General features: G+C 31.9%; 16 protein-coding genes across 26 annotated transcripts; 9 read left to right on the top strand and 7 right to left on the bottom strand.

Annotated features, from left to right (window-relative positions):
• The first annotated feature begins 3659 nt into the window (after positions 1 to 3659).
• Positions 3660 to 8729, top strand: LOC101221667 (ent-kaurenoic acid oxidase 1). Of its 2 annotated transcripts, none has more exons than XM_004133898.3 (7): positions 3660 to 4020; positions 6454 to 6931; positions 7025 to 7288; positions 7425 to 7593; positions 8049 to 8155; positions 8263 to 8384; positions 8471 to 8729. In XM_004133898.3, exons 1-7 carry the CDS (start codon positions 3770 to 3772, stop codon positions 8574 to 8576), a joined length of 1497 nt encoding a protein of 498 aa, XP_004133946.1. In that variant the 5' UTR covers positions 3660 to 3769; the 3' UTR covers positions 8577 to 8729. The 2 variants fall into 2 exon arrangements, with proteins under 2 accessions (XP_004133946.1, XP_031737866.1); XM_031882006.1 differs by lacking the exon at positions 3660 to 4020 and adding an exon at positions 6144 to 6294.
• A 4038-nt stretch (positions 8730 to 12767) lies between these two features.
• LOC101219774 (E3 ubiquitin-protein ligase PUB23) lies at positions 12768 to 14482 on the top strand. Its single transcript, XM_004134309.3, has one exon. It carries the CDS (start codon positions 12949 to 12951, stop codon positions 14194 to 14196), a length of 1248 nt encoding a protein of 415 aa, XP_004134357.1. The 5' UTR covers positions 12768 to 12948; the 3' UTR covers positions 14197 to 14482.
• A 3629-nt stretch (positions 14483 to 18111) lies between these two features.
• On the top strand, positions 18112 to 19444 carry LOC101219533 (pentatricopeptide repeat-containing protein At1g08070, chloroplastic). Its single transcript, XM_031883098.1, has 2 exons — positions 18112 to 19275; positions 19391 to 19444. Exons 1-2 carry the CDS (start codon positions 18112 to 18114, stop codon positions 19442 to 19444), a joined length of 1218 nt encoding a protein of 405 aa, XP_031738958.1.
• Positions 19445 to 19479: 35 nt separating this feature from the next.
• On the top strand, positions 19480 to 20076 carry LOC116402790 (pentatricopeptide repeat-containing protein At1g08070, chloroplastic-like). The gene has a single exon (XM_031883089.1). The coding sequence runs from the start codon at positions 19480 to 19482 to the stop codon at positions 20074 to 20076; it is 597 nt and encodes a 198-aa protein (XP_031738949.1).
• A 159-nt stretch (positions 20077 to 20235) lies between these two features.
• Positions 20236 to 27766, bottom strand: LOC101221427 (3-hydroxyisobutyryl-CoA hydrolase 1). Its single transcript, XM_004133897.3, has 14 exons — positions 27611 to 27766; positions 27116 to 27196; positions 26686 to 26757; positions 25791 to 25854; positions 25496 to 25575; positions 25325 to 25408; positions 25120 to 25204; positions 22988 to 23073; positions 22173 to 22294; positions 21750 to 21810; positions 21489 to 21587; positions 20863 to 20964; positions 20731 to 20772; positions 20236 to 20585 (listed from the first exon to the last, which is right to left on the bottom strand). Exons 1-14 carry the CDS (start codon positions 27647 to 27649, stop codon positions 20448 to 20450), a joined length of 1155 nt encoding a protein of 384 aa, XP_004133945.1. The 5' UTR covers positions 27650 to 27766; the 3' UTR covers positions 20236 to 20447.
• A 561-nt stretch (positions 27767 to 28327) lies between these two features.
• Positions 28328 to 32214, top strand: LOC101221191 (uric acid degradation bifunctional protein TTL). Of its 2 annotated transcripts, none has more exons than XM_004133896.3 (6): positions 28328 to 28605; positions 28702 to 28790; positions 29609 to 29666; positions 29839 to 29940; positions 30778 to 30937; positions 31507 to 32214. In XM_004133896.3, exons 1-6 carry the CDS (start codon positions 28462 to 28464, stop codon positions 31962 to 31964), a joined length of 1011 nt encoding a protein of 336 aa, XP_004133944.1. In that variant the 5' UTR covers positions 28328 to 28461; the 3' UTR covers positions 31965 to 32214. The 2 variants fall into 2 exon arrangements, with proteins under 2 accessions (XP_004133944.1, XP_011650818.1); XM_011652516.2 differs by having other exon boundaries at positions 28330 to 28605; positions 31510 to 32214.
• Positions 32215 to 32838: 624 nt separating this feature from the next.
• LOC101219295 (late embryogenesis abundant protein 6) lies at positions 32839 to 33825 on the top strand. Its single transcript, XM_004134307.3, has 2 exons — positions 32839 to 32986; positions 33538 to 33825. Exons 1-2 carry the CDS (start codon positions 32909 to 32911, stop codon positions 33823 to 33825), a joined length of 366 nt encoding a protein of 121 aa, XP_004134355.1. The 5' UTR covers positions 32839 to 32908.
• Positions 33826 to 34315: 490 nt separating this feature from the next.
• Positions 34316 to 36588, top strand: LOC101219056 (heavy metal-associated isoprenylated plant protein 4). Its single transcript, XM_004134306.3, has 4 exons — positions 34316 to 34487; positions 34789 to 34979; positions 35559 to 35643; positions 36084 to 36588. The coding sequence occupies exons 1-4, from the start codon at positions 34382 to 34384 to the stop codon at positions 36485 to 36487; spliced, it is 786 nt and encodes a 261-aa protein (XP_004134354.1). The 5' UTR covers positions 34316 to 34381; the 3' UTR covers positions 36488 to 36588.
• An 892-nt stretch (positions 36589 to 37480) lies between these two features.
• LOC101220959 (AT-hook motif nuclear-localized protein 23) lies at positions 37481 to 38811 on the bottom strand. Its single transcript, XM_004133895.3, has 2 exons — positions 38336 to 38811; positions 37481 to 38074 (listed from the first exon to the last, which is right to left on the bottom strand). The coding sequence occupies exons 1-2, from the start codon at positions 38728 to 38730 to the stop codon at positions 37705 to 37707; spliced, it is 765 nt and encodes a 254-aa protein (XP_004133943.1). The 5' UTR covers positions 38731 to 38811; the 3' UTR covers positions 37481 to 37704.
• Positions 38812 to 50408: 11597 nt separating this feature from the next.
• LOC105434823 (replication factor C subunit 3) lies at positions 50409 to 55273 on the top strand. The gene is made up of 10 exons (XM_011652514.2): positions 50409 to 51474; positions 52443 to 52475; positions 52622 to 52778; positions 53019 to 53197; positions 53858 to 53994; positions 54124 to 54222; positions 54328 to 54397; positions 54547 to 54624; positions 54772 to 54883; positions 55107 to 55273. Exons 1-10 carry the CDS (start codon positions 50557 to 50559, stop codon positions 55169 to 55171), a joined length of 1848 nt encoding a protein of 615 aa, XP_011650816.1. The 5' UTR covers positions 50409 to 50556; the 3' UTR covers positions 55172 to 55273.
• Positions 55274 to 56941: 1668 nt separating this feature from the next.
• On the bottom strand, positions 56942 to 58673 carry LOC101220724 (cyclin-U4-1). Its single transcript, XM_004133894.3, has 2 exons — positions 58234 to 58673; positions 56942 to 57629 (listed from the first exon to the last, which is right to left on the bottom strand). Exons 1-2 carry the CDS (start codon positions 58572 to 58574, stop codon positions 57335 to 57337), a joined length of 636 nt encoding a protein of 211 aa, XP_004133942.1. The 5' UTR covers positions 58575 to 58673; the 3' UTR covers positions 56942 to 57334.
• Positions 58674 to 62126: 3453 nt separating this feature from the next.
• LOC101220485 (pentatricopeptide repeat-containing protein At1g02150) lies at positions 62127 to 65174 on the bottom strand. Its single transcript, XM_004133893.3, has 2 exons — positions 64736 to 65174; positions 62127 to 63857 (listed from the first exon to the last, which is right to left on the bottom strand). Exons 1-2 carry the CDS (start codon positions 65102 to 65104, stop codon positions 62613 to 62615), a joined length of 1614 nt encoding a protein of 537 aa, XP_004133941.1. The 5' UTR covers positions 65105 to 65174; the 3' UTR covers positions 62127 to 62612.
• Positions 65175 to 66086: 912 nt separating this feature from the next.
• LOC101220251 (uncharacterized metal-dependent hydrolase YabD) lies at positions 66087 to 70008 on the top strand. Of its 3 annotated transcripts, none has more exons than XM_004133892.3 (10): positions 66096 to 66228; positions 66378 to 66436; positions 67401 to 67546; positions 67636 to 67709; positions 67784 to 67865; positions 68268 to 68318; positions 68456 to 68556; positions 68666 to 68819; positions 69085 to 69312; positions 69669 to 70008. In XM_004133892.3, the coding sequence occupies exons 3-10, from the start codon at positions 67403 to 67405 to the stop codon at positions 69777 to 69779; spliced, it is 945 nt and encodes a 314-aa protein (XP_004133940.1). In that variant the 5' UTR covers positions 66096 to 66228; positions 66378 to 66436; positions 67401 to 67402; the 3' UTR covers positions 69780 to 70008. The 3 variants fall into 3 exon arrangements, with proteins under 3 accessions (XP_011650815.2, XP_004133940.1, XP_031738316.1); XM_031882456.1 differs by having other exon boundaries at positions 66134 to 66228; positions 66311 to 66436; XM_011652513.2 differs by lacking the exon at positions 66378 to 66436 and having other exon boundaries at positions 66087 to 66228.
• A 1758-nt stretch (positions 70009 to 71766) lies between these two features.
• LOC101220010 (light-mediated development protein DET1) lies at positions 71767 to 78551 on the bottom strand. Of its 3 annotated transcripts, none has more exons than XM_004133891.3 (11): positions 78159 to 78543; positions 77649 to 78079; positions 77316 to 77544; positions 76234 to 76398; positions 76042 to 76110; positions 75825 to 75881; positions 75275 to 75355; positions 75026 to 75190; positions 74837 to 74932; positions 74246 to 74345; positions 71767 to 72209 (listed from the first exon to the last, which is right to left on the bottom strand). In XM_004133891.3, the coding sequence occupies exons 1-11, from the start codon at positions 78228 to 78230 to the stop codon at positions 72070 to 72072; spliced, it is 1605 nt and encodes a 534-aa protein (XP_004133939.1). In that variant the 5' UTR covers positions 78231 to 78543; the 3' UTR covers positions 71767 to 72069. The 3 variants fall into 3 exon arrangements, with proteins under 3 accessions (XP_004133939.1, XP_031738314.1, XP_031738315.1); XM_031882454.1 differs by having other exon boundaries at positions 77649 to 77875; positions 78159 to 78542; XM_031882455.1 differs by lacking the exons at positions 71767 to 72209; positions 74246 to 74345 and having other exon boundaries at positions 74838 to 74951; positions 78159 to 78551.
• A 1974-nt stretch (positions 78552 to 80525) lies between these two features.
• LOC101218826 (brefeldin A-inhibited guanine nucleotide-exchange protein 5) lies at positions 80526 to 99466 on the bottom strand. Of its 5 annotated transcripts, none has more exons than XM_031881971.1 (34): positions 99330 to 99466; positions 98958 to 99158; positions 98538 to 98619; positions 98068 to 98290; positions 97809 to 97930; positions 97665 to 97723; positions 95133 to 95190; positions 94968 to 95052; positions 94655 to 94849; positions 94470 to 94528; positions 94295 to 94364; positions 94145 to 94213; positions 93139 to 93261; positions 92997 to 93050; positions 92799 to 92887; positions 92609 to 92705; positions 92413 to 92511; positions 92119 to 92316; positions 91835 to 91945; positions 91550 to 91734; positions 90207 to 90827; positions 89077 to 89494; positions 87800 to 88039; positions 87548 to 87671; positions 87310 to 87458; positions 86231 to 86593; positions 85479 to 85645; positions 84582 to 84838; positions 84278 to 84456; positions 83233 to 83352; positions 82871 to 83007; positions 82456 to 82789; positions 81836 to 81931; positions 80526 to 81082 (listed from the first exon to the last, which is right to left on the bottom strand). In XM_031881971.1, exons 2-34 carry the CDS (start codon positions 99061 to 99063, stop codon positions 81020 to 81022), a joined length of 5352 nt encoding a protein of 1783 aa, XP_031737831.1. In that variant the 5' UTR covers positions 99064 to 99158; positions 99330 to 99466; the 3' UTR covers positions 80526 to 81019. The 5 variants fall into 5 exon arrangements, with proteins under 5 accessions (XP_031737831.1, XP_004134353.1, XP_011650809.1 ...); XM_004134305.3 differs by having other exon boundaries at positions 99308 to 99441; XM_011652507.2 differs by having other exon boundaries at positions 99255 to 99414.
• A 1948-nt stretch (positions 99467 to 101414) lies between these two features.
• LOC101219769 lies at positions 101415 to 104868 on the bottom strand. Its single transcript, XM_004133890.3, has 4 exons — positions 104604 to 104868; positions 104154 to 104268; positions 103298 to 103370; positions 101415 to 101956 (listed from the first exon to the last, which is right to left on the bottom strand). Exons 1-4 carry the CDS (start codon positions 104629 to 104631, stop codon positions 101684 to 101686), a joined length of 489 nt encoding a protein of 162 aa, XP_004133938.1. The 5' UTR covers positions 104632 to 104868; the 3' UTR covers positions 101415 to 101683.
• Positions 104869 to 105070: the final 202 nt, after the last annotated feature.

The raw sequence follows: 105070 nt of genomic DNA, 5'->3' as shown, positions 1-105070 counted from the left end.
CTACAAAGTTACCTAAACTTTGCTTTTGTTTAAAAAATATTCGCCATATCTCAAACATTGCAATATGATATTTCTAAGAACTATTTCTAGGAATAGAGATCCGATAAAAATGTAAAACTGAAGTTGATATTTGAAATAGTGTGACAGCGACTTAAAAGTGATAATTAGATCTTAACATCACCATAATGTTTCAAGTCATTATCACACTCGTTTCAAGTCTCAATTATCATATAAAATTATTTTTCATACCCATATTAGCCAACTAAACCATGATGTGCCTAAATGGTAGTCCTCTACCACTTTCTAGCATGACAAACATTGTTATCACTCTGTTTGGTATTAGAAAAATTTCTCATTGATACAACAAGAACCACTATAAGAAAGTTGATCGATTTTGGGCCGAGAACCGAGGACAGCGATGAACTTGGAGGCTTTTTGTCAATGCTAGAAGGAGATAATAGGGAGTAAAGGTAAAAGAAGAAAATGTTAAAATTAAGAATTTGGACACGAAGATAAGGATTATTAATTTTGCCTTAGAAGTTATGCTCAAAATACATTGAACAAAACAGAACCTTGGCTTTGTGAAATTTATTGTCCTGTTTTAGAGCATTAGACTTTATGACATTTTTTCATGCATTGCTTAGAGACGAAATCCCTTTCATGAAAAAAAGGCATAAAAACAGTAGCTTTTAAGAACTTGCCAATGAGGCAGTGGACTCATTTTCCCAAGGCCCTTGCATGCAAACAGGACAAAATGAGAGGCCTTAGGGTTTATTCTAAAAGAACAAAAGAAATCAAGTACTTATTACGAGCTAAAAACCCTCTAAAAGCTATGGTGAAGTTCGAGTTGTATTATATATGTTAATACTTGGCGGAGTTGTTTTCTACTTTCGAATATAGTAAGAATAGAGATATTTGAACTATAGATCTCTTATTTAGTAACAAATTCATATTCTAGTTTAGCTATGCTTGTTTCTATCACGTTTGAAGTTGTGTTGGATGAGTTGTTTTGAATACTAGCGAGAGAGTTATTGATGTGTGAGTATCCAATATTTAAAAATTTGACGATGATGTTTGATGTTAGTGGCAATTTTGGCACTGACCTTCTGTCTTTAGAGGTTAAATGTTCAATTTCTCACCACGTGGTTGTTGCACTTAGAGAGAGATGTCGTATGTTATATTTTGTGAGATTAGTCGACGTGCATGTAAATTGATTTGAACACTCACATATATCAAAAAAAAAAAAAAAAAAAGACTTTGATATATGTTTAATGCAATTGATTCGAATCTAACAATAATTAGATCTCGAGAATTGAGATGAACAAACCCTAAACCCTTTCTCTTTCACATTACAAAACGTCTTAGCATAGTGTGTTAAGGAATTAGGTTATACACTGTTTTACAAATCGATGTTTGAGATGGAAGATAAATTTGTTGATGGGTTCTTCCCTATTTTAATAATCCCTAACTTTAGGGAACACATAAACCCTAACTTTAATCTTCTTTTCTTTTTACCAAATTTGTTTTTATTTTTCTTTTTTGGTTTAGTGTAATTATTGCCTTATCTGCCCTCAATCAATTGGCCCTTATTTACATATATATTAAGAAAGCATCTTCTGAGAACCATTCATTTCTTTGTTTTAATTTAGATATGATCTGTTCTTTACCTATTTAAACAGTCATATCATTTGAATCACTAAGTTGGGTAGATTCTATCAAATTAATCCTTTTAATTTCATATACCAATATTGTTTTAACTTTTAGACTTGGATTTTTTTTTAGAATTTCTTATTTGGTATAGTTTTGTCACTTAAATTCATCACTTTTTTTAAATTTTAAGTATAGATGTTCTAGTTTAATTTAAAAGTTAAAATTATTCAAACATAAATCTTATCAGAAATTTCGTTTATGGTAACTTAGTATTTGTTATCATTTTCAATAAACGGTTTCATGCAATATTGGATGAAGTGAGAAATTGTTTGACTAATTTTAATTTTGGCTTTTGAAAATATAAAATTATTGTTTTCTAATTAAATAAATAAATTAGTTGGATCTGCTCTCTCTCACGTGACATGATGAAATATTTTTATCTCTGTAAAGAGATAACTCAAGAAAACCTACGTTATTTTTTCATTTTCTTTTTTCCAAATTTGCTTTCATTCATAATTATTTTTCTAAATTGGTTAATTTATTGTATTGCCAAATATTTGATATCTCTCAATATCACACTTCCTTGACTAATTTGACTCGAAGGAGCCTGAGACGTGATGCAACTGAGGCAGACTAAGATCAATAGTTGGTTGCTAGTGATGATCGTCAAGATGGTTACTAACAATTTCATCGAAGTAACGTAGATTGTTAGAGGTGGTCGACCATAATATGCGGTAGAAATGAAGTAGAGAACTAGTTGAAAGCGTTATGTTCTTACACCTTTAATTTAAACACTAAAAATTTATTTTTCTAAAATGTTAATTTCTTTTCCTAAAACAAATTTAAACGTTTCAAACACTGTTAATTTCTTTTCCTAAAACAAATTTAAACGTTTCAAACGATTTTCAAACTTTCAATATATATTAAATCTATATAAGAAAATTAATAATGGTTTCTTAAAGACAAATTAAACAAAAATAAATATATAGATATGCCACACACACACAACAACTTTAGACATATATAAAAAAACAATAATTAAAATTAGGATATCACGTTATTAATAATTTTGGGTTCTTTTAATTAAACAACCTTTCAAATTTATTTGTATATTTTAAATTCGATATAGTTTCCATTAACAAATTTAAATGTTTTAAGTATATATTATTAACTATATATTCATTCAATTATTGAACAAAAGCTTGATCTAACAATTTAATTATTTACCTAATGAACTATATATCTAGACTTGTTTAAAATCGAGATATACTTAAACTTAGAGAAACTATTTCGAAGTTAACTAAGGTGTAATATTTATTGGTTCAAAAATTAAAATAAACATCGATAATACATAAAACATGAAATCAAATAAAAACAAAAAATCTAGTTTATTATTAATAATAAGAAAACATATTTGTAGCTATACTTTATATTTAATACACACAGGACTCAAAAAATTATTCATTTTGGTATTTATATTTTGAATTTATCAATTTTGATATTTTTACTCTTAATTTTTATTCGATGCATTATTTAAAAACCAATTGATTATAACATTTAAAAGAATGAGAAAATTAAAAGTACATTCCCAACACACAAGACAATTAGACATACATGCATGTACAAAAAGAAGATCACTTCCTCTTTATTCTAAGCACGTATCACTCCACAACACGTGACCTAAGACCACGTGAATATGATATTATTAAACTAACTAAATAAATAAATAAAAGCAATTCCTTTTGGTGGTTTTTAAAAATAGTAAAGTATTTATAAATTATAGTAAAATTTTTGTATTACTACCTATAAACTTTACTAATATTAAAATAATTGTTAACAAATTTACTATTTTTACAAATTTTAATTATTTTATTTATTTAAATAATGCCAGCGATTTGTACTTAAAGGAAGAATAATTAGTAGACAACAGTGATATACCAAATATAAAATATATTGCCATGTAAGCAAGCAGAGGAGAAGAAGAGATGGAATGAAGGTTTTTGTGTATAAATAGGAGAGTTGTTGTTGGGGGAAAATACTCGATCATCCCTTATTGTTTTCAATATAAATCCATTATATATATTGTACAAAAGTTATTGGGTTTGGTAGAGAATTAAAAATGATGGAGGTGAGTTGGGGAGTGGCGGCGGCGGTGACGGCGTTAGCGGGTGCAGCGGCGGTGGTGTTTGCGGTGTTGAAATGGGCAGCGAAGAGTTTGAACGAGTGGATTTATGAGGCCAAATTAGGGGACCGGCGGATGGCTTTGCCGCCTGGGGATTTGGGATGGCCTTTGATTGGAAATATGTTGGGTTTTCTTAGAGCCTTCAAGTCTAACAATCCTGAAACCTTCATTGATAGCTATGTTTCCAGGTCTCCTCTTCTTCTTTTTATAATCATTTCTCTCTCATCTCTCTAGATCTCTTCATTTATTCTCTAAATCATTTCCTCTCTCTAGACATAATTGGGAGCGGATATCTCAACGTGACTGTCCATCAATGCTTTACTGCTACATGCATGGTTGAATGTACTGACCATAGGTGTTCATGGTTCGATTCGAAGCTGAACCGCAAAATACAAAAAAATCTTATATGAAATCGAACCAAACCATACGTTTGTGTCAACCTAAATCAAAACCAAATTTTATATGCGGTTCGGTTTAAATCCTAGAAAATTTCACGCCACCAAAGCATTATAAAATTTGCTTTTCTCTTTAAATTTTGGACAATCTTGACCCACTAAAGTACCAAGTTTTACAAAATTTCTGAATGATCTTTATAAACAAAACCTTTATAAACATTTCTTTAATTTTTTAAAAAATAAAGCAGTTTGATTTAATTTTAGAATCGATTTAAAATATTAAACCGAACCGGATAAGAAGAAGAATGTTTTATAAACATTAAACTTTAAATATGATATCTTTTGTCATTTTTTAAAGAAGAAAAAAAAAAGGTCCTGTAACTGCTCAAAACTATAGTTTATTTTGGAAATTTTGCAAGTTTTTTTTTACATAGCAGTATAAAAAACTATATTTTTTAAGAATATATATTTTTCGAAATACATATAAAGTGATACTTTTTTCCTTTCTCTTTGGATATATTTTTAAAATCTTGTTTGTCCAAAAAAGTTAATAAGAGCCAATATACCTTGGTGTGAGTGTTGCATGCATGATTGATGCATGATTGATAGACGTTTCATCCTTTTTTTACTTCACAAAAATACCTTTTTTCTCTTTTGATCATGAAAAATTTGAATGTTTGATTTGTAAAAAACAATCTATCGGTTTACCATGCCTAGAGGTTTACCATTATTTAATTCTTCTTTAACTTTACTACATGCATGCATGTCTAGTTGAGTGATATAAAACATATGCTACATGGATTATTGTAAAGTTTACTTGAATCAATGAGTTTTAAAAGTTGTTTTAAGTACTAATTATTTGTTTATTTAGAGAACAAATGAAGTATACTTAGTTTGATTATATCATAGAGAAGTTGAATAATGCTTTATATTTGTGTTTTCTTCTGTCTCATTTCTGACAAGTCACAGAAATATATAATTCAGGTTTTTAAATTACGTAAAGAGAATGAGGGCTATTTTATGGGCTCGAAATTGCAACTTTGTATTTTCATTTCAACACTCTCTTTCTTCCTCACGAAGAATACCTTTTCGGAAATCCTTTCTCTTTTCTTATTCGTTATTTCTTCCTCATTTAAAATAACAAGAAGAGGAAATCAATTTTTATTCCAAAAAGCTTTCTGTATTTTGCATTACAAAATTGGGGAAAGTAATTTAAACCTTAAATTTGGATTTAAAAAATCATTTTCTTTTACAGTTACCGAATAGTTTGTGTTTTTGAAATTTTATTTTAACGAAGAAAAGGACAGGGGAGGGAAAATTACCATAATGACCCTAAAAGGTTTTGAAAAGGCAATGCATGAAAAAGTGTAGAGCACTGTGTTAGTGAAGTAAGCAAACAGCAGACAGACATACAATGAATTTGATTCAAGTTTTTTCTTTTTTTCTAAAAAAGTTTATAAATAAAAATTTCCAATATTATTCCCTTTTAAAAAGTTTTAAAATTTTTAGAAAATTAATCCAAACAAGAGTTATTCAATCTAGGGAGATTATTCGTTAATTATAATGCTTTTATTGTTATTATTTTTGAATGATTTATTGTTATAGTTCTTTTAGTAATTTATAGGGAAATTTCCATGATCATTTGTTTAAGAATATATATTTCTATAAATAAGATATTGATAAAATTGAATTTGTTGGAATAATTTCAATGTCGGTGTGTGGTTTTGCTAATTTTAATTGTTTAGACATTTCTAGTGAAAAAAAAAAAAAGAAGTGGAGAATTTGTGTTGTGTTGATCTTATGTTTGCTCAATTCTAGGAGTCCTTTTGTGTCATCATTTTCTAGGTCTCTCTCTTATGAATAAATAAAACCTATAAATTATATATTCATACATCATTTTCAATTATCTATTTGAAACCAAACAATCTCATTTCGTCTATTGTAACATAATTTATGCTGCTTCTTTTTAATATTACTATACATTTTTTAATAGATACATTGGCAAGGACAATGTTGATCATATCTATACAAACTTTATTTTAAAATTAAGGATTTGAGATTTTATGGGTAAGGGTGATAGAAGTATTGAATTCAAAATTTTGTTATAGTTGATAAATATTTAAATTTATTTTGGTATTTTAGAAGGATTGAATTTGAGTTTTGTTTAGAACTATGTATGAAGGATGATGAGGAGATTAGAAATCTAATTCTTTTAATTAATTATAGGTTTGGGAAAATCGGAGTGTACAAAATTCATTTGTTTGGAAACCCCAGCGTGGTCGTGACGACGCCGGAGACATGCCGGAAAGTTCTGACCGACGACGAAGCCTTCCAGCCCGGTTGGCCACGAGCAGCTGTAGAGCTCATTGGAAAGAAGTCCTTCATCGAAATGCCGGTCGAGGAACACAAGCGCCTCCGCCGCTTAACCTCTGCTCCGGTGAACGGCTTTGAAGCTTTGAGCAACTACATTCCTTACATTGAAGAGAATGTATTGAAATCCTTGGATAAATGGTCGAATATGGGACCAATCGAATTCTTAACTCAACTTCGTAAGCTCACATTCACCATTATCATGTACATTTTCCTTAGCGCGGAGAGTGAGTCGGTAATGGAATCGTTAGAGAAGGAGTATACTCGGCTTAACTATGGTGTTCGAGCCCTGAGAATTAACATTCCTGGATTTGCTTACCACAAAGCACTCAAGGTGTTTGATAATTTGCCTCAATTAATTACGAAAAGTGTACTTTGGTTTCTGGAATTTGTTTGATCAATTAAACACCATCGGTTGAATGTTTAGGCTCGGAAGAATCTTGTGGCTGCGTTTCAAGGAATTGTGACGGAGCGAAGAAAGAGAAGATTGGGCAATTGGGCGCCGAAGAGGAAGGACATGATGGACGCTCTGATTGATGTTGAAGATGAAAATGGCAGAAAGTTGACTGATGAGGAGATCATTGACATTCTGGTGATGTACTTGAATGCAGGTCATGAATCTTCAGGCCATACCATGATGTGGGCAACTATTTTGTTGAATCAACACCCAGAAGTTCTCAAGAAAGCCAAGGTATATACAAAATTAGGATCTTAATTAGCTTGTTTGGTTACTCAAAATCATGTCATATTTTCATACTTAGTGACAAAATTCGTGTGGTATCATATAAGATCAATCATGATAAAAGTTGGTTTAATAAACTGAACAGGAGGAACAGGAGGAGATTGTGAGAAGGAGGCCTGCAGGTCAAAAGGGATTGACATTGAAAGAATGCAGGGATATGGAATATCTCTCGAAAGTGGTCGATGAAACTCTTCGCTACGTATCATTCTCCCTTGTTGTCTTCAGAGAAGCACAAATGGATGTCAATCTCAATGGTATACCTATCTCTCTCTCTTTTTTTTTATTGTCGTATTAGCAGTTTACATTTTAACAATGGAGGGTCAAACCATCAACTCTACTGATTAACTATTCTCAAATTGACAATATAGAAATCGCTAGAGTAGTATTTATTGAATGTTTTAGCCTCTCTCTTATTTGAATTGGAACAATGTGGTTGGTCGTTTCATACCATTACATATTTGCGAGAGAGCTCGAAAATTATTCAATAAATCTGCTACAACGTGGCTAGCAATTTTGCACTGTTGAATATATGAAAGATGAACTATAAATGTGTTTCCAACTTATACCTAGAGGTTATTAGAAACAGTCAGGTTTTCAAATCCATGAACAATCTTTCCTATGCATCCAAGTGTTAGGAGTGATGGGCACTGAATAATTATTTCCTCTTGTTTATTTCTCCATTGTATGAATGGTGTTTGTGTGATTGCAGGCTATCTAATTCCCAAGGGTTGGAAAGTGCTGGCTTGGTTCAGAAGCATTCACTATGACGATGAAGTTTACCCAGACCCAAAGAAATTTGATCCTTCAAGATGGGATGTATGTTAAAACTCATAGTTTCAATATCCTTTTTACAAAAATTAAAGTTATATCACATCAAATGAAATCCATCTGATATCCACACTGTGTTTGGTATTTGTATAAAGGGATTTATCCCAAAAGCAGGAGAGTTTCTTCCATTTGGAGCAGGAAGCAGGCTGTGCCCAGGAAATGATCTAGCCAAATTAGAGATTTGTATTTTCATTCACTATTTTCTCCTCAATTACAAGTAAGTTCACTTGGAAAAGACAAAATATAATGAGTTTTTTTGTATTAACAATTTGTGTTGTTAATCGGGTTGATTTTTTTCTACAGGCTTGAATGGCTGACCCCTGATTGTCAAATCTTGTATCTGCCCCATTCAAGGCCAAAGGACAATTGCTTGGCTAAAATCAGTAAGAATTCCAGCACTGTTGTGTGAGGAGAGTTTATAGCTTTTTATGTAGTATAATGGGCGTTCACAGATAGACACATTGCATTCCAAATCTTGGATTCTTCTTTTGTGTCATTTGTAGTGAATTTTGCACTGGAATCCTCGTTCAAATAAAATTTAAAGTTGCTACAGTTTGTCCTCTTTCCAACTCTTCCATGCTCTATAATTCCATATCCTTGCTGCTTCTGAAAATGACATGTTTTGAAGTCACTGTTACAAGTTAAATACTTCAAAGTTACCATTCAAGTAGAAATCCTTCGAAATTTTGGATTGAAGTTAGAACCTAGATTGATGTAGTCCTGATCTATTATCTGCATTTGGTCAACAAGTTGATTGTTGACTTGAAGTGGGAGAAAGTAGAATAAGTTTAGAATGTTGAAAAACTTTGAATCTTTCATTTAAGAGAGAAAGAGCTCTATTTCGAGACAAACTTCTCATTGAATACATCGTTTCTTCTTCTTCTTCTTCCTTTAGTTTGAAGCCAAATTAAAGTTGGTTGTATAAGGAAGGATTGGTTTGAATATCGTTCATCTTCATCACATATTTTCTTCTTTGAAAGTACTTTCGTCGGTGTTAAATGATAACATGTTTCCGATATTCCTCCAGAAACTACCAATGAGACCTTTTCAAATGGAATTAATGTTAGTTAAGTCAAATATTGCTGTTTCCTTCACAGTTGAGTTATGCATTATGATTTTGATGGCTGTGCCCAAATTAATAGTTTGAAAACACCCTTCAGATTTTTATGAATCTTTCAAAACCAACAAACAATAAATTTGAATTTGAATTTGAATTTGAACTTTCACACTATTTTAAGCATAACTTTGTAAAGAGCAGAAGTATCTTTGTAAGAAATTTCATTCCCACTTCTTCACAAGGACTGAATCATAAACATAATTGTTGTTGAATAGAAAAGAGAGGCAACAGAAAATGTTCTTTTCACATAATTTTCCTTAATTAATTTCTTAAATCTTTCCATCTCTTGAATTGTTTAGTTCTTAAATTTCCCTTAAATTCAGGATAAAGACATCTCATATCCTTTGACCTTAATTTAAATAACACATTCATAGTAGAAAAATTAAAGTATATTATCATTGCTTTTATATGTTTTTATATTCAAATTTATGTAGTGTGTTGTGTTCTTCACATGATATTAGATGGATTTTAAGTGAAAACAGAAGGAAGAAACTTTGAATCTAATATGAAATTACATGTTTAATTATACACTTTTCAAGTTTAGGTCTTATCTAATAAATTTTGTAACTTCAAAATTAAAAAGAACTAATGAATTTTCCAACTTTGATTTTGTGTTTAAATGGGTCATTGATCCATTCAATAACCATTTTCAAAGTTATGATCTACCGAGAAAAATTGTTAAAAATATAATGCTTGATAAAATAATTGAAATTAAAAGACCTATTAAATACAAACATAAAAGATAAGAAATTAAGTTGTATTATGCAATTGCAATTTGTACATAATCCAATGATTCTTCCTTTTTGTTTTTTTCTAATTTATTAATAAAAGTTTGATGGAACTTTAGCAGTTTCTTGTAAGTTTTTCTTTGTTAAACATCACTTTCTAGGGAACATTAGGATAAGGAATTAATAATAATCTATTTTGACTTTGATGAACATTTTTTTTTTTTACATTATGAAGATTATTCTTCTCCCTCATAAGTGAGCTTTGATCAAGTAAATGTTTTGGTAACATACAATATATTCCAAAGTCCATTCAAATTCTCTCTTTTTCTTTGAGTGTGAGAGTTGGGTTTACTTTTCCCTTTTTATCATTTATACTTAAGTTTTCATTCTCCTTCCTAATTTGTATTTTATCATATAATTAATAACGACCTTATTAACTATAATTAACTTCATCAAAATAGAATTTGTCAAACATGAACCATTTTGGTTCATATTTTAGCTCGAAAACGAGCGTTACATGATCACCGTACGATTAGTTTAAAAAAATTTAAACAATTCTCAATTGTTTAGTTGATAAAATAGATTGATCATGACGTAACTTTTTAACAAAAACTTCAATTTGATAGGAATTTTATCCTTTAGTTTATTCGACATAGGATTCTTAAAAGAAAAATTAAAATATCTATCAATAAAAAATATACATAAAAATCAACAAATTTACCCTAAAACTATTATAATTCCAAAGCAAAATCAGAGAGTAAGGATTATTAAAAAATTCAAGGTTTTTATTATTTTTATTCACAAATTTTGGGTAATTATGTATCAACCATTGGAATTTAATGAAAAAAAATTGTTTATCAAAGTAAGGTAGGTCGATGGTAATTAATTAACACGGTGTTTTTCATTAAAGTTGAAATGTTTAATTAAACTCATCAAATATAAGAGGAAGAAAATGAGATTAGTAAGCATTAATTATTATTAGCAGTAGTGTAAACACACACATATATAAGCATAAGAATATGTCATACATACAATAAATAAAAAAAAATAAAAAAGAGAGAGATGAAAGATAAAGGCATCGACTTTTGTTTGAAGGTGAGAGGAAGGAAAACGAGATTATTAAGAATTAATTACTTTTATTAGTTTAAATTAATAATTTAGAATTGATAAAGAATAATTTAGAGTAATAAAGAGGGAATAGAGTTTTGAAGAGAGTTGAATTCAAATGTGGAGGGAGGATTTAATGAATAAACATTTTCCCACATTTTTGGGTTTAAGTAATAAAATAAATAAATATATATATATATATATATATATATATATATATATATATATATATTTAAAAAAAGAAAGAAAGAAAGAAAGAGAGAAATATATATAAATATATATAAATAGAGTATTTGAAAGAATGGTATAAAAGATGGGTTAATATTAATCCCGGCAAGTCTTTCGGATCTAATTCAATTTACAATACATTACTCTTTTCTAAAGTCAAACCATTTTCTATTTTTCATTTTCTTTGTTTTGTTTACTACACCCTCTATTTTGCTTTATTTTCACATTTATTAGAATTGTGAATTCAATTTTTTTTTATACTAAAACAAATAAAATATTTATAAAATATCATCGTCTATCTACAATTAACATAAACAATAGTCTATCTTAACATATTGGGATCATTTTCTATATTTATAATTATTTTCATAAGTTTTATCATTCAAAACAATTTTTTTTAAGTTATTCTAAATATATCTATAATTTATTATAATTTACCATATATTACAATAAACTATAGATAGATTGTGATTTTTTTTTTCTATATTTGTAAGTATTTTTTAGAAGTTTTGTTATTTAAAAAAAAATCTTTTATTTTTTTTAAAATTTTGCATAAACAATTTTGTGTTTGGAACCTATACTTGTTGATCTTTTTCTATATTTGTAAGTTGAATTTGAAATTCGACATGGTTCCAATATTTCTATAAATTATAGTAATAATATATCGATGTTTATTTGGAGGATGTTCACAATGTATCCAACTCGCAAAGTGTAATTTTTAAAAATTTTCAAAGTACGAGTAATTAAAAAAATAAAGAAGAATTTTTTTACAAATTTATTATAGATAAAAGGATTGTATTAAGAAAAAACAATTATATAGCTAGGCTACTTCGTACATAAAAATTATCGTATTACCGATTCCTTAAAATTTCGTATACGTGCTAAGAACAATGCTTATATTTAATCCATATTATTAATGAAAATTTGGAATAAGAATTTATTGTTTAATTGGGTTATTGGGTAACATGAATGCACATTTAGAGAATTAAAAAAGGGAAATAGTTATTATAAAAAAAAGAAATGTCAATGCCCTACTTGTGATGCATCCAACTTATATGCATTATTAACACTGAGTTGGTTCAACTACAAATTAATAAAATTACCAAACTAATTTTGGGTTGAAATATATTGCATTTTTTGGTATGTACATATTTACTAATACTATTCACTTCAACTATCTTCATGCTCTTTCATTATTCACATACTAAATACTTTTAACCTATGATTTTAAAATTAAAATTCCTATGTATTCTATTTGCCATTTAAATCTTAAAAATATTTGACAAAAAATGCAAATAGGAAGAAATTAAAATTGTTAAAAAATACAAAGACTACTAGAGGTTTCGTATTGCTTCCCATTTCTAACATTACAGCTTCCATTATTTGCAATCAAACCCACCGATTTCATTTGACTTTTATTTCTTTATTTCTTTTATTTCTTTTATTTCTTTTATTTCTTTTTATTGAATTTGTCAAAAGGGTTTATGACGTCATCTTACAAACGGCTTCCTATAAGACGAGACCCTTCTTCTTCTCTCTGTTGTCGCCATTGGAGCGTTTGATCGGAGCTTTGAAGTAAAGAGATTCTTCTATCATCATCAATGGATTCTGATTTTCCTCCTCTTTTTCGATGCCCCATTTCCATGGAGCTCATGGAAGATCCGGTCACTGTCTCTACCGGCGTCACCTACGATAGAAAGAGCATTGAAAAATGGCTTTTTACTTACAATAAAAAAACTTGTCCGGCGACGATGCAGACACTCGCTGCCGGTGCTGAAGACTTCGTCATCACCCCTAATCTGAATCTCAAGCGCCTCATTCTCGCTTGGAAAATCAATGATTCTGCCTTGACGCCGGCGACGGCGCTCGAGGAAGTCTCGTCGCTTCTTGCTACTGTTGAGTCTTCTCCATTCAAGGTTAGTTCTTTGAGGAAATTGAGATCGATGGTTGAAATGAACGATGGGATGAAATCGGAGTTTATTAGATTGAGTGGGATTGGGATTGTTGTTAATGTTGTGATTCAAATTCTTATTGATTGTTCTGATTTCTCGACGTTGGACACTTGTGAAGAGGCTTTGGGCGTTCTGTGTCAGTTTCCGATTTCAAATGAAGATAAACTGTTCGACGAAATGTATAAGAGAGAAGAATTGATGAAATCGATTGCTGTTGTTGTACAAAGGGGAAGTGCAGAAGGGCGTTTTTACGCTGTGAAAATCCTTAGAAATATTGCTAAAAACACCAATTACAATTGGGGATCTATTATGGAAGAACAGGGGATTGATTTCTTCAAGCCATTGTTGGAGCTTGTATCGGACGAATTTCCCACAAAGGCTAGCTCATGTGCATTAGATGTAATGATAGAAATTCTCTCATCCTCGAAAAGGAGTCGAGTGAAGGCGATCGAAGCTGGGGCAGTGTGGATTCTGATCGAGCTTTTACCGGAGTCGGGGCGATCGAAATGCGAGAGAATGCTGCAGATTCTGCAGAGTTTATGTGAATGTGCTGAAGGGAGATTAGCTTTGGTAGAACATGGGATGGGAATTGCAGCTGTGACTAAGAAGATTTTGAATGTTTCATATGTAGCAACAAAAATTGGGGTGAAGATTTTGCTTTGGATTAGTAGTTTTCACCCAAGGGAAAGGGTTGTAGATGAGATGATGGCATGTGGGGCAGTGAAGAAGCTGCTGATGATACTACACATGGACAGCACCGGTGTCGGTGACGGTGGCCGGAGTTCGACCAAGGAGAAGGTGATCAAGATTTTGAAGATGCATGGGAACAAATGGAGGCGTAGTCCATGTTTTCCTAGTGAGTTGAAGAATTATTTGAAGTTTGTGAATGATGAATGATATTGATCTTTGCTAAAGAAATCAACATACTATAGGAAATAATAATAATAATAATCCGTTTGTAACACATTTTTGCTCAATTTTAATTGAGTTTTGGAAATATATAGTAATTGAATAGGGTATTTTTTAAAAATATATGATGATTGATTTTTGTTTTTGAGTTATTTGATGAGTTTTGTTTGTGTAGTGAATATGGTTTGAATTCATTTTTTTTTTTCTCTTTAGATCAAAGCTTATAATTGTGGTAGTTTTCTATAAGTATGAACTACTCGGGTTTGTTATTTTATATTAGTATATCTTAATGTTTAATTTTTGTATTTTGAGAAATTTTTTATGAAATAATTATATATCGATTTATCACTCATATCAATATCAAGAGTTCATGACAATGTATAAATATCGACATATCGATAAAATTTAATATCATAATTCAAACTTTTTATTTGTTCTTAAAAAGTTAACTTATTCACTGAGCTTTTAAAACTATTTATTTAATTATTATCAAAAGGGTTTTTCCAAATCTTAAAAACTTGAACACCATTTTTTTTCATTTTTGAAAAAGTTTTCTTTTAGAATAAAAAATTTACCTTCAAAATGTCAAACTCAAACATAACTTAACTAATTAAGATATCATATAATATGTTATCTACTAACCGTTCTTAAGGTAAAAAAATCAAACCTATACATCACCATACATTAACTTATGGTTACAATGTCTAACAAATTTACGACCATACATAAATTTCTCTCCCTACCTTAATGATGTAATACATAGTAGGTTAATTACAAAGTGGAAGTCGTTCAATAACACGTCATTTTGAATGTCCAACAAATGTTTAAAAAAAAATTACATACCCTATTTAATATAAAATTGAATTGTCTAGAAGAGTTACAACGTTTCGAGTTTCAAATTTATATCAAAATACAACTAAGAAAACTTTTAAATGATTAAAACAAAAATTAAATTTGAATGTTACACACTTCATATTTCATAACCATCTTTAAAGTTGAATTTTGAAAAATTAACTAGAAATGAGAACCTTGGTATCTAGAAGAATGACATATTCAAAAAAATTGTCGACTGAAAGCTTTATGATTTTGATACAAACTCATTTATGTATAAATTCAACGGACAGAAAGTTGAAGAATGGTTTGAACTCTCGATCGATGTGAATCCATGTATGGTCTATTTTGATTTTAACGAAAAGACCCTTTAAATTAAACTAATAATGTTGAAAATAAAATATCAAAGCAACAGAGATTTGGTGGGGTATTTGTTTTCCTTTTTCTTTTGTCATTATGGTTTTATGTTTGAGTTATTGAAGACTTTTGGATAAACAGAAGGAATGCACTCCTTTCCTTTCCATTATTATTTCTCCACTTTTTACAGTTGAATTTCTTTGGTTGGGTCCATCTTTTTATGCATTTCTACTCATTTTTATCTCCAAAAATAGTCAAACCCCACTTGAGAAAATTATTTTAAATCACTTTACAAAGGCTTCCTTTTTTCCCCCCCATTTTCTTTTGTATGCATAATCCAAATATGCTTATGTTGGAAGCAAGAACAAAGTGCACATCAGCATTATTTACCCTTCCCAACCCAACCCATTTTACTCAACCACTTCAACTCACCTCCTTATAACTAATTTACCCTAAATTTCTTGAAGAAAAAAATCTTCTTAGAAAAAAAACTTTTGAGTATTTCAAAACTATTAAAAACTTATCAACATTTGCATTAAATTTGAACCCACAAATACATGGGTGTGATGTTAGATCTCAATCCTTATCTAACATTCTAATGAACTTTTGTAAAAATTTTAAACCTAACATCACAGTTTCTTTTATTTTTCTATAAAAAATCTTTAAACGGAGAGTTATGTTTAGAAAATTATTTTAAACAACAAAGCTTTTGACATAGATAATAATCTATTGCGGTCTATCATGACATCCTTTCAAAAAAATTATTTTGCTATATTTTACAAATATTTGAAAACAATGTTTATGACATTTTCTATAATTTCACGGATATAGTAATAAAATATATTTAAGTTGCTTAAAAAGAAGTTGAGTTGTCCTGATTACAAGTTCATAGACTACAATTTTATAGAGGGTGTCTTGCCAAGTAAATGACAGCACATCGATCTTAGAAAATTTGAAGATGAATATTATTTAATCAATCGAAGTTATGTTATCCAATATATATATATATAAAGCCATCTCTTCAGTCTCTTATTTTTAGTTTTCTTCTATGCGCAGATTCATTCATAATTCTTCTTCAATAAGATTACTTGTACTTGAAAAATTATGAACTAACAGCTTCCTTTGATAAGAAGTTACTTGAGTTATTATTTGAAGAATGTGGGACATCCCATTAAAGTTAATTAATAGAGAGGTTGGCTGTTGGTTGCAAATGGAAGATGGAGAAACTTTGATTTGGTTTTTGGGGCCAAAAAGGAATTTTAAAAAAAAGGTCTTTTTGATGGGGTTTGGCTGAAAAATATTTCTTACCTAACCGTTGGCTCCAAATTCATTAAAACTTATTGGCAAATCTTCGAATATATATATATATAGAGGTATTTTCTTTCTTTTAAATTTATGTATTTGAGAATGAATTAACATGGTTATCAAAGTTACTCACAAATATAACTTAATCTAACCAAAAAGTTAAATTCCTTCCGGAAGGTTTTAAGTTAATTAGTGATTTAAGATAGTATTAGATCAATGTGATCCGAGATGTCTTGTATACAAACTCCTACTTGTTTCCTCTCCAATGATCTTCTCTCTCACATGTTAAGACTTTATTCATATTTCGAGCCAAAAGAGTGATAGATATATATTAAATGTCTGCACCCATTAACCTTTGGGACCAATCAGTGGTTTTAAGATTAATTACAAAATAAATAAATTATTGAGCATGATGAACGTATGGTTGAGTTGGGTAGGATTCTCTCATAATTTTTAAATTAATGAAAGAATTATCAAATTATGTATTTTTCTTTCCAAAGAGAAATTAATATAATCTAGAACATTCAAACCAAATTAGACTACCAAATCGAAAATAGCCTAATACAAAATAAAAAGATTTTTTAAAGATATAAATGTAATAATAAAAAAATATTTAAATACAATAAAAACTTACTTTTAGTCCCTATAAAAGCAGAAACATCAATTTGAAATTTTATTTTGTAATAATTTAATACTTTTCTTCAAAATTGGTAACAATTTAATTTAGATGGTAAAAATTAACAAAATACATAGCCTACATCACATAAAATAAAATTAAAATCTAGTTTTGATGTACTTTTTTATGTTAAAACTAAATTGCTGCAAATCCAAGTATAATGATTGGATTATTACTTCCGAAACTAAATTGTTATTTTCATGAAAATCAAGGGGCCAAAAGTGTTTTTAACTTTCTTAATTTTTTTAACAAAAAAGGAAAAAGAAACTGACTTTTTATTGTCCAACTCACGTCAGTTAAATGGTCGGCATCCGTGAACCTAAACTAAACATAACATTAAATCAACTAATGTTGAAATTTTCACTAACGACCAAGTTGAATCTCATTTCATCCATTAGTCAATTCATGTCCTCCTTATCTCTTTCAAATTGAATGGTCCAAATGGGCAACCTTATCTTTGGCAATACATAGTTTAAACCCAATAGAAAGAAATTATAACAAAACCAAATCTGATGGTTTTGAACCAAACCCTCTACTTCTTCGTTGCAAATCATCCTCATTATATGCTCCAAACAGTTTCTTCATTATGTTCAACAAGCCATTCCACCTCTTCTTACCAACCCACTTCAATACCCAATCTCAAATTCAACCAAAAACCATATCCCATTTTCCCCCTCTTAGAGAAAAGCACAAAATGGACACAATTGACAGAATTACAACAACTTCATGCACAAATGGTAGTTACAGGCTTCATCCACCATAAGCCATCATTAAACAAGCTCATTGCCCATGTCCTCTCAATGGGCTCGCTTGGAGTTGGCTATGCTTATTCAGTTTTTGCTCACACTAGAGAGTTAGATGTACTTACTTGGAATTCCATGTTGAGAGCCTTTGTGAATTCCAATATGCCGAGAAGGGCGCTCCAAAGTTATACTGAGATGCTCGAACGGTCGAGGAATGTTCCTGATAGATTCACATTTCCTTCTCTGCTAAAGGGTTGTGCACTTTTATTGGAATTCAAAGTTGGGAAGGTTCTACACGGGCAAGTTGTCAAGTATATGCTTCATTCGGACCTGTACATAGAAACCACATTGTTAAATATGTACGCAGCCTGTGGAGATTTAAAATCTGCGAGGTTCCTGTTTGAGAGAATGGGTCATAGAAATAAAGTGGTGTGGACTTCGATGATTAGTGGTTATATGAAAAACCATTGTCCTAATGAGGCTTTGCTATTGTATAAGAAGATGGAGGAAGATGGGTTTAGCCCTGATGAAGTTACCATGGCGACCCTTGTATCAGCTTGTGCTGAATTAAAAGATTTGGGCGTTGGAATGAAGCTGCATTCTCATATTCGGGAGATGGATATGAAGATTTGTGCTGTTCTAGGAAGTGCTTTGGTTAACATGTATGCTAAATGTGGGGATCTAAAAACTGCAAGGCAAGTGTTTGACAAATTGTCTGATAAAGACGTATATGCTTGGTCAGCTTTGATTTTCGGTTATGTCAAGAACAATAGAAGCACAGAGGCGTTACAGTTATTTAGAGAAGTGGCTGGCGGCTCAAACATGCGTCCCAATGAAGTCACAATTCTAGCCGTCATTTCGGCCTGTGCTCAACTGGGTGACTTAGAAACAGGGAGATGGGTTCATGACTACATTACCAGGACTCAGAAGGGTCATTCTGTTAGTTTGAACAACTCGTTGATTGACATGTTTTCAAAGTGTGGAGACATAGATGCTGCTAAAAGAATCTTTGATAGCATGTCGTATAAAGATTTGATCTCTTGGAATTCTATGGTGAATGGTTTTGCTCTACACGGCCTTGGCAGGGAGGCTCTTGCTCAGTTCCGTCTAATGCAGACGACAGACTTACAGCCAGATGAAATAACTTTCATTGGGGTACTGACTGCCTGCAGCCACGCAGGGTTAGTTCAAGAGGGGAAGAAGCTATTCTATGAAATAGAAGCATTATATGGAGTCAGACTTAAGTCGGAGCATTATGGGTGCATGGTAGATCTTTTATGTAGAGCAGGACTTCTGGCAGAAGCTCGGGAATTTATCCGAGTAATGCCTTTACAGCCAGATGGTGCAATATGGGGCTCTATGCTTGGGGCTTGCAGAGTATATAACAATCTTGAGCTAGGAGAGGAAGCTGCGAGATTCCTGCTAAAACTCGAACCAACAAATGACGGAGTTTACATTTTGCTCTCTAACATTTATGCAAAAAGGAAAATGTGGAATGAAGTGAAAAAGGTAAGAGAATTAATGAATGAGAAAGGAATTCAGAAAACACCTGGTTGCAGTTCAGTTGTTATAGATAACATCGCCCATTCATTTCTGGCTGGAGATTGTTCTCACCCAGAAATAGCTGAAATATCTATAATGCTTCGACAAGTTAGAGAGAAACTGAAGCTGGCAGGTTATGTTGCAGATACCTCAGAAGTATTGCTCAACATTGATGATAATAAGAAGGAAGAGTCAGTTTCTCAACATAGTGAAAAACTAGCTTTATGTTATGGCTTATTGAAATCAGAGATAGGTGGAAGAATTGTTATCCTGAAGAACCTCAGGGTCTGCTCAGACTGTCATACTTTAATAAAACTAGTCTCAAAGATTTACCAAAGGCAGATTACGTTAAGAGATCGAAACCGTTTCCACCACTTCAAAGATGGTTCCTGTTCTTGCAGAGATTACTGGTGAAGCGTGTATGATGTACCTATGCATGGCACTGCAGAAAAATTTGAATGATATTACCCTATCACAGCCACAGAATTAGTGTAATATGGGGTTAGGAAATGAGCTAATTCCTTCTCCTGCATAAATAGAAAATAGGCTTACAAGAAATAACATTGAACAGTGTAGAATAAACTAAATCTATTACCAATTCCTCATAAATAACATAAATACTTTATTTTACATATGTTCGGTGGTTGTAGAATAAATTAAATCTACTACTGATTCCTCATACTGGAAGCCTTATTTCTGACAGTTACCCATCCACCACCAATAGACCTAAACAACTAGCCAAGAACTAAGATATATTTATCAAGTAAGTAGCGAACTCAGGGAAATTAGAGCTTTGAAATGGCTGAAGGGGGCAAGTTGGATCTTGCAGGGAGCTTTAGGTCTTCCCACTCTTCGTCTTCAATCCTAGAAAAGTACCTCTCGACCATAGCATCAGTGACAAGCTCCAGACTGGAGGGTTCCCACTAAAGAAAGATAGACCAGAAAAGGAAAAAGAAGAAAACAGAAGATAAGCGAAAGGATGTACAACCTTAAAATGTACATCTGAGTATTATCAATAACATGCAAGAGATCTCGGAGACATAATAACAAGCAAGAGATTTTGTGTACCTTTGGGTTCCGATCCTTATCCAACAGTATAGCTCGGCAACCCTGCATTTAATGAAACAGCATTATGATCTTTAATAATAAAAATGTCAAAGTTGAGGGATCGGGCCAAAATAGTCCAAGTCAGTTGAAGACCTCCACGAAATCTTTGCTGACTTCCCCCCTCAGGACATGACAAACCATTCTATATTCACGAATGAGACACTGACCAACACCTTGAAGTCTACCCTCTCTGATCTGTCAATTCAGAAAGAGACCATATTAAGCTTCCTGTTATTGATCATTATATACCGAAGATTAAAAAGAATAAAAAGGACAACGAAGTTATTAGGGAGTTGCGTGAGTCATCCAATAGAAAGGATGATTATCCACAAGACGGTTAGGAGAGTTGGTTATTTGGATGGTTATCAATAGTAGTTTAAATGTTGGTAGTCAGATCTGCAGTGGTTTAATCTCTTTGGTTATTTGGATGGTTATTGATAGTAGGTTAAAGTTCTGAACACTTCCCTTGGTGAAAACCTCGAGTGCACTATTATCTACTCCCTTTTCCCTTCACATTGTGGGTGCTCTCTTTGGTAAGAAAAAGGCTTCACTTCATTTAAATTTTATTCTGTCACAGTATCTAAGATGATGCAAAAGTTCTTTTTGATTAACATCATGAAATCTCAATATCTAAAACAATAACCGATCATCAAACTTCTTTCAAGTAGAAGCCCTTCATAGAAAGGTACTGTTTGAAACTTATTAGGATGATCGCTCACCGATCTCAATGAGATTTTGAGACTTGTTGGTGATGCCTTCTTCAAGTCCTGAATCGTTGAAGTGATCCAATCATCTTTCTTTTTCAGTGCCTCGTCTTCCTACAAGAGCAAATTAGCAGACTATAATTAGTTAAATGGAGCAATCCCTCCTATGACCATAATCATACATGTCCAATGAACTTCAAGAAAAATAAGAAGATAAGAGTCATATTATAAGAAGCATATAGGCAAGAAGATATTGTATTATCCACATGAGCTTACAAGAGCAGCCAAAATGTCTTCAACTGTTCTTCGAGAGAAGCACTTGTCAATAACATCCAACCTGTTACAACACAGAATTGACTCTGTTTGTAAACCAAAAATTATCTTTTAAATTGAACTTCTAAATCTTTCAAAATTTTACAATTAGGAAAGATGAAGATATATAATATATTATAACGACAACATGAGGGGGCTGATTACTAGGTGAATAATTATTAAAAGAAAGGATGGTATAAAATACTGCTTTGCAATTTATACAAATAAAATATTTTTACTACTAAGAACTCAGATCGGGTTTTTGATAGGAAGCCCTATAAACAGAAATACCCTATATGAGAAAATCGTTGATAATAACAATGCACAAAGAAAAAAATGCTACTAGGGCAAAAAGAGAAAAGTAATAAATCAAAGATGAAGTCACACCGGTGATAAACACTTTGCCCTTTCAGAATTGGTCTTTGGGAAAATTTATCAATAATTGATGAAATGATGCTTGGTTCACTTGTATCTGCTCTGCAAAGTGCTTCCTCTAAGTGCGTCAATTTCTGGTCATTGATACGAGTAACAAAAAATGAAGAAGAAATATCATCTTTTTAATAAAATAATGGAAGATATAGATTAAAGTGAAAACCTGAGATGTAGGGCTTGGTATAACTCAAATAGAAAAAGAAAGATAAATTTTAAGTGAGCACATTGCAGAGTTCAAGTAATTAATGTCAACTACTCACTTAGTTAAAGAATTTGAACTTCCCCAAAAGTGAAATCATTAGAACTAAAATCGAATTAGCAGAGAAAGTGAACAATCCAAATGAGTTAAATTCGATTGAGAATATAACAAATTCAAGCTATGAAGATTCTTAACAATTTTTACTCGGGGAAGTAGGATAATTGAATCAAACACTATACTCAGAAATATCAAAATTGCAAATTCCTTAATATTTTTTAAGTTTCTTTTTTGAAGAAAAAACTAAAAAACATACACTTAACATTGTTATTTCTAAGCAATTAACCACATAAATTATTTCTTTTACAAAAGATAACCATGGGTGGACATGTCATATATATCTCAACCACTGTTAGGAAACAACCACTTATCCTATTACATATGTTATTGAAAACTTACACAATATGACATTTTTTTTTATTTGAAACAATTCTTTCCCTAACCAGGGAATACGAATATCTTTCTTTTTTCTACTCATCATTTGAGCATCATAGAAATTTAGGAGGCATTATACCTCTGAAGTGACAAAGTGAGTAGCAAGGCCACATGCAAGCATTTCAGCACCATCCAACCTGGCACCTGTTAGCCCAACATATTCACCTGCAAAAAGTTTACCAAACTAATAAGGCTGGATGCATGGAGTACCTCCAAGCACAAGGAACTTTTACTACATTAGTTGTCAGATGAAAAACATTTTAAGGAGGTACTCTGCTCTCTTGTTGAGCTTCCAATATTTCTCTTAAGTATCATGGATCATAAACAAATAATTTTCCAGCTATGTTTATTGATCATGGGGAAATCTTTACGTCAGTAATCTTCATCGTAGATTGAAAGTACATAGGCAGACACTTGCAGGAGCTTTCACTTCATAAGTTGCGGCATTTCAAAGGTTTAGAAGGGCTGATGCTGATTCTCCAAAACTTGACTTTGGGCTTGAGCCTGCAGAGTGAACTTCAGCTTGAGTACAATGAAGTGATAAGCTTTGACCCCTGGGTCAGAGACTCAGACCCAAGTTTCAAAAAGGTTTACTTTGTCACAAAATCCATGCAGCAGGAAGCCTGAGTTAAGAAGGTAGACATTTACAGGGTGGGCCTCAGCTGAAGTTATTGGATCTTGATCTCTCCACTATCATTGCAGGGGGATAAAAGAACATAGTCTGAAATCTGTTCTGATCTCGGATCACAAATGAACAATATTTGGATTCTGATTGGAACCTGCGCTTATTTTGAACCTAAGATATTTTAAGGATCAACAACTATTTAGATTCGAACATACTCTGGTCACTTTGCTCATGAAGGGCCACGTATCTGAAACTAGAAAAATTAGCCACAGATTGATTTAGTACCAGCTCATGTACTAGAGCAGAAGTGTTTCAAGTATCCCTAAGAGACCAATCACGTGAATTATAGATATAACTAGGAACATTCTAGAGATCCTAGCTTAGGAATGCCATTATTCCATCAAGTGATATTTTTCTCAATGAAAGTTGTTTCTATAAAAAGGGGGAAAAAGAGGGGAAAAAAGAGGGTAAAAAAGCCAATATTTTATTGATGATAATGGATGGCTGTGAACAATATGAATCAAAGTTTTGAGGGAGAGGAGGAATCTTCAACAGTTAGAAACCTAAGGATTCAGACAACGCAGATAAGTAGGCACGGCCAATGCTCAACTAAGAACAAGCCAGAGAACCTCAATCAGAAAACATATTATTCTATCATTCATGATGGATATTTAAGATAAAGTTCTAAGAGGGGGATGAGGAAGCCTCAGCCCCTGGGAAATCAATGATTTTGAAATGGCCTTCAAATAGGCATGGCTCTTTCTTTCTCACAGTTAATTGCTTCAATGCCAATAATTTGGGAAACTATTAATGCAACTTCATTATTCTATGCTTCAAGAAGTAAAACTTTATTCTGTCCAGAAAAAAGAGATGTCTAGGTAATGTGAACTAATAGTTTATAATATCATGTATCTACTGGGTGTAGGTATATCATCCACGCGAGTAGCCAATATAAAGTCTGTTCATTTCCTTTATATTTCAGGTGCTTCGATCAAAAAGTCAGAAATCATACCTAAAAGTTCATGAATTCAATTAAAACAGCAAATTGGAATTTGTTGGTCTCCATGCTGAAATCAACCGGAGTCATGAAAGACAATAGCTAGGGAGAAGAATATTTCTTCTCTACAACATAATTGAAATAGAAAAATGGTTGAAAGAATAAGAGAAGCCACTAGCTAAGGGTCTCTGACTGGAACCAGGGAAACAATTTGATTTCAGATATTGAGGCAACTCAACCGATGCCTTTATTGAGGTTACTGATCAGTGCCAACTTGCTAATAGAACCTGCCCTCCATTCTTCCCCCACTTCAACTTCAACTTGACAAAGGATAACTTTATTGCTGGATTATCCCGATAAAGTTACCAAGCTAAAATCGAAATGAATCACATAAGGAAAGTGGGGACAGAATGCAACTCGGTTCAACTTGACTAAGCCAGGACGAGCTCATCCAAGGAAAAGGCTTGCTTTGTTTGGTTAGCAAATATTGTCCGTATGCTTTAATGTCCATAATGCTCGATATTAAAAAATCTACATACATACATGATACACAAACACGTGTTATCTAGGTTAAGATAATTAGTCATACCAAAAAACCCCGGTAGTCTTGACAAGTAATAAGAAGCACCGACATCTGGGAAGAGCCCTAAAGCAGTTTCAGGCATTGCAAACACCTACAGAAAGTAAATTACCAGATTAATGAATAGTGTAATTAATTTATTTTTTTTATTTGAACTATAGAAGGGCATTAGATCAATAATTCGAGAACCGTTCAGAGCTTCAGTAAGGTATACCGATTTCTCCGTTGCAACACGGAATCTACCATGTATTGAAACACCTGCGCCTCCTCCCATTACAATACCATCAAGTAGAGAAACCTTAAAAATATTCAAAGAAATAAAAAATAATATCAAGTAAAATCACCTTGGACAAAAATTACCTGCACTTAGTGCAACCAAAATTACCTGTGGCTTGCTGAAAGTTGCTAGCAAATAATTTAAGGTGAACTCTTTCCGGAAGAAATAAGCACCTTTTTTCCAATCACCTAACTCACATAAACCAGGATTATGATTAGCTAAGTAAATATTTTTCCATATTATCAAGTTAACTTCTCCACAACTCTTATCAGCTAGATAACAAGCCAACTGTAAACACCTCAAATTATGAGCAGGTATGATGATCTAAAACTCCAACCTCAAACATCAATTGGGTGCTGAGAAGTAGTTGATACCGTGAGTTGTACAATAAAAACAAACTTACCCCTTTTTATGTCATGAACCACAGCTGACACATCACCCCCAGCACAAAAGGCTCTTCCTTTCCCCTACTAGCACATATAAGATACTCAACTAATTCACAAATTATTCATTAAAAGTAGGCAACAATAAAATAAAACTGCAACCAAATACTTCATAGAAAATAGAACAAATGCTTGAGCATTTGATATTGTTGTTTACGTCAGATGCCTTTGGTATACTATGTAATCAACAGCATTTCTTGTATAGTTTATACAGACTATCATAATAGACCAGCTCATTAACTAAAATACAATTCACCAAATCATCTTTCATTTCTCATTCTTACCTACAAAGTTGCAATGCCAAAAAAAAAAAAAAAATCCCAAACAAAATCTACAAAGATAATAAAAATAAGGGAACGTGTCATTTTTCACTATTTTGAGACTAGATTGACACGCTACGTTGGCTAAATTGGGAGATCTAATAACAAAATTGGGTAATTTTACTACTTGGTCTTGATAAATTATAAAAATCCCTTGTTTGAATTTAATATTAATTTGATGAAATTATAACTTTGCACAGCTAAGTATGAAGTTAAAATTGACTCATTTGTGAAACGATGAATTTTTATGAATAATAAATATTATTGTAAAAAATAGAATTGTGGGCTCTTATCGTCCAAATAATTCATGAAGGCCTGGTTAATGGAGGCAATGAGTGTCTAACCGTGTAAGAGGTTTAAAATGAGGCATGGTATGGTTTCAAGTTCCACGATTAACTCCAAACATTTTCCAGGAAGATAATAGGTTAGTGCCATTTGAACAAGATAACAAGGGAAGCGTAGGTGAAGTGGTGAACAATAAGAGATATGGATATGAAATCGATATATAAAAATTATTAATGGAGAAGTGCAATACCTTGACGACCACAAGTTTCACACTGGGATCTGCCTCATCATAGGCAACAAAGAGTTCTAATAGGCGGGAAACCTGAATTGAAAGATGAAGAAAAGTACAAGTTAGAGAGTTCTATCTATTTTCTCAGCTCTGAAACTTCATTGCATCGTAAATTCCACCAAAATCTGAGCACAAGAATTGAATTGTTTAATTAGTGCTAATCCATGGCGAAACCTTACCATGTTCTCAAACTTCAACAGAACTCACGTCATTACGTGAAATAATAGCATTATTCTTTCTGTCTTTATCCATATGAACTCCGTGAACGTTCCGTACATATGGAATACTTCAATTACGCAGAATTATAAATATAAAACTAAAAGAAAACGCAACAGCCAAAGCTCCAACTGGAACAGAAAAACGCAAGACTGGGATTAATCGCAAGCCTCACCATTGTAAATGAAAGAGCATTCAACTGCTTAGTTCGGTTTAAAGTCAATAATCTCACAAACCGCTTCTCTTCCACTAAAACCTGTTGGAAAGAAAATTATCAACTGAAACATATAAGACAGCAACTCTCTCCATTTCTCATAAGAATCAACAACTCAATTTAAACCGTATGTGTAGATAGAGAAAAGCTAAGCTAATAATCCCCATATTATTAGCGGGCAGTTCTAAATTCGCAGAAAATAAAATTTCAGTATCTATAACCTCCTTTACTTACAGTTATAGCTAACGACAAAGATAAACAACAAAATAAAAAGAACTTCATAGTGATTAAATGGCTTCGTGGAGATGAATTATCACCTTCTTTATAAGAAATTTCTCATTCAATTAAAGCTAATAAAACGAAAATTGTAGCAAATTCCGATATGGATCTTCCAAGCTTCACAAAAATGGCAATTGTTTAATCTGAACAAGAGCACGATAGAGAGAGAGAGAGAACCTGATCCTCATCAGTTCGGGTAGAATCGAAAGATGCCATTGATCGCAAATCGTCTCGTTCAATGAAGTGAAAAGGAAACAGAGAGTGTGCGGAAGCCAAATAGCTTACGATTCAGCTACCAGACTCGGGCTTTGGCGCTTTACGTTTGTTTGCTCTTCTAAGCGTGGGTTTTTGGAAGGAAGCTGACACTGAAACTACATGTCGTCTTGATAAAACGACATGTAACTTTGACCTTTTAGATAAACCGTAGACGACACGTAGGCCGAGATTCGGATGGAGTTGATTCGTCATCCCCTTGAAACGGCGTCGTCTAATAAATTCACATCTCCAAAAGCATTCATAAACTACAATATTAATAAAATAATACTAAATAAAGTTCTAAAACATATAAAATAGGATAGTTAAATATGAATTAAGATCCAAATAAATTTCAAACAGCATGCTATAAAGCTTGATATAAATATATATAATATCATTAATTTAGATTAATTTTTCAAATTCTAACCCGAGAACTAACTCAATTCGAATAATACTTGGATAGTAAGAGTATTCAAATGGATGGATTATTCTTAAATCCTATTTATTTCTATCTAATGGTATGATAAATCATTAACTCCATGAGAGCTAATTTAATTATATAATACATAACAAATTTTAACGTTTTTTTACTTTGGTGTCTTCATGTTTATTAAATTAATTGTATTATTAGGAATCTAAACTTGATTAATATACAAACGCCGCCACCGCCAGCGCAGCTGCAGATTTCCATCTAACGAACACATCGGCTGTTGAGTGAGGCTTAGAGACTCCGACTGTAGAGAAGGAAGAACGAGTGATCGGTGGCAATAACGATGGCGTCGAATTATGATTTTGTAGAGGAAGAGTTTCAGGCATGCTGTGGAAGCTCCAAATTCGCCAAAGAAATGGTTTCTGCTTCCCCTTTTTTCTCCTTGGAACAAGCTATAGCTGCAGCTAGACACATCTGGTTCAATCAGGTCTCTATTTTTTTTTTTTTTTTTTCCTTTTTTGAGCTCTTTGTATCATCGTTTGTGATCGATGGAGACTGAAAATTTGATGTTTCTCTTTTAAAGGTCGATGTGAGTGGTTGGTTGGAAGCATTCTCTGCTCATCCACGGATTGGTGGTCAAGTCTCCAAATCATCCAATCAGACTAGTGCTCAGTTAAGACCCCGACCCTTTAAATGCTAGATTCTTAATTATCTATCTTTCTCGTAGAAATCGAGTTGGTTGAATCACTGTTATCAGTTTATCCACTTGTTGCTTACAGTTAATTGAACAAAATTTGGAATAAGATAGTATTGTCTTAGAATGCAATTGAATGCTGGAACGTGAAGCTTGACTCCAGGTTGCCTGTGAGAGAGATCTATCTATGGTTTTGATTTTAACAGATGCCAATAGCCAAGTACTGAATTTGTTTGGAAATTGGGGTTGTATGATTCTGAAGCTTCCTCTCTTTTTTCTCATATTTGTTGCTTTCTAGTTTTGTGGCTGTGAATATGCTATTTAACTGCCCAATTTTGATGGTTCTCAATCCACTCTGAGAAAAGGGGGATTGGACCAATATGTAGCTGTCTGAAAATCAAATATTTTTAGCAGAAACAGGGAGATGTAAGGGTCTTAGTTAAGGATACTAGTTTTAGGAAGTGAGTTAGTGTATTTTCTTATAAAGAGGGAGGAGGATTGAGGGAAGGCATGCGATTGTTGTGTGATTTAGGGCTTGGGTTGGCATACTCAAGAGGGGAGGTTCCGATGTCTTATACTCGGTTTATCTTGTAGTTCCTCATCCTTTTTATCTTTCTATGTATCTTAGATTTAGGGTCTTGTTGGGTGATGTCCTAGCAGGAGACTTTAATTTCGTTTCTTCATTATAGGTTTTCGTTGTTCTTACATTTTTCCTTTCAACTGTTGATTAGATTGCTTGTATAAATATGTATGATATTGTACACGTGAAGTGACTTTTCAATGAAATTCTTCATAGATGGAGTAAGGGAGAACAGTCAACTGCAATGGCAACTGCCACTGGTTCTAGCTTACAGGTTATAGCATGCTGCCCTCTTACTGAGAAATACGAAAAAGTAGTTCGAGTCTGTTTTAGTATCATCCAATTGACTGCTTTTTTGGAAGACGGGTTTGGGTTTGAGTTATTGATGATTAATTGTCAATGATTTCTAATGTGTACTTTTGCATAATACTTGCTGGCCTTTGCAGGAGCTAGCAGAATGGAATATTCAGTATCAGCAGAAGTTTGGTTTTGTTTTTCTTATTTGTGCATCTGGAAGGAGCACTAGCGAGATTCTAGCAGAATTGAAGGTAGATCCTTCATCGAAATTCATGATGATGGTCCCTAGTATTTAAGGCTTTGTGGTTTTAATTTTTCTATTTTTGAAATTAATGCTTGTTTCCTTATGTATTATTGGCTAGTTTTCCACTTTACTTAAACACGTGGATTCTAAACAAAATTTCAAAAACAAATTTTCTTAGTCTTCAAATTTTGGTTTGGTTTCTGAAAACATGTTTAAAACGTGGGTGGTAGGTGAAAAAGACTATTGGTGGAAATATTGTCGTTAAGCATAGTTTTAAAAAAAAAAAGTAAAATGGGTGTCATATAGGACCTTAGATGTTCGTTGTTTTAACCCTTTCTAGGATTGAATAGTTTCAAATAATACAATAGACTAATTTGTCTAAAGCGTATAGTGATCTCAGGAGCACCTGTTTATTAGGAAACTTCAACCAACATACCAATGAGGCGATTACATGAATTAGATAAAGGATTTCTATAATCTTTGTGTTGCTTCATCTTCTTGCTTAAAACACAGTCACTGAGTTCAATTAAATGGAATACCCTTTCATTCTTACTGGAAGACTGTATATTTGTATTGACACCCAGCTTAATAATGAGAAGCCATTGGCATTACTGTGGTGAATTGCAATAATATCAGTTACTTTTCCTAGTATTTGTTCATATTTTCGGGTCAGGGGTGCAATTCCTAAGATCATCTTGTCAGCTATCCTTAGAATTCAACTGAGGACTGGGTTTCTTAGTTGGAAGTTTGAGTTATGTTCCATTTATCTAAAACTCTAATTGACCCCTCTTCATTCAGTTGAAAATCTTTTCATCGTAGTATGAGAAAACTGTGCCTGTTGCAGAAACGGTATCCAAGTAGACCCATAGTTGAGTTTGAGATTGCTGCTCAGGAGCAAATGAAGATAACAGAACTGCGTCTTGCCAAACTTTTCTCAACCAAACAAAATACCTCTTCAACCAGAGAGAGTCATCCTCCTCCGGATTTTGCACGAAAAGTAGAAGGTAAACTTCATTTACAAATATAAAAAAAGAACTTGCAAAGAGTACTTTTATCTGTTTCATCTTTGTGTGTTCATAGCATCCTTGGAAATCCAATTCTCGTTTAATCTGCCAATTAAGAATGCATCAATTCAAAAAACAAAGAGATGAACCGATTAAAAAACTGTTTCTCAGGAGGGGGAAAAAAATTAATTCTTAAACCGCACACATTGTTTTAAGATGAAAACCATATAAGTGCTGCTATCAATCGTTACATATATTGAGCTTTCTTGATTCCTTGCATTTTAAGCAATAATTATTCATCTTAATTCTTTTAAATGTTTGGCGTATCGTTTCCGATTTGAGAGAATAATAGGATTTTTAGGTCCTATTAGAGAGGCTGAAAGAACCAGTGAGGATGTTCGGGAGGGGATCAGTTTAAAAGCAATCCTTTTAAATTATTTCCTTTACTATACCAATGTTAACTGTTAAGCTGGATGGATGAACATGACATGATCATTTCCAAGTATAATAGGTTGATTGAATTGATATGTTGTGGTAACACTCCTCATTTGCTCATTTTGAAAATCTAGAAGATCGTGTGAACGTTATTGGAGGGCATCTAGGTGCTACTTCTGAAGCTTCAACTGGAAAGACATCACAAATTTTAACTCGAACTCGACCCCCAATTACAACCCATGTGTTAGATGTTGCACGAGGATCTCCAGCTACAGGTATTGACGTCCGTTTGGAAAGATGGATCGGTACTCAACCACGCCCCTTATTCGGTGAGGCCGATGTTGGGGGCTGGGCACTCGAAGGGACATCAGCAACAGATAAAGATGGGAGAAGTGGGCAATTGTTGAGCATGGTTGAAGCTATAAATCCAGGAATTTACAGAATAAGTTTTAACACGGGAAAGTATTTCCCGGCTGGGTTCTTTCCGTACGTTTCCATTGTGTTCGAAATCAGGGAATCCCAGAAGTTAGAACACTTCCATGTCCCTCTCCTGCTTTCACCATTTTCATTCTCCACATATCGTGGAAGCTAGAAGTTTTCTGTGCATGTGACCGTTTCGGTGTTTCAGCAAAAGACGAATAAAGCAATGTCGATTGGTATCAAATGTTGTATAACATAAAAAAAAAACTCTTATGCAAATTATGTAATAAATATTTAGATATCATCTACATGAAGCTTGTACTCGCGCTTAAGTCTTTTTTATGTGTCTACAATGTATAATTAATTGGATAGTATTTTCAGCTTATGATTGAAAGATGGTCCTAAAGTGCAAAGTATTTGAATCTTGTTTGTAAATTTCATGGCCAAACAAACAATTTTGGAGACTTCAATAGAAAGACTTTCAACCTAAATTTCAAACCAATCAAGATTTTCATTTGATTGCTCGTTTTGGTATGAAAACTTTAGATATTTGAAAATTAGAGCTGCTTAAAGTCAACCCTTGATAATTAAAACTTTAAAATCAATTTGACTTAACCTAAAAGAGGCTATTAGATTTGGATTTTCTTGATTGAAAGGAAAGATTAATAGAAACTACAAGTAAGTCAAGAAGCTTCGTTTTCTACCTAAGATCAACCAAGAAATTTCGTACAATCTAATTGTCAAGCTATGCAGTTGGTCAAGGCAAAACATAGGTTATATAAAGCTAGTTAATTTAATTTTTAATGTAAGTTTCATTGGTTAAAAAGTTGGATGCTATTAAAAACACACCACTTAAGAGTCGGACAAATGAAATTAGTAAGATCACAAATTTCAGGTTATTTAGGAAGTGTGCTTGAAATTGAACCACCAATTATTTCCTGGAATCAATGCTCATTCTACAGTTGTCAATATACCAACCAAGAGACTTGAATTCAAATAAACTATAAATTTGGTTATAAATTTTGGATTTAACCATTAACATTCTCTCTAAAGCTTTCCAAAGGCTGAATTTCAAATAGACAATCTTCAATTTCTACAAGTCCATAAACAAAAAAGATGCAAGCAGTTAGGGAGAAGCTACACGATATGAGCGTCATGCGCAAGGCCAAGGCCGAGGCAAAGGCCGAAGAGAAGGTGAGCTCTCGATGATGTTAGTTGTATTATTGAAAACATCTTCAATTCGAAAATATCATGAATACCTATTAATTGTTTTATCTTCCGTAACTAGTACTGTTTTTTTTATCCCTTTCGATTGAGATATACAACAATCGAGATTCAAATAAAAATTTAACATCTACATCTCACACTCAAACTCAAACTATCAACTTTTTTTTTTTATATAGAAATCATACACAATCTTTTCTTTTTTTTTCTTTTTTTTTGTATGTTTTCTAATTTTTTTATCAAATCCTCTCCGATATTTTTATTTTGTTCAATTATCTAAATTTCCTAATGAATTTACCACACATTCAAATGACTTTTTTAAATGGATATCGGGTGATTCACCATGTAATTTCTGTACAATCTCAAGTCATGCATCGTCCTAGTTGAGATCTCACCGAAAAAGCCCTATAGAGTAGTCATGCTAGTTATGACTATAGGAAAATGTCTTGCCCGAACAAAGATATTTGAGATTTGAACGATGAAATACAAGTTTTCATTTTATTTTAATGGTAAATGGGCAGGCAGAGAAGGAGCTAGCAAAAGCAAGAGTGGAAGTGGCTCATGAGGTAAGATTGGCACGAGAGGCTGAAGCTGCGATGGATCTTCATGTAGCCAAAGCTGGAATGAAGGCTGAGAAAGAGATGGCTAAGTATGCTGACACTCACACCAATACCTTTGTGTCTCCTGGCGGAACCACCACCCTTCCTGATTACTCCGTACCAGTAGCTCCCGGCATGACTATGGTTGGAGCCCCTGGCACCGTCGACATGGCCGGAGCTCCTTCTCCCGTTAATAAGAAGTTACTGTAAAAAAAAGTTCTTGTGTAACGCCATGCATAAAAAGTTTCATCTTTTATTTGCAAATAATGTACTTTGATTTGTTTTCTTTTTTCTACAAAGTTCTATATTATTCTACCACATCTTTAGATGTTGTGTAGTATATATTATAATCAATACACACAATAGCATTTAAGATCCTATTTTCGTTTCATTTTTCAGGTTACTCGTGGCTCAAGAAATCATGAAGTGGGGGAATATAAATCTAATGGAGGGGAAATTAATTAACCAAATCCAACTTGTTTGTTACCCTAAAGTTCTTAAAAGTTAACACTATTAGAAATGGAAAAGAGTTGATATAATTTGGCATAACCAAAGACTAATATTGGATTAAAATAAAACAAAGAGAATCACCAAGGGCAGGCAGGCAGGTGAACAAACTCTCAGGAATTCTCACCAAAACGATGTCGTGAGGAAAATGTAAAACTCTTTAAAAATTATAAATAAAGTAAAGATCATAAATATTATATATATATATATATATATAATATTTCTTCTGCATATAATTTTGTTGTGTACACAAAAAATAATGGGAGAGAAAGAGAAGGTTGAAGGTATCACTGCCATTTACAAACTAAATCTTCATTGTCATCAATGTTGGAGAGATATCAAAAAACCTCTTTCCACAACACAAGGTAACATCATATATATGTATTTTCAATTAGTTTCCGTTCTTTGTTTTTAAAATTTATATTTCTTTCCCGCTATTAGTTAGTATCGAACTTTTTTTTACACGATAACTTAACTTTCAAAATGTTTTATATACATACGGGATGTTTATTTGGAGATATGACACTATTATTTCATCCTTCTATATCTTTGAAGTGCATGTATGTGTAAATTGTTCGAGTTGATTGGTTAATTAACTTTTTCTTTTTTAATTCATATTTATTGTTTGGGTTCATAATTTTTTTTTGTCTGGGTGGGTGAAATTAGGTGTTCAAAATGTTGAAGTTGATATGGAGAAAAATGAAATTAGGGTGAAGGGTTCAAATTTGGATGTGCTAAAAATTCAGAAGCAAATAGAGAAGTTGAGCAAGAAAAAAGTTGAATTGATTTCTCCCAAAGTGAAGCCCAAAGAGAAAGACCCTCCTAAACCCATTGATGACAAACCCAAACCAACCATTGTGAGTATAAATTCTTAAGCTTAATTATTTCTAATTGATTAAGATTATATGATTATTCTCAACCTTTATACACAAATTAAATGCTTTTTACGAACTATATATATACACACATGATATTTTGATGTCACATGATCATAGTGTTCATATCATTCTCAACACTCTCCATTAGGAAACTAATTTAGATTTCATCGTTCAAAGTAAAATTTTTATCATTATTGTTAGTTAATTGAGTATAAATTATATTAACCGTAAAACCTAATTTTATGCCATGCATAGAAAAGGCACTATGCGAAAATGTTTTTAATAATTACATGGAAAATGTTAATTTAGTAACATTTTTCCTAACAAAATTATTATCTTACCTTAAAAACGACCCTTATTTTCTAACTAAAATCTTATTAAATAACAATTTAGAGAAATTTGGTTAATACATAATGAAAAACGTAGATTTGAAGTTACAAATTTATAGTAAGATTCAATTGAAAAGATCCATCCATCAAGAGAAAGAAAATATTAATAAAATAACAAAATTAATTACATTAAATTAAATGGGGTTTTTCTTTTGATCCACTTTGGCAGGTCAATCGCATAATAACAGCTAAGGTTCACTTGCACTGCCCCAAATGCGAGCAAGACTTGAAGAACAAGTTGCTAAAGCATAAAGGTTTTTGTGGCACACTAATCCCTTTTTTTTAGTATTATTAAATAGGTTTTTCTTACAAAAATAATAATAATAATATGTTTTCTTTCCAAATTCTATTTATTTTATTTTTATAGCTTTTGCTTTAATCTATCATTTTCTTGTAACAAATCTATTTTAATCTCTACCTACTAGAAATATATCCTATTAGATATCACTTGAAGTTGTCATTTTTGGTCACCAGGACTTAAACTCGAAATTATTATATAGAATATGGTGTTCAAAGATTCAAATAGGAAATTTTTCATAACTTGAGATGATGATACAATTATAAAGTTTGAATACTATTTCTCTTGTTTTACTACACTTAGCAGCATGAGTTCAGATGGGGTCTATTGCAAAATATTCACGAAAAATTATTCCCCATTTTGAAGAACAATAATGATGATTTTTAATATTGGCAGGAATATATAGTGTGAAAACAGACATAAAAGCTCAAACCCTAACAATGGAAGGAAGCATTGAAGCAGAGAAGTTCAAATCCTATTTGAAGAATAAGCTACAGAAACATGTAGATATTACAGTGGATACGAAATCGACTGATTCATCGAAGTCGACGGCGGTAGCATCAGAGAAGAAGAAAGAAAGTAATACTGATAAAAAAGAGAAGCCAAAAGAAAAGGCTTCATCTGAAACAACAATAACTACTACTGACAAGAAGACTATTGTTGTTGCAGAGATTCAAAGTAAAGAGAATAATTCTAATGATATTAATAATAAAAATAATAATGTCCCTTATTTCATTCACTATGTCTATGCTCCTCAATTGTTTAGTGATGAAAATCCAAATGCATGTAGAGTAATGTAAAATTGTAATTAACTGTTCTATTGTCATCTTAATTTTCTTTCCAAAAACTACGTTTGTAATTACTATTTCTAAAAATCGATGAGTTAATTATGATTTATCAATTCATGTTATATATAAAATTGAAAAAAAAAAAATTACACCCTTCTAAGTTATTTTTAAGGTTAAAATGGCATATGCAATTTTAGAATAGAAATTGATTTTTCCCCTAAAATTAAATAGCCAAAAGTACATTCTATTTAAAAAATGAATAAACAAAATTCAAATTTAAACAATATATCATATGTGTGTGTGTGTTGAAAAACCAATAAAAATAGAAAATAAATTATTTCCAGTTATATTAGATACATCCATTATCTAATATATATGTTCATACCGAATTGTCTACGCTTCTAAATAAATCAACGTTTTATTTATGTACATTTATATATTAATTAGTTTCATGATCTTGAGAGACTTTCATGTTTATCTAAAATTCATTATATTATACAACAATTTCTCAGAGTTTACGTTTCCAGCTAGTCTTATCCTTTTTAATAATAATAATAATAATAATAATGACAATTATTATCATTAATAAATAAGTTGAGAATTTATTTGATAATGATTTATAATTTTTGGTTTTAGAAGTTGAGTTTATTTTCTATCTTTTACTCATATTTTTCACCTGTTAAAGATATTTTTGAAGTAATAACAAAAATTTAGGGGAAAAAAAGTATGTCTATACTTTAAAAAAAACAATAATTAATATAATCCAAAGGAGAAATATTTTTTACTCACATAGAATTAGTTATTAGATTTTATTTTCTTTAAGGGAAGAATATGAGAGTTTGGCTCATATGTACTCTAAATCTTTAATAACTCTACTTGTGTCATTAATTTTTTTTAAAAAAATAAATGTACTTAATTTGGATAAATTTAAATGAAGTTTTTAATGAAAATAATATTTAAATTACCAAACGTCATTAACGATCTTAAACCAAAAAAGGAAAGTGGTTATGGGTCAAAATTATAGCTAAGATTAGATCGAATCAACACACACTCTTACAAATCAGAAAATTAACAAAAGGAAAAGGGGAAAAAAAAAAGAAGGAACAAACTAAAAAGTTGGGTTTTTTGTACCAAAGTTTTGAAGACACTAAAATATAATTAGCATATATATTAATCCAAACAATTATTATCAAATTCCCTAACCTTTTTTTTCCCAATCTTGAAGAAGCTCAATAAGATGCTCTCCCACCGGAATTCCCTCCGCCCCATCCGTCCACCGGCAGCTGATTTTGATTCCCCGCCATGTTCGACGACGGCATATTAAACAACGGCAACCCGACCGACGGGTCCGGAAATGGGTTGCTAAGACTCCCACCACCGTTGGGCGGTTGTTCCTCCTCGTCCAATGGTAACCTCTCGTAAGCAACATTGGTAAACGACGACGCAATGACGATCACCGGTCCTGAAGCAATCAAAGACCCGACAACATTCCCTCCGACGATTTGCCCTTGCCCACCCGCAAGGAAGATAGTCAAACTCGTAGCTCCCGGAGGTGCCGGTGGCGGTAAAAACGATCCCGTTAAAGATAATATCTCAAACCTAACAAAAAAAAATCAATAACTATATTCCAATAAGATTAAAGATTAAATTCGCAGTACTCCTCATCGCTAGGAGCGATGTATATGATTTTTTAAAAAAAAATCATAATAAGATTAGAGATTAAATTTATCATAACCCCATCTCATTTTTAGAAAATAAAAAAATGACCTAATTCCAAATCAAATTTGGAAAAGAAAAAAAAAACCCTAATTATTAATTAAGTTAATTAAAAGCTTTGAGTTCTCTGGTGTTTTAACAAACCTTCCAGGAAGAGTAATAGCGCCACCAGTTGATGAAGGTTGCCGTAAGGTAACGTTAGTAACGGCGCCGGTGCCGCTCAAGATGCAGACGCCACGCTGGCGTTTCCGGGCATAAGTGGCGACGGAGTCAAAGACATCACAACCGGTGTTGACTTCCAAGATGTGGGCCCGAAGAGTGTTAGCGCTTTCTCTGGTAATAATAACCGGTGGTTTGGGTTTATTCTTGGAACCGGGCGGTCTACCTCTGGACCGTCGGGCAACGATCTCTCCGCCGGAGTTAGGTTGGTGGTCAGAACCGTCGTCTACATCGGTCTGATGTTGGAGGTGGAGATCCACAGAACGGTGCTGAAGTTGATGAACAAAGTGAGAAGCAGAGCCCAAGTCTAAGCCCGCCATGAACAGATTAAAAAAAAAACAATATAGTAATTATGATAATTAGGGGAAAAATACATAAATTATAAGAGAGAGAGAAAGAGAGAAGATGAAGAAGGAGAGAGAGAGAGAGAGAGAGGAAGAAGAAGCAAAAGTGAAGCGATTCCCATGAACAAGAAATTTATATTAAAATATGAAAGAGAGAGAGAGACTTTAGGGTTTTTTTTATTATTTTAAACTGACCATGTTTTCTTTATTTTTTTTATTCTTTACTTTTTTTTTAAGTGTTATTATATTGTTTCTTATTTTTAAATATATTTTCCTACTCATTAGATTAGATTCAATGGAAATTTATTTTTATTTTATTTATTAATTCCATTTATGGTTGCATATATAAAATATAGTTTAATTTTCGACTAATTAACCTTCTTTTCGTCTTTTTCTTTCTTTTGTTGGCTTTTTATTTTTCGTTTTATTAGGCTAATCCATCGAAATTATCTGTTTTTTTTATTGATGAAATTATATTTAGCTAAATTACAGATTCAGATTACTTTTGAATTTGTGTCTAAAGTGAGTGTTTGTATATATATTTGTTTATTATTTAGTTTTTTTTTACAAAAACTATACAAATTAATGTTATTTTTTTCACAAAATTGATTTAAAAGTTTTATAAATATATAAATGTTAGAACCAACTTACGTCCACGCCTACTAATCTCATGTAAGATGGTTTAATTTAGAAGTTAAACTTAGACTTGATTTGTGATTCAATAATTATTTTTAAAATAAAATTAAATTATTTTTTTCTATTGTTTTTAAAAATACATTCAAATTTTAAAATGAATTGGTTTGTGATTCAATCATTATTTTGAAAATAGAAATAAATTATTCTTTCTATTGTTTTTGAAAATACATTTAAATTTTAAAATTTGTGTTTGGTCGTGAATTTGAAATATTACACTCTTTCTCATCTTTACATTTTTTTAAAACAAGGCTTACAAACAAAGAAAATGGAGATTTATTGTTTTTGAAAACGGGCTATTTCATGTATTTTTAAAAAAATAAAATAAAAGACAAATATACCAATCACATTTTATTATTGTTATTATTATTATTTGTATTTTTATTTGTGAAAGCCTAAAATTAAAAATAATCACGAACGAAAGAGGCCTTAATTCTTTTAAGAAAAATATTAATATTGATGGACGTCTTTTTTTCAATTGAGTCTAATTGTTACTCATATTCCATTAAAAAATTAAAAGTCTCTACAAATTCTATTAGATATGGAACTTATATTATGTTTTGGTTTAATCTTAAAATTAAGTAACTTAGAAAATAAAGTTAAAACATTGAGTTAGATTTAACTTTTGAAATGTTTAGTGTGAAACATAAATGATTTTAATAAATTTGGAGTGTTTATAATTATTTAAAAAGGTTTATAATTTTAAATATTGAATTAAATAACTTTTATTTAAAATGAGTCGGAATAAAAACAACTTTTTTATATTATAAAAAAAAAAAAGAAAATGTGCCAGTCTCTGCTAAATACAAATAGGCTCAAACTTATAGTCAAACAAATTCAAATTAACTTTTGAAATATTATATAAATAAATAAATAAATTTAAAAAAAATATTGTGATCCTAGAGAGAGTTCGATGAACCTATGAAGTGAGTCTAAGCGAGCTTAGTAAACGTTCAATGGACTCGTAAGGTGAATTCGAAAGAAGCTCTACGAGTCTAAGAAAGAGCTCAATAGAAGTACCCATAGGTAGACAACTTCGTATAACTCATGTGGTAAGCTCAAATTAATCTCAAGTCAAGAGAAGTTCAAAGGAGCTTTAACTTAACTTAAGAGTACCCGTTCAAGACTAGTAAGTTGATAAGAGTCAGAAGAGTGCACACGACCAGCACAATAAAACAACTATTATTTAGTGGATTAATCCAAAAATTATTTATCTATCTTCCCAAACATTGGTTTAAATTACTTATATATTAAAAAAAAAGCCACGAGCTTGTCTTTGAGTTATGCATTACATTAGTTTGTTTTAGTTCATCGGATCCTTCTACAATAATTAATTTAGTCATATTATTCTTTTCATTCAAAATTTAAATCTTCAACACTAAAATACTATTGGACAGACTATTCAATTTGATAAATTCTATATAAAAGATTAATGAATAATTATTTTTTCAGTCAAACTGTTTAATTTTAACTAATCAACCCACTTTTAATATATTTAGTTCTTTCCTCATAAATACAAGAGTAATATTGATCTAAACATATTTTAATCGGTATATATACACACATATATTTTGGACTTCAAATTCAGGTTTGAATCTTCAATCTCATCTTATTCAACTAAAATAAATGTCATGTTAATTTTCAAAATAAAATTACTATAATAATGATATATATAAATAGTTTAGTAAAATGATAAAATTGATCGCCTAGAACAAGGCAATTGTATTGAATTTAAAGAAAATGATTTCTAAATTTTTTTTTTTAAAAGAAGGAACTACTGTGTAATTTTGATTTAATTTGTTTGATTTGGACTATCATTGGAAATTAAAATAAATATCAACACACTCTAATTAATTCCTTTATTAAAAAACTTAAAAATGTACACCCATTTAATTAAAATCTAACATGAATTCACAAAATTAAATAATAAATAATGTAATATTTTAAGGCATGATTATGAGTGGTGGGAATATATATAATCCTACAAATTAATTATATAAAAACAACATTAATTAAACATGTTAGGTTAAATTATATATTATTATTATTATGGTTAATATATATACTTTCTAATTAGCTAATTAGGAAAGTACTATGTTTCTTTGATTAAAATAATTAATGAAGAGGAAACATATATAATTATTAGGTGATTGAAAAGGTGACAAACACAAAGTGGATTAAGTTAATGTACGGTTGGAGTAAATTATAATTTAACTTATGACAATTTTTTAATCTGACTTTACAATATTATAAGAAAGATTAGAGAATTAATTTTAAAAAATTCTTTTTTGGTATTGTGAACTAATTAATTTTTAAAGAAAACAAAATAAAGTACCTTTTTAAGACATGTTAGTGAAGTGTTTGGAGAGATAAAGTTATAATAAAATTGAATTTTAGACCTAGCTAAGGTAGATTTTTATGTGATATGATTAAATTTTAATGAGGGGATGAACTATTTACTATAAATATTATATTTGACTTATAGAGTGATATGTCAAATTAATATTTAATTGTTAGTCTAATCAAAATGATGATAAATATTGTACTTATAACTTTAAAAAAATGATAATATTGCAAAAGTGTATCTATATGGTTGTGGTAAGATGTGACCAATGATCTTAGCATTTAGCCTATTTCTTTTTTGTGTTACTTTTGTGTTCGATTGGAGAGACCGTAATGTAGATATATTCATATTCTCGTCCAACCAAGTGCTTTCTTGTTGATTTTTTTTTTAAAACATAAATCAACAATATTTCAAAAAATTTCAAAGTCTTGAACCATCCAACTATAGCATAATAATCAATTAAAATTTAATAATTTAGTCCAAAAAATTGATCTATGTTTCATTTTAAATTAGTATATACATTAAAAAAAAATAGAGCCAATTATTGAAGGACAGCCCCTATTCACTATATCTATTTAAAAGAAAAATAAACAAAATGATTACTAATACTATACTTTATAAATCTTAAAATAATTAGTGTCACACACACAAACACACCATATGATGGATATATAACCTTAACCAACTTTTGGAAATTAAAAACTAATACGATATAATGTATATAGCTTAGGACGTGGCTTTGGGTTATCTTAATTGGTGACTACACCCACTACTTTCCCAAAATTAATCTTTTTAACAAATTAATAATAGTAATAATAACAATTGTTATTATAATTAATAATTAATTCATATGATGACAATGAAGGGTTAGATTTATTTAGATTATTATACTTTGTTTGATAATGATGCCAAAGCTATAGGAATCTTTTTTAATCTTAATTTAATAATGTAATTTTGACTTGTTATTTAATTAAGTAATGCTCGTCTCTCTATAATATATACTCTCTCAAGGTGAAGAAATGGCAAGGTTTCACATTTAGAAGTCTAATTTATTTAATTAAGACCGTTATTATTATTATATATATGATAAATAATACTATCTTATAGAACATTGACTATGATTAAATTTAAATATGTTGAACAAGTATACATTTGAATTACCATTAAAAAAAATCCCATTTGAAGATTTAAATGATCCTTTATTTACCCAAAAAAAAATAGCATTTCCCCTAACTAGAATACATAAAATTCAACTAACAAAAATACAAAATTGTACATTTTCCCATCCAAATGTATTATATATTTTTTAATGTATATACGTGTTCGTGTTCTAAGTAGTAGGTTGATATTTAGAAATAATTTTTTATCGATATTAATTAGCATGGTTCAACTAACATAAAATAGGTGACGAACCATTCAAAAAATTCGATTTATAAGATTGTATTTTCTTGAACTAAAAATATGTAATTGTTTTTAGATATTTCAAGGTATCTTAAAATCAAAAAGTGGCTATGGAAATTTAATTATTGTATGGAAAAACTAACTCAACTATTAAAAATATAGTCATAACTTAAATTGAGAATTTGATAGATGTTGTTATATTTTGTAAATAAATATTTTAATTTTTTTTGCTATATATGAAAATGACAAAAAAAAATTCGGTATAGAGAAAAAGGTATTTCTAGACAAAATACTAATACCAATAATAATAGTTCTTTTATATTAAGAAAAGAGTGATGGAAAGAATTGTTTGTGATCGCCATGGTTCTCATGTGCTACGACGGAGTTTTATCATTATCTCTCAATAGAGTATCAATTTACAAATTTATCCTTTAGGTTCTAACCTTGGTTCGAGTATCATATCGTAACTACACTGTATTCAATTATAGTTTTTGCTAGCTTTGATTAATTAGAGAAAATAATGCTTTTAAAAATGTTCTATATATTTATTTATAAAATATATTTGACATAAAAGTTGTTTTGAGGTATTTTTTCTTTTTAGTATAAAAGTTGATTTGAGTGACTTTTTTTTCCCAAATGATTTATTCTCTATACTGAATTAAACACCTGCAAGTTAATTCCAACCCAATCTAAATTAATTTTTTTTATTTACATCAAACCCCATATTTTTAGTTATATATTATAAAAAGAATTAAACAAACTATTTACCTTAAAAAAATTACTAAAAGTACTTAATTTTTTTGTATGGAAAACAAATATTTTGTCAATTTTTATATTTTTAAAAGTTTTCTTTATAAACACATATATAATATTAAAATTAAACGATGTTTTTTACCGAATAATAATAATAATAATCAACCATTCTTATAACATTAATTAGTTAAGACATACCTCAAAGGAAAAAAATCATATATTCAAATTATTACTAGGTTTGAGCAAACCTAAGTGCGAGTGCGATGAACGTATAATTTATATATATATATATAAAAAGTAAGAATTACTTTTCAATTTAAAGCACGAGAATAATAATAAAAATGTTTTCGAGAATGTGACACACCAAAGTTAAGTATTTACACCTTTATCTTTGCACTTCCAGTTCCATTAATTTCCAGATCTAAAATGTGAGCAACGTGCAAAAAACTGTTCAAAACTATTTTTTATGTAAAGAAAAAAAAAGAAGAAATTCCCAACTTTCACACCCAGTAATTATAAATTAATTGAAGCATAATTAATTAATTAAAAAAGCAATTAGAGGGGGACAAGTGGAAGCTGACGACTTGGGGGCAAATCAACTCAAACCCATTGCGTTTCATTTGCATTTCCTTGTCGTTTCTGTCATATTAATTTAATACAAAATTCCCTTCCATCCACCAATCAAACTGATCCTGCTCTGGATTTGAGAAATCTATTAATTCTGCTTTACCCCTAAATTAAATTCCGCTCGACCCCACTAATTATTTTTTTCATCTTAACCAAAGTTGTGGATTAATGAATTAATTAATCTTGTAATAAATTAATGAAAAAGCAATTACTTGTTTTGTTGTTTTTAATTCAAGTTGGGTGCACACCAGAAACCCCCTCGAGTTTCACATTATTGTTTTATATTTTATATGCTCCAATATGAAACAACTTTAATTTATTACTTTACTATTGTTTATTTAATAATTATTTCTTGGGTTTAATAGTGGTTTTCTTAAGCAATAATTATTAATGTGATAAATTTTGCATAAAAGTGATAACGTCGGTTGTGTTGACTGTTTACTCCATTTTCTCTCTACAAAAGTAATTCTATAAACTTTTACTTTCAACCAAAATAGTTAAAGTAATTCACATATTTAATGTGTGTTTAAATTTTAGTTTATATCATTTTAATTCATTAATTTCATTGTCACTATTCTCAATTTGGAAATACCTTTTTGTTAAGACAGTTTATAGTTAAAAATCAATATATTTATGGGTTGGTTGATTTTGTTTGAATACAATTATTCATTCATGTGGATTCTATTTTTCTAATCAATTCAAATGTTAAAGTGAAGTAATTATGAGTGAAGGCTACAAATTTTAATCCTATCTATTATTTATTTATTTTTTAAGAAATTGATAATATATATGTATAAATGTTTGTCTCACAACCGTAGATTATCTTCTCAGAACATCAGAAATTGAAGTCAAAGATAATTGTGAAACATATAAAATAAAATAGATCGATTTATACTTGTGAAAATTGTTCATTTTATAGAATTGAAATTTAAAGAAGGCTACACATGTTTAAGCGAACTAAAGGTAATGGATGATTTTTCAAAAGTAATCGTAACAAATGTCTAAATTTTGTTTGACTGACTGTGAAGTTTTATTCTGTTAAACAAAATTTAGAGGTCAGGCATAAATTAGCATATTGATAATCTTAGTTTAATGTTTTATTTATTATAACATTTGATGATGAAAAATATAAATTAATATTTGTTCTAAATAAAATTAATGAAGAATATAACATTTGATGATAATCCGTTAAAGGATCAACCGCCTTATTGACCCTTAATTGAAACCTATTAGACAGGATCAAAATAAATGGACATGCTTTGCTCCGATCCAACCTATTTCACGTTTAACCATTAGTCTCTATACAAATTAGAGAGTCATAAATAAAATTAAATCAGAAAAACCAAACGTCAAAGTAGTAACATTAGCGTGATCATCTATAATTTATGCTCTAAACTCAATGGTGTCTAAACTCAACATAACACCACACTGAATGAAACATGCTAACCAACCCTAATCACTTCTAATTATCCACCAACTAAGAAGAAGAAAAGAAAAACACTTATTCCCTTCCACTAATGTACTATGATTTACTCGATAATCCATTGACAATGTAACAAAATGGAAGAAGGAAGGGGAATAAGCTAAACAGCTTTACTGCAATATTGTGTCAAATAGCACACAAAGTGTAGAATAAGATAAAACAAATTAAAGAAAATGCAACAATACTAGGACATAATAATAATTGGTGAATCCAAACAAAAGAAAAAAGATGGTAAATAATTTAAGTGTTGGGAATTAAAGATGTGAAAGAATTGGTTAAAGAATGTGTGGTTGGGGCCAACAAAAGAGGTGCTGCGGTGTTGCGTTGACTCTACTTAAAAGCTCCACATAAAGGGCATAAACATAAAAGGATGGTCATCCATAAATCTCCGCCGAAGGTTATAAAGTTGCCAAACACTTGTGCACAAACCTTTTCTTTCTTCTTCTTAATTATTTTCATTATTTAATAAAAAGATAACATATTATACGTCGTTTGTTTGGTTGAGAATCTAATATTGAAAAATAAAAAAATAACCGATCATTCTTTCGTTATCGAATGGTTTTAAAATAAAATCTCATACTACACAAGGTTCATAACCAAAAGGGTATTTTAGTCTTTAAAAATTTCAAAATCATTCTATTAAATTCTAAATAACTAAAAATATATTTTCGAGTACGAGACTCACTTAATTACTTCAACATTACTCATAAAAAAGACAAATTATTTGAGGAATTAATAATAATTCATAAAGTTTAGGAAGACTTTTAGCAATAAAAAATAACCTTACAATCCGAAGAATTCAAAATCCCCACGAACAAAAAATTCAAGAGCCCCACGAATTTGCGATTTCATCCAAAATCCCCTGAAAGAATTAGTTGTAATCAATAAATCCTAACTCAGAAAAGGCCTAATAATCAATAAATCTCTCGAGGCCCATGGGCGCAAATATGTTCGTCCAAAAAGACAGCACCATTATAGGTGCAGATGGGCTTGAGGCCCATGAAATTTGGTTTTATCTCAAAACAGTACGGACCAACCACCATATATCGAGTTAATTTCTTTTTATTTTTTATAATTATAATAGATAGACATTTTAGAGATTTGTTATGAAGTGTATAATCTTATCATAATTGCAAAAACAAAAATATACTTCTACAACGCTTATGATGTATTACAACTTTTTTTAAAATATTGTTGTGTTTCTTTAGAAGGACTATTGTAATTTTTGTTGCATGAATTTTTAAATTGTTTAAAATATATCTTCTATATATCTTCTATTTTTCTCTCTCTGGCCCTTTCTTCTTCTTCTTTGGATGGATTGTAGTTTTGATTTAGATTAAGAATAATAAGATTTTTATTTAGGCAAACTTTTAATTAGTTTAAGATAAACATTCTTAATCATTTTTCGTCTATGGTTAAACGATAATAACATAGCTAATAATCTACTAACCTTATATATATGTTAGTGTGTGTATATATATATATTTTGTTGCTTGTTGATTATGTATATGAATCATTTTGCAAAGGAAATCAATACATTTTGCCTTCAAATTTTCAATAATACAAAGCAACGACAAAAGTTACATTCACGCGTTGTAAGAAAATTTTGGTTGAAAAACGTTCTTTGGCCTCAAATTCAACCTCTAGGCAATTTAGTTTTTAATGTTTAAATTGTAACCATTTAATCAATAGACTTCTAAAACTAAAGTTGTAACTATTTAATCTCTATTGAAAATATATTGCTAGAAGTAAGTATTATTAGTTTTTACTGTGCAATGACTTGATCTTCGTTAGGGGTGAACATATGATAGATAAAAAATTGAACTGATTGATCAAAACCGATCAAGCTGAATGTTGTTAGTTAGAAACAATGAGAGGTTCGGTTGGTGTCAGTTTGAGAAATTTCAAAACAACAACATTTTAAAAAAATCAAAGACATAAAATGATCAACTGGCCAAATGTTAATTAGTTTGTATATCTTTATGATCAGTGTCAGTTTAAACATTTACTAAAACCCGATTATACATAGTTAGATTCAGTGTCGGTTTGATCGAAAAATCGATTTCAACAAATCAATATCATCCCAATTTAGTTTATAAATGAAAATGATTATAATTCATTTATCAATTTGAAAACTAAATTGTTGGGTTTGGACAAATTTATCCAAAAAGTGTTTTAAAATCAACTCATTAGGGTTTTAGGACTTTAGGGTTTTACACTTTCATCTTTGATTTATTCTAACTTATCCACTTTTATCTTTTATATATATATACATTTTTTCAAAAGTTGGCACAATATATACATACATACACACATATATATATGTATATATATATATTATTGGAATAAATTTTAATAAATATTTATAAAAGAAATTGATGACGCCATCTTTTCTACCTTCAAATACTTGTCTTTATGTATGAAACTTTTATTCACTCCAACAAATGAACAAAAAGATTAGACGTCTAAATCAAGTTTTTGTTTGAAGAAAATTACATAATTAATTGTTAATAAAACATAGATTAAACTATACAAATATTCAAATAAGATGAGATTCCATTTTTCTTTTACTTTCATACAATAAAATACATTCATTCTCCTTAGTACAAAATATATAACACAACAACGACACTAACATGTTTAAGTGTTGAATGTATATATATGTATAGTGTGATAGAAAGCAATATATGACCATATTTCTACTCTTAATAAGATGAATAACTTACTTATCTCTTTGCAAATTGATTTATAGATCGATGAAACTCTGTCATATCGTCAAACATGGAATTATAGCTCATAAAGTCCAATCAAATATTCAATCTAACTCTACAAGAAATCAGAGGACTTCTGACGCAGGTAACGAAATCGAAAAACAACGTTGTGTCGGGAATGACCTACCAACCACAACGCACGGTTGCAAGCATCAGCTGAGGGGAGCTATATCAACGTCTACATTTAGACATTGGGATAGCTCCACCATTTTTATTTTATTTTTATATTTATTAATAGGCTTTTCCAAACGTTACAAATTTATACATCAGGGAAAGTGGAAATAATTATTTGATCCGTCCACTTTTTCCGATGTATAGGACAGAATGCCAGGGTCCGATACATCGGAGAAGGTGAAATAATTATTTAATTGTTACGACATTTTTCAACGTTTTCAAAAACGTCGGAGTTCGTCTACCTTTTTTCGATAAAAGACATCCATCTTGAAAGAACATATATTGAGATGTCGAGAACTCCATACATTATTAGACCTTATTAGACATATGAGAGAAACAAAATCATTACAAAATCAGACACAAAAATTGAAATGATAATATATATATATATATAATATATATATATATTTTATTTATTTATTTATTGTAAAATTAATTCAATTGATTTTTCAAACTAAATTCTTGGTAAAATCCGCCGGTCTCCCTATACCCAAACAAAATAGGTTGTGGAAGAATTTGCATGGCTTCTACCGCCTCCTTCTTTGTATTCTCCACCAAAATCACTTCCCATAAATTTTAATTATAATAATAAACTTTATACTATATATTAATTTGACTCAAATACATTGAATATTCAACTATTTTATTATTTCCCAACTTATTATATATATATACACTCTAACATTATTCAAAGTTTATATGTTTATAAGGTTATATTTGTTAGAGTTATATATATTTAACTATATTTTATACTTAATAATATAGATTCTCAACTTTAATTTATTAACTTGAGGAAACGGATATCAATTAATATTCAAGTATTTAATTATTAAACATTTTTTTAATAAAACTATTGTATTAAAAATTTGTCAGCTAGATTTATAAGGTACGAATAATACTTCTTAGTTAAGAAACAAATTACAACTAGTGTTCATATACATTTATTAAACATATGACAACTAATTATGTACATTTAAAATTTAATGAATCTACTAAATGTATTCAATGTACGGTTATTGTTAAATTTTAAGATCGAATTTATATTAATTTGAACCTAATTTAATTAATAAAAAATATATAAGATTTTGACCTTAGATTTTAATTCCTAAAATTTTCAACTAAATATAGTTATTATAAATTCAAGATATATTAGGTAAAATTCAAAATTCTACAAAGACTTTATCAAATTGTTACGAACTAAAGTTTGTAATTTTCGTGAGAAGTTTAGACAACTAGAAATTTATTTCAAAATTTGAAAATTAACTAATAGGAAAACAAACAAATGAAGGCGCAAAAAGTATATTATTTTTGTTAGGGTTATTATTATTATTATTATTATTATAAATGAAAATACCAAAACCTTATCCTCTCGTAAATTTTTTTCTCTCTATAAACCCCATTTCACAATCCATATTTTCTCTCCCTTTTCAGATGGAAACAAATTCCAACCTTTTCTTCCCTCTCCTTCGTCGCCGCCGCCACCACCACCTCCTCCTTCCAACTTGACTCCATCTCCATCTCCCTCTCTATCTCTCTCTCTCTCTCTCTCTCTTTTCATGGCCACACAACAAGAACAACAACCATCCCTCCGCCGTTCCTTGTCAGATTCCAATCACCGCCGCCGACGCAACCGACGCCGCGCGACGATTTCAACTACATCGTCAAAATCGTCATGGAGTTCAAAGCTAGGCAAACTTCTGGCTCGTTTAGCCTTCTTGTCACGTGACTCAGACCTAACCGAAGAAAGCCTTGAAGCTCACAACAAACGAATCAATGACCTCGATACCCTCGACAAAACCCCAAAATCCAGCCCTTACTACCGTGGACTCACCGATTCCTCTCTCGCCATTAATTACCATCACGGCCCTCTCAATTCCACCCCCTACCACGTAACCTACGCCACCTCAGCTGCCCCCTCCACCCAATCCTCCATCGTCTCCAAATTCAAGGACTACATGGCCCCATGCCTCCGCAAACAACAACCACAATCACCCCAAACTAGTCCACGCAAGGTGCCACGTCAACACCAGAGAATCCAAACTGTTACAACGGCTACAACTGTTGTGACAAAAGCGACGTGGTTCTCTTCGGGGTCGACGTCAGCGTCAGCGACTTTCAAGGAGGAGATGAGTAGTAGTGATGAGATGATGACGAAGAAGAAGCTGTTGAGGGAGAGATTAGTCGTACCGAACGGTGGCGGGCGTCGTGACAGCGGTGGCGGAAGTGGCAGCAGTGGAGGAGGAGTGGTGGTGGTGGAGGAGATGGAAAAAGAGAGGTATAGTTGGGGAGATAGTTGTAGACCAAAAGTTTTGGAGGATTTTATATGTAATAAAAAAACGGCAATTGAATTGAAGGAAATGGTAAAAGAAAAGGGATGTGGACATTACTATATATTTGAAGGAGCACCTGGAGTTGGGAAGAGGACTATGATTCAAGCTATGCTTCGTCAAGCTTTTGGAAATCAATCAATGGAGGTGGATTATCAGTACGACTTAATAAACTTTCCCAATTCCCCCTACATTATATACACATCTACATGTATATAAATCATGCATGCATGCATTACTAAATGGGTTTATTTAGGTTGGTTTTTGAAACTATTTTAGGCATTAAATAACTTCTAGAGTTTGGTTCCGCCATTTTTATACTTTTAGAAGTTTTAGTTCTCTCACCCTAAAACATAGCTTACATCTAATTATCATCTTAATTAAACGTAAGAACTCCAATATGTGATGCTAGGGTTGACATGAAAATATAATTCACTTAGTTTAATTTTGATAGTTTTAGAGGAAAGTTGTAATTTTAATTTCCAAATAGAGTATAATCACGTAGGTGAATAAAATATCACTTTTGCAATTGTTACACTAACAAATAAATCTAATTTTAGACCTTGTGAATGTATGGTTTTGGTTTATTTTAAATATTTGATATCTCTCGGTTTTTTGCCCTACAAAATAGTCATTTTTTTCTTTTTTTTTCGTTTTTCCTTTTAATTTTTTTTTAGTGAAGTAATAGAAATCCTCAACTTATTTAGGTCAAATTGTAATATAATTATAACCAAGTTTTAAGTTTGGTCATTCCAAAGCTATGGATTAATAAATAAGATATATTTTTTAGTTTAAACGTATGAGACCTAGGAATTGACGTAAAATGATATTGGTCTTATTGTTGATTATTATTTATTGACTTAATACGTTACAAAATGCAAATCATATCATTCTCACCCTGTCTCTTTACGGCTTTTTTTTTTTTTTTTTTTTTTAATTGGGTAGTAAAAGTCCAAAATAAACTATTTAGAAGTTTAGAAATACAATCCAAAGAAATTATAGTTTCTATTTTTTTTGTGTATTCATGACAATTCTCTACTAAAATAAAAAATTATTCATAATTTTGAAATGGGAATTTAACTAATGACTTATTTTTCCTCGTTCTTTTCTCACAGATCAAAGAAGTGGTCAAGGTTTTTGACTTGAAGGTACGTTCAATCAAATTCTATTTTCCCATCTCTTAACATATTAAACTTTCCATAAACATTAATTTAGTTATATATATGGAGGGGTATTTGGTTAAATTATGGTTAATTAGTAGTAATAATTATTATATGTGACGACTTGGCCGCAGAGTGAAATGTTGGGAAGCATAGAAGTAAAAGTGAAAGAATCATCTCATTACGTGGAAGTCAATATGTCACAAACCAAAGGGTTTGAGAAACAAGTCATCGTCCAGCTCATGAAAGAATCTCACTCCCCTTTGCCATGTAATCATGCCAATTGTCGAGGTAAACACGTCATATATATATATATAGTTCCAATTGGATAATTAAGACGACACATGTGATTTATTTATGTAAAAAAAAATAGTTTAAATGATTACTGTTAAAAATATTTACCTTTCTAAGATGAACATCAATCATACTCTATTACTTAAAGTGATACAATGTACCTTAGTAAAATTTTCCAATATTTATAAATATGTTTGTATTGATGTTATTTTGTTTGATTTGACATTGAGAATGTAGGGATATTGTTGTGTGAAGCAGATCAATTATCAATTGAAACCCTAATGTACATAAAATGGGCAATGGAAAGGTACAAAGGTTGCAGCAAAATCTTCTTCTGCTGTTCTGATGCCTCTAAGCTTCTCCTTCTTAGCTCTCTCTGCACTCTCGTTCGTCTCTCCCCTCCGTCAAAACAAGAGGTAAACATGTCATTTATTAATATCTATCATTAATTAAGTGATAAATATCTATTTTGGTCTATCTATCAATTATATAGAAAATAAAATGTTGTTATATTTATAAATAAGTTTGAACTATATTTAAATACATCACTCTAGGATCAAAAGCATGAAACACAAATAAAAAGGTTGATATAGGAAAGGAAAAATAAAAACATACAATTACAGGTGATTTTCTTTTTTGAACAAACTGAAGCGTTCTTTTAATAATAAATATTTACCCTTTATGACAAAAAAAAAAGAAAAAGAAAAAAGAAACCACTAAAAACAAAATCTCAGTTTGTTCATTTTGCTATTTTAAACCAATTTTCAATAATTAAATATTAAAATTTCATTTCATAATTATTATTTTTTTAATATTTAATATATTTTTTTATTGAAATGCAAGATATGGAAAGAAAAGTCTGCATAATTTTAAAAATTAAAAACTAAAACTAAAACGATTACCAAAACAAAAACACCATCGATAACCATATATATATTAAAACAAAAATTCGTATTTAAAATGTAAAATCTTACTCTATTTTGTAAATAATATAGTTAATAAAACTATATTTTAACAAGAAGTTAATGGTCGTTTTTATTATATTAATCATGATAAAATTGAAAAAATGAAAATAGATTGTGGAAGTGTTGGAGTTCATAGCAAAACAACAAGGATTCGACTTGTCGAAGCGATTGGCGGAGAGAATTGCCGACAATTCCAGGAACAATCTTCGACAAGCCATACGATCCTTAGAGGCTTCCTGGAAAAAAAGGTTAGGGAAATACAATTAATAATTCTTTTCATATTAATTATTCTTAATCTTTTCTTCTTATTAATTATAAATTAATTAGGGTCATTAATTTTATAATTTGACAGTGAAATTACATTAATGTTTTTGCAGTCAATTGTTTGATGAAGATGAGAATAAACTATTGACGGGTTGGGAAGACGACATTGCAGATGTTGCTAAGAAGATAGTCGAAGAGCAAAGCCCAAAACAGTAATCAACTATTTCCCCCTAATTAATAATAATAATAACAATACTTAGCACTATGTTACATATTGCAATATAAATGATTTATTGCTGCATTGTGTCCATCTACAGGTTGTATATAGTTCGTGGAAAACTCAAAAAGCTTATTGAATATGACGTATCCCCCAATTTCATTTTTAGGGTAATTTTCATAAAAATGCATTTTTTTTTATATAATTTTAGTTGTGGTTTTTTTAAAAAAAATTGTATCATCAATCACATTTATTCTCTCACATTTTTCTTTTTCTTAGTCTCTTCACATGCATAATGTGATAGTTTGTTCATGTACAGACTTTAGTAGATGAATTAAAGAAGTTTTTGGATGAAGAATTACAACGTCGTGTTGAAGGTTTCTATGCTGATTATAATGTAAGTGTCTATTGTCATTTTTTTAAAAACTTATAGATTAGATTTGCGAGTAGATGATTTATTAATGCAAGTTTTGTCATTTTATTATAATGTAATTGAAATATATAAAAAAAATTATATTAAATTAGATATTAATTTGAATTTCAGAAATTGGAGGAAAAAGTATTTGTTAGTGAAAAAGGCAGTGGGGAAGAGGCAGTTATCAAAGGGCAGCATGATTCAATTAGAAAGAATGTTAACCATTTCTTGAAGATTGAAGGTAATTAATTCTAATTAAGTAAAAAATATATATTTTTTCCTTTCTTGATTTCGAAATATTATGCTAAAAATTCTTAAATTTTTAGATTTATTTCAAATTATTTCATAGCAAAATGTTATAATTTTGCTTCCTACTTGATCCAAATTTCAATTTCAAATTGATTACCAAACTATGACATTGAATTAAATTCTCTCTTGATTTCTTCATTTTTTTTCTTGTACAGAATTCATAGCCAAGTTCATGAGCTGCTACAAGGGAGAAGCAAATGCCATGAAAATAAATAAATAAATAATCTCAACATTTGGAAGGTTGGTGATTGGAAAAAATTAATATCAGATTATTATTGCTTATAAAATATTAATATCAGATTATTATTGCTTATATATTTATACACAAACTTATAAAATATTACGTGTAATGTAATATTTCTTGAATTTTTTTTCAAGGTGTGTGGAGACACTCTTATATTATTAATAATAGAACCGTTTGATTATTAATATAATTATCTTTAGCCATTTTCTCTTTAAACCCTTATTAAATTTATATGGATTGAGCTTAATCTCAATTGTTATGAATATAGATTAAGCAATTACGATTAATCAATACATTTTTTTATGAAATATATCTACAATATATTGTCACAATGATATGTTTTTATCAGTGACGTTGATAGACAGTGATAAAAATCTATCTGTTTCTATTATTGATAAAATCCAAAATTTTATTGTAGCTGGTAAATATTTTAATTTTAAAAATATTTCCTTAACTAAAGTATACAAAAATTAAATTGAAACTAAATCCAACCATAAAATAAAATAAAAGTTCCTTTTTAAATACAACGAAATGTACCTAAATACAACTTACAAATAATATACTAAAATTTTACCTTTTATCGTAATAAACTATTATTTGAATTGTAATGAATCTTTATTTACTCGGGACAGAGGAAGAACTATATTTTGTTACATTGTAACTTAAAATGAAAATAGGTGTGAATTTGAGAACATTAAATTCAAAATTGAAATGCAATTGATTATAATGGGTAAAGGACATTTGACAACCACATATAAAATAAGAAAGAATAAATAAAAATTATAAAGACAACTACCAATGAGTTGGAGCCATGTTGTATCTTTCATTCCGTGTTGGTGCATGTCCATGAATGCACATGTTCTTTGTTTCTCTTTAGACAATCAAGACAACTGTCAAACATGACCAATTGCTTTAATAGCTACAAACAAAATATGTATATATAAAAAGTTTATGATTAAGCCATTTCCATTTTAATTCTCATCTTATTTTTTAAAACTTTTTTTCATTAGTCACCATAATTTGTCACCCTTAATTCAAAAAAAAGGTGACAACTCCATATGTGAATACTCAGTTAGATTTGATGTATGTAGTGTAACTTCAAACCTCGAACTTAATTATAGTCTTTTAAAGAGAATTTATAAGGATTAAGGTCCTATTTGAGTTGGCCGACACAAAAGCACGTTACGACGACCTAATTAATCACTTAAACTATACTTGAGTGTGTCAAACGAATTCAAAATTGAAATTGAAGTGTTTTGATTGTTTTAAGACACTCTGTCACCCATATTTGGAAGGACAATGGCATCTGTACCTTTCTCAGTGCCTCAAATTGAAACAAAATGGGTCAATGAGGATTTGAGGCATGTTTTGGAAGTTTTGTTTGCTGTTTGGAACCATCCATGGATGAGACTTAAGAGAGAATGAGATTAAAATTCAAAACAAAACCCACCAAATTCACGCAAAGATATTACTTTTCTCTAGAGAACAATATTCCAATAGCCTTTTTTTCATAAATATTTCAAAATTACCATTATGTACTAGAACTTTGGATGAAAATTGGGAGTTGAAACTAGAGGTGACTTGTAATGGTTTGCAACATTTGTCTCAATTTTTGTACCAAGTCACCACTACATTGTTAAAAGATTTTTTTTTTTTTTTTTTTTTTGTTTTGAAAGAGTGAAAAAGGTGATATTATAGTTGTTTAAAAAAGGTATAAGTACTTTAAAAAAGAATTACCAACACAAATCCAAGGATTTCAAGTGCCACCTAATAATAACCACAACATTTACATCAAAAAGCTGCAAAATCTTTTAAAACACTAATGAATCTCATCTGTACAGAACTTCAAAATCAAGACCCCACAAACAGAAGAGAAAAGAAACAGAACAAAGATCTGCCATAGTCAAAATTGCAAAGCTGTGTTGGTGTGTGTATATGTGAGAGATACATACATTACAAACTCATCCAGTCAGTGACTGAATATGTTACTATTCTAATCAGGCAAACAACAGAACCAATTCATGCTTAAAACTGGAGAGAATCCAATTTTTGAAACCTGGGTTTTGCTCCATTTGGGCTGAGGAATTTATGCCCATAATTCTCCAAAGTTTGAATTCCAAATTTTGGGTTTGAATTTGTTCAAACAGCTGCAAGTTGTTGCTTCTTATGGGAAGCTTCATCTTCATCAAAACAGAAATGGGATTTTAGAGCTCTTGATGAAGTAAGCAGCAGATCTGATTTTGTAGAAGCACTGCTCGTCAAAGGAGGCTGAAGCAGAAGCATTTGTCTTTGAAGATATGAGTAATAAGAATGGAAAGTGGTGGGAGTGACGTTCAAATGAAAGCCTAAACCAAACAGAAAATCCACTTCAAGAAAGTTCATTTCTGTTGTGCTGATCCCTCCTACTTTTGCATAATATGCATTGTTGTAATACCTGAAAACAATTTCATCATTGCATATTTCAGTAAACTTTAACTCAAATTGCCTAAACATCGAAGCCCCCTTTTGAATATTTTAAGAAAAAAGGATGATTATGGAACCAAAATTTGCAGTCTTTTTGTATTATTTAAAGTAAAATTCATGATTGTTTCATTATGCTTTTTAGCTGGCTGCCTAGCTGTGGAAAATGAGAGAGAGAAGCATATTCAGCAAATAATGTGATGAATAGATATGCATAAGGAGAAAAAGATTCCCAGAAAACCAACCAAAGAAATAGATCAAGAATAAACAAGAATTTGCTCAAAGCATCACATTCATCAAGACAAACTCACACAAAAAAGATCCTTGAAAATGAAAATAAAAGAATCTTTTGCAAAACATCAAGTTCCATTCAATCTCTAATCCCAATTATACCCAAAAACCCCATAATAAAAAACCCAAAACGTTCTCTTAAAACCCCTTATGTCACAGTTAAAAAAAAAAACTCAAAAACATAACTCATTGAGGCATTTCATCAGGAACTTAGCAGGCAAACTAAAAAAAAGGCTCAAATCAAATCCCACATCGAAAATTCTGTCAATCAGATTAGAAAAACTCACGTATCATCCATAAATTTGGCAGAAACAAGAACGCTAGTGATAAGCAAGCGATGAACATTGAAGGAATTGATAGGCAAAGAGGGTTGTCTTTGAACAAAGCGATCGAGATAAACGTAGGCAATGACGAAGCAACAAGGGCTACAATTGGCGTACTTAAAGATTCTGTCTAAGTAGCTTTGGATGGAAATGGAGGGGCGAGTTAAGCCATGGAAGGCAGAGATTTTGTGAGGTTGAAGATTAACAGAGAGGTTTCGATCGTTGGATTCGGCCACTCGTTGAAGAAGACAAGAAAGGAAATCGATTAGCTTCGCCATGACAGTTGAATCCTCTAGCTCCGCCATTGATGAGCAATCAAGCAAGCTTCAGAGCTTTTGTTTTTGCTTTTGGTTGTTTTTTGTTTTTGAGTTTCCGGCAAATTGGAATTGCATGGTTTATATATACATATATATACACACACACACACAACAATGGAGGACGTGGGCGCTAATGGAATATGTTTATCTTTTTATGCTTTAGTTTAATTACTATTTTGGTTTACTTTTGAACTCAAAAAAGAATATGCCCAAAACTCAAAATAGCATATTATTGACTCTAAATCAGTAACTTTTGGATTAGATGTTTGATTTATTACGGTAAAAAATACTAAAAATATGAATTAATTGAGTTATGTTTACGGTTTAAGTTGACGAAACTTCGTAATTCTGTAAAGATAATACGAAAAAAAATGTAAGAAGTGAAGTTTGAACATTTAATTTATGTATATAAAAAGCACGACATTGAAGCTAAATTTATAAGTTAATATCATCAACTTCCAACCGGTTTGTGTATTAGATTTTTGAGTTTCTATTTTTTAAAATTTTACATATTAGTTGGTTCAATTTCCACTTGGAAAATGTCAAAGAGGGTATAGGTGTGTGACACAAAATGAAAGTGGGACTAAAATGATTCAAAATGGTTTTTTTTTTTTTTTTTTTGTATTTTCAAATAATATAACAAACTATTTACAAAATATAACAATTTTTTAGATTCTATACCCTTAAGTGTAGATAAGTGTTTGCTATTGATATAATATAAAATTTTGTAAATATTTTCACAACTTTACCGTTTCTAATGATTTCCTTAATTTTTTTCGAAAATGTTTTATTAAAAGAATAATTTTCTTATATCTCTTTAAATTTTATATTTAATAATTTTTCTAAATATAATAAAATAAATTAATATATTTATTAAAAAAAATATTTAAAAAAATTATAATAATAGAGTTAATTTCATTCTCATGTACATTTTCTAAATTACAAAAATGATAAATTTAAAAACGAATTTTCATCTCATCACTAAATAGGTAAAAGAAAAATGTTAAAAAGTTAATGACTGAAAAGGACACAAGAACTCGAACATTGACATCTTTGTCCCCTTCGGTGGGGTTTGCTTAGTGGCTTTCCAAAGAGAGAATTTAAAAAAAAAAAAAAATCTTTTAAATTTAAAACTTTTATTATTTGTTTTTTACTTTCATTGAAATATCAATAGAGAGGGATTTTGAGTTGGGGGTAATGATGATTTGAATTCAAATTCGTAATTATTAGAGAAGGTGTGAAGTTGGATTATACTCGGTTTCCTTTTTTAAAACTTTCATTATTAATTTTCTATATACCTAATTTTTTAATTTTATTTCTCATATTTTTTTTTAATAATCACGACCGTTTTACATTATTCGTATTATCATTACTCTCATTAATCTATTAATATTTTTATCATCAGTTGTCAAATATAGAAATGAACCAAACTATTTACAGGTATAGAAAAAAATGTTACTGTACATGCGATTGTAGTATTTTGCTATATTTAAAAAAAAATCACAAGTTTATATTGTTGATCGAAAAATCTTTGACGATAGAACAAAATCCATTTTGTATCCTATCTAAGAGATTTCTGGACTCAAGCTGAAAAAGCAATGCCTCGATTATTATCAAATCAACTGCAATCTTTTTATGCCCATGAGGGTCTCAACAGAGCGCCTTTTGCTCTTAATAGACCATGAATTAGATCAGAATCATTGTCAACAAGTTCATAATAAGAGATCCCATTTTCTTCGTTGAGATTGAGTAGAGACCAAAGGTCTTAAACGGCAAACATAACATATGAAAACACATCGAGATTCAAATCATTATTTTTCAAATCATCAAAATATGTTTTTTTTTTTGTTTCTTTAACTAATATTTGAAACCTGCAAGAGGGGGAAAAAAGAAAAAAGAAGCAAAGAGATGATAATGGATTATGATGACCTTTGACATTCTCTTCTTTTTCTTTAAAATTGTTTAATTAAACAGTTTACTTTTTTCTTCCCTTTTTCAATAAATAAACGAACACAATTGATGGGCAATTGGGGAAAGGCCTAAGGATCATGTGAATACATGTGCAAAAAAATGGGTATCAAAATGTTTAGGGATCCAAAAGAGAGAGAGAGAAAATAGATAGCATGTGTAGTGATTCAATTTGACTCAGTGACACAACATGGATTTGCTAAGTTCATCCAAAGCATAAGCATATGCTGTTGCTTTTGGTCCATACACACAAAGATTTAGCCTTTATGGGTTGGATTTTCGAATTAGGTCACAGATGTGTATTCAATATCATATCTTTTTAAATATCATTATATAATTATTTTGTTTCATTCATGTCTATATAAATAAATTAATATGATATCAAATGAATTTGGACTTAGTTATGTAACCAATCTTGCATATTTCAACATGAAAAACTCAAACATATAGGATTTTTTTAATTTCAAAAATTCATTCTTCTTTGTTTTTAAAACAAGAAATTTATTTTTTAAATCAGTTACCAAATAATCTCAATTATTCATATTTATTTGCTAACACGACTTGCATCAACGAACATTTAATTTGTACATACGGAAGATAACGAGGTTCATACGATTCAAATCTCAAACCCTGATTGTACTAAAAAATATATCTATATTACTTCCTTTTTTTATTTTAAATGTTTACAATGTATTTGGAGTTGGAGGATGGAGAAATTATCCAAACTACTGTTGATTTACGAGAGTTTGCAAAAATAGCAAAAAAAATTATGATAATAGAACTCATGTCACTTACCTTTTTAAAATTACAAATTTAAAAATAGGTTACGTCATATTATTAGCAGATTACCGTCTCATTACTGTCATATTTACCAAATTTGCAATATGAAAAAAGAGATGTTATGAGTTGTTTTTTCTAAATTTTGTTGTCATCTAATGCAATTTTTCTTACGATAATAGTTGCAATTAATACTCAATCTTTAGTTATAAAAATTAAGTTATAAATTGTAACAGTTGTATAAGTTTAAGGGCTCAAGTTTTAGAAGAATTTATACGAGTTTGCCCTCGAAGAAAAAACAATGATACCATATTCTTGACAACTCAAATTAGTAAAATTAGAATGTCTCTAATTTCAAAAACTATATTCAAATGGTTGGGTTAAGAAAAGGGAAAAAGGGGAAAACAAAGACATGTTAAAAAGTAGTTGGAATTGGTTGTTTAAATTCCATTTTGAAATTGGCAAGCTGTTTCCAACTTAAAGATGCAAACTTCTCACAAGGATTTGAGCTGTTGACAGTTGAAACTAAATTCCCATTCATGACTGAAAACGACTTCATTTCATATTGTTTTTATATTACCATACAACCAACAAGATCTTCAAAGATACTAAAGATGTACAACATGAATTGCCCATTAAAAATATCATGAAAATCATTGATTAACTAGCTGTTCATTTTTTGTTTTATGATTTTAAATTAGTGTATATATATATATATATATATATATATATATAAACTTAGGTTTGCAATTTGCATATGATTAGTGTAGCTGCAAGTAGAAAGATTTCAGAATCTTTTGGAGAAAATTGTAACACTGATTAACCAATCATACATCAATATAGCAAACTAAATTTAATATCCTCCCCTTTCAATGCTCTCATTCTACACAGCTACATAGATTACTCGATTACAAATTAAAAATTGAAATTTTGTTGAATTCTTTTAGAACAACTAACATTAGGAAATTGGAATTGCAACAAAATTTCTACCCTATTTAGTATATATCCCAGACTTCTTCTACCTACGGAAATTACATTCAAAATTCATGGAAAGATCTAATGATGGAGAAGAGACAGAGAGAGCTGAAAGTGTAAATAAATAAACATACCTCTGTTGAGTATAACTTTCTACTTTATTACCCAACTCCTAAACCCCAAAGAAAGATTCCAAATTGTTTTCACCCTTTACTATTGAAGAGTGAACAACCACTGACGAGCATTCTTTGCCAAAATTCTAATTACGAATCTGAGAAACCATAGATGACAATATCATTGATTCTGTCACAGCTTGAGAAACATCTCAGAATCATCAGACTCGTACTCGGTTTTATCGATTTCATCGTTTATATTACTACCTTTCTCTGAGACTTCATTGTTATCGATTGTCTCATCTAACAAACCAATGAGTGATGCATATGTTTTGTCTTGAAGATATTTGGGCTGCCTCAGTAATCCAACTAGAACCTCCTTGCTGGCGATGTCTCCTTCTTTCTCACAGAGGTCGAAGTAAGCCAACACATTATAGGGCTTTGGCCTCCAACTCTTAGAACCCTCGGCAGAAAAGGCTTCTTTCCAACTAGCTAAAGCATCAGAAACCCGACCCTCTTTAGTATGTCTGTCAACAAGAATCTCCCATGTACTTGAATTTGGCTTTCCCCCAACTTCAACCATGTGATCGAAGAAGCTTTCAGCTTTGCTCGTGTTGCCTTCCTTAACATACCATCCTATGAAAAGATTAGCGATTCGTGGGTCGTAGGTTGATTTAACAGTTAGCCATTCCTCGTAAATTTTTTCAGCACCTTCAACATCACCAACCCTGATTAGAGCAGAAATTATTGCATGGTATCCCAGATTTGGAATTGTGGGGAAAACGTTCTTGTAAATGTTCCACACCCGATACATTTCTTCTTTATTACCAACACTACCATACAGACTTATCAGATAATGATACGGTATTCGATCACGGCCTACAATCCTACTTTCAACCCTTCTCAAGCATTCTTCAGCTTTTTCCATCAGTCCCATCTTAATGTACATTGTTGCCATTGTGCTGAATGTAGTCCAATTGGCATTGATGGTCCTGTCTTGTTTCATCTGTTCGTATACTTCTTCCATCTTCTCAGTAGATCCTTGTAACCCACAAGATGATAGCCATATGTTGTAGGAATATATGTCAAGCTGAATGCTATTTTCTGTCATTTCTGACACTAACGACTCAACTTTCTCATACTCTTTAACGTTCATGTAGAGAGTCATCATTACATTGAACGGAAGCGGGTGAGTCGTGAAGCCTTTGGTTCTCATTTTTTCAAGTAAATTTTCTGCTTTTTCTCTCTGTCTTCCTTTTGCATACGCGTTCAGAAGAGCCCCATATATCCTCCTGTCTTTCAAATGATTCGGCAGCCTGAGGAAGTATTCTTCAGCACTTTTAATGCCACGGACTTTCGATATAAGATCCAATTGAATGGCAGCATCACTCGTTGTTAATCTAAACCTCTCTTCCCTATTGCTCATCCAATCATATATCTTCAGAAAAAAAATGAAATTTTAGAATTGAAACAGCTTTAACAATCTATACATATATATCATCTATGTAACACATGCAACAAATTGCCAAATTCAGTATTTTTACACGTGATCCCTTCGATGTTTAGAAAAGTATCATATAACCAGATCAGATGATCAAAACCACATCATACACACATACACACATGTATATAAGAAGATACATTACAAATATGTGTAAGAATAAATTAGGCATTGAGATCAGCTCAATGATGATGACCTATAATTCCTCAATCACAAGGTATTAGGAATATAGGAGACCCAAAAAGAAGGAAAAGTTCAAAAGATGGTATATAACATTCTTCAATGAAATGCATCATTTTCTCAGAATAAAAAAACGCTAAAGCATTGGCACAGTTTGTGTTTGCCCACACAAAGTTGAAATTTCTTGTGATGAAGAAGAAGAAACTTTAGCTTTACAAGCCAATCCAAATTACGAAGTGAAAAACAGATTCAACCAAGAATGATTTTCATACTTGCCACAATATCTATTTAAAGACATGTTTGAGAGTGATTTTTAAACAGTTAGAATTGCTTTTTCACATTCAAAATCAGTAACAAATATGCCTATAATCATTCAAAGTTAATTCGATAGTTTATTATACACTTCTAAAAGCGGTTATCATTCCATCGAATTTGATTTTAAATGTAAGAAAAAAAAAGTGATTTTAACCATTTCGAAGTCAAACCTATAACCTCATCGATTTAGCTGAACATCAGTTAATCCTACATAAAAATCGACATCATTTTTTTCATTAACTCAACTAAAGACTGAAGAAATCAATACCACAATTCATAAACACCAATATAAACACCCAAACATTTATCATCTTTGTTACCTCCAAAGCCCTCTCAAACCGCTTGTACTTTCTTAACTCCTTAACGACCCGAGAAAGCTCCCATTTCGTAATGTTCTTGCCCTCATTCTCCCACTGGTTCAGCACACTCGCAGAGCCCAACTCGGGATTCTCCATCAGCGATATCCTTCTATAAATAGCGTTCCATTTAAACATAGGCCTCCGCTCGAAGTCCACAGTTCCATAGCTATGGACTTGGGAGATAGAGCAAGTTACAGAAAGAGGAAGCCGCCGATAATTCACATTATGGAAAAAGGGCTGAGATTGGATTAGAGGCAGAAATTTACGAGAATAAGAAATTGGTGAGGGGAGAGAGACGGTACGGTGGTGAACAGAAGTTTGGAGAAGCATCGTCGTCTTCGCTCCGCCGAGGGGTTTCTGGGGAGAACAGAAGAGTGCTGTGACTGCGCGCTAGCTCGGTGTGCTTAACAGTTTCTCGATAAGTTTTTACGAAATTACCTCTTTGCCCTTGCCTCTTCGCATGAAATGATTTCTCAAATATTCTTTTTGTTTTGTTTTAGATCATAAATTTAGTTTTTAAAATTTGTATCTAAGTAATAACTTTCAAAAATTATTTATAAACATAGTCAATTGAAATTTAATTTTTTTATTCTAGATTAATCTAGTTACTATTAATGTATTTTAAGAGTATCATGTTAGATTAAAGTTAAATTTAAATCTCAATCGTGTAGACCTATTAATCATTTTCTTTTTTCATCTTTTTAAATCAAACTAGTTAGAATTGTTAACTTATTATTAAAAAAAAAAAAAGCTTTAGATACCATTTGTAAGTTTCTTTAATTGATTTATGAAAATAAAGTATGATTTCTTCCATTCATTTGCATTTTATGAATTTTTAGTCAATTTTTAAACAACATGGTATTAGAGATAAGCATGATAGACAGAAAAAATGAGCCAATTGATCAAACCAAAGTTGGTCAGAAACGAAAAGAGTTGGTCGTGGTTAGTTACAAAAAAAATTATATCGAAAATTTTCAAAATATGTTTTTAAGTATTAAATTAGTGATCGATGGTATCGATATCGACTTAACACTAAACCAACTATGATCGATTTGAGTTGTTTTCTTTTATAAATTAATTATGACCGACTAATGAACACTTCTTATATATATATATATATTTCAAATTCTATAGAAAATGGAGAATTTAAATCACCATTTCGTTGAACTTATACCGATTTTGGAAATGATTGTTGGAAGTTAAGTATGGTTAGGAATTGGTAACAAAATGGAATAGTTTAAAATTTTGGTGTCCAAATATAAATATTGAAAGTTTAATCCCGAAACGTAATTTAGCGATGGTATAAATAACAAGCTCATTTACAATGCTTCGTGACATTGTTATTTGTTATTTTGTTATTCAGGTGAAGTGCGCGGCAATAGGTTTTGCGCGCGCGCTCTTCACAGCCGGAAGGCGGTTTCTGAGACGAAGTTCTGCTTCCATCGCCCGACGAGGTATCTCCGGCTGTCGATGTCGTCGTGAAGTTTATTGCAATTCGTTTTTTCGCGGTTTTTGTTTGAGTTTTATTCTCTACAGTTTATTTTATCGGACGCTTGAATTGGATCTCTACTTTGACGTATTCTTACTGTTTCGAAATTCATAGCGTTTCCGATTTGTTTCTATTTCGCTGCGTTCTTCGGACTGTCGCGATTTGAAGACAAGGTACTGTGTTAGCTTTGTGATTACTCTCTCTCGCTCTCTTGTTCTCCTGTTTCTTAAATCTCCAGCAGTAAATGAAACCGTAGGTTATCTCTGATTAGAAAATACTCGCACGTACATTCTCGATATGATTAATTGCCTGATGATGAATGGAACTGAAATAGATATATAATAGGTTTTTGAGTCGAAATCCTTCGCAGTTTGATAGCTAAGGTACTGTGTTCGCAATGCGATTTTTCATGTCTCTCTCGCTCGCTGAAATACGCCAATTTCTTTAATCTTCTGCGGTAGCTATTGTATTTGGTTTTCTTAAATCTCTTGTTCTCATGTTACTTAATCTCCGCAGTAAATGAAGTCGTAGGTTTTCTCTGATTAGAAAATACTCGCACGTACTTTCTCGACATGATAAATTACTTGATGATGAATTGAACTGAAATAGATATATAATAGGTTTTTGAGTTGAAATCCTTCGCAGTTTGATAGCTAAGGTACTGTATTCGCAGTGCGATTTTTCATATGTCTCTCTCGCTCGCTGAAATTCGCCATTTTCTTTAATCTTCTGCGGTAGCTATTGTATTAGGTTTTCTCGAGAAGGAAATGTTCTTACGCACTGTCTCAATGTGGTGAATTACATTATGAAATATTAAATGTATATGGATATAGGCTTTTAAATTTTAAGTTAATCATCCATAAACGGAAATTGACGGTACTGCTCTAGCTGTGCAATTTACTTGCGTTTTCTCAATCGTTGAGCTCAATTTTTTTAAGCTTCTACTGTCATTGAACTGTAATTGAAGCTGTAGGTTTTCTCCGAGCAGGAAATATTCTTATGCATTTTCTTGAAAAGATTAATTACATTTTGAAGAATTTTTAAGTTGAATTTTTTTTGGTGACATAAGAAGAAACTCTTTGCCTTGGATCTGTTTTCCTGACACGAGAAGAAACTCTCCTTTCCTTTTATACGCAGGAATGGCTAAATTGTCTTCTACGTTGAGACTATTTGATGCACATTGTCACCTCCAAGATCCAAGAATATTTGATAAAGCACCTCAATTAATTAGTGCAGCAGTGGATTCTGGTGTTGTTCGTTTTGCTGTTAATGGAATCTCTGAGGTACATTAGTTATGGATCTTGTGTTGTATATATATATTTTTTTATATGTGCCATCTCCTGCTCATCTTTTTCATCTGTTGAGTTTATAGAAAGATTGGCATTTGGTCAAGCAATTGAGTGAATTGCATCCTTGCATAGTTCCATCCTTCGGACTTCATCCCTGGTAAGCACATACAAATTTTTTTTCTGCCATCATGAAGTATACTGTATGACATTCACCCAGCTTGCTGTATTTAGGTATGTTCCTGGAAGAACTCCTGGCTGGCTTGAAAAACTTAAGGAGTTTTTTGAAGCAGTACCAAGCGCAGCAGTTGGAGAGGTTGGTGTTTGTAGCCAAATCTAGATCCTTGAAGACCAATTCGTGCTTTGGATGAAAAAAAAAAAACAGATGAAATCAATCAGATGAATTTTTTCTGCTAAATAATTATTTTGTTCTTCTAGTGATATTCCTGAATCATCTTAAGAGCATTTTAGGGATGGTTTCTGAAGTTTTTAATACATGTTACTAGTGCCTTCTGGTTATTGACCTTCGATATTATTGTGCATACAAGAATTTTTATGAAAAGAGCTTCCTAGATTATGTGCCCTTAATTTTGTTATCTTTTTTCTTTAACTATGTGATACGCTACAGAATAGCACAAAGGTCTCTAATGATTAATATGTTGGCTCAACATAAGATATTTTTTATTAGGTTGTAAATTTAGGACATGTTTCTTTTCAGATTGGTCTGGACAAAGGTTCACGAGGAAGGGAGATCAATTTTACGGATCAGGTATATGGCTATTATACATTTTCTTATGAGGTTATGAAAGAAATGTATGGCTATTATTCGTTTTCAGATTGTAATAAGGAAATTTTCTTGAACATTTCAGTGATTTAGACTGTTATTGACATAAAAAAATGCTGCAGATTGAGGTCTTTCAGCAACAGCTAGAGCTTGCTAAGTCTTTAGAAAAACCAGCATCCATCCACTGTGTTCGTGCTTTTGGTGACCTCCTTAATATAATGAAGTATGACTTTTCCTAATAACTATGTGTTTTTTTTTTGTTAATTTCAAATTGCTATTCTTAGTCATATTCCCTAATTAAATGCCTTGTTCTGTCATTGCAATTGCTTCAGATCTATGGGACCTTTTCCTGCTGGTTTCATTCTGCATTCATATCTAGGATCTGCTGAGATGGTTCCGGAGTTCTCCAAGCTAGGTGCTTACTTTTCATTCTCTGGTTTTCTAATGTCCATGGAGGCAAAGAAGGCAAAGAAAATGTTGAAAATGGTCAGTTCACTTTCTCTATTGTTTCTTATCTTTTGGAAAATTTTCGTGTGTGTGTACAAAAGATAAGATACTTGTATACGGAACAAGAACATGCGAGTAAAAAAGAGGGTAGATTGGAATATTCATCATAAAACCACTTGGTCAATAAAATTTCATCGGGTTACTAAAATGTTGTAAAAACTTCTATCTAGGGTGAACCATTTGAAAGAATGAAACACACCAAATCCTTTATAACTGTAACATCATAATTCTTGAATTTTTCCAGGTGCCTTCAGATAGGATTTTGTTGGAGACTGATGCGCCCGATGCACTTCCCAAGTCAAAGTCAAACTCCCTCTATTTAGTTGAAGGCGATCCTTCTCTTACCGAATTTCTTAAGGCCCAAGAACAATCTGCTCCAACAGGCTCACAACAAAGTACTTTGCTTTGTTCCTCTACAGATGCATCAACACTGCCGAGAGAGACTCTCAATCACCCAGCAAATATTCAAAATGTACTTCACTGAATCTTTCATCATAGCTGGTTAATTGATGTTTATTTTCGTATCGTTAAAATTGGAAGAGGCTTAAAGGATCATTTTTAAAAAAAAGCTTAAAGAAAACCAGCATAATAGCTCTCTGCACTGATAGCATTTTATAATCTGGAATTCAGGTTTTAATACTAGTAAAACTTATAGGTATAAAGTTTCCTACTCTTCAGAAAAAAATGGCCATTTTCCTCTTCATTTAATCAAATTACACGGGGGCCTTGTTTGATATCTTTAATTAAAAGTCCAAAGCTCCACTCTTGACCTGGTTCATTTTCCATTATCTTTTCTTAGCATATTACATGCTTTATTCTTCTTTACAGGTTCTTGATTACGTCGCATCTTTATTGGGGATCAGTAAAGAAGAACTTGCTGAATTGAGTTATAGAAATGCGGAGCATTTATTCTCTTTCAATGGTGTACAAACTTCTTAGGGAAGAATCCAAATATTTAGGTGATGTTTTTAACAACTTTGTATAATACCCCCTTCTCACTAACATTTATCTTACCATCTAGCAATGAACTCTTTTTTTGTGGAATAAAAGTCAGGCGATGCCTTTCTGGTGCTTGTCTTTGGTATCGTGTATCAATGAAAAGAAGAACCTTCTAACAACGCAGCCATTGTAGGACTAATGGCATTTGAGAGGTAGATATATGTATTAACAAGAACGGTAGACCACTTACCTAATCTTTATGCACAGTTACTTCAAATGTATGGATGATATAGATGGCTAACAGCAGGCAAGTTGATAATTGATACAATGGGCATTGTGGGGATGCATGGAATTTCAGAGGTAGATGTGCTAACCTGGTCAATAAGACTTAGATCACTAACCTAGTGTTTGTGCATTCATATTATTTTTTACTATATAAACGAAGATGATTATTAGTAGGAACATTGCATTTATGCTGATACAAACGGTTTAATCTGGAGCTGTAAGGTCAAAAGATGAACTAGGAGATGAGCAGAGACCCCAGGTAATTTATTTGCTCCAACTCTACTTCTCTTTTCCCCTCTCCCTCCCTTAGAAGCATCATCTTCTATCCGTTGGGTAGTAAATGCATTTAGAATATGCTTGTTTCGTGGACCAGCAGAGATCCATCTCCTGTTTATATGCTCATATACATCTTTTATATTCATAGATTATAATTCATCTAGAATTGAAACGGAGGAAATAGGTTTTTATATTCCCCGTCTTTGTCCTGTCAACATGGAAACTCTGGTTAGTACTGTTGATGTTTATATTTAGTTGCCTATTCGGTAGGATTTGCCTTTTATTTTTAGGGATATTGATGAATATAAATGACTATAATCTTAAGGCTACCTGCACTTGTGTTGTAAGATTGACAAAAAAGAAAAGAAACATTAACTTAGGAGGATTTGTTTATTTGAAATGGAACACATTAGGGTCCAACATTCAGAAAATAATAAACTGACCATCGGCGTGATAGTGCACACCATCCTATTATATGACTAAGTTAATCTTCGTCTTCTAAGTGACTAGAACTCATTACATTAAGTCACTAAGTAATGGAAGGTATAAACCTCGGTATCCATGGAATCCTTACGATTCTACAATAATTTAATGGATTGTATGTGTTATCAAATTAGTCAAAGCATGTAGGCCTTTTGTCTTTGGAGTCCTTGATGGCATTGAACTAAGCACTCATATATCATACATACATATATGTGTAGTTTTGTTCACAACTATTCGAACTTGCTGGTGTATAACCTGACTTGACTACGGGACAACCCTATGGCCAACGAAGATAAATTGAACAGTTAGGTTGCCCAAATGCTTTACCATTTCTCGTCTTCAACCATAATCCCCATTCCATCTGCTTACTTTGTCTCATTTTTCAATTGGGTCTCTATTTCTTCTGTTGCCTTTGAACTTTCAGGTATGTGGTTGATAAAAGAAAGAAAGTTTGAAGACATGAGGGATAACAATCCAAAATCTGATGAGTAAGAAGGTTTGATTGTTCCGGGTAAGTTTGAAAGAAAGTTTCATGTTTCGGACTTCAAATCTAAAACGAAATATAATTAATTTTTACTTTTTTTCAACACCATTAAAATTAAATTTGAAGTTATTCACAGATACTAATCACTAAAAGGGAACGTATTATCTAAATAATTCTCAAATATAATATCTTAGAAGTTCAATAATTGAAATTTCTAGACAAGATACCGACCTTTTAATAATACTAACCAATAAAGCTCAATAGGTGAATTTAGAGATTGAATTTACTTTTTATTATGATTATAGATATATTGTTATTAGATTAAGTATTGTAATCTAGAAAAGCTTATTAACGAATTAAGTGTGATTATAATAATTTAAAATATTTGAGTTCAATTTATGTATATATCAACAGAATCGTTTTTTGATAGTAAATAATCAAAATTGCACAAAACCAATCAACCACCCACTATAGTTGTACGAGTTTTTATTCTAAACAAGTATGTAAATGGTAAATACCATAACAATAGACTTTAATTTGGGGACAAAAAGATACTTGGACAAACATGGGGAGAATTAAAAGTGGCTTCAATAATCAACACTCAGTTTCAAAAATTAGGGGACCGGGAAAAGCCGCAGAATAATAATGACTAGGAGAGTGCCTGAGGTTTAAAATATATATTATTTTTATGTACAATTTTGGCGTTGAAAAATTGATTATGTTCTCTCTTTTTCTTTTTTTTTTCTTTTCTTTTTTTTTCTTTTATCTCCGGAAGTGAATATTGACAACAGAAGGATTTAAGTAGGTTGTCTGTTGGATGGAGAGAGCTAGTGGCAAATATGGATGAAAAAGAAAAGACGATATCCCTTTTGTTCGTCCATCCGTTATCCCACCTTCTGGACCTATTCCAAAATTGCAATCTTCGTTAGCTACTATTTTTATTTTTATTTTCAAATTTCTTTTGGATTCTAACAAAAATTGATCTCCACTAGTTCACTACAGTGAAAAAGTAGATTTTCATTTATGCAAGTGCTATAAAAAAAACAAACTACTGGAATTGACATTTTGAGAATGTCTTTCTAGCAGTTTATCGAACTTAAAAAGATAACCTTCTATATATAAAGAAATCTCTTTAACTTGATTTCCTCGGTACTATATTGTAGTCATAAAAGAGTGTATATATATAAAAAAAAATTAGAGATAGTTGTAAATATAACACTTTAAAAAATCTACAAAAATCTAAATCATATTAAGATATCTACCAAAATATAAATCATGTTGCAAATATTAGAAGTCTATATTATTATATTTGTAGTTTTTAAAAAAAGTTGTTATATACTTGATTTAGATTTAAATCTAATTACTGCAAGTATTTTAGTCCTGAAAAAACTTGCTAACAATTGAAAGTATATCTATTAAAATTTAAAAAGAAATTTTGAAAATGGGACGTGTTATCCTCGTAAACATCATGGTTTACAAAACTAAAATGCAACTACGTTTTGAAGATTTTTTATGGGTCTGAATTTTAGGTCAGAAGAACTATGCATACATAATAATAATGATCATAGCTTTTATCTCGATCATGAGAGTGAAGCATGTTTGATAATATGGTGAATGTACGAAAGTATAATATAAAAGGGGCAAGACTTGAGAAAAAGTATCACTAGTCGGGGGGATAAGATAAGCAAAGAATCAGTGTCGGAGAGAGAAAAGAAAGGAGCAAAAACGAAATGCTTAAGAGAGATCAATTATAAAAAGAAACTCTTGTATAAAAAAAGAAGGTTAATGAAAGTGGGCAGGAAAATGAGAGCAAGACAAGTTCGGGGAAAAAGTGGGAGAAAATAAAAGGTTACGAAACGGAAAAATAACAAAAGATAGCTTTACAAACATTTTTGAGAGCTGAGATTAGAGGAATAAAAAAAATGGCAAAAAAAGAGTGTAGAAAACTGAAAATATCACACCTCTACAACTGGACTTTAAAACGCTTTTCATAATTTTCTTTTTCTTGAATGAAATTTTTAATGAGCTACGTTATTTTCCTAATCGAGAAAGGTACAAAATGGCGATAGTTCTCAACCTCTGAAAAGTTTCAAAAACAACCTAGCCATTAAGTTTAGATGGGGAAGAGACAAACATGAACTTTCAAATGTTTCAAAAAACACCCTTAGTATATGAAGGTAAACCACCAATACCTATTTTTACTTCTCTTCTTCAATACCTTATTAACAAGTAAATGATAACTTTAGCACAATTTTAATCTTTTTAATACTAATTTTTAATATCTTGAAAATCTATAAGAATTTCCTAAACAAAAAGACTACAGGGTTTCCATTAAGGTATTCTTTAACTATTTTTGAGAGGTGGAAATATTATTTGAACATTTAAAAATAGAAGAGTAATTTTAGGTTATGTATCTCAATGTTGAGATTATTAAGTGTTTAATTTTATAAAAAAAAACTATTTTAAAAAGAAGGGTAGTATTTAGCAAATTAAAATAACGCAGTTCTTAAAAATTCATTTGTAAAATAATGTATTTTGGAGAAATCTTTAAAAATTAAATTCACATATAAACACTTATAAAAAAGTCTAACCAAATATTAAGAGTTTAAATTTTAAACTCATTTTCAAAAAAGTGTTTAAAAGGAAATGTATTATTGAAAAACAATTTGTTCTTAATTCAATTTTACAAAAAAAAAAAAAAAATCTATCATTTAATTAAATGCATAAAAGATAAACTTATTAAATAATTAGTATTATAACACATCTAAGTTTAGGTTAAACTTGATGAAATTCCAAATTGGTATGACATGTTTAGGATCCAACCTATATATATTTTATTCTTAAGTTAAAATCGTTAGTTAGATGGAACCACCAAAAATTAAGAGCGGGAAGCGAAGGGCGAAGGCGTGGAAAGGAGTGAGAGATAGAGAGTGTTTACCTGATTTAATTTTGAATCTAAGGGAATGAGGTGGCCGTCTTAGAATAAACTTTATAGGATGGTCCGTTGACTGTCTGTGCCGGTCGGTTGCGGAAATCAGCTGTTAAACTCATAAAAACTACGTGTTATCAAAACCCTCTAATTTACTCATAAACAAAGTCCACTACTCAAACCTTTCTACATAAACCAACCATATTACTGACCTGTGAAGAATCCAATTCAATCTTATTTTGATAGCAAAGTAACAAGAAGACTTTTATTTTTTAGTTATAAATAAATATGTGGTTAAGACGATTACATGCGAACAAGTTTGTAAAATATTGATTATAAATGAGTCATGTGGATACAATTCTTTTTAATAAATAAATGAATTCATTTGTTAATCACACCACCTAACACCTCAGTGAAGATTAGAAAAAACTATGAACTTCAAGAAGTTTTAAAGATGGGGAAATATGAACGTTTGGGACCCCCACGGAGTAAAGGAATTAATAAGGGACCTATAGTTTGATGATTTTTGTGATATCCATCATTTTAAAGGCTAGCACATCCTTTAAACAGGTACTTAGACATTAATGTTTAGATGCATACCTTTTCATCATACCGAAAAAGAGATAGGTCAAAGTATGGAGATGGGCTCTGTGATTGGCAATTGAATGGTAAAGATACCAGCATCTTCTTCACAAACTGTGAGAGTTGAGTCAATCTAATGAGATTTAGTGAAGATAACATATGGGAGGCAACCTATAAAAAGAATAAAGCATCAATAAGGTTCACCACCTGTGAATAGCTGACTGCTTTATTTTTCAAGCTTCTTAGTTGTTCTTGAGCATGAATGTTGTTGGAGTGTGAGGATATGAAATTCATGCACAGTGAGTTTCTTGATGCTGCGTGGAAGTGATTACAAAAACGCTCGAATAGAAGGTAAAGGTCGTCTGCTGAATTCTAGAGGAAGTATGATAATAGTTAGAAATGAAGGGAAAGTTAATTGATATAAAGTATGGAAACAGCTGGGATACAAACACACGCCTGATAAAAAGCAACAATTTCAGTGGTCTCCATGTCATATACAGCAAAAAATGCCCGGTGGTGATCAGCCATCCGCGAAACCTTGATGTAAAGAAAATTTGTAACCACTGTGAATTTCACCAATGAAAGCTATAAAAAGAATTCACAACACCAATTTGATTTAAGAGGTTCTTTAGCCGGAATATCTTAGAATATTGCAAGCTGAAGCAAAATAACCTTTGTCTCATAAGTTTGGGATATGACAAATGAACTCAAATATGACTATTTAATTCCAAGCAACACAATTCTAATAAGTGAGCCTAGCACCTTCCAAAATATTTGGTTCACATACATGTCATCACTCCCACAGAAATGAAAGTCAATTGCAGGTGTGACTTATGAAATAAGCATAAGCATATTTATCTGGTACTCTTTAACACTGGCTTTGTTGAAATAGTTCAATTGGACAATAAAAACTTCTTAATATTTTGGTTTCCCTGGACCTCTTAGGAAGAAAACGATAGTGGGATAGTATTTTGAAATGAGATTGACTGAGAAGAAAAATACTCACCCCTCCATCTACACTCCCAAGCTTGAGCAGCAAGTGTTGCCGGTCCAAGAATTGTACCTGGTCAGGAGTTCTGTAAACAGCTTGTAACACATCATGTGTGCATAGAACACAGAATAATGATAGATGGGAAGGATCATGATATGCAATTCAATTTGATCTTGCTCAGGCCACGAAACACACATAAAAACAAACAAACAAACAAAAGAAAAGACTCTACCTTCCAAATAATCAAGTCGACATAATCTTGAAAATGAAAGTAGAAACTCTTCGTCAAACACTGAACCCTCTGTAAAAAGAAACAGCGGAACTAAACAAATGAATGCCTGAACAAACAATTCTAATCATACATGAAATATGAAGAAATTCAAGCAGACGGCTGAACTGGGATTAGAAGTCACATATAACCAACCAAGCGATGGTCTGTTTCTTCATTCCATATTCTGCGGAATATAAACGACAGCAAGCGTTGTTTGAGACCACTCAGAAAAAAATTGTCAGTGTTGGGCGGGTTATGATGGTAACCATTCTCAACATTACCCGAAACCAATCTGCTTCTTTCAGGTACCCCCACACACTGTCATTAATAAGTTGAAAATTCATTGGTAAGTGTTCCATGGATAAAAAACAGACATACACCAAGAACAGTGTGCACTCAGTTAATGGAGTCATTGAGATGTAGGCATAAAAGCCATAATATCAGGTCAAAAGAACAAGAAAAGAAAAGCAGAGCTACTAAAAAACAGTCGAACATGAACAATTCAGCACATATATGTGCAGGAAAATAAAAAAAGTGAAGAAACAGTTGAGATGAAAATTTGAAAAAAGATGAACAAGTACATGAACCAGAATGCAACTACGTAATCACAGAATTTTTTTTAAGAAAAAGAACATAATGATAATAATAAAGAACAAAAAAAACTAAATGTAGAAAGATCCTAATAACAGGATGCATAGAGGATGACAGTTGAACATATCGTCGTATTGTTTGTCTAGTCAAAGAATAGGCTCAAATAAACATAACAGTTTTTATCAAGCGTAGTGTTCTACTCAAACTTCAGTCCATGGACAACCGGAGGAAGCACAAACCAGAGTGAAACTACGAAATTTAACTCGCCTGATAACTAGAAATTGAGAAGAAGTTCATCATCTTCAAAATAAAATTAGAGCAAAGAGACCAGAAACCAGCCAAACATGCACAATTCAGAATAGCTACATGGAGTTCGGAAGAGATACTTGCAGTGCCTCTCTACAAAGTTACAGAGTCAAATAAATAGATCAATCAGATGTAAAATCGACTAACAGTATTTCATCTACGGAAGCGAGTACTAGACGAGAGGTACTAATAACATGAAGCATGAAGCATGAAGCATGAAGGAAGAACATTACAGAATAAACGTTATTTTTCATCTAGTTAAAAGATGCGCTCATATAGAGATCCGATTTAGAAGCAATCTATACTACTATAGAAGCACAAACCACAATGCTACTTGCCTGAGAGCTTGAATGGAGAAAAAGTTCATCATCGTCACGACAAAAAGCGCCAATAGCTCTCACATCAACAAGGTGGCCGGAATCCCTAATTTGAAGAATGTGTACAATCTGGTAGCGTAGCGACACAATAGACAACAGATCATCGTAGAGGAAGACGCCCGGATTGTGAACCAAATTCACAAAATCATTGACGAACACCTTCACGTCAAGAATTTCTCCATCCTCCAATCTATCGCATGTTTCGATGTTAGAGAGCATAAGAAGATGAGCTTCGTAAAAAACATATAAACAATTTAGAAAAAGAAAAACACACAGCAAAACCATAGAACTGACCTAAGTAAGTGAAACGTAATTTTCTCTATAGAAGGAACTCCCGGAACAGCACCGCCGACGGCCGGAGCGTCTTGGATTTGAGCAGTAGAAGTAGCAAAAAGACCAAATCGGTTACTCTCCATGTAAAGAAAGAAATCCTTACATATAAGCTCATTGCAAGAGGCAAGGGAGACGGAATAAATCAAGTTGAAGAAACTCTCAAACTTCTGAGCAGTGGAAGGTAGTTCCTGAAACGTATCGATTTCATCTCCTTTGTAAGAAAACGAAAGCCATTTCGGACGGTAAACAATCAAATCGCGATAATTCCTGCTGAATGTAATTAGGTATTGACCGTCAACCGTGAACTTGCGAAAGGAATGGTCCGGACATTCAACGTCATAAACAGTATGATTCGGAACTATGTTCTCGTAGAATCGCCTAACACAATGAGACTATAGAAGAAGCAGAATGCGAATCAACAAAAACATAAACAGAATCCAAAAAACATACGAACAAAATCTTAATTCTTACAGTGGTTCCAGGAGGAGGAGTGGCGATTTGGCGATGAAAGATCCTCTTAGCCACATTGTTGTTTCTATACATTCCTTTGTTGGAATAGGTCAGATTGAAGAAAAACTCTTGCGGATTTTCATGCGGAATCTGAAGAAGGAGAAATGCGAGGGGGAGGATATAGTATAGGGTAGTGGAAGAGAGGAATTGAAAGAATGAATTGGATGAAAGGAAGGGTTTAAGGGGCTTTTATATTGAAGGGAAGAAGAAGCTCTTTTATTTTTTTTTCTTTCTTTGTCGTTGTTCTTCGTTCTTTGCTTCTTCAGTTTCTTCGCTCTTTTTATTTTCCCTCTCTCTATCTCTCTTTCAGCTTATCCACTATCCACGTGGGTTTCTTTTTACTACTGGCAAGGAGAGAGCGATGACGCGTTGATGTTAAGCTCATTCAATTCTCTATATAACTTTTTTATATATAAATACACAAATTACTTTCGCGCTTCTATTATTTACTCTCTTTTTTTTCCTTACGGAAAATATAGGTTAAAATATGTGTCGTCAACTGAAATCCCTTATTCTAAATTGTACTTAAAAAATGAGGTTTCCGTTGAAATTCCTCAGTCCTAAATTGTATTTAAAAAGACTTTTCTTTTAAAAAATCTACAAATTAATAGTTCAAATATATAAGAACATGTATGTTATAATGTTGATGAAAGTTTAGTTTGATTGTTGTTTAAAGAAAACCTAAATTTAAATTTTATTTTCGTCTTTTAAGTTCATTCTACTTTTAACGGAGTGTATAAAATAAATTAGTACAAAAAAATAAGTACAAGTGTCTACTTGATGGTAAGCTACCTATCAAGAATTTTCTTTTAAATAAATAAAACAGAAATTATAATAGAACAAAAGATTTTTCTTAATATCTACGTGTGTTTGAACTAGAGTATACTCAAGAAACAACTCGCAACAGAACAAATGATATTGATAAAGGTGAAGTAATTACAAAATATACATAATACATTAATTATAATAATTAGTTTTCAAATTTATAAATATAAATAGACAATAGAAAAACAAGTCGCAACATTACTTTTAATAATTGACGTTCCAAGATGTGTCAATCATTTCATGTCTCCCTTTCCTGTGAAGGGACTCAAAGAGTGGAATTTGCAAAAGTGAAAAGACTTCAAGAATCAAATGATCAATTTGTTAAAGTGTGATTATTTATAATTTTCTTTATAACCAATCAAGTTTATAAGTATGAAGAAATTAGATTATTTGCAGTTGATTCCAACCCAATGCCATGCTCATAGCCTAATATCATATCCAATGATGAATGTCTAGTAGGAGGTATCATTGGTGTTTGTTCTTATTTTAGAATTTACAATATTATCCCCCTAAAAATTTGTAGGTTTTTAAAATTTTAAAAGCATTAATAGATTGATGAATTTTCAATTTACTAGACGTTAATTTGACGGTAGGCTTTTAACCGAACACTATCCGATGAGACAAGAAAAATATATTATGCACTTTTAAACAAACATTCAATGTTTAAAGAATTAATAACAAAGATAATTAGAAATTTTTAAAGTTAAAAAATATATCAAAGGCAAAATAAAATAAAAAACTTAGATATTAGTTCAACGTTTCTTAATAGCCTCAAACATAAAAGTTTTGAAAGTAAACTATAAGAGAAGTTCTTGATGGCTTGTTTAAACCTTTTGTGTTTAATATGATGAAAATAATATAATCTTTGGTCTGTAAACCTCTTGGATTGGTTAGTAATCGACAGGAGATTAACAAACAAAAATGAAGAAAAAAAAAAATCAATAGCAAAACCAAAGAAAAAATGTAATATGATGACGATGAGAATTAATTATGGATTATATTAAGTGAATAAAGCGGAACCTACTCTACTAGTTGATTACAACGAGTCAAAAGCAAGTTCCATAAACTTAACAGTATCGTAGAGATAGCCATAAACTAACAGTATCATAGAGATAGCAAGACATGACATTCAAAAGTAGAACTCTCTCGTCAACCACCAGCCATAATATTCTTCACAATTAAAGATGCATTTATATCAATGTTATCCATCTTGGTTCCAAAAGTTTATAATTTAATGTCTGAATGTGACATACAATAGACTTCAATTACTAGAGAAGTGTCGAATATGAAAAAACCCTATTTGTCACACTACCATTTTCAATTTTACCCTTCACCGTAAAAAATTAATTTAATTAATAGTCATCAACCAATGTGCTTCTCTATCACGTTAATCTCGAGACAATAAAACTATGTTAGAAGTCCATAGTTCAATTCTCCCATAGTTCAATTCATATATATATGCCTATTTCTTTCTCATATTTGAATCAACTTGAAACTAAGATGGGTAATCTCAAGAGTATATAACCATATATTGAAAAATAGAATATATAGAAATATGACAAAAGCTTTGTACTCAAATTAGCTTATGACTAATATGAATAATTACAAGTCAATACTTTGAATAATCAAGTAATAAATTCACACCTCAAAATTGGAGAGTGGGCATAATAATAATATCTGAAATTCTTACCTGAGGCTACCATGACGACGCGGTAAGATCAATGATTTCACTTCATCCATGACCATAAAATATGTTGCTGTTTGCCTCTTTTAACCGTGGTTAACTTCTACTTTTACCCTCTCCTTCCATCGCCTACCAAAAGAAAAAAAATCTGACATTGATGAAATAACTGTCATTCGAAGAGAGAGCTCAATTTTGAGGGACATGAAATATATGGCGGATATAGGTGAGTGATGCAATGATGATCAGCATCATTTTGTGCAACAATGCTTAAAAGCACTCTTTGAGAGATTTGAGAACAAAGAATCAATTGAAACTATGGCAATAGTGCTTTCAATTGTATCTTGAAGAGATCACCAAGTGCTCCACGAATATCAATCTGAAAAAACCAAGAAAAAGGTAGTCAGAAAGGAAATATCCCTAATGAACATAGTGAATCTAAACAAACCATGTATTAGATTAACTAATAATGAAAGTTTCCAAAGTGGGTTGGGTTAGCGATAATTATCATGACCTTTAATCCTACAGCTGGGAGGTTTGATTCCTCCACCTCCCCGTAATTGTTGTACTAAAAAAAATTAATAATGAAAGTTGAAGATCACCAATACAGCTATGTGAAATGATTATAGAACTACTCCACTCCACTATCAAAGATGATAGAAAGTTGTTTGTAATGAAGTAAATTGATGGCCATGAATGGCATGCACTTTTTAAGAACAAAAACAAATTATGGCAGCCATAATAGATGCTCTCAAGAGCCAGTAAACGTTCGAGGGGCTATATAATTTATAAAACCATAGATAGGCACCAAAAAGAAACACCATTATCCGGTCAAAGTAGCAATGGTGAAGAGCTCTAACACATCAGATAGTGTTTAAAAGGTTATGTAGTCGCACACTTTTTCTTTAGTATAAGAAACAATTTTATCCAAGGATATCCATTGACACAAAAGAGCCCATTATTCTAGAGAGTAGAAAAGATGTTTCCAATTTGTAGGATGTAAAGAAAAACTATAGGTTTTTAAAGTTGGTATATCTATACACCAAAATAATGCATTACAGATGGAGGTATCAATGCATAAAAGAAAATAATAACTATCATTGAGAATAGTAGACTTTTTGTAGGAGAGTACCTGGTCACAGCATACAAGTTTTGTAAGCAAAGGATAAAACTCTCTCAGATGTCTTCTGAATATCTGACTGTTCATGAAGCACATGCCTTTGATCACCTGGATTCATAGAAAAAGAAAAACAATTGAAACAATTACTTTCCGACTAATGCGTTTCATCTTGGTAGAAAACAACCAACGGTTTCAGTCATAAAAAAGAAAGGATATAATTCTAGTATTATTGCAATTATGAAGTAATTTAAAACTTGAATGGCCAGGGTGTTTAGATGGTTTTCTTTTATTTTTCTTTTCTTTTTTCACGTATAAAGAGTTTAGAGGTAGGGTTAGGGACCCCTGTGAGGGTTGGTCCTCAGTGAGGTTTCATGTTCAGCTTTGGGTATTTGCTCTCGAACCTTTTTTTTTTAATTATTCCCTTGGTAACATTTTACTTAGTAGAAACCCCTTCCTTTAGAAGAGGTGTTTTGGTGGGCTCGTTTTTTTTTTATGTCTTTGCATTCTTTCATTTCTCGATGAAAGTTGTTGATTCTATACAAAAAAATTGTTTAATGGCCAACTGTTATTTAGCTCAACGTTAAGATGTTGATTCTATCTAAAAAAAAATTAAATGGCCAACTGCTATATACCTTAACAATCACTGGAGAACGTAACTCCAAAACTCGATGAACATCCATGTGCGTGGTTTCCACTGCAGACGATTGCAGGTCAGATACCTCCCTAAGAGCTTGTTCACAGAATGACACTAGCCTGTTTTCAGCTATTCCATCAACATTGCTTACTGCACTAGAATCCTGGATGGAAGTTAAATCATCTTTGGGTGATTCAGAATCAACTTCCAGACTATCAGCAATTTTTTCTTGTTCTGCTTCAATCGTATTAAATCCTGAAGTTGCTTTAAGTAAGATGTCTAGATAAATTGAAGTTCCCGCTAACTCCTGACGAAGAAGATTCAGTGGAGGCCTGCTTAAGAAAGAACTATGATTATATTCCATTACAAAAATCTACATGCGTTTAATCAAAAGCGTGACTTATTCTGTCTACCTCTCATCAGGAATATGATTCATGCGCTGTCTGAGATTGTTGTATGAGTTATATGTAGCAGAGAACTCCAGCAAAGATAACAAAATGTCCATTATGGCAATCTTTTGTGGTGCACTCAGCTTGACCCAGTATTTCTTCTGCAAGATTGCATCAGTATTATAATGCGAAAATGAACACTTTATAATACAAATCATCCCACCCCCTTCATACCCATGATCCCAACCATATCCAATGAAAATTTCTCACTTATCACTTTACCACCAGCAGGTTACAAAGGATGTATAGGAAATGAATGAAATTCCATACAATAATACAAGTCAGTATTCCATTTTGAAAAAAGCATAAATGAGTCAGCTTAAAACCTGAATTCCATCAATGACACCAAGAAGTAGTAGTTGTGTAATGCATTTGCCTCGAACAATCCCCAATAGTGGACTTTCCTCATCATCTTTCACTTCAGGATCCACAGTGTCAGGAGGAAGCTACAAGGAGTTATGTAAACTTTTAAACAAAGCAAGAACATACAAGAGGATCTTTGATGTTTCGGTGTTTCACTTCTGCAAAGACTTATAGGTTTAAACTAGAAAAGAGAATGCATAAAATACATATTGAATAAAATGAATAAAAACATGGAAAGCAAGCTGCAACACACATTAACCTAGAAGAAAAACTACAGTCCTTGATTGATTAAACATGGGGCAGTAACTCAAGCAGAGAACACATCTAGAGAAAATAGGCAGCAATGAAGGAGAAAATCAGTGTTGATAGAGGAACATCAAACTTCGCAGGTCTTTTTCCTTATCCCTACTTATCAACTATTTCAAGTGCACATATTGCAGCTGATGTTTAATTCTTCACTGAAGCCTGGTCTCCAATTTTTATGACAGCATAATAAATTCTTTCGTTTGTTATTAGGGTGGAGAACTTAACCAAGAATTCCCTTAACTATCATCAATAAAGAATGTTTGACACCTAGGATTCTATTATATCATAAATTCAATCACCGCTCAAAGGGCGAAACGAATTATGTAGCATTTACATTGAAGAATTCAAGATTGTATATAACATTAGTTTGATCCTTTGTAGGAATTACCCGTAGGAACAAACTTTTTTTTATAGGAACCCACTGTAACAAATTTGGGGAAAAAAATTGTTCATCGTGAAGAGATTTGAGAGTTCTTGACCATGCTTCACCTTGATTTGTTATTCAAATGAGTAAAAGGTTATGTCTTGGTCGTTTCAATCCTTTTTTTTTTTTTCTCTCAATTAGCAAATTTTGTGAGAGAAGAAATGTGTAAAGGAAAGTGAACTAGAAGTTCCAAAACAAGAAGCTTGCAAACAACCCTATCCTACACATGTGATAAAGTCATACACAGCTGATGGCAATATATTCCATAAATACAATACCCTTATTGGAGAAGATGGCACAGATGCATCTGATGCACGTCCCTTAGATTTTGAAGTTAGACTTCTAACAAAGATATTGTCCATCATATTTCCCATAATTCGTTGGCCTATTGTTTGGCTCCGCTGTAGATTTGCAGCTTCAGCAGCTCTTGTAGCTCTTGTTGACGGCGATGGAATACCTACAATACAAAGGATTTCATTTCTTACTTTCTTTAGACAGTTTTAAAATGTGAAACCTATGTAATTTTCAAAGGTGACGAGGTAATGAAAGGAATGTAGCTTGTCAGTGATCTAAAAGAACAACCTTCAGCAGACTCATCTGTGGTAATCTGTAACCCAGACTCTGCAATGGGACTCCGAGTAATGATTTCTGCAACCCTTGGTGAGGGAACAGGAGATACCTTTCCATGCTCATTTACATCAATATGGTGGTTCTTTGCTTCTTGCTGGCTAGACCACTTCAAGGAACCATCATCAACAATATTCAGCTCATCATGGCTTGGGTTCTCAAAACCCAAAGCATTAAGTAATTCAAGTGGTTGAGTTGTGTATGAAGCATCTCTGAGAAAAAGACAGAAACATAAACAAAAGAAAGGAAATTTGCAATGATAATGGTAATATTCACTTTACAATTTGAGGATGGCATATTACTTTTTATTTAAAGAATAAGATGAAGAGGAGGGTTAACAAATATATTTATTTATAAGGTTCTCAAATCTTTTAAATATCTAAGGACCTAAAGATAAATTGTGAAAAAAAATCAAATTTTGGCATGTATAGACTTTTTTGTTGAAGTCGAGATATGAACTTAAAGATTGTGGTGTAAAACTCGCAATTTTCAGATTTCTTATTGGGGGATGACTCTAGATGTTACCATAGAAGATTGAAGTTTTGGAAGTTCGTAAAGATGTATAAACTAGAAATATTTTAGTATGAATCAACTAAATATTTTACATCTTTTGGGATTTCCATCTACAGGGTGTTCAGCAGCTATACTTTTAGTTTTTGTTAAAATATATATATATATATATATATATATATATATATATATATTTGGGCTTAGCTTCCTTGTTTTTACTTCATTTTTCTTAACTTTGGGCTCTTTAGTCTTTACTTCTTTTTACCCATCAATGGAAAGTAAGTCTGTTTAATGTTTTATTTTTAAAGAAAAGTAAAAAAGAGGGGGGAAGGTAACGTTTACCTAATACTTTTTAACAATGTGTCCCAGTCATCCTCGCTGAACTGGTGTCCACCCACTTCAATTAGATGCACCAAAGCACCCAAAGCCAATGAGACCACAGATTGTTCCGGCTGCTTTGCACAATCTAATAGCAAGCTCAACAGTGGAGGTAGCATAAAGCACACCTCCTAAAGAAGAAAATAATATTTGTCAACGCAAAAGGTTTACAGAAATCTCAACTACAATCAATTGAAAAGCATAATTTAGATACCGAATGTCCAACTCTACTAATAATTAGTGAAAAACGTAATTTTGATCACATTCGCATTTTTCATGAAAACAAAATTTAAGAGAAAAAGATATTTACAGACAACAAATCCTATTTAACAAAAAGTCAAATCTTAAACATCGCAACAATCACAAAAAAGTTGTTCAGTAACTTGGTCAGTACACAGTTATTAAGAAATGTATTGAAGAGATTTATGTTAGGTCTCCAACAAATTCAAAATTTATTAAAATATACATTAATTGTCTTATTATATAAAAACTTAAAGATTTAGTTCTGAGGGAACCCTAAACTTCCAATTTTTGTGTCTAGCCAATCCGTGAAATTTAACAAATTTGAAATGCTTATTAAGACTTCAGCTAAGGTTTTTATGAACTGGAGGACCTGGGTATGTATTAATGTCATATACGATTCAGTATACTTGAAAATTAGAACTTAATGGGGAGAGGGTAGGGAAAAAAGACACAAAATTTAAGCCCAGTAATACCTTGTAAAATGTATTGAAGAGATTGCAAAGCAACTGAAGCGAGTGTATACTTGTTTCACGAAGCCACTCATCACCACTAGAATTCACACTTTCCTTCCCAGCATGTCTCAAATGATCAAATATTGGAAACAAGACACGATGAAAAATGCTCTCCCAAAATGACATCGAGAACTTGGAACCTCTCTCATTCAGCAAGTCAAACAAAACCTCCAATGCACAACTTCTGACCTCTGGTCTTGGGTCTGATGTCAAATCTGACAACCCAGCAAGCATTGGGAACCAATAGTGCTCAGTCATATCAAATGCTGGCTCAGCACTCTCGTTGTCGTGGATCGGCTTCAAAGCACCACCGGGTATGAGGCCCTATGCATTAAATAAGTTTACTTGAATAGACAGGCTATTGAATTATCCAAAACTATCAACATAGTTATGACGAGCTTTATTACACTATCATTTTTTCCAAAATATTCTACAAATAAAACACGATGCATTTGAAAAATGTATTTCAATATAATAACTAACTGAAGAAATCTTAAGAAGTATATGATGCAGCTAGTATACCCATAAAATCCGCAGAAAATGAAGGCAACCCTTATTTCCCATTAGAAGGATTACATCAAGTTGTAATCCAAATTGTTATTATTATTAATAATATTTATTAGTGAATCCAAATGATGATGAATAAATAGTTGAACTTTAAAGAGATTACCCCGAAGTCTAAACTGATCTCACAGTACGCCTAAAAATTCTTTTAATCACACGCTTCTCTCTAATGGAAACAAATCAAGTCTCCCACGTTTTCTTTTGGCTATATTACGTAGAAGTGTGCTCCTGATGAATCAATATATCAAGTCTCCCACATTTTCTCACGGACCAATTCCACTAGGTCCTCTTGTTCTAACACCACTACTCAAGGTCGCTACTCAAAAATTTTCAAAAGAAAAGAAAAGAGGAAAAGAAAAAAGAGGAACAAGAAAAAAAGGCAATCTTTCATGTAAATAAAAAAGAGTATCGGAGCATCGCATCTTAGATACAAGTGATTTGCTAACAACTCAAACTACAAGAGAGTACAAACAAACCTCTGCCAATCGATCCTCACAAATACGTAGGAGTGCAATAGCTTTCAAGCTTATACGATGGGAACTTTTGTTATTGGCGAACCTTATAAGACAGTTGACACAGTCCATAAAACAGTCCCCAACCACCTGATCAAAGTGCTCCAATATAACTGCAAATCTCTTCAGCATTAGATATTCAAATTTTGAGAAGTAATATGCCAAAAGATAAGTATCTCCCGACAGGAAACAAAATCCTTACCCTGTTCAACATTTTCAAAGGCACTTTCAACAATTGACTCAGATTCATCATCTGCGGAAGCAGTGAAAATCATGAAAACACTTCGCCATCCGGACTTTATGTTACCAACTTTTGATTTTATCATCTGTAATAAAAAACAATCCAATTAATGTGCTAGAAACCGCCAGTAGAATCATATATAACAAAGAGACTTTTAAAGTTAGCTATAAAATCTGATAGTTTAACGCGATAAAAGTTGATAGTTTGACGTACTTGAACTATGCAGTCAACAATGAGGCTCCTTATAGATTCACTTTGACTGTTACGCATGAGAACAACAAATGGCTTAAGAATGTCATTTTGGAATGTGAAGTTGGCAAGTTCAGCTCTCTCCAAGTACTTCATCCCAAGCTGCCTCAGAGAATCTATAGCATACATGGCAATCTTCTCATCATGATGGCTCCCAGCAGAAATAAAGTGATTTGACAATACAGACCATATCCTAGCCCAAACCTAGAAGATGCAAAAGTAGAAACTTCGAATATTAAGAACTGAGCAAATGTATGGAAGTTAGAGATACATAAACAACTCCTATACAAGGTTTTCTAGGAAACTCGTAGGCCATTGTCTACACTGTAATCATTTCCAGAAGAATCAAATAATAAAATTGGCAAATTAAAATAGCAAACTATTACTTAATAAAGAAAATTACAACACGAAATTCAATGTCTCAGTGTGCTATCAAATTAATTAAGTAAAATAAAGTTGTGCAGAAAACTAGCTTAGCAATTAAAAGGAAATTCCAAAAGTCATATTTGCTCCAAGTGGAGATCATTCTTCCACCCACAACTCAATATACACTAATCATATTAAAAGTGACACTTTGGAAACAACAATAAACACGGTGAAAACAAAATTGATGATGGTATTTGCTTGGCTAAATTAACAGTTAGCAAAGGAAAAACAGTGCATAGAGTTCTGAGTAAAATAACTTATGAATTGTATCACGTGGAAGCACAATATACTCAGTCAAGAAACATAATGAAAGTAGGAAGTCAACACTTGGAAATAATGGTTCGCCCATACACTTCTTTTCTAAAATTCTCAGTCCTTAATGAAGTCTACAGAAAGATTAGGGTGGTGATGAGGAAATGACCTTTGCCTCCAGCGTCTTAGTATTTTGACCAAAGAAAAATAATATTATAGGCAAGAAATTGGATGTGCATAACCATTTAAAGTTAGAAGTACCCCTGCAACTACCACTTTGATAAATATTTTTAATCATCGCAATGAATTCAAGATCACAAATGACAAAACAGTCTCCCGGAGATAATCCCATCACTATTTTAAGAGAATATTAAACATTTGGCTCAGTTACTTAAGTCCCCTAGATTATTGAGTAGTTCACTGGATAGGTCAAGGAATCCTTGTCACAACTATGAAGAAGATCCTCAGTCTATCAGACTAGAATGACATGACCCCCAACAAATTTGTAGGAAAATATTGTTAATGAAATTATCAATGAACAAGTTGCTTATAACTCATCATACCATTCGTATACGAGCCATATTATAATAGCTTATCTCAACAAGCTTTTGCAAGCTGAAAACACGTGCAGGTGTTTGTTTCAGTTCTTCAGCAGAGACACCACATAGAGCAGTGAAGAACTCCACAACAGAGTCACTGGGAAGTTTGACACTGTTCACAAATACTTGATCTGCAGGCTTCCCAGCCAACTCTCTAAGGGATTGAACAACAGCATCTCTGGAAATCTGATTTGATCCATACATGACAGTGGCTGCAATTGAAGGTGTTGATGTGATGAATTCGAGACGGGACACACATTCTAAAACTGCATTCCAAGTGTCTTGAAGGGATTCTGTCTCTAAATCGCACAGAGCCAATAGCGTGCGTAATGCTTCTACATTTTTACTACGCATTTCCTTTGGCGCATGCAAGAAAGTAAACCTAGCAAAAGAATGTTGTGGCAGTCATCTTTTGCGAAAATTTAAACAAAAAGATAATCGACATACTAGTTCCATATGTGAAATGCAAAAACCTTGTAATCATAATAACATGAAATTAAAACAAAGGAAAGCAGTCAGTAGCAGGTGCTATAAAAAAAATAGATAAACTCAGAAGTGTAAAGTTATATTTTAAATTTTGCGTGGAAAAAAAATCAATCTATGTCCTAAACTTTGCAGGTTGTATCAATTAAAACTTTAAACTAATAATTGTATAGGTTAAAATCTTGAACTTTCATAACTGAATCAATTTAGACCATCTACAAGTGGTGTATAAATATTATCACTTGATTCCATTTAAAATCAACTCAAACTTACCTAAATAATTCTCTCCCAAATCCTAGCAAAGTAGCAAGAAAAACAATCACACAATTCTTTCATAAATAAGTAAAGAGAGATAGAGGAAGAAGAAAAATGTTCTTATCAAGGACAGCCGTCATTATCCTCTTGATTTTAGTATTTCTGTTTAATACTGTAATCTTGCATTTAAAGAAGTCTTATACACATGTGAGAATTATACATTGATGATTTTAAAACAAAATCCTAACCCAGGTTTTAAATGGATTTGTTTATTGAAAGTTTAGGGTTTTAGTTGATTTTGTTGATTTTCTCCAACTTTTCAAATTAATAAAACAATAATTAAAAAGTTATTATACCTGACGAGAGATGTTAGAAATGCATAGCGCATGGTATCCATTCCAAGAACATGTGTAATATGTATACCAGCTCTAAACCCCTCCATACAAAGAACAACCCTAGGTTTATTATCACCTTCCTCCATGGTAACGGAGAAAGTAGCAAGTAAAGGCCATCCTACAGCCTCAACCATAGGCCTTACAAGTTCAATTCTCTGTGAGGTATAAAAAACGCCTCTCTTTGCTCCTTGATTTCGGAATATAACTTGTGTTTGCTTAATAATAGCCTCACTCTCGGATTGGGCTTCAGTAGAGGACTTTCTTCTTGGAAGAGCCAAGTTAAGAATACTCACAAGGCCTCCCTTCTCTTCAACCTCCAGCCTGCGGCTTTTTGCTTTGTCAAGAAGGTCATCTTTCATTTTGATTTCTTCTTTAACTATAGAATCATATATCTCTTCCAGGAGTTCTGTAGGGGCACAATCTTCTGGATCGTTCATGACATTCATGCGAGTGAAATCGGACTTCGACATCTTAGGCCACACCATAGGGTTATGGGCATCGGTGTTCAACATAATCACTGCATAAGCTAGAACATATGCAGTGTCTGCATTCTTGAAAAGGCCTGGGTTGTCTGCACAATATCTGCCATGGATAGAACACAAACACGTCATTAGCTACCACTAGAAAAGGGAAAATCATCTTAGAAAAAGGAAAACCAATGAGTGAATCTGAGTTTTCAACTATCTCTTCGATGGAAAAAAGATAATGATAACATCTAATCTGAGGGTGATCCTAATTAGTTATTGAGATTTTTCCGAAGACCCTCCTCCCATATGGTTTAAGACTAATTTGGAAAGCAAGACAAAACATAATTTTAATTGAAAACAAAGATCTGAAAGCAAGATATCTTGCTTCAGCATGTGCCAAATTAAGCAAAGTCCAACATGCATAGTTGGAATGAAATCTATGAAGTATGTAAACCAACCACAAAGTCCAACGTTCTGATTGGAACATAACAAAGGAACACAATTCAATCTGTCCAAGAAAATGAGGGGAGAGTCCAACTCTCAAATGGCAGAAAAGTTTTTCAAGAATTATGATTTAAATGAAATAAGAATTTGTTTACTATTCTATTAAGGTAACTTTTGGGACATTGTAAAAGCAATGGCTTCTCTTTGATGTTTTCTTCGCAATCCATTTTTGTGCACATCTATTCTTCTTATCTGTGCCAAGTAGGGTGCATTCTTGTAAACTCATTGCCCTTTCGAGATAATTCCTTATCCTCCCCTCTTTTTACTCTTTCTTCAGTAACAAAAGAACATTTCTTTATCTTTAAGAACAGCTGCATGTAGATGTAAATATACCGTTCTGCAAATTTTTCCATGATGCGATCAATTTTTTGAGCTTCCCCTGGAAGACGGAAACCTTTGAGAAATTCACGAATTGCAGCATCAAACTTCATGCCGGAAAATTTCATCGAATCTACATATGCATGCATGACTGCAACAGGAAACTCTTCATGCTGACCAAGATAATCGCCAATCATAGTCTGGAAATAAGAAAGTGGCAACGTGTCTATAGTGAGCCATTTCATCATGAGGTGTCAAATAAAACATTGCAACAACGTTCTTTCAAGAAAGAGACTCTACCTTGTCCAAACTGGGAGTATTTCGGAGAAAGAGGGCAACTGAAGATGGTGTATTCTCCACCAACTTATTTGAAATCAGATACTCGACACCCTTTACTGGTTTCCTATTGAACTGAATTTGATAAAAAAGAATAATAATAATAAATAAATAAAATAACCCTACAGATTAGGGACTGCAATACGATCATAACAATAAAGGAGAAGATTAGAAAATTTTGTAATCAGCCCAAAGTTCCGTAAATTATAATTTCACAACTAAAGAGCCGTAAATTAAAATTTAATCACCTCCGAGATGGCAGCTTCCACCGTGGACTTGTGAGCTTTTGCCTTCTCAAAATTACCTGTCACATCTTCCCTGCTCTTTACCTCAAGATTTTCATTGCCTGAAGACTCTTCTTCAGACGAATGAACCAAGCCCTCCTTTTCTGAATGAAGACGTGACTTCTCCCAGTCAACTAATGATTTAAGCACATTCACAAGGCACTGGAAGGGTCAAGAAAATATGAAAGGGCTATCAAACCAATACGTAGTCATGCAAAATAAAGAGCAAAATCAAAGAATGGGCGGTATAAGACCCACTTGAAGTGACGATCCTTTAATTGAAGTTGCTTGGGATAAAGCTGCCAAATTTGGATCTGCATTTTGGGTGCCTTGAGAAAGTTTAGATAAAGTGGTTACCTACATAAAACAGAGGAAAAGAAAGAATAAGCCCGAAGCAACATGTTTGACTCCAAATAAAATATTTAAAATCAGAATAAATTACACAGGACCATACCATGCGTTCAAACAAATTTGGAGCCTCCAGATCACAGTCATAGTTGACAAATATGTCAACAAGGATTTGAGGTTCCCTACATATTTTCTCAAGCATCCTGGAAACAGATGAAGTTCCCAAAAACAGAACAGAATAAGCAGATTGAATGACCTAAACGTGACATATGTTAATAAGAATTAGAGATTCATACTTCAAAACACTTGTTTTTTGATTAACAGGAAAATCTGTGCCATCCAATGATCTCAGAACTATCAAGGGAAAGAATATGCCAATTTCACCCTGAAAATGAAAAAAAACGAGTTGACTGCATCTATCTAGTTAAAAGGAACTTTTACAAACAACTAGTTTACAATTTTTAATTAAGCATCAGGATAAAGAAGATGCATACTTTAAGACTTTCCCTGAATCGCAACAATAGCACAGAGAATATTCCAGTTGCGTACTGTCAGGAGAAAACGCATGATCAGAAACAAATATCACCCTGTTTCCATTGAATGAGATACTAAATAACAATTGTTAAGCATGCACACCTGAAATATTACAGGAGGTTGTGAGACAGAAGCTCGCAGTAAAGCATATGATAGATATGCTTTCACTGAGTCAATAAAATGGAAGTCTTTTGTAAAGGTCTGGCTAACCCCTTCTAATAAACCCTGCAAGATCAGATCATATTGAGCACGTGAGGAGGAAAAGGAACTTTCAGTATTGAAAGCATGTAAAGAAATCTTGAAATTCAAGTTTGGCAAAACTTTGGCATACACCAAATGATCTTTACTTTGGGTTTTCATAGAGTTGTATATGTGATAGAAAGAGAAAATAATTCCAAACAAAAAAATATTAAACAAATATAAATGCAAGAAAATGATCATCTAGTAGTAAGAGAGCCTGATCTTGACAAAGGGCTAAGACACCATGGTTATGGTGGCCAATTGGCCACCTACCTAAGATTTAATATCCTATGAGTTTCTTTTACACCTCAAATGTTGTAAGGTCAAGCAGGTTGTCCCATGAGATTAGTTGAGGTATGTGTGAGCAAAGCCATACACTCACGGATACCAAAACAAAATGCAAGAAAATGTCCAGAAGTAATGTTTATGGCACCCAAAATAAAAGTTTTCCGACATCCTGCCTTTTAAGCATTAATTAATTATAATATAATATAATTTTTTCTATTCTTTTATAAGAAACGGATATACATACATTAAGCAATAACGGAAAAAAACAGCATAAGGGGCCAAGGGTACGTAATTACAATTTATTTTTATATTATATCACAAACAAATTTAGATAGGTAAATACATGTTATTTTTATGTTGACAATAAGAGCTTGACATTAAGAGAATCGTTCAGCCATGGGCAAGATTGTTATTAAACAGCATATCGATTGTCAGTAAATAGCAGTTAATATGAAAGACTGGATTAACTTTCTTATATGAAACTAAGTATTGGAAGCCATCCCTGCTCTACTGTGTCATACATGATACACCGAACATATAATTGATTATGCAAAACCATTAAGCAAGATACACAAATAACCTGCAGAAGCTCAAGAGATAAAATGCGAGTCTTGGTTGTGACTTCATCAGTATCCTCCTTCATTCCCATCTGTAACACAGCACTGCAGAATCAAATGAGAGCTTATAATGATAAACACAACAATGCAGAGAGAATTCTGAGACAACCAACCTTGCAAAGGGTGCGAAATACCAGTAGAGCATCACGTTGAATAATATTCACACTCTCCAGATCAATCCCTCTTGAAGCATGTGAATAACGAGAGTTTTAATAATTCAAGTAAATATTATCATTCTCCATAATTACATTTGAATGCAAGTCAGTCTAAATCGCTTATAATATATACCGTGACATCTTTTTACCATCTTCAATATGAACAGCTTTGTCGAGAACAGCCTCTAGACCCTGTTCAACACAAGATCTTTTGTAACTCATAACAATGCAAATTTCCTGAAAGGTAGGGAACAAAGGACACAAGGAGCTAACTGTTCACATAATTCCAAACAACACCTACAGAAGAAGAATATGTACCTTGATATCAGCACCACCTGCAAGATTCTGAAGCTCCTCTACTGATGCAATAGATGTGTCTTTAACTGAATTGAGTGCATCTCCAAGAGTTGTCTCTTTGTCATTTTCTTCATTCACAGTAGTTTCTTCATCTACCACACTGGAAACTTCTGCAGAGGAAGAATCTTTTGTTCCAGAGGAAGTAGATAAACTAACCTGAATGTCCATCAAATTCTGTCACTCACTTTCCAATCACGGTAGAAGCATTTTATTCTATCTTTGCCCTTGTCAATTACTATAAAAATGTATTTACACCAAGGTTTAAATTACATACCTGGTCGGTTTCCATTCTCCTAAATATAATGCTGATCATCTGAGTCAACATTGCTTTTGAAGTAGCTTGATTTATGGGACTTTTGCTATAGATTTAAGAGAGTAGTTCAATTTTACTATTTTAGGTTGACAATAAGAGATCAAACAACACCAGAATGCAAACTACCTATTTAGAGCAATGTTGTAGCAAACCCTAATGACTCCTAACAAAGGTTCCCCGTGTACTGCATTTGAAGAGAAGAACAAGTTGAATTCAGAAAAATACATACTTAGTCATAAAGGACTTGACAAATAAGAAAGAAAAGTTCACAATAAATAAGTATTGAGAACCACTCAAGAAAACATAAGACAAGAGCTATCTATGCATCCATATGAACATTTCAAGACTGGCCTACCCTTTCGCTCCATCACTCCAGAAGGATGGTGAAAACAAGTGATAACACATATAATCATGACCTTATCTTTGAAGAAATTATTGATGAACATATGATAATCCATAACACCAAGAACCGTGAATCAAGAAAAGACACTTTGTTAGGGTGCCAAGACTTCTACAAACCGTAAAATCATCAATGGCCTCATGCAATGGTCAAACTATAGGAAAATGCTCTGACGAAGCACCCAAGGCCACCACCTAGCCTCTCTTGAATTATACATCCTAGCATTTCCCATCTCAAAAAATAAGGTTTAGGGCCGGTAACCAAAACCTCACAACTCCCTCGGTTTGGACCCCTGCTCCACTCTTTCCTCTCCACCACTGGTAACCACAACTCCATCTTCTTCATTTCCTTCATCCCTCCTATCAAAAAGCATTAACTCTCCTGCACCAGAATCCAGGCCATACCCAACCACTAACAATGTTGCACCCCTTCAACCTTCACCAACCTTGGTATTTCGAGACCCTTGCTGCTCATTATCGTTGGATTACCCAACCAATCACAACTCAGGGTCTTCCTCAAACATCAACAATAGCTATTTTCCTCCATCTTCTAACTTGAAAACTGTTTTCCGACCCAGTAAAAACATACCACTCCCCCATGCCTATCTTTCTAGCCCCATGCTTTGTTCGCCTCACTCTCTACATGAACACCCTGGAGAAGATTGGTATGATTTTTACCCATCAACAAGTATTAGTTATTTAAATCCAGCCCCACATTTGATGGCATTGGCTCCTCGGTTCAGAGAATTTGGGCCATGCATTAAGACAATCCCAGCTCGTAAACAATCCAACCAACCACTAACCAAAGAAAACAGGGGGGTTCTGGGAGCTTTGAAAGCTTGAAAGCTCTATATCATATGTAAAAAAGCCAAAGATTCGATTAGAGAAGAGCCATCATCAACATAAGTCTGCATATTGACTTCCACCTTGTTCGTTTTCTTGAACCAGGATGATTGGGACTTGGTTTGTGGACTTTCTTTCACCTGTTGTGCTTCATTATGTGCATCCTAGATGCTTTGTTTTGGGCCCCGCTGTTTATTTTATTATTATTATTTATCCTACTAATTTGGTTGTACGTCTTCTGTCATTTTCTTTTGCTTATCTTTATCGATTGTATCTCCCTCTCATTTGGGCATCTTTTATTTTTTGGTTTTTCTCCATATTGTTTTCTTTGGATATTTCATTCATCAATGAACTCTTCTTCTTCTTTTTTATTTTTGCTCAATATTTCACTTCCCTCCTAATGAGATGTTTCTTGAAGTGAATGCACCTCCCAATTTTCTTTTATTCTCAGTATTCTAGATTTCTTCACAGATGCTCTTGTCCAGAGTGTGCACGTCAGTGAAGAAAAGAGAGGCTCCATTTCCCACTTGCTCGTCATCCCAAGACCTCACCTCATCATTACCCAACTTGAATATAGATAAATCTCAATAAGGGCATTGCAGTTAGAGTTAGCTAGGACCATTCAGAGGCTCTCTAAACTAGTGCAATTAACCTATGTCAACCAGCTTAGGGTTTTTTTCTTATTGCTTTTGCTTGCAGAGGCAATTAAAATAACTTTTAAAAAATATATATATTAAAAAAAAATAGAAACTCAGTGACAAGCTACCCTGTGGATCTCTCTTTAAAGTCAGGAAATTTGGACCCCCCAGCAAAATGTTCCAAGACAAATATTGCCAATAGGTTACAACTTATACTTACCTCAAAGGTCTTTTGACAAAAATACAATACATATGCTCAACTTGTTAGTTAAAGGGGTCAATGGGTCATTGCTCAAGAAGAAAATGTCTAGAACATCCAGCATTTCTACCCACAAGTCAGTACTTACAAGGATATAAACTGCAATCACCTAGCTTTCCAAAAAATCCAAAATCATAACGTTCCTTGTTGTAGCTACTCAGGAAACTGGTTTTATTTAATATATCACACTCTGCCCTTACAATAGTACATTCATTTTCTAATAAGAAACAGAAAAATAAATTCATGAGAAAGGCGCAAAATAACAACCTAAGGAGCAGGTAGAGGAAACTCCAAAATATTATAAAGGAAGAGTCTTCCCATCAAAAGTAATCTAACAGTTGTAACTACTAAAGAATTTCCTATAGTTAGAAAATTACCAAGAAGATGTATATTGCCTGAAAGCATTACGGTGGAAAATAATTCAGATAAAGATGCATAAAATCTGATTCATCCATGATCCATTTTTCAAAACATGATAAAACAACAAGCAACTATAGCCACCTATCTATAACCATGTACCTCTGAACTTTGCAGATGCAACTGCAGTAAGAAGAACCTTCAACACTTGCAAAATTGTACTGCACATCAGCCGATGAAAATAGTTGGTCATAAAAGAGCAAAACAAAAGTGTGAAAAATGTTGAGAATATGCAATGGAAAGTACCTATCAGGCGATGAATTGTCAATACAACCGCAAATCATGTTCAGAATGTCAGTGAAAAGAGAGACATTTTTACCACCTTCTAAACCAGGATCACCTTCTAAGTGATCGTAAGCAATGAGTTTCTGTCAATTATACAACGAAAGATCTAAAAATCACCTATTCGTGTCTCTAAAAAGATCATTAGAAAATATTGCTTTTTAAAAATAAAAAACAATCATCAATCAAAGGTTAAAGTTTCATAGACAATTAAAAGACGCACATGGAGACAATCCAAAGCAAGTTCTAGGACTTTCAAATGCTTTGTGTCAAATGCGAGGCGAAGTGGACTCAAAACAAGCTCTGCATCATCTCCATGCAAGACATGGCCAGCATTTGCTAACACAATTGATATATGCTCCCGCGGAGCAGCTTTCTTGCCATTATTCTCAACCTCCTGTGCAGATTGTGCTGTCTGAGACTCATCTGCCTCCCCTCCAGTTTCACTATAACCAACAGTGATTTAAAAAGTTACCTGTTTGTGGCAGACTTTTTCGACCTTTTTTCTTTTGATTAATGAACTAGTGAATTTAAACTCTTGTGCAAGCCAGTTAATATATAATGAAACAATCGAAAAGAATAAGGACCTAAAATCGACTTTGTAGACCATTTTTCTGATTTTAAAGTACTTGGAATTATATGAATTATACCAGCTACGTTACGTAAACGAAAAGGAGATTCACGGAGAAAGACCTGGTATCTCCAGCTGAAGCTGCCGGTTGATTTGTCTCGATGGGTGTAGCTTGTTGACTCCGATTGACCTCCTTCGTAGCATCTGAAAAGCAGTTGCTGGAATTCGTCAGTAAGACAATTGTGCAAAACGGCCAGGAGAATTTTCATAAAAACCATACACATGCACGTAACACCGAATAAATCTTAAATTCACCCAATTCCGAATGCGATAATAGATATCAAACTTCTGTTAAAGAATTAATCAATGCATTTGACCAATGGAAGATTAAAACCAGTGAAAACAGTATAAGCAACTGTCCCAAACAAATTTCCAGGCAAAATAAAAACGATTATTCAGAAAATTTCCAGAGAATCAGAGGAAGAAACAGACAGATCCATAATGCAAACTCGCATAATTCAAGAAACGAATGAGAAGAGGACCTAGAAATGCCTGAATAGCTTTCTGAAGAGCCGGATACTTCTTGCCGCCAGAGCATTCTTTAAGCATGGACTCGAAAGCCCGCGTAACAAAACCACCAGCAGCCATTTCTATCACCAATTTCTTTCTCTTCCAATGGGAATGACTTCAATCAGGTCCAATTTGGACCACGCTAATCTAATCAATCAGGTCGATTCACACTTCTGCAAGTTCACACAGATCCAATACATCACAAAATCCCATAATGAATGAAAAAAACAAGAATTGAAAGATCTTCGAGCTAACAAATGCAAGCAAACCATTGAAGAAATAGTAGGAGAGAAGTGAAGAAGAGGTGTTGATAGATCTATACACCAAGTTTCAGGATCTCGGACCTGACTCCTCCAACGAGCAAACAAAGCTTTAGCTGCAACGCCAATTTCTTCTTTCTTTTTCCGTTTCTTTTCTTCTTTTTTTCATTTCTTCTTTGCTTTTTTCCCGTAGTTGACGAGCCGAGCCGAGCCGAGCAAGACTATCAATCTAGGTTTTTTCTTTTCTTTTTACTTCTTACTTCTTAATAGTTATTATCAATAAGTTAGTTTTTGAAGTTTTTTTAAAAATATAAAAATTTAACAAATTATTTTCCCTCTATGTATCAAAATTACAAAATTTATTACACTTTATATTTTGGTAAGCATTTTGTCTAATGATCTATATTTTCACAATTTCTTTAATCTTTTATTACCATCTCGTATGATAATGATAATATGATATTAATAAATAAGTACTCTTCAACTTTTTAATGTTGGAAGAGCTAGAATTCAATCAAATTGTTTGAAATTTAAGGAGTGTTTGGTATATGAGGATAAGAGAAAAATCAAGTGTGAAAGAGAAATATAATCTTAGAGCATGGAAGAGTAAAAAATAGTTTGATTGAAAACAGTTGAAAATGGAACAAGTTTGGTTGTACAATATGGGACCCATAACGTTGAATCCAAAATTTGATTTTTTTTACTGCACTATATCAAAAATTATAATATTACATATGACATTTCATAAATGTTTCAAAATTATAACGTAGATCATTTGATATTTGAGATTTTAGATATTACATTTTATTTTATAATTCTCAATAATAGTTTAAGATTTTAGATATGGGTTAAATTAAATTTATCAAATGTCACAAAAATTTTAAAAATATGTACATGTGTGAGTATTTATTAAACAATTGGTAAAAACATGCTATTAGTGGTAAGTTAACCCTAAACCTTTAGTATATAATATTATATTATCAAAGTATACATAAAAAGTTGATCAAATTCATCTTGTTATAGTGTTGTTATTGAAGTTTTTGGATAAGTGAGAGTCCTTATGCAACCATAAATTTCAAGTAAGAGTTTTTGGATAAGTGAGAGTCCTTATGCAACCATAAATTTCAAGTAAGAGTTTTTGGATAAGTGAGAGTCCTTATGCAACCATAAATTTCAAGTAAGAACGTCGAAATTTAAATGTGTACGTGATAGTGTTTGCTAATATATTAATTGAACAAGCAAACTACAATATTTACCATATATTTGGTGTATAAACATCCAAAAATTACAAAGAAAAGTTATTAAAGTAATCCAATAAATAATTATAAAGGCTTGTTTGTATAAATTGAAATGAACAATTCTTCAATAAATTATTTTCACTTACGCATTTCTTTTTTAAAATGTGTTAGTTTAGTGAATGCTAAAAGCATTTTTATTAATGACAAGTCACTATAAATCAAGTATAAAAATCCCACAAACTTGATATTTTTAAATAATAGTCGTAGAAGTTCGTTGTTCTTGTAGTTGGCAGAAAAGAATTAAACACTTAAAATGGTATTCCATAAACATCAAGGGTTACCCATGACAAACAAATTATGGCTGAATTAAAAAAGTACTAATGTTTTCTTATATATATCTATGTATATTATTTTCTGTCTTTCTTGGTTGAGTTGTTCTTTTTTTATATATGGTAAAACGATGAACCTATTTGTTCAAAATTACAAATAATAATAATAACAATGATAATTCATGTTGTGTTATATTTAAAAATATCTTTTAACAATTTTGCTATTTAAAACAATTTTTGTAAAAATATTTTCAAAATAGAATTTAAATTTCAGACAGAAGGTGAGAGAACAATTTTGATTTGATTTAGGCAAATGTTTACCCATTCACAATGAAAAGTGATGTCATTGATGAATTAACCAAATTGTTACCAAAATATACCGAAATTGTTTAATATATCTTGAACTACTAAACTTAAAATGTTTAATAAGCTCTTAAACTTCCTATTTCATGTAATAACAAGTCAACAATCTTTCAATCTTTTACCTAATAGGCCTTTGACATATTCAAGCTCAAGACACTATACATAATTAAAAGTATAAGGTTCTATTTGCCATAAAATTAAATGTTATGTCTAACAAATATCTAAGAAGGTATTTAACATTTTTAAAATTCAATAACCTATTAAACAAAAAATTAAAAGTTTAAGAATAAAAACGTGATCGAAGCAAACTTATCCACCATGATTGGTGCCTACACGAAAGGAAAGAAAAGGGATGAACAACCATAGAAATGAAATACAAACAAGAGTTCAAATAGTTGATTCGAAGTTAGAGTGTTATTATTGGTTCACAATCACAAACATATATATATATAAATAACAAAGGAATTTATATATATATATGGAATGAATGAAACAGAGAGTGAACTTATCATTTAAGAAGCTGCTGACGAGAGTTTTGAAACAGGAGAGCAGCAAGGGTGACGAGAAGAGCATAAGCTGAAGATGGAACCTTTTGAACCATTTTTCCAAGGCCTGGAACCCCTTCAGTACTTTTCTTTGTGACTACTGCCAAGGTTGGTGCTACCACCAAAGTGATGATCAATCTCTGGCTCACTGATATGAACGACTCAGATGTCAGTTGCTTTACAAATTCTAAAAATTCCTCACGATCAATTGCATAGTTCTGGTTCTTGTCGCACATCTGTAATACAACAAACCATAAACATGTTGAGTTTTGACAAAATATTAAAAGTGCAATTGACGATGTTGGTCATGAGCTCTAAGCACAAAGAGTTCATGCATTTGGTTCTGAATTATCTCAGTTAGAAACACTTTAAATTTAAGTGTGTTAACTCTAGTTCAATCTCCTTCTGTATTCTCTCATTTGAGGGTGGGACTAAGGTGTAAATGAGTAATACAAAATCTGGGAGCGATTTTTTGTAATTGGAATCGGGAGAGATAATTAGCATGTGTGGTTGTATAACTTTTCATATAGTGAAATTTTTTGGTTCTTGGTTGTAATACAAAAGCACGAAGTACCAAGTATTCAGATCTCTTATAATATAGAGAACAAGGTTTAGGCATTAATATCCATCATTAACTTACAAAAGCAAAGTTCATTTTCAGAACTATCCTAATAATAGTCATTTAATGTAATGTAAACTCCACGTTTAGCATTACTACTAATTTTGCCGGTGGGCGATGCCCACCATCCGCTTGTCGTTTACGCTCACCTGACCCCTACTGGTTTTACACTCAATTTCACCCACACGAGTTCCAAATTTGGAACTCACAGTATCCGATCTCGAACAATAGCAACAAGAGTGGTGGTTGGAAAAGGAGTAGCGAGATAGAGGGGAAGGAATGGCCATGTCAGCAATATGTTCAGCAAAGGACTAATACATGCACACACACACGCACATTGTTCATTTAGTGGCAAAAAAGTATCGAGTTTATATTATTCTTTTGCATTCTACAAGAGAATACTATAAAACTGGTACCTTTAAGATCAACTAGTAATCAAATGTGCTTGATGACCATTTAGAATCACCTAATGACAACCTTACTTGAACATGATCTGTTCTGTTCTATAGGTTGTACATCTATTTGTGTCCTTAAATTCTAAGAACCATCTAACGAAACCTTGATACCAATCTCAAATAAACTCAAATATCAGAGAACAAAGTACATTTTTCCAAAAGGAAGAGGAAAAAACAGTTATTTCTTTAGATTTTCATCGAGTTCTTAAGGTACTGAAATCAAACAGGAAAGCGAACAAGAAAAGAGAGAGGATCAGTACACTGTGCACTTCTTCCAGTATCATTTGCCATATTTGTTTACATTGTGATGCAAAACAACCAAGACAGAGACATTTAAAAATCCTGCATACTCGTTTCCAAGTTTAAATAATATGCTATAAACAAATAAATAAATAGCAAAGGTCATGGAATGCATTTCTAGCAAGTTTAGGTTTCCAAATCAACAACATATGCCATTTTTTACATTGTTAAACCTTTGTAATATTATTCTATCAACAAAGTACCTCCATGACTTCTTTGACACGGTCCTTCTTGGGAGGATCAACATGCTGTCCGGGCAAATACTTATTAATATCACTGCATCACATGTATTTGTTCAGTATTAAACCAAGCCCATAAATGCCAAATCATCAAGAGCTTGAGATTTTAAATAGATATCTCCAAGGATCAAAGTTGAACCCCAATTTGATAGTATCTATGTTTCTCATTTCCTGACTTTTATTGAGAAAAAAAATGAAAGAATACACAGTGTACAAAAAAATATTCAAGCCCACAAGAAGGGAGGGACTCCAACTATGAGAAATCACACCTATAGACTAAATTACAAAAGGTTTTCAAAATTCAACTTTTGAGTAACACAAACATTTTGGTTACTATTACTCTTTCTTGTTTCTAATCTTTTAAACGATGAAATCAAGTTTTTTCAAGACCTTTAATAAAGCATCATTTTATCTTTTTGCGCATAAAAATGAATAGTACAAATCATAACATAAAGATACGAATATTTAAAGCAAATAATTTTTATGCAATAATTTAAAATTTTTAAATTTTGGAGAAGAGGAAACAAAAAGGAACAATTAATAAGAAGCCAGAAACACATCTACTTTTTAGTCTTTTTTTTTTCCTTTTGGAAAAGAAAATTGAGAAATTAGAAATGGAAATATTAGCAAACCTGTTCTTGACCAAGGGTTTGCAGCAACTCTCACAAACCCCACAATAAATGGTGGGTCATGTGCATATTATTATAAAAAATGATGTCCCACAAGGCTATCTTATAACTGAATGAATGAGCTAAAAAGTGAAGCAAGAACCAAACAAGGAGGAAGAAAAAAGAAGAAAAGAAAAAAAGGAGGTTCTTACTTGAATACAAGTAACGTAGCAATGTACAGATCTTCAAACGACAGCCTTTCCTTGCCAAACCTATCAAATATTTTGTTTGATATATTCTCCAATTGCGTATTCCTCCATTCTTTGCCTGCAATTGCAAGTATATTAAGCTTAAAAATGTATCAATTTCTCATCCCTCCATTTCCAAAAAGATTTCTAATCTTATTAAGCATCATTTGCAAGCAGACCCGGTACAAAATCCGCAGAGATTCAGCTAATTAAACATACCAAACAAACAAACAAAACAAAAAATAAACCCGATAAATTCATCGATTAAGTCCGTGAAGGTATTAGTTAGTGAAAGATGGATCAACCTTCTTTGTGACTACGAATTCTCCGTTTCGCTAAATTCGTTCGATCAGTTAACTGATTTATCAACGGATCCAAAGAGAAAAACTGAAAATGAAATTAGGTCAAATTTACCTCCTAATCTCCGGAATGCCTGTCCCATGCTAGACGGCGGCGATGACAGACCGCACAAAGCAACTTCCGACTGTAATTGAAATCGGTGCTAGGGGTAAAGGAAGATTGAGGTGTCCGCCGAAGCAGCAACGATAACGAAATTTATCATTTCCAAAAGACGATTTGAGTTTAGGATAAAAATCAGAAACTAGTCTGATTCTGCCACAAATTTCGTTTTCTTGATCGAAAGGAAGCTCCGAAGAAAGCGACCTAACATTTCCTTAAATGCAGAGTTATTTTATACATTTGGTTTTCCTCCCAATACACACATAAAATTATACCAAAATTTTCAATTTTGAATTTTGATCTTTTTTAAATGACATGTAGACACTTTTAAAAACTATTTCTCAAATATACACGTAGCTCATGTTAATAATTTGCTATCGTTTATTTAATAGAGATTCATCATTTTTTTTATTTACTATAAT

Source organism: Cucumis sativus, chromosome 3 (genome assembly GCF_000004075.3).
Source record: "Cucumis sativus cultivar 9930 chromosome 3, Cucumber_9930_V3, whole genome shotgun sequence".
Taxonomy (NCBI): Eukaryota; Viridiplantae; Streptophyta; class Magnoliopsida; order Cucurbitales; family Cucurbitaceae; genus Cucumis; species Cucumis sativus.
This window is presented reverse-complemented; position numbering and strand designations above follow the sequence as displayed.

Coding starts and splice junctions, on each gene's coding strand:
- LOC101220959 (XM_004133895.3), bottom strand. CDS start 38,730: ATGGCGGGCTTAGACTTGGGCTCTGCTTCTCACTTTGTTCATCAACTT. Junction 38,075..38,335: donor GCTATTACTCTTCCTGGAAG/GTTTGTTAAAAC, acceptor TTTTTTTGTTAG/GTTTGAGATATTATCTTTAA.
- LOC101219533 (XM_031883098.1), top strand. CDS start 18,112: ATGGTAGTTACAGGCTTCATCCACCATAAGCCATCATTAAACAAGCTC. Junction 19,276..19,390: donor ATGAAATAACTTTCATTGGG/GTACTGACTGCC, acceptor GGTGCATGGTAG/ATCTTTTATGTAGAGCAGGA.
- LOC101221191 (XM_004133896.3), top strand. CDS start 28,462: ATGGCGTCGAATTATGATTTTGTAGAGGAAGAGTTTCAGGCATGCTGT. Junction 29,667..29,838: donor CCACTGGTTCTAGCTTACAG/GTTATAGCATGC, acceptor TGGCCTTTGCAG/GAGCTAGCAGAATGGAATAT. Junction 30,938..31,506: donor TTTTGCACGAAAAGTAGAAG/GTAAACTTCATT, acceptor TTGAAAATCTAG/AAGATCGTGTGAACGTTATT.
- LOC101220010 (XM_004133891.3), bottom strand. CDS start 78,230: ATGTATAGAAACAACAATGTGGCTAAGAGGATCTTTCATCGCCAAATC. Junction 76,399..77,315: donor TTCTCCATTCAAGCTCTCAG/GCAAGTAGCATT, acceptor TATTAATGACAG/TGTGTGGGGGTACCTGAAAG. Junction 74,933..75,025: donor AAGCAGTCAGCTATTCACAG/GTGGTGAACCTT, acceptor CAACTCTCACAG/TTTGTGAAGAAGATGCTGGT.
- LOC116402790 (XM_031883089.1), top strand. CDS start 19,480: ATGCTTGGGGCTTGCAGAGTATATAACAATCTTGAGCTAGGAGAGGAA.
- LOC101219295 (XM_004134307.3), top strand. CDS start 32,909: ATGCAAGCAGTTAGGGAGAAGCTACACGATATGAGCGTCATGCGCAAG. Junction 32,987..33,537: donor AGGCAAAGGCCGAAGAGAAG/GTGAGCTCTCGA, acceptor GTAAATGGGCAG/GCAGAGAAGGAGCTAGCAAA.
- LOC105434823 (XM_011652514.2), top strand. CDS start 50,557: ATGGCCACACAACAAGAACAACAACCATCCCTCCGCCGTTCCTTGTCA. Junction 51,475..52,442: donor TTGGAAATCAATCAATGGAG/GTGGATTATCAG, acceptor CTTTTCTCACAG/ATCAAAGAAGTGGTCAAGGT. Junction 54,884..55,106: donor CCATTTCTTGAAGATTGAAG/GTAATTAATTCT, acceptor TTTCTTGTACAG/AATTCATAGCCAAGTTCATG.
- LOC101219056 (XM_004134306.3), top strand. CDS start 34,382: ATGGGAGAGAAAGAGAAGGTTGAAGGTATCACTGCCATTTACAAACTA. Junction 34,488..34,788: donor ACCTCTTTCCACAACACAAG/GTAACATCATAT, acceptor GGGTGAAATTAG/GTGTTCAAAATGTTGAAGTT. Junction 35,644..36,083: donor CAAGTTGCTAAAGCATAAAG/GTTTTTGTGGCA, acceptor TAATATTGGCAG/GAATATATAGTGTGAAAACA.
- LOC101220724 (XM_004133894.3), bottom strand. CDS start 58,574: ATGGCGGAGCTAGAGGATTCAACTGTCATGGCGAAGCTAATCGATTTC. Junction 57,630..58,233: donor GCCAAATTTATGGATGATAC/GTGAGTTTTTCT, acceptor AATTGTTTTCAG/GTATTACAACAATGCATATT.
- LOC101219774 (XM_004134309.3), top strand. CDS start 12,949: ATGGATTCTGATTTTCCTCCTCTTTTTCGATGCCCCATTTCCATGGAG.
- LOC101220251 (XM_011652513.2), top strand. CDS start 66,099: ATGCTTCGTGACATTGTTATTTGTTATTTTGTTATTCAGGTGAAGTGC. Junction 66,229..67,400: donor TGCTTCCATCGCCCGACGAG/GTATCTCCGGCT, acceptor TTTTATACGCAG/GAATGGCTAAATTGTCTTCT. Junction 67,866..68,267: donor CAAGCGCAGCAGTTGGAGAG/GTTGGTGTTTGT, acceptor GTTTCTTTTCAG/ATTGGTCTGGACAAAGGTTC.
- LOC101221667 (XM_004133898.3), top strand. CDS start 3,770: ATGATGGAGGTGAGTTGGGGAGTGGCGGCGGCGGTGACGGCGTTAGCG. Junction 7,289..7,424: donor AAGTTCTCAAGAAAGCCAAG/GTATATACAAAA, acceptor TAAACTGAACAG/GAGGAACAGGAGGAGATTGT. Junction 8,385..8,470: donor TATTTTCTCCTCAATTACAA/GTAAGTTCACTT, acceptor TTTTTTCTACAG/GCTTGAATGGCTGACCCCTG.
- LOC101221427 (XM_004133897.3), bottom strand. CDS start 27,649: ATGGCATCTTTCGATTCTACCCGAACTGATGAGGATCAG. Junction 25,855..26,685: donor TGAAACTTGTGGTCGTCAAG/GTATTGCACTTC, acceptor ATGTGCTAGTAG/GGGAAAGGAAGAGCCTTTTG. Junction 25,409..25,495: donor CAACTTTCAGCAAGCCACAG/GTAATTTTGGTT, acceptor AATATTTTTAAG/GTTTCTCTACTTGATGGTAT.
- LOC101218826 (XM_031881971.1), bottom strand. CDS start 99,063: ATGGCTGCTGGTGGTTTTGTTACGCGGGCTTTCGAGTCCATGCTTAAA. Junction 93,051..93,138: donor AACCTCCTGTAATATTTCAG/GTGTGCATGCTT, acceptor TTCTCCTGACAG/TACGCAACTGGAATATTCTC. Junction 90,828..91,549: donor ATGGAAAAATTTGCAGAACG/GTATATTTACAT, acceptor TATCCATGGCAG/ATATTGTGCAGACAACCCAG.
- LOC101220485 (XM_004133893.3), bottom strand. CDS start 65,104: ATGCTTCTCCAAACTTCTGTTCACCACCGTACCGTCTCTCTCCCCTCA. Junction 63,858..64,735: donor GGTTTGAGAGGGCTTTGGAG/GTAACAAAGATG, acceptor TTTTTTCTGAAG/ATATATGATTGGATGAGCAA.
- LOC101219769 (XM_004133890.3), bottom strand. CDS start 104,631: ATGGGACAGGCATTCCGGAGATTAGGAG. Junction 104,269..104,603: donor GGCATTCCGGAGATTAGGAG/GTAAATTTGACC, acceptor TTGCAATTGCAG/GCAAAGAATGGAGGAATACG. Junction 101,957..103,297: donor GTGTCAAAGAAGTCATGGAG/GTACTTTGTTGA, acceptor GTTGTATTACAG/ATGTGCGACAAGAACCAGAA.